Source organism: Schistocerca serialis, chromosome 1 (genome assembly GCF_023864345.2).
Source record: "Schistocerca serialis cubense isolate TAMUIC-IGC-003099 chromosome 1, iqSchSeri2.2, whole genome shotgun sequence".
In the NCBI taxonomy this organism is placed as follows: Eukaryota; Metazoa; Arthropoda; class Insecta; order Orthoptera; family Acrididae; genus Schistocerca; species Schistocerca serialis.
In genome coordinates, this window is record NC_064638.1 from 142,749,377 (window position 1) to 142,893,555 (window position 144,179).

The 144,179-nt window shown below is 43.7% G+C and overlaps 1 protein-coding gene across 1 annotated transcript; it reads right to left on the reverse strand.

Annotated features, from left to right (window-relative positions):
- Nucleotides 1–8,557: 8,557 nt before the first annotated feature.
- LOC126456822 (odorant receptor coreceptor-like) lies at nucleotides 8,558–89,819 on the reverse strand. Its single transcript, XM_050092661.1, has 7 exons — nucleotides 89,553–89,819; nucleotides 77,394–77,588; nucleotides 61,720–62,222; nucleotides 49,426–49,525; nucleotides 29,497–29,610; nucleotides 19,838–19,993; nucleotides 8,558–8,617 (listed from the first exon to the last, which is right to left on the reverse strand). The coding sequence occupies exons 1-7, from the start codon at nucleotides 89,817–89,819 to the stop codon at nucleotides 8,558–8,560; spliced, it is 1,395 nt and encodes a 464-aa protein (XP_049948618.1).
- Nucleotides 89,820–144,179: the final 54,360 nt, after the last annotated feature.

Genomic DNA, 144,179 nt, shown 5'->3' on the forward strand with positions numbered 1-144,179 from the left:
CCTTTTCTTTTGTCGTCCATCGGCGTACAAATGTACCGTGTAATAGTAAAATTATTTCCCCGATGCGACGTAGCAACTCTGTCCTACGAAGAAATTTTGTCTGCATTAGATGCATATTTCAAAGAATCAGTCAGTGTAGTTGCGAAAAGGTATACCTTCTTTCGTACAAAACGTACGGCAGGTCAGACTAATCGGGAGTGGGTTGCAACCTTGCAAGGCCTTACTAGAGATGTGCTTTTGAGTGTCAATGTGGACTCCCTTATTTGGATACTATGGTAGATGATGCAATTGCACAGAACGTTTCTGATGTTCGTATAAGGGAACAGATTTTGAAACTAGTCAGTCCCTCCCTTCAGCAAGTGATGGACGTATTGAATCGGCAGGACACACTTGACTTTGCTCAGGAATCATTTGAAACTTCGCCACCCATGTGTCAGGTTAACCGGCCCATCGGGACAGTAAACAGTCCTCGTGCCTGGCCGCGCCGCTGCCACCAGGCTCTCAGCCACGTGTGCCACGCCGGCAAGCAAATGCAGTGCTAAAATCATGCCCGCGGTGCACTACTAGACATTTGCGTGAGAATTGCCCGTCACGCCAAGCTATTTGCTTTTTCTGTAATAAAAAGGGACATGTTCAGAGTGTTTGCCAGAAAAAGCTCAGATCGGACACTCACAACCATTCCAGGTCCTTTGCTTCGCGCCGGATTCGAAACAAGGATACTCAGGCTCGTGAAACTTCGCCCATGGAAATTCATGTAGTTCATTCCACTAAGCTCGGTGCCACTCTCTCTAACAGTGACTGTGTTCGTCCCACAAATAGTGTGCGTCAACATCGCTGGAAATCCCATCAAGTCGCAAGTGATTATGTACCAGTGTCAGTTCACGTTGCACGAGACAGTCGCTCATGTCGTCAGCAGGACAATAAACTTTTGTGGACTTGGACGTTAATGGCAAAGTGATACCATTCCAGCTCGATACCGGGGCTGCAGTTTCACTGATCAATCAAGACACTTACAAACTGCTGGGCACACCTCCATTGTGTGCTGCAAATGTTAAGTTAACAAAGCTATTCAGGTCAAGAGATCCCTGTGTTAGGACAGTGCAGCCTTCTTGCAACATACAGAGGACAAACAAAACTTGTGTCATTTTACGTTCATCGTTCTTCTTCTGCAGTGAACTTGTTTGGTTTCGATCTATTTCAGTTGTTTAACTTGTCTATAGTCAATCAGGTCCTATCAGTGAACCAGACTGTGCCTTCCGACAGTGTTTCTCATCTATGTGAAGAATTTGCAGACATTTTTGCACTGGGCCTTGGTTGCGCTAAGAACTATAAAGCACATTTGGAACTGAAAGTAAATGCGCAACCCAAATTTTTCAGAGCGCGCAATGTTCCCCATGCATTGCGTGATGGGGTCGCAAAAACATTACATGATTTGGAATCACAAGGTGTAACTGAACGTGTGCAGGCTTCTTTCTGGGCATCACCCTTAGTAATTTTACCAAAACCTTCGGGAAAATTGAGACTTTGTGTGGACTTCAATGCAACAGTGAATCCACAACTAGTGATTGCAACTTTTCCTTTACCCCGCCCGGAAGATCTTTTTGACAAACTGTGCACGAGTAAATATTTTTCGAAGTTGGACCTCGCAGATGCGTACTTGCAAATACTGGTGGACAAAGAATCCCACCGTGTTTTGGTGGTTAACACACATCTTGGGTTGTATCAATTCAAACGACTGCCATTCGGGTGTGCATCCGCCCCTGCATTGTTTTAGCAATATCTACAAACTGTTTGTGCATCGGCCCCTACTGCAGCAAATTATCTGGACGATATTGTGATCTCCGGAAAGATGGAAGAAGAACATTTGGCCAATCTCAGAACATTATTTCAGGTCTTGCGACAAAATGGTCTTCGCTTGCAGAAGGACAAATGTATGTTTTTTGCTCGTGATTCGCCATACCTGGTACATGTACTCAGTGCCCAAGGCATACATCCCAGTCCCACGCACCTTCGTGCCATACAAGACTTGCCTTCGCCGCAGAATTTGAAGCAGCTACAGAGTGTGCTGGGAAAAATAAATTATTGTAACAGATATGTGCCACATGCCTCTTCCACTTTAACTCTGCTTCATCACTTGCGCCGTAAAGGTGTTCCGTTCATCTGGACGACGGAATGCAAACGCGCCTTTCGCCAGTTGAAATCGGTGTTGCTTTCCAATACTTGCCTTACGCCATTCAATCCCCAGTAGCTCCTTTTGTTGATGGTGGATGCATCGGATTTCGGGATCGGTGCTGCGGTTGTGCACAACGATGGATCGCACGATCGCCCTATTGCCTTTGCATCCAAAGTGCTCTCGTCTGTGCAAAGAAATTATTCACAGATCTAGAAAGAAGCATTGGCTCTCGTATTTGGTGTCACAAAGTTTCATGATTTCTTGTATGGTCGTCACTTGACCATCATCACAGACCACAAACCTTTGACATTGATTTTTCATCTGAACAAGCCTGTACCTCCACGTACAGCGCAGAAATTCATTCGCTGGTCTATTTTCCTCACGCAGTACCGCTACGATATCTTGTATCGGTGCACTGCTAAGCACGGATGGGTTGCCTGTTGCTGAGGATAGGGCATTCGATTCATCCGAACTTGCTTGCATGTTCATTGATGCGGAAACCGACGATGTGGTCAAATCGTTTCTGATTGATTTTCGTCGTGTAGCTACAGCCACAGCTGCCGACTCTATCCTTGCTACTGTTCTGCGTTTTGTTGCTACGCAATGGCCCTTGTCAAAGTCACGGATCAGGGACCCGCTGGTTCGCCGATTTTTTGCTCACAAGGAGAGACTTCTTGTTCGACGTGTTGTTTTGCTGTTGCGTTCTGATAATGATCAGTCCAGGGTCGTGGTACCACGTTCGTTACAGTCGTCTGTCTTAAAGCTTCTCCACCAAGGACATTGGGGTATAGTGAGAACGAAACAACTTGCTCGTCAGCACTGTACTTGGTTCGGAATCGATGCCGCGATTACGAATATGTGGTCTTCTTGCATGGTGTGTGCCGAACAACAATCAGCACCACCGCGGAAATTCATTGCATGGCCAAAAGCCACTTCCCCTTGGCAACGCTTACACATCGATTTTGTTGGTCCATTCTGGAATGCTCGATGGTTGGTAGTGATAGATTCATTCAGTAATTTTCCTTTTGTTGTCCGGATGTCTTCCACGACATCGTCTGCCACCATCCAAGCGTTGTCTGCTATCTTTTGCATTAAAGGTCTTCCACAGACAATTGTTTCTGACAACAGCCCACAATTCATGTCCGCAGAATTTCAATCATTCTGCAAGAGAAATGGTATTCAACATCTGATGTCCGCGCCGTTTTCGCCACAGTCAAACGGTGCCGCTGAACGATTGGTCAGGACTTTCAAGTCACAGATGTTGAAGTTGAAAGAGTCGCATTCTCGGGAGGACGCATTATTGCTCTTTTTGTCCTTGTATCGCTCTCAGCCCCGAGATGGTCGCTCGCCGGCTGAGTTGCTCCACAGTGGCCCTCATCGAACCTTGATGTCTTTGTTACATCCGCCGCATCAGGTTCCTCTGCAGCGGCAGACACCTGCTTTTGCCCCGGGTGATGTTGTCTACTATCGCCACTATCGAGGTTTACAGCGTTGGCTCGAAGGGCGCATTCTCCGCTGCTTCGGACGCGCTATGTATCTGGTTTTGGGGGCCTCTGGTGAGGCGCGCCGGCATCTCAACCAGCTGCGCCTCTGTTGTCGCACGGGATCTGCCGCTCGCCGTCTGCTTTCAGCGACGGTGCCGTCCGTTCAGCGCCTGGGGACCCATCTACTGGCTCGCCTCAGCCCCAGGTGTTACCAACGCTGCCTTCCATTTTGCCCTATGGCGACGCGCCGCCGCCACCGCCTCTTCTCCCGCCGGCGACGCCCGCAGTGGACGCGTCATTGCAACCGCCGGGCGCCTTCCTGGGTCACGCGCCGCCGATCACTTCCCGTGATCAGTTGTCCTCCGACATGGAACTCTTGCCCGCTCCGGACCATATGTCGTCTTCGCCCGTCGGATGCCCCGGCCCGATGGAGGTCGACCCTTCGGCCCCTCGTGTCTCTCTTGTGGCGCATACACCGCATGTTGGTGTGCACCCTGGAGCAGGTTTTCAGGCGTTTCCTAGCTCCTCGCAGTCCGAATGGCAGGGTGCGGGTGGCACAGCCTCGCCTGTTGTTAGGCTCCCCACCTCGTCGCATACGTCAACATAGGGTCCTCCCCACGGCGGGCGGAAGCCTTATAACACAACCGTACGCCGATTTGCGGGGGAGGAATGTGGTGTCACCACCAGACACCACTCTTGCTAGGTGGTAGCCCTTAAATCGGCCGCGGTCCGGTAGTATACGTTGGAACCGCGTGTTGCCACTATCAGTGATTGCAGACCGAGCACCGCCACACGGCAGGTATAGAGAGACTTCCTAGCACTCGCCCCAGTTGCTAGCGATGGTTCACTGCCTGCTTACGTTCTCATTTGCCGGGACGATAGTTTAGCACAGCCTTCAGCTATGTCATTTACTACGACCTAGCAAGGCGCCATATTCAGTTACTATTGATATTGTGAATCATGTACTGTCAAGAGCGACGTTCATCATTAATTGGTTAAAGTTAAGTATTCCACCAGCTACGTCCGTTTTTCTAAATTCTAATTTCCTTGTCCTGTTCCAGAGCTCACGCCAGCCTGCGTGAGCTTAAACGCGTGCCTTTTGGCGTCCTCTAGTAACACGGTGTTGGCTCTCCTGCCAACCACAATACATAACAACGTAATGAAAATGTGATTGTCTTCACAGTCATGTAATTTTTCTTGAATGAAATAATTTTCTGGAGGTGTGAATTAAATTGTCTTAATACATGCCTTATTTTTCCTCTTGAATGGGGTGAAATGTGCATGTTCATATCACGAAAAGGTTTATGTTAGGTTATGAATTTCGTAAGTCAAACGCGGAAAAAATGTGCGAGATGGTGGAAAAGATGAACAATGTAAACTTACCATATGATCCAAGAAAAGCGTTCTTAACGTTTTAGCAGCAGCAAACATTCTTTTCTCCATCGTTTTCGAACGTGTCACTTCATGTAAGGCGTGTATTAAGACAAATTACACCTGATGATGGACCCACAGGGTCCGAAATGAATCGTCTACTTAATAAAACACGTAATGTTGTGACTGCAGGCGTTTTTTAATTTTCTAGTGTATTGAATACTGTCACGGTTGAAGCTGCGAAATATGGGCTAAATTAAAGAGACGTAATATTCGTCTTTGACGGTATAAATATGTATTTATTACATCCATTATTCTGGTTAGGTTATGTGGCCATTATCAAGAACAATACTGAAAACCATAGTAACAGCTATACGTACGACAATTACAATAGTTTTAGCATTTTATTGTTTTATATATTTCTTACATTGCGGTTCATCGCCTGTGAGAATCTAAAATAAACGTCTGACGTGTATATATCGCACCGTCACGTTGTTATCACTTTTCATTCCATACCCATATAGGTAGAGCTTGCTGTTCCAGTAATGAGTCATTGAAGACTTCTCAGCCAAATGCCAGGTGAGTTGGTAACAGGGCAGAACAATTTCCAGTTTGGGGCATTTGAGAGGGGACTTCCATCCAGTTCCAGCATTTGACTGACAACAAAGGAACACCACCGAATGCTATATCAGAAGTGGTGCATGGGGGATTATATTAAAAAATACAGGGTGAGGCAGTGAAACGGCACGATTTTGTAAAACCACCAAAGATTTATTTACAAGTAAAATCATAATAGTTGAACATGGATCTCAAGTACAAGAGTGGAAATTAAAGATTTAACTTAAAAACAATCATTTTTTAAATATGGTGTCAGTGAGGTGTCGTCCTTGGTTTTGCACACATTGTCTACGCCTGAGATGAAATTGTCCCATGACGTTTCGTAGCATCTGTACTGGAATGTTGTTAATTTCCTGTCGAATTCGCTCCTTCAGGTCTTCTTTTGTTCTTGGTGGATTTTCCTGGAAGACTTTGCACTTGAGGTAGCCCCAAAGATAAAAGTCTGGTGCCGTCAGATCTGGTGAACGGGCAGGCCAGGGGAAATCGCCATTCCTGCTGATTAGACGTCGTGGAAATGCAAGTCTGAGCAATTCCATTGAGACATTAGCAGTATGGCTTGTTGCACCATCTTGCTGGAAGAGTGTTTCAGCATCTGGATCATGTCGATCAATTCCAGGCAGACCAAAAATGGTCAACATGTCAGCATAACGTCCAGAGTTTACCGTCACTGTGTTGCCATCTTCATCTTCAAAAAAATAGGGCCCCACGATTCCACGAGATGACATTGCGCACCAGACTGTTACTTTTTCAGAATGGAGAGGTTTTTCATGAAGTTCGTGCGGGTTATCTGAGGACCAATATCTGAAGTTTTGCTTATTTACGTACCCACTAAGATGAAAGTGGGCTTCATCACTCATCCATAAGTTATGCACTCTTTCTTCATTTCGTTCAATAACGTTAAGCATTGACTGGCAAAAGCGTATACGGTTATTGTAGTCATTAGGTTTAAGGGCTTGCACTACCTGAATTTTGTATGGATGATAGTGAAGGTCACTCTTCAAAATCCGTCTTACTGATCGATTGCTGAGACCAAGTTCTGCGCTGTGCCGTCTCGCGGATTTTCGCGGACTTCGTCCCAACGCTTCGCGCACACGATTAATGTTCTCGGGTGTCCGGATTGTTTTTGTGCTGCCGCCTCTTTTCTTTGTTGTGCTAGCAGTAGCTTCAAAGGTTTTAACCCAAAGGAGAATGGCTTTCCTTGATGGCACGGGAGCCCGTGGCGGCAGGTTGAATTCACGAGGAAAGGCGCGTTGAGCACCAACCACACTATCCGCGTTTTTGTAATATGCCTTTACGGCATATGCACGTTGCGCACTCGACCAACGCTCCATGGCTACTGAAACTTCCACCACTCTAGACGCCCAAGGTCACTTCCCCCACTCTCGCAACCCCCCTCCACGCCCGACAACCACTATCGAAATCGTGCCGTTTCACTGCCTCACCCTGTATAAAGCCTATTGTTCTTGTGTTGAGTATTTAACTGTAAGAATGCGTCTACATTAATCGAGAGCGGGACAGCTTACATCATGAAAATGGCATATTTTCCAAATACTGTTTTATCATCTGTTCCGTAAATCATTACTTATAAACACTGCGTAAATGAAAACTGGGATGCTTGGCTAGAACACAAATTACCAAGTCGCATTATTTCTGTGGTGTCGTCATATGTTGTGTTACAGAGTAACCGTTTACTATCTTCGTAATGTAATGTCAGTTTTAAAGTAGATGAAAGTAATTCGACATTCCGTATCATATAATTTAAAGAATGGAGTGGGAAATTTATTTATCAAGGTGTGGCGTAATACAACGTTAGTCCTAAATGGGTTGGTTGTTTGGGGGAAGAGACCAAACAGCGAGGACATCGATCTCATCGGATTTGGTACGGATAGGGAAGGAAGACGGCGGTGCCCTTTCAAAGGAACCATCCCAGCATTTGCGTGGAGCGATTTAGAGAAATCACGGAAAACCTAAATCAGGATGGCCGACGCGGGATTGAACCGTCGTCCTCCCGAATGCGAGTCCAGTGTGCTAACCACTGCGCCAAATCGCTCGGTGTTAGTCCTAAAATACTTACGGTAGGTTGCATGCTCGTAACTTCTATCAGGTATGGTGGTAATAATCATATATACTGCAGTACTTGTGCATAAGTTCATAGTCAGTACATCTGTTACCTCATCCCATTTTGGCGATAAAATGATAATTCCTCGTTCCCCTTTTTTATGGATACATAAGGTTTATATCTAAGGAGTGCTGGCATCTTTCCTGTTGCAGTAATCAGAGTTTTGCGTTCTGATACATAAGTCATGTGAGAAATAATGAAATATATTATAGTATGAGTACACATAATAAAGTTACCTTATGGCAGTTTCAAAGCAAATAATGTGTTCAGATTAGTCTATTTTATTCACTGGACAACTTAGAGAGCGTTTTCTGTCGACATAATTACATGATATATGCTCCGAAATGTGAAAATAAGAATTACTGCATCCATGACAAAATATTCTTCAAACCGGGGGGCAAAGCATTTAGATCTCCAGATTTTACTTCAGCAAGACATGTGCTTAACAGAAAATGGAAATTATATGTATAATGAGAATTTAAACTTTTTTTTTTAAGAGGGCCATCAGCACGAGTTCTGTAACTAGATACTGACGCAAACTAAACATAAATATGAGTTTTCAATGTTGCGAACGTACATATCAAAAGGTAATGAGAAAACACAGAACTTTTGGTACTTTATGCTGTCATGTACCTTTAATCTGTGAATTATATCTCGTTGCACTTGAGATAAGTCTAACCACAATTTAAATTTAAGGTGCTTAGTATATAAAAGACATAATATCTAAGAGAATTGCCATGTGTCCTGTCCATTAAGTCAACAGCTGAGTCGTTTCCATCATAGTTGCTGGCTTTATTTCTTGCCCTGGAATGTGTATAACATGTTGAAGAGTGCATATGATCCGTTCAGCACCTACGCAAAGAAAGAGATCAAACTAAGTTACTCACTTAAAAGCGAATAATTAATATACTCATAGAAATGGAGGTACAACGACACTGAAAAGAAATGCAGATATAATTCAACAGCAAGACTGTGTATACAACACCAATATTAGCAGCCAATTTGCTCGGGATATACTAGGTGCTTTCATTTTTGTTTGAAGTCTGTAGAACAATACTTTTTCCTGATGAAATCGAACTTTCACTTTTTTATTCTTTCATCCCTAAATAACTGCATTTCTCCCATTTCAATTGTAGTCTGTTTATTCTTTATGCGAAATGATTTTTCTTCCAGAGCGATTGTTTTGCTACAATAATGTCGTTTTGAAACCTTGAGAATATATTTTTTACTCCACTTATACAAAAATGAGAAATTAGTTCCCTTAGTGTGAAGCAATTAGCAACAAACATCAATGCTGTTGATCAGGATGAACGCAAGCGAAACATTTATTTGCTTCGTATTATAACAGAACTGCATATTTGGTGAACATGACATCGCTAAGATAATGAGCTTCATTGGAAGCATCATGGATTCAGAAAACATCGTTGATGTGATATTCAGCTGGGGCTTTTGTCGTATGCCATCCTGAAAGGCATGGATCGGTGGAAACATGTGGATGTAGTATTTCTTGATTTCCCAAAAGAATTTTATTCATTCCCAGCCGGCCGGGGTGGCCGAGCGGTTCTAGGCGCTATAGTCTGGAACCGCGCGACCGCTACGGTCGCAGGTTCGAATCCTGCCTCGGGCATGGATGTGAGTGATGTCCTTAGGTTAGTTAGGTTTAATTAGTTCTAAGTTCTAGGCGACTGATGACCACAGAAGTTAAGTTGCATAGTCCTCAGAGCCATTTGAACCATTTATTCATTACCACACTAACGCTTATGAACGACAATGTGATGACATGGGGTATGAAAGGAAACTTGGGATTGGATGACCGTTTCTTGGTAGGGAGGGATCAGCGTTTTATCTTGGATAGTGTCATTGACAGATATAAAAGTTGCATCAGGAGAGTGTGCTGGGAACCTTCCTGTCCCTGTTGCTTTTGAAGGGCCTCGCAGACGATATTAATAGTAACTGAAATGGTAGTAGATGATGCAGTTACTTCTAATGAAATTCTATCTGAAAAAAAGATGCAATGTACTCGTATCTACCAGATCTTGTTCAGATTTCGAATTGGTTCAACAATTGGCAATCTAATTTAAATGTTCGGAAATGTAAGATTGCACACTTTAAAAAAAGGAAGTAATATATCGTCCTATGACTACAATGTCAAAGTGTCGTATTTGGAATCGCCGGCCGAAGTGGCCGCGCGGTTCTGGCGCTGCAGTCTGGAACCGCGAGACCACTACGGTCGCAGGTTCGAATCCTGCCTCGGGCATGGATGTGTGTGATGTCCTTAGGTTAGTTAGGTTTAACTAGTTCTAAGTTCTAGGGGACTAATGACCTCAGCAGTTGAGTCCCATAGTGCTCAGAGCCATTTTTCGTATTTGGAATCACACAACTCATAAAAATATCTATGTGTAACAATGTGTGAAGATATTGTGCAGGTTCAGTCGTAGGTAAATAAGGCGGCAGTCTTTGATTAACTTGTAAAATACTTCGAAAATATATCCAGTCTACGAAATGGATTAATTATAAAACTCTCGGGAGACATCCTAAAATATTGTTCAACAGCTCTAAGAGACAGAAGTAGTTGTGAGTCACAGAATCCCCAGATAGTTCTGAATGATTTTACGGGCTTGAAAAAATATGTTTGTGAGGTGTTTGTGCATTACAATTTTTTCCTGTGTGAATCAATCGGCGTAGGAGGCTCATAGATAATAATCTAAAGCAAAATTGTTCAGGCTTTCGTGGCCACTTGTTGACAAACTGACTGTTGGCTTTTGCCTTAGGTTCTTCGGCCGACGTTTGTCTGATGATTTTTCTGACGTTTCGCCAGCGCAACTGGCTGGCATTGTCAAAGCTTCACCCTCCTGCATTGCTGGGCCAACACCAACAAGGGAGGACGAAGCTCTGACAATGCCAGCCAGTGGTGCTGACGAAACATCAGAGAAATCAGAGGACAAACGTCGGCCGAAGAACCCGAGGCGGAAGCCAACAGTCAGTTTGTCAATAATCGAGTGGTCTGAGTTCAGAGGAACGTAACGTTACTCGATTGTCTAAGAAAACAAATTTTAATGAATGTTTTTAAACGTCAATTGTTGCATTTTTCCTCGAAACATTTTATCACAAGCTTTTTCAACAATAACTCGAAAAGCAGGACACTTTCAGATATAAATTTACATGGATTTTATTTATTAGACTGATGCACGGAATCTTACCTGAAAGTATGTAAAAGCATTTCTGTTATTGTCAGTGTGTTGAAGTGTTTTGTAAACAAGACAGATATAATGAGGTAGTCAAATGCAAACGACATAGATGGAACAAAAGTAAGTAAACTGTTTATTATTTTATTAGTAATAGATATAACTGTTAATATATTTATTCCACAGTGAGAGAAGACGGTCAGTGCCTACACGAAAAAATGTTTGCAGTTGCCTACGGAAACATGATTGTATTCAGGCGTGGACTCCTTCATTCGAATCAAATCAACGGCCATGAATATCTTTCTTCAGAGCTCCAAAAATATGGAAATTGCAAGAGGAAACTGCAGCGAAACTGGTGCGGCATAGTGGAAACAACTTTGGCAACACGTGGGCGGGCGTTTTATTGGCAGGTAGTTTCGACTATGCCACAGGAGTTTCGCTGGAAAGCCCTTACACATCCTCTACACAGTACCACGCACTCCTCATGCGGTTTCTGTGTTTTTGGAGCTCTGTAGAAAGACATTCATGGCCATCAGTTTGCTTCGGATGAAGAGCTAAACATGGTTCTGTAGGAAAGACAAACATTTTTCCACGAAGGCACCGACCGTCTTGTCTCACTCCGGGGTAAATACATAAACAGTTAAGGTGATTACTTTTGAAATAACAAACAGTTTACTTACTTTTGTTCCATCTGTCCCGTTTTCATTATACACACATCAAAAATGTTTTCCATCACCCCAGTTCCGAGAGTTTCGGAACCGGTACAGAAAATTGGAATAGAGAACAAAATAACATCGTTTCCGCCCTTTTTATTGCTCATGAGAACCACACATTGCATGTTGTACCACCATACAGTGAGACCTTCAGAGGCAGTGGTCCAGATTTCTGTACACACCGGTACCTCTAATACCCATTAGCACATTATTCGTCGTGGCATAGTATCCACAAGTTCATCAAGGCACTGTTGGCCCAGATTGTTCCACTCTACAATGGTGATTCGGCGTAGTTCCCTCAGAGTGGTTGGTGGGGCACGTCGTCCATAAACATCCCTTTTCAATCTATCCCAGGCATGTTCGGTAGGGTTCATGTATGGAGAACATGCTGGACACTCTAATCGAGCGATGTCGTTATCCTGAAGGAAGTAATTCACAAGATGTTCACGATTGTGGCGTGAATTGTCGTCCATGAAGACGAATGCCTCACCAATATGCTGTCGATATGGTTGCACTACTGATCGGAGGATGGCATTCACGCATCGTACATCTACTACGGCGCCTTCAATGACCACCAGCGGCGTACGTCGGACCCCACATAAAGCCACCCCAAAACATTAGAGAACGTACACCTTGCTGCACTCGTGGTAGAGTGTCTAAGGCGTTCAACCTGACAGGGTTGCCTCCAAACAAATCTCCGACGATGTCTGGTTGAAGGCATAAGCGATACTCATCGGTGAAAAGAACATGATGCCAATCATGAGTGGTTCATTCGGCATGTTGTTGGACGCATCTGTAGTGCGCTGCATGGTGTCGTGGTTGCAAAGATTGACCTGGCCATGGACGTTGGGAGTGAAGTTGCGCATCATGCAGCCAATTGCGCACAGTTTGTGTAGTGACACGACGTCCTGTGGGTGCTGGAAAAGCATTATTCAACATGGTGGCGTTGCCTTTAGCCATAATCCGTAGGTAGCGGTCATCCACTGTAGTAGTTGCCTTTGGGCGGCCTGTGCGAGGCACGTCATCGACAGTTCCTGTCTCTCTGTATCTCCTCCATGTCCAAACAACATCGCTTTGGTTCACTCCGAGAAGCCTGGACACATTCCTTGTACAGAGCCCTTCGTGGCACAAAATAACGACGCCGACGCGATCGAACCGCGGTATTGACCGTCTAGGCATGGCTGAACTACACACAAGAAGAGCCGTGTACCTCCTTCCAGGTGGAATGACTGGAACTGATCGGCTGTCGGACCTCCTCTGTCTAGTACTAAACAGTCAAAGGGACTGTGTCTGTGATACAACAATGACAGTCAACGTCTATCTTCAGAATTTCTCAGAACTGGGGAGAACCAACTTTTTTTATGTCTGTATATCCGCAGAAGGAAACTGTTTGGAATCAGAGAAGAAAGAGATTAAGAATTTCAAGTCGATCACGAGAATTTTAATGTTTACGGTTATAATATTTCAGAAAATATCAGGATATAATAGTGACGAAAAAATAAAAGGACTAGGCTATTGCTCGAACTAACAATAAGTGAGGCTATATGAGAAAGTTTTGTCCACCAAGAAAATAAGACGAAAAATTCCACATGGACTAGATCGCTGAAGGCATTACCTTGTTAAGAAATCTTGCTTGTAAAAGTACCCGTGGTCTAGGGGTAGCGTCTTTGATTCATAATCAAAACGTCTTTGGTCCCGGGTTCGATCCCCGCCACTGCCTAAATTTTGATAAATAATCAGCATTGGCGGCCGAAGACTTCCGGCGTAAGAAGTCAGCCTCATTCTACCAACGGCCTTGTCAAAGAGGGTGGAGGAACGGATAGAGGTTCAGGGCTCTCTCTTGTCTTAGGGGTGGGAAATTGCCCCTAAAGGCGGAAGAATCAGCAATGATCAACGACATGAGGATGCAGAAGGCAATGGAAACCAGTGCATTAAAGACACGTAACGTGTATCCACAGGACATGTGGCCTGTAATTGAAGAAGTGTCATGATGACCTCTCCATTGGCAAAAGATTCCGGAATAGTCCCCCATTCGGATCTCCGGGAGGGGACTGCCAAGGGGGAGGTTACCATGAGAAAAAGATTGAATAATCAACGAAAGGATAACGTTCTACGAGTCGGGGCGTGGAATGTCAGAAGCTTGAACGTGGTAGGGAAACTAGAAAATCTGAAAAGGGAAATGCAAAGGCTCAATCTAGATGTAGTAGGGGTCAGTGAAGTGAAGTGGAAGGAAGACAAGGATTTCTGGTCAGATGAGTATCGGGTAATATCAACAGCAGCAGAAAATGGTATAACAGGTGTAGGATTCGTTATGAATAGGAAGGTAGGACAGAGGGTGTGTTACTGTGAACAGTTCAGTGACCGGGTTGTTCTAATCAGAATCGACAGCAGACCAACACCGACAACGGTAGTTCAGGCATACATACCGACGTCACAAGCTGAAGATGAACAGATAGAGAAAGTGTATGAGGATATTGAAAGGGTAATGCAGTGTGTAAAGGGGGACGAAATTCTAATGGTCATGGGCGACTGGAATGCAGTTGTAGGGGATGGAGTAGAAGAAAAGGTTAAAGGAGAATATGGGCTTGGGACAAGGAATGAAAGAGGAGAAAGACTAATTGAGTTCTGTAACAAGTTTCAGCTAGTAATAGCGAATACCCTGTTCAAGAATCACAAGAGGAGGAGGTATACTTGGAAAAGGCCGGGAGATACGGGAAGATTTCAATTAGATTACATTATGGTCAGACAGAGATTCCGAAATCAGATACTGGATTGTAAGGCGTACCCAGGAGCAGACATAGACTCAGATCACAATATAATAGTGATGAAGAGTAGGCTGAAGTTAAAGACATTAGTCAGGAAGAATCAATACACAAAGAAGTGGGATACGGAAGTGCTAAGGAATGACGAGATACGTTTGAAGTTCTCTAACGCTATAGATACAGCAATAAGGAATAGCGCAGTAGGCAGTACAGTTGAAGAGGAATGGACATCTCTAAAAAGGGCCATCACAGAAGTTGGGGAGGAAAACATAGGTACAAAGAAGGTAGCTGCGAAGAAACCATGTGTAACAGAAGAAATACTTCAGTTGATTGATGAAAGGAGGAAGTACAAACATGTTCCGGGAAAATCAGGAATACAGAAGTACAAGTCGCTGAGGAATGAAATAAATAGGAAGTGCAGGGAAGCTAAGACGAAATGGCTGCAGGAAAAATGTGAAGACATCGAAAAAGATATGATTGTCGCAAGGGCAGACTCAGCATATAGGAAAGTCAAAACAACCTTTGGTGCCATTAAAAACAATGGTGGTAACATTAAGAGTGCAACGGGACTTCCACTGTTAAATGCAGAGGAGAGAGCAGATAGGTGGAAAGAATACATTGAAAGCCTCTATGAGGGTGAAGATTTGTCTGATGTGATAGAAGAAGAAACGGGAGTCGATTTAGAAGAGATAGGGGATCCAGTATTAGAATCGGAATTTAAAAGAGCTTTGGAGGACTTACGGGCAAATAAGGCAGAAGGGATAGATAACATTCCATCAGAATTTCTAAAATCATTGGGGGAAGTGGCAACAAAACGACTATTCACGTTGGTATGTAGAATATATGAGTCTGGCGATATACCATCTGACTTTCGGAAAAGCGTCATCCACACAATTCCGAAGACGGCAAGAGCTGACAACTGCGAGAATTGTCACACAATCAGCTTAATAGCTCATGCATCGAAGCTGCTTACAAGAATAATATACAGAAGAATGGAAAAGAAAATTGAGAATGCGCTAGGTGACGATCAGTTTGGCTTTAGGAAAAGTAAAGGGACGAGAGAGGCAATTCTGACGTTGAACGGCTAATAATGGAAGCAAGGCTAAAGAAAAATCAAGACACTTTCATAGGATTTGTCGACCTGGAAAAAGCGTTCGACAATATAAAATGGTGCAAGCTGTTCGAGATGCTGAAAAAAGTAGGGGTAAGCTATAGGGAGACGCGGGTCATATACAATATGTACAACAACCAAGAGGGAATAATAAGAGTGGACGATCAAGAACGAAGTGCTCGTATTAAGAATGGTGTAAGACAAGGCTGTAGCCTTTCGCCCCTACTCTTCAATCTGTACATCGAGGAAGCAATGATGGAAATAAAAGAAAGGTTCAGGAGTGGAATTAAAATACAAGGTGAAAGGATATCAATGATACGATTCGCTGATGACATTGTTATCCTGAGTGAAAGTGAAGAAGAATTAAATGATCTGCTGAACGGAATGAACAGTCTAATGAGTACACAGTATGGTTTGAGAGTAAATCGGAGAAAGACGAAGGTAATGAGAAGTAGTAGAAATGAGAACAGCGAGAAACTTAACATCGGGATTGATGGTCACGAAGTCAATGAAGTTAAGGAATTATGATACCTAGGCAGTAAAATAACCAATGACGGACGGAGCAAGGAGGACATCGAAAGCAGACTCGCTATGGCAAAAAAGGCATTTCTGCCCAAGAGAAGTCTACTAATATCAAATACCGGCCTTAATTTGAGGAAGAAATTTCTGGGGATGTACGTCTGGAGTACAACATTGTATGGTAGTGAAACATGGACTGTGGGAAAACCGGAACAGAAGGGAATCGAAGCATTTGAGATGTGGTGCTATAGACGAATGTTGAAAATTAGATGGACTGATAAGGTAAGGAATGAGGAGGTTCTACGCAGAATCGGAGAGGAAAGGAATATGTGGAAAACACTGATAAGGAGAAGGGACAGGATGATAGGACATCTGCTAAGACATGAGGGAATGACTTCCATGGCACTAGAGGGAGCTGTAGAGGGCAAAAACTGTAGAGGAAGACAGAGATTGGAATACGTCAAGCAAGTAATTGAGGACGTAGGTTGCAAGTGCTACTCTCAGATGAAGAGGTTAGCACAGGAAAGGAATTCGTGGCGTGCCGCATCAAACCAGTCAGTAGACTGATGACAAAAAAAAAGTAAACAATAACTCATATATAAATGGGTTTATGAGCTCTGCTTATCCTGCGCTACAAGACGTGGTACGCGAATTTTACACTGTCCAGCCACATTAATGTGATCACCTGTCAAAAACAAAGGCAATCGCTTTTAGCGGGGCGGACGTCTGCGAGTCGTGCAGAAAGTGAGTCAATGTGGTTCTGGAAGATACTGCCAGGGAGGTGGAGCCACGCCAACTCCAGTGCTGTGGTCAGCTGCTCTAGGTTTCTCGGTTGAGGATCGATGGCGCGAACAGCCCGGTCCACGAGGTCCCACAGACTATCGACTGGGTTTAAATCCGGGGAGTTTGCACGCCAGGGAAGTACGGTAAACTTATCCTGGTGCTTTCAGAATCACGCACGTACACTGCGATCTGTGTGACGTTTTGCACTGTTCTGCTGGTAGATTCCATCGTGTAGAGGAAAAACAAACTGCATGTACGGGGGATATGGTCACCCAGAATAGATGCATACTTGTGTTGATTCATTACGCCTTACAGAATGACGAGATCACCCAGGGGAATTCCACTAAAACGCTACCCAGACCAAAATGCTCCTTCCTCCGTTCTGGACCCTTCCGACGATTGTTACAGGGTGTGTGCTTTCAAGCTGATGGGGCATAAAACGTGGTTCATCTGAAAAAGCCCCCTGTCGCGATTCGGTGGAGGGCCAGTTGGATTACTGGCGTGCAGATTCCTGCCTTAGTCGCCAGTCAGTAGAATAGCAATCAGCGTGGGAGCACGGATCAGGTGCCTGCTGCCGAGGCCCATGCACAGCAACGTTCGCTGATCAGTCGTTGAGGGGACACTGCTGGTGACCCCTTGACTCATCTGGATGGTCAGTTGCTCAACAGTTGCACGTCTATTCGGCCAGACATATCTTTGCAGCCACCGTTCACCCTTGTCATCTGTGGCCAGTAGTGCAACACTATTACCTCAGCTCCAGCTTTGGAGAGCGCCATATTGCCATGCGCTGTATAGTTCAACGATGGCAGAACGCGAACAGTTGATAAATTTAGCTGTTTCGGAAGTGCTTCGACCCCTGGCCCGAAAACCAAGATCATGCCCTGTTGGACATCAGCGAAGTCGCTCCGTTTCTGCTTTATGACAATGACTGCACTCTTTCCCACATCCCCCTGACATGCTTAACGTACTGTCCAATACTAGTTCTGCCATCTGCCGGGTGTGACTGTTTATTGGACGTTGACATCGAACATAGGCGATGGTCACGCTAATGCGACTAGACCGTGTAATTTGATGAGTTATTTAGTATATCCTTAATATGTAAATATTTTCGTTTGTATGCCCAACTGGTCCACAGATCGAGTACCACGTCCACCGTTTGATAGCTATTACCCAAATTTCTGATATAGTGTGATCAGCCATTAACCCGATTAATTAACTAGAAATCTCAGCAACATTGCTGTAATGTGGCTGCCAGATTTAGTAGGTTGGTTGGTTGATTTGGGGAAGGAGACCAGACAGCGTGGTCTTCGGTCTCATCGGATTAGGGAAGGATTGGGAAGGAAGTCGGCCGTGCCCTTTCAGAGGAACCATCCCGGCATTTTCCTGGAGTGATTTAGGGAAATCGCGGAAAACCTAAATCAGGATGGCCGGACGCGGGATTGAACCGTCGTCCTCCCGAATGCGAGTCCAGTGTCTAACCACTGCGCCGCCCCGCTCGGTCCAGATTTAGTAATTACCGCTTTTGTTTCGAGGATTTCCTACTTACACAAGGACACCCAAATTAATCCGGATTTTGCGGAAAAACGCTCTAGGGAGAAGACGCGTTTGAACCGCTAAACAGCCATTAAATATTCTTGTTCACCTTACACCTCACAGGGACCCTCATGAACAAGGAAAATCGTGTCCCTTCTTTGACAGATATGTTGTGTGACTGTCCCGGAGGAATATTCGTCGCTACAATCGATGCCTCAACATTACGTAGCTTACCCCAGATGTTCTTCTAAGATGTCAGCTGGTGATTCAGTCCGTGTCCTTTATTCCAGTTGTTAACATGTAAACACGAAGATGTCTACAATGACTGCTATTTCCTTATGGTACAAGAGCAATGCAGCTGTCGCAGGCGGACGAAGACTACAGCTTTTCAGGTATTTTTGTACTTAGTTTCGTGTAAAAATTTATTTGAATTAAGACAGATCATGACTCACCAATGGAAGTACTGACTTGTTTACTCTGGTGCCCAATACTTTTTATGTTGGTAAACATCATGTCATGGATTTTTTCAATATATTCTCTCTGCAGTTCAAGTGGTTTATCTAATCTCTGAGAAGCAATTAATCCCTGAATCCATTTGGAGATGGTACATTTTGGTTTTAAAGTGAGCCTTTGTCATTTAGACCTATTTGCTTTTATGTCTTCCCCATTATCATAATGCTAAACTTCTTACTGTCTACTTGAGATAAATGTTAAACAAGACGAAAGTGAGAACCGATTCGCCAGTATCATCAGCGTAACTCATGACTTCCGTTGTTACGCTCCACTTCCTGCAGAATCGACGACTATACCACTACGCCAGGAGCGTTGCACAGGAAAGCAGAACGTTACAAGACAATATGACACACGCACACATTATATATATATATATATATATATATATATATATATATATATATATATATATATATATATATAAGTAGTTGGACTGACGAATACTGGTGGTATCCATATAAAATGATTTAAAGTGGACAGACGACATAAATACAGCTGTAGGGAATGAAGAAGCTGGCTTGATATTCATTCGAAGAATAATGATAAATGTAATCTACCCACGAATATCATTGCTTACAAAATCGTGGTCCGACAGATTTGTCAGTATTATCTGAAATACTTAGGACGTTGGATTATCGGGAGAGAGAAACGTCGAGTGATTCATCGCGGTCTTCTTTATTCATAGCGAGAGAATTACGCGATTGGGAAACGTTATTGGAAAGACTTTGTCAGTCATGGAGAGTCTTATTCTTGAAGTTCAAGGAGCGGGTATTGCACGACGACGCAAGAGACATATTACTTCCTTCCGTCGGGAGATCACTGTGATTAAAATGGGGTTCAGAGCCAGTCGCTGTTCCAACTCACTGTGTTGTAGAAAATGACAGCTATGGGACTTGCAGTATCGTATTGCAGCACAGAAAGTTTTTAGCAGAAGCCACTAGTAGAAGACAAACCCTGACGAAGGTCTCTTTGGAGAGTTCGTATGTCTTCCCAACTTGGATCCTGAGTGGCTGCGATGATCTCAACATGAAGACAAGCACTGCCTTCTGTAGTCTTGTGTCCGCATCGGTCCATCCACAGCTGAAGGCAGACAGCGGCAGGTGTTCACTCTGGAAAAGAGCGATGACACGTAACTACGGTGACACTTACTTATTCCTTTCTTGTGATCTGAACGATGTGTGTAAGTGATTGCTAATGTTATACAGGTTGGTCCATGGACGCGGAAGCACCCTTCTAAAACCAAAACAGAAAGATGGACTCCACTAGTATGAGGTGGGAGAGAAATGAACATACTTGTGAGACTATATTTCTAGTATGTCAGCTGTTTCGGAAGCCGTCATCTTGGATGCAATTTTCAAATGGATCGGAGTCATACGACATATCAGACAGATAGAGAATTACACAGTGGAAAAAAAAAGAGATGGTGTCTTTCGTTTGAGAGTAGCATTCTCGAGTTTTTACATAGAATAAGGCAAATGCTGGTCATAACATACAGAGGCATACAAAGTTTTTATCAGAAGCCACTAGTACGAGACAAACCCTAAAGAAGGTCTCTTTGGAGAGTTCGTATGCGCTCCCAACTTGTGCCCTGAGCGGCTGCGAGGACCTCAACATGAAGACATGTTGTCCAGTACGTTGTAAGATTGTTGTTTTCGACATTATGCACTTCTCATAGACTTTAACCACATTATGCACTGGAACGCAAGCACAAGCATCAACAATCCGCTCCCTGAGATATCAAGGTTTCAAATCTTCATAACATACGCAACTGCCTTCACATATAGAGATATAGACCAAACTTCGGGAACTCCAGTGGTCTTTCCACAGGAGCGATACAACCTGTCCATCTCCAGGGAAACTGGATATGCAGGAGTTTCACACAGCTAGCCAGTAAAGAGGTGGGGTACCATTGTGCTGAAAGAAAGGTGGAAATGTCCTGTCTTTAGACTGCGGCGATGACAGGACATCTTCCTCTAAAACCTGCTGATAACGGGCTGCTGTTACTCTATCCCAGTTCAAGAACAGCTCTACACTATCAGGACCCTATATTCCACACAAAAGCATCACTTTTGATGAGCTAACTACTTTCCACGGATCCATCCAGTGAGGGTTCACATGCAATCAGTTTGTGATTCTCTTTACTTACTTCTCTGTTCACATAGAAATTAGCTTAATTCGCAGTCAGTATGTGATAGGAGAAACAACCGTTTTCGTCCAACATGCATGTCATCCATTGTGCTGCTTGTAAAGCAAAGTGCGCAGTGCGCTAACTTGTGGCACAGGGAATTGATACAGACCTGTATCGATTTCGCGCGGCGGCCTAACGGTGTGAGATAGTACACCGTCAACCCTGAATGTGGCTTTTAGGCGCTTTCCCACGCTCTTTTAGGCAAATACTAGCCTGATACTCTGACATTACAAGATAAACTAACAGTTGAAACACAATAGCTCGTAGAACAAAGGTTACACGATTTCCTTCCTTAGGTTACCTTGACGAATGTGGCATGAGCAGGAGCATCTGCCCACAAAGGTAAATCCTTATATACAAAATTCTCGTGTCACAGTGTTAGTTGCCGTACTGCCCCGAAACGGCTCGAGTGATTCTGATGAAATTTTACATGTATATTCGGTAGGTCTTAGAATCGGTCGTAATTTATTTTTTTCATACTGCTAAGTGATAAGGGTGGTTCACTCCAAAAATTTTTTCTTATTTTTTGGACAGAACTTTTTATTTTTTTATGATGTGCAATTAAAAAATACACATAACCCTAAATTTTCACCCTTGTACCACCAATCCTTATTTTTAATAGATATTTCAGTAATTTAATAATTTTCAACCTTGGTCAATAACTGATCGATTATCACTTGATCAGCTATCTCCAGCAGGTGTCTTACGGTGATAATCTTTCACGATTCAGTAGGTAGGTAATTGAAGGAAACGTACCAAAAGCAACGACTCGAATATCCCTCTTTGAATCGACGTCACTAGAGCGTTTAACTAAGGTAGCACGTGTCATTCGTCAAATGGACATTTAGGCTTAGCGCACACGCATAGATTTTTATCGTACGGAAATATATCGTACGATCAAATTCTTTTAATAGAACAAAGAAGTTCCTATACGCTCCTTTGTTCCTCTAAAAGAATTTAATCGCACAATATTTTCACGTACGATAAAAATCGATGCGTGTGCGCTTGGCCTTATTCATAATGCTGGCGAACACGTTTCGACACGAAATTGCCGCTGTGTTTGTATGCTCCTGGACGAGCCGTGTATGGGTTGCAATTGCTAAATCCGCGCGATCTACTGTGGAAATGCTAGAACTAATAGTGGCCGATACTGCCGGACTTCCCCCTAAACCTTTTCTCACTCCTTGCACGGTTTTTGGCCATTATTATTGTTTGTGTCACGAGCTCTCGCCAACAACGGCTGTTGTGTTACACGTATACATTGTGTTGCACGTATGCATTATTCTAATAGACTAGAGATAATTTATATGGCAAAACAACGTTTGCCGGGTCAGCTATAACTTATGAAGGTTTTCAGAGGCGGAACGAAGTTCGCCGGGTATAGCTAGTGTATACTAATAAATCTGTAAAACCGTCTCGTCTATGTGTTTGTCTTTGAACACCCTAATCTCCGAAACTGTTAGACGAACTTTCATGGAGTTTTCGCAGCTAACTTGAGCATAGTTTGGGACGCCGTACAGTCTTTATTTCACCAAAATATGATCGCGAAAGAAAAGAAAGATCTCATGATTTAAAAAGTTTTGCTAAAACCTACTTGTCTGGAAACCTAAGACACGGATTTTCACGTTGTCTGTACGGGATAGCTAGAGTATTGCTTTGGGCACCGTATACGCTTTATTCTATAAAAATCAGATCGCGAAAAAAGGGTATCAATGCATATTATAGAAATGTGCGTGTGTACCATGTGGCTTTAATTAAAGTGCAGCTACTCACAGAGATCCAGTGTGGTCTGTGATTATTGTATGGCAGCAAAACTTGGTAGATATTCTCATGCTTTAGTACGGAACCGATTTACGCAGGAAAAAAGTTACTTCCAATTCTAGCCACCAGATGTAAATCTTGCGCTGTGAATGCAAGAAAGACGTATAGAAATGTTTCCATATGTAATGGGTTAGGAGCGGGATGCTGGCAGAAAAGTTCTAACAAATGAGAAAGGCATAAAGTTGATTTTATTTTAATTGCCACTTTCACAGTCTGTTCAGTATGAGCACCGGATACGTCGACGTGATGCTGTAGAGCGCCAGAATTGGGCTTGGTGATCAAAAGAGGAACTCAAGTTTTTCCAGCGTAAATCGGTTACGCATTAACGCATTAGCATATCCACCAAATTTCACCGTTGTACGTCTATTATAGCCCACACTGGGCCTCCATGAGTAGTTGCACTGTACGGCAACCACTCGGTATGTATGTCCCACATCTTATCCAAAACCTCCTACCTGATTTAACCAAACTTGGTACACACGTACTTGCTGTCTTCAAAGAATCGCAATGAGGTAAGAACCACCTACCTGCCAAAGAGTTGGAGGTGGGGGTGAAAAGAAGTGTAGGCCACAACGTGCGAATACCGACATTTTATTCATCCACCACTTCAGAGCGAGAGCACTCACTGACTTGGAACAAACTTTACACATAATTTCAGGCCTTCGCGAAACTCTTTGTCGCTTATACTCCTCACAAATTGCTGATAGGAGGAAGTAGGTGTACTACATTTGTCGCTGTTCATTTTCGCATTAGGCATGACATTTTAATTTATTACTGCTTTACTATTACATTTCGCAGACAATGTTCACATATACTGCTGAATGTGACTGCAAAATTATATCATTGTACTACACATAGTTCAGGATATATGGCGTCATGAACACTGAAATACGCGAAAAACTGCTGCATCACGAACGACATTTAAGTTTATTATTAGCAACCCGCTGAAACGATTTCAGGGAAATTCGTAAAGGAGGTAGCTGGAACCCTGAGAAAGGAAGTGTGTATTACAAATACTTATTGCTTTGGAGAATATTACATGAGTTAGGGAAAATATTTACTCTTTGAAAAAGTTATTCACTCTTCGACTTTTGAGCTTAACCATATTTGCGAAAATGGTTTTATTGGTTATGTTGTGTCTAGACAAGACAGCCTAGACACAATGAGAGGAAGCCGAAAGGCACGCGCTTAAACTCACGCAGGCTGGCGTGAGGTCTGAAACAGGATACGTAATTAATGCTATAAAGAAAAGTACGTAGCTTCTGGAATACTTAACTTTAATCCACATTTGTAGAACATCGCTCTTGATGATACATGCTTCATAATATTAATTATCAATTGAATACGGCGCCTTGCTAGGTCGTAGCAAATGTAGCTGAAGGCTATGCTAACTATCGTCTCGGCAAATGAGAGCGCATTTGTCAGTGAACCACCGCTATGAACGTCGGCTGTACAACTGGGACGAGTGCTAGTAAGTCTCTCTAGACCTGCCGTGTGGTGGCGCTCGGTCTGCTATCACTGACAGTGGCGACACGCGGGTCCGCCGTATACTAACGGACCGCGGCCGATTTAAAGCTACCACCTAGCAAGTGTGGTGTCTGGCGGTGACACCACAGGTTAATATGTTCTATGTAGTACGATTCAAAATAATGAATGCAATCCAATCCGTATACAATATTCAATGTGTTTAATCCTTATGTCTACCCTACCTCAGTAGCATGAACCATAGATGTGTGCTCCTGCCCATGTCCATGCCCCTCTGTGCGCACTGCTTGGCAGTGAGGCTGTGCATGCTGACTCATCATGGGTTGGAACAGTTTTGTAGTGAGAAGAAACGGGAGCACATCACCAGCTACGTTGACCCAAACAGGCGAGACGTGCGAGTGGGTATATCAGTAGGGGCAAAACATTTCCCCCATATTTGTGATTAATAAATTTTGAAGAAATTGTTAACTGCTCATCATCTTCTAATAGTTTCTACGCTGCACCGCTGACATGGCATTCAGTCGGGGAAAGTGGTCAAGATGTTTATCCCAGGATAAGTTAGTTACTTCCAAAAAAAAAAACACACACAATACAACAGGTAAGAACTAACTCCTAGCACTACTATATACAAAGATATCATCTACCACTCTATACCTTTGTGACAATTTCAAACTAATAATGTTATCTTAGCCGGCTGGTGTGGCCGTGCGGTTAAAGGCGCTTCAGTCTGGAACCGCGTGACCGCTACGGTCGCAGGTTCGAATCCTGCCTCGGGCATGGATGTGTGTGATGTCCTTAGGTTAGTTAGGTTTAATTAGTTCTAAGTTCTAGGCGACTGATGACCTCAGAAGTTAAGTCGCATAGTGCTCAGAGCCATTTTTTTGTTATCTTATTTCGAAAACCGTCTTTGTTTTGTTATAAATGGTCTAATACAAAAGCTCGAATGGAAATGGACTGCGCAGTCGCTTGTTATTGTTCATACGAGTGGGGACCCAAAAGTAACCGGGATCGTAATGCTGCACATCGTGTACTTGTAGTAGCAGGTTGCTGAGTCATTCTGCCACGCGGCGCCACCCAACAGTGAGAAGTGTGGTTTCTTTGGCTGTTCATTGAGTGTGCGTTCAGTGCAGACGTGACACGAGGAAATGGTTAGTTCTTACGAACAACGTGCGGCGGTGAAGTTTTGTTTCTTGCTCGGCAAGAACGCAGCAGAAACACTTGCCATGGTTCAGACAGCCTAAAAAGACCATGCTCTTAGTAAAACGCAAGTGTACGAATGGTATTCTCGATTTAAAAAGGGACAAATGGTGGTTGAAGTTCAGCCCTGTTCCAGTCGACCTTCAACTGCTCGAAGAGATGACAACATCGACAAAATCCGTGATCTCATCAGTGAAGATCGACGCAGGACAATCGACCAACTCGAGAACTTGCCCGGGTTGTCCTGGAGCTCAATTCAGCGCATCTTGACCATCTATTTGCGGATGCAAAGAGTGGCAGCAAAATTCGTGCCGAAGCTTCTTACCGGAGATCAAAGGGGTCGTCCCGTTCAAGCCTGTGTCGAAACGAAGGACGCGTTCAAAGATGATCCGCATTTTTTCAACAAAATCATTACAGGTGATGAGTCATGGTGGAGTGGGTACGATCCAGAAAGTAAACAACAGTCATTACAATGGAAGTCACCTGGCTCACCTCGACCAAAAAAAGCTCGACAAGTGAAATCGAATGTGAAAACGATGTTGATCTGTTTTTTTTTTATGACATCAGAGGGATCGTACACTCTGAATTTGTCCCTGAAGGCCAGACAGTAAACCAACAATTCTACTTGGAGTTTATGAAACTGGTTCGCAGAAGATTGTCGCGAAAACGTCCGGCTTTGTGGGATTCTGGCGTGTGGTTCCTGCATCACGGCAACGCTCCCGCGCACACGGCTCTCAGCGTTCGCCAGTTTTTGGCCTCAACGAAGACGACTACCTTGACCCACGCGCCCTATTCGCCGGATTTAGCACCCTCGGACTTTTTCCTGTTCCCGAGGATGAAAAGAGACTTGAGAGAGAAGCGTTTTGCGGAGGTGGAAGACATAAAATGCAATGTCATGAAAGTGCTAGCAGGTATCAAAGAGGATAAATTTAAAAGGTGCTTCGAACACTGGAATGAACGTTTGGACAAGTGTATTAATGCTAATGGAGAGTACTTCGAAGGACATTAAGGTTGTAATGGGAAACAATAAAGTATATGCTTTCTAGAAAGAAATTCCGGTTATTTTTGGGACCCCCTCGTATACCAGGGCATCAAAAACCCTAGAAAATGTGCATGGTAGAAAAAAATGTGGGATCCTGTTGCGATGGCATTGGTCACATTACCCGCTTCAATACGAAAAATTTGTTGCTATTTAAGCCTTCAGAAAAATGCATGTAGTTCCTATATATTATTTTCTTCTTCATTTAAAAATATTTCATATGATATTTTATAGTACGTAGATGCAAAATGTGTTATTTGTAAGCTTCTATCAATATCCATGGTTTGACGAAATTGACATTTCGAGTGGCCACGTTACGCCTCCCCCCTTCCCCCTCCCATTTTTGTGTGTGGCCAGAGATGTTGCCCAGCAATGTCAAAATTGCCCCTTAAACAAAAATTTTGACGACCACTGATCTAGATCGTCTTCGATGAGGTGAAGTAACATTTGCATTTCATAAGGGCGCGATTTACGTGTGGCAACAATTCTCATTGTTGACGTATGGCCGACATCGATGTCCTGCAAGATGCATCGACTACTGTACTATGGATTTGCGCTTAAAGACGTCAGAACAGCGGTTGATGTTGCTTCATCTATAGCAGTCTTCGATTGTCCAGCTTTCTGTTTGGCTGCAACGGAGCCAGTTTCAGAGAAATTCCAAGAACTTTCACCACAGTACTGTTGGTACTGGGTGATCTGCCTGGGCGGCGTTGACTGAAATACCGTGGGACAACGCGGGTGTTCCTCCCACCTGATATCGGGACAATCTCAACGCATTCTTCTTGAGTTAAAGCCATCAGTTTTCTAGTCACCTGTAAGCAACCAAACATATGACACAACTCGAGAATGAATGCGGCTATGCTCAAATGAAAGGCACCATTGTTTTTCTCATGTAATTCTCTACGAGTGTCTATCTGACATGTCATGTAACAGCTTTTCTATATGAAAATTATCAGCTGCATCCAAGATGACGGTTTCCAAAAAGGTGGTTCTGTTGGTAACATAGCGTCACATGTTTACCCCATCTCTCATTTCGCTCTACTTGACTTTAAATTTCTGTTTCTCCTCCTGTTTCCATTTAGAAGGTTGGTTCCCCTTTGTGGACCAACCAGTATTTCAGATTCAAACTTGCAGAATATGATTTTTCATAGAGTGTTTGCCATTGCTGCCTGACTGAGATGAAGGAATGAAGAACAGTATTCTAAGACATAAATTCCATAAATAATCCAATTAAGGGAGAAAAGTATGCAAAGAGTATTGGGTGTCACGCTAAAAATGAAATCTAACAGTTCGAGGATTTGTCTCATTTCTGTCCGCTGCTACTTCTCTGTAGAATTAAAAACCACAATCGCTCTGAGCTGAAATATATTGACGGATATAACGGAGTTAATAAAGTAAATCATATTTTAATAAAACTTTCGAGAGTATTGGCAGCTCTCTGCAATAGGAAAAAGAGCTGATGATTTATGAACAATACACTGGTCAGGGCTTCTTCTACTGCCGACCAATAAAACTTAATCAACACTAGGAGGGAAAGATGTGGTTTCCTGAATCTCACATGGATATTAGACTGATTCTGTACTCAGATACTCTGATGTGCAACGGGCAGTGAAATGTAAATGAGACAGACGGAAAAAAGTGAGTAAACTGTTCATTATTTCAGGAACTAATCGCCATAACTGTTAATGCATTTATCACCCCGTGGCACAAGACGATCACTGCCTTCGTAGAAAGATATTTGCGGTTGCCTACGGAACCATGATAGTATCCAAACGTGCACCTCTTCGCTCGAAGCCAATCAACGGCCACAAATGTCTTTCTTAAGGGCTCCAAAAATATGGATATCGCATGTGTAGCGATCGGAACGATATGGAGGAATCGCCAGGGCAGACCCACACGCTGCCAAGATTGTTTCGACTATGCTGCAGAAATTTCCCTGCCATACACATCTTCCATACAGTTGTGATCGCTGCCCGTGCGATTCCCATATTTTTGGAGCCCTGAAGAGAAACATTCATGACCACCGATTTGCTTCGGACGAACAAGTGCACGTCTGGATTCAATCATGGTCCAACATTCAACGGCAAAAATTTTTTATGAAAGCACTGACTGTCTAGTCTCACATGGAATAAATATATTAAAATTTTCGAAACATTAAGCTGTTAACTTACATTTTTCCTCGTGTCTCGTTTTCATTTGTCCGCCCCTATATTTCTTCGAAAATTAATCATTTTAAAATGTTCACCTTTTCTTTGGTGCTCTTATACCCGACAGAAGAAATTTGTTGTGGAAGAACGCAGAGAAATGCGAAGGTTCCTGGACGCCCTAAAACTCGTACTAACTTTGCGATACACATCGCACCTGTCCATGTACTGTATTGAAATGTTTCAATCAAGCAACAAGAAACAAAAGCATCTACTCTGTTGTTGAAGATCATTATATTTACTTTCCCAAGATACAAATTATATTCCTTCCTAAACAACTTTGCAGTAAACAAATCTCAGAATTCTAATCTTGATGGTAATCATTGTTTTACCCTTTGTGTTCAACAAACAATGTACTTTTGTTTCAGTGCAGCTTTATGAAGTACCATCAACTACTTTATAAGTCAAACCCATCACATATTTGCGTTTTTATTTACCTTTCACTACGATATTTTTTTTTAAATTGTCAGGAAAACTGACACATGTTCATCATATTAGGCAGAATTCAGCTTACACATTGTCGCAGTGTGTTGCACGTGTTTGGTACAAAATTATGAGAAATAAATCACTTGGGATGAACTGCTCATGTCAAATTAAGTACCAAGTAAATTAGTTATTTAAACTTCTGTCCTGTCTTTATGATTATTAAGCAACTTACACCTATGGTTAAAAACGTACCTGATCTATAATCATCTGGCCAAAAATGCAATACATTGCACTTTCGTACAGGAAAACAGGTGTAGTGAAAACAGCCTTCAGTGCCGTTACCAAGTCAACGTCACTTTGCAGCAGCTGTTAATTAGAATTCAATGCATGAAATGCGTATGTCGTTTAAGATACTCGAAGGATTATTAAAAAAATACAGATTTTGATAAATTATTCTAGAGTTTTGACAATAAGGCTTCAAGGCAAGGCACCGCTACTTCATGTTGTCATTACATAACAGGAAAAATTGAAAAGAGCGGTATCCGTTATGTATCATTCCTAATAAATGAAATTGTCTTAGAGCTACATGAAGGTACTGAAAATTGATAAAATGAGAAAATACTGGAGACGGTCGTCCCAGAATTTCACTGTTCTCGATTGACTGACGTCCTTTAAGGTAGATTTATTGACACCTATCAATCAGACAAGTCAGATCTGTTGTCTGTTACTGTATATTTATTATTTCTCATCAGTATTGTAGATGATTTCAGCATTTATCCATACGAACTTAGCTTACAAAATAATTGTTTCTTCCATTTAAATAATTTGGTTGCAACAGCGTCCACAGCAGTGACAAATTTCTTGAACGAAACAAGTTTCCTGAATCGCCTGTTTTTCGTTTACATTTTCTTTTTATTTCGTATTCTCCGACGTATTGTACCTGTAGGTATTCTCAAGCAACATAATTAGAATACAAATTAAACAACAGCCATTAACATTAGACTAAAAAAAGAACAAAAAAGCGCTTAATATTTTATCCGTTAACTACGAGTGTAGTTTGAAAAGCTCGCGAAATCACCACCAGATGTCAGTGGTAGTGCGACAAGATTCCCACGTGATTTTAGGTCATCCTTTAGGAGTAAACACACAACGTGTCAGTGCTCTAGGTAGAGATTTGTGGTGAGGACGTGTATCTGTTGGTCCCACATAGTGATTTGTGATGATGAAATATATCGAAATTCGAGCTGCGCTTGAGAACTTCGCAAAGAAAAAGCATGAAAGAAAAGGAAATTCTTGCCAAACTACAGAACACATTGGGAGACTATGCTCCTTCATATTCAGATGTTGCCAGCTATTTAAATTTGGGTGGGACAGCTAAGAGCCTTACATGATGATCCGCATAGTGGTCGGCCAAGATGTGCTACTACCCCAGATATTAATCCAAAAATGCATAAAATAGCAGATTGCCGATTGAAAGTGCGAGTAATTGCTGAAGCTGTAGGCATATCGTGTGAACATAAATGTCACGTTTTAACAGTAATTATTTTAGGTGTCCAGTCCACCAACAATACTGCATGTTTCCAATGACCCGCCACATGCATGGTTTTGTCATTTCTACATCTATATCTACATGGATACTCTGCAAATCACATTTAAGTGCCTGGCAGAGGGTTCATAGAACCACCTTCACAATTCTCTATTATTCCAATCTCGTATAGCGCGTGGAAAGAACGAACACCTATGTCACTTCGTACGAGCTCTGATTTCACTTATTTTATCGTGGTGATGGTTTCTCCCTATGTAGGTAGGTTTTTTTTTTGGCCATCAGTCTACTGACTGGTTTGATGCGGCCCGCCACGAATTCCTTTCCTGTGCTAACCTCTTCATCTCAGAGTAGCACTTGCAACCTACGTCCTCAATTATTTGCTTGACGTATTCCAATCTCTGTCTTCCTCTACAGTTTTTGCCCTCTACAGCTCCCTCTAGTACCATGGAAATCATTCCCTCATGTCTTAGCAGATGTCCTATCATCCTGTCCCTTCTCCTTATCAGTGTTTTCCACGTATTCCTTTCCTCTCCGATTCTGCGTAGAACCTCCTCATTCCTTACCTTATCAGTCCACCTAATTTTCAACATTCGTCTATAGCACCACACCTCAAATGCTTCGATTCTCTTCTGTTCCGGTTTTCCCACAGTCCATGTTTCACTACCATACAATGCTGTACTCCAGACGTACATCCTCAGAAATTTCTTCCTCAAATTAAGGCCGGTATTTGATATTAGTAGACTTCTCTTGGCCAGAAATGCCTTTTTTGCCATAGCGAGTCTGCTTTTGATGTCCTCCTTGCTCCGCCCGTCATTGGTTATTTTACTGCCTAGGTATCATAATTCCTTAACTTCATTGACTTCGTGACCATCAATCCTGATGTTAAGTTTCTCGCTGTTCTCATTTCTACTATTTCTCATTACCTTCGTCTTTCTCCGATTTACTCTCAAACCATACTGTGTACTCATTAGACTGTTCATTCCGTTCAGCAGATCATTTAATTCTTCTTCACTTTCACTCAGGATAGCAATGTCATCAGCGAATCGTATCATCGATATCCTTTCACCTTGTATTTTAATTCCACTCCTGAACCTTTCTTTTATTTCCATCATTGCTTCCTCGATGTACAGATTGAAGAGTAGGGGCGAAAGGCTACAGCCTTGTCTTACACCCTTCTTAATACGAGCACTTCGTTCTTGATCGTCCACTCTTATTATTCCCTCTTGGTTGTTGTACATATTGTATATGACCCGTCTCTCCCTATAGCTTACCCCTACTTTTTTCAGAATCTCGAACAGCTTGTACCATTTTATATTGTCGAACGCTTTTTCCAGGTCGACAGATCCTATGAAAGTGTCTTGATTTTTCTTTAGCCTTGCTTCCATTATTAGCCGTTCAACGTCAGAATTGCCTCTCTCGTCCATTTACTTTTCCTAAAGCCAAACTGATCGTCACCTAGCGCATTCTCAATTTTCTTTTCCATTCTTCTGTATATTATTCTTGTAAGCAGCTTCGATGCATGAGCTATTAAGCTGATTGTGCGATAATTCTCGCACCTGTCAGCTCTTGCCGTCTTCGGAATTGTGTGGATGATGCTTTTCCGAAAGTCAGATGGTATATCGCCAGACTCATATATTCTACACACCAACGTGAATAGTCGTTTTGTTGCCACTTCCCCCAATGATTTTAGAAATTCTGATGGAATGTTATCTATCCCTTCTGCCTTATTTGACCGTAAGTCCTCCAAAGCTCTTTTAAATTCCGATTCTAATACTGGATCCCCTATCTCTTCTAAATCGACTCTTGTTTCTTCTTCTAACACATCAGACAAATCTTCACCGTCGTAGAGGCTTTCAGTGTATTCTTTCAACCTATCTGCTCTCTCCTCTGCATTTAACAGTGGAATTCCCGTTGCACTCTTAATGTTACCACCGTTGCTTTTAATGGCACCAAAGGTTGTTTTGACTTTCCTGTATGCTGAGTCTGTCCTTCCGACAATCATATCTTATTCGATGTCTTCACATTTTTCCTGCAGCCATTTCGTCTTAACTTCCCTGCACTTCCTATTTATTTCATTCCTCAGCGACTTGTATATCTGTATTCCTGATTTTCCCGGAACATGTTTGTACTCCCTCCTTTCATCAATCAACTGAAGTATTTCTTCTGTTACCCATGGTTTCTTCGCAGCTACCTTCTTTGTACCTATGTTTTCCTTCCCAACTTCTGTGATGGCCCTTTTTAGAGATGTCCATTCCTCTTCAACTGTACTGCCTACTGCGCTATTCCTTATTGCTGTATCTATAGCATTAGAGAACTTCAAACGTATCTCGTCATTCCTTAGTACTTCCGTATCCCACTTCTTTGTGTATTGATTCTTCCTGACTAATGTCTTGAATTTCAGCCTACTCTTCATCACTACTATATTGTGATCTGAGTCTACATCTGCTCCTGGGTACGCCTTACAATCCAGTATATGATTTCGGAATCTCTGTCTGACCATGATGTAATCTAATTGAAATCCTCCCGTATCTCCCGGCCTTTTCCAAGTATACCTCCTCTTGTGATTCTTGAACAGGATATTCGCTATTGCTAGCTGAAACTTGTTACAGCACTCAATTAGTCTTTCTCCTCTTTCATTCCTTGTCCCAAGCCCATATTCTCCTGTAACCTTTTCTTCTACTCCTTCCCCTACAACTGCATCCAGTCGCCCATGACTATTAGATTTTCGTCCCCCTTTACATACTGCATTACCCTTTCAATGTCCTCATACACTTTCTCTATCTGTTCATCTTCAGCTTGCGACGTCGGCATGTATACCTGAACTATCGTTGTCGGTGTTGGTCTGCTGTCGATTCTGATTAGAACAACCCGGTCACTGAACTGTTCACAGTAACACACCCTCTGCCCTACCTTCCTATTCATAACGAATCCTACACCTGTTATACCAACAAAATATTTTCGCATTCGGAGGAGAAAGTTGGTGATTGGATCACAGGGTGGTATATCGGCATGTGAGTCCTTTCGGACAGGGTAGAATGATTGGTCTCCGCCAGGCGAGTCTGTTGTTCCGTGACATTGCGCTTCCTACAGGACACGTTGCTTCAAGAATGATGCAAATGTGAACCCAGTGGCAAGAAGAGGGTCGTACGGTGCCGGCAGGGCAATGGATGACACAACATGACCACAGCGCGAGAGGAGCGCCATCTTACCCGCATGGCCCAAACGGACAGAACAGCGTCGTGCACAGTGTTATTACGACGCCTGAGCACTGCAATGGCTGTAGACGTGTCTCCGTCAGTGTGTCGATACCGTCTACTGGGGACTGGACTGGTGGCACGCATAAGATTGCATCGGCTTCCATTGACCCACTGGCGTGCTAAGTGGCAAACTGCAGTATTTTCGGACGAGTCCCACTTCACCTTGTCCCACACTGGCGGCCGCATACGCGTTCGACGCCGTCGTGGTGAACACAATTGGGCAAACTGGATTGTGTCGAGTGCGGTAGCTGACAAATGCCAGGTTTGTGGCTTCATTGCCTGCAGCACGCAATCGGGCCTCCAATTTCTTGAGGACAATCTCAACAGCCACCGCTACATCAGGGACTTTTATGGCCTCAGACACTGCCGCTCCTGCCCGCCGTTCCACATGCCATATTTCAGCAGGACAACGCCCGGCTGCATGTGGTGAGAATTTGCAAGCCTTCTTCGAAGAATGACGAGTGCTATTGCTTCGCTGGCCTGCCCGATCGCCTGACACGTCGCCCAACGAATATGTCTGGGATATGGTCACGTCCTCCATTAGCCGCAGTTGATGCTTTGTGGACACGCCCACAAACCGTGTGGCAGAGTATTCCCCAACAGCATAGTCAGGTGCTCCTTGATTCCAAGCCACGTCGTCTAGCGGCTGTGGTTGCAGCACTTGGTGGAGCTACTCAGCACTGAATTTCCACAGTCACAGTACATGTACAGGTCTGCAATTCTAATCATTTGTGTGGTGTCATGTCCCTAAAGAGTGGAATGAATTTCATTATCATCACATCTATCGGTCAGTGTTAAACTTTTTCCGAACAATGGTATATTATTTCTCACACAAACTTTCCCCTTAATGTTTTGACAGTGCTTCCGAAATGTGAGAGTCTTGTCAAGTAGGGTACCCAAATATTTCGCCGAGTCATCATGGCTCAACTCTTGACCCTGTCATATCACTTTAAATTGCCAATGAGCGTCTTTGTTCCTACGATGGAAGGCACACGCAAGAGTTTTACAGGGAAATTTTCTCTGTACTAGACACCGAATTCTCTCCCAGTTCGCATCAGTTTCCCTCGTATTTCCTCAAAATATTTTCCTTGAGCACTCACGGCATGTATGAATCGTCTCTTATCCGCATTTGTAGGCTGGTCAGTTGCATAGATGTTATATAAAACTTGTGACAAGACGATGCTTTTGGGTAGACCATTTATTTTTGACTCCTCCAGCGGCTGTTCTTCCACTGCGGCGTCGTGTGAAAACGTCTGTTTTGAAGGAGACATTCCACTAATTTTGTCATTCGGAGATCCTTAGTATTTATATTGTGTATCATTTTATTTTAATACGCCTAAAAGCTCTACTGTTAAGAATGGAGATTGGAATCTGTACATTATCTTACTTCATTTTATTTTTGCAAATTATATTAATATGTAACAACTGTTACAAAAATGGTATTATTGGAACAACTTATATTTCGATAGTATGTTAGATCCTTGTACATAAAACAAAGAGAAAAAATCCTTTCCTCCCAACATTCTTATTAACAGATAACATACATTGTACATTCAGGGTACGTCTCCACACAGGTTTGTGTGTCACTTGTTTGCCACGAGGTGTCGCTGCATAGAGTTCAGTGCTCCCTCACAACAGTAAATGGCGTGCTTCTGTGCTACTGTTTATACTGCACCGTGTGCCACGGCCAAAACCCTGAAGAGCGGAAATGTCATCAACCATATTATTTTATTACGTTATGGTTTATTGCCTACTTGCTATTTTTACTTCTACTTACACAGTCTTCAATTTTTATTTTACTTCACTGTCCTCTTATAACAGGCCAACCACAAAACCGTATGACCGAGACCCAAAACATACACTAATCAACAAATTAAACGTTGTATTTATTATTTTGTAGCCTGATTTTATGCTGGTGGCTACAACCAATTTTCGCTTTGTAATTTCTATTCTAATTGCGCTATTCTGATTGTATGCAGTGCTTGAGATAATTACACAGCGTAAACGTCAAAATACACAAAATGAAAATAAAATAGCAAATAGAAACAGCCGAGGCAGGCAACTTATTTCGTTCAAGGTATTTGCTCCAGTCATTGAAAAATTAAATAATGTTAATGCAAGCTTTTAGAGCCTTTTAAAGTTGACTGTAGTTCTAGTATGAGGAAGATTTGGTAATGGTTATTGGTTTAGGAATTTTTTTGTGCTTCAGTTTGACGTTATAGTGATCATAAACGCAGTCTTAAAAACAGCATATTTTTATTGTATTGCATATGTTTATGTTATGAGGTCCTTGGTTTACTCGTAAGAGAAGAAACTATAAAACTTGTATTAAATCAAGTTAGCTTTGTCTACATAGTAAAACAAAACACAACACCAGTCATGTTATAAACTATTTCTATGCTTCGTATGATTAAGTAACAGCAATGATGTCGTCACTCAGCTCCACTGGAGAGAGCAGGAGAATAGTGTTTAACGTTCCGGCGACAACTAGATCATTAGAGACGAAGCACAAGCTCTCTTTAGGGAATGATGGAGAAGGAAAGCGGCCGTACCCTTTCGAAGGAACCATCCTGGAATTTGTCTGAAGCCATTTAGGGAAATCACTGAAAATCTAAATCAAGATGATCGGACGCGGGTTTGAACCGCTGTCCTCTCGAATGCAATTCCACTGTGCTAACCATTGCGCCACCTCGCTCGGTTCCATTGAAAACACAAGTGGATAAAAAGTTTTCTTTAATAACTGCAGCACATTAAGCCTGCATTCGTGAGTCGCATGTGAAGGTGTCATAATACGTAAACTGCGAGGAATTCTTAGTTTTCAAATGGTTCAAATGGCTCTAAGCACTATGGGACTTAACATCTGAGGTCATCAGTCCCCTAGACTTAGAACTACTTAAACCTAACTAACCTAAGGACATCACACACATCTATGCCCGAGGCAGGATTCGAACCTGCGACCGTCGAGCAGCGCGCTTCCGGACTGAATCACCTAGAACCGCTCGGCCACTGCGGCCACCTCTCAATTTTCAACAGAATACATTCTGGAATCAATTTCGAGGGCTACGTATAATACCAATAGAAAGAACGGATTGAAGGATAACCAGGGTTAAGGACAGAGGTACTAGACCCAGAGGACTAGCTCGTAATAGACGAATGTGGGGAAGGAACCACACCAACCTTTACATTAATCAGTGTAAGGAAACCATAGGGAACCGAAATACGGATGGACAGATGGAGATGTTACGCCCGATTCTCCAGTATCATAGTTCGACCTCTCTCGGTAGAACGCTACTAGAACTATTTTCCGTTCTTCCTATACCGTGCGCGGATAATGCTCAAAAAGAATGACTGACTTGACCCTCTCTATTTATTACGTCAAGCGTCAGTGGGCAAGATGTACGTGGATGAAGGGAATAAATTCCCCGACTCGGAGCGTCAACTTCTGGGATTTTCAAGTGTTACTCTGTAATGCACAATACCTTACCAGTATTTCTTGCCACTGTACGCTTCTGTCCTGCCCTACGATCCTGTCACAGCCGGTTGGTGTGGCCGAGCGGTTCTAGGCGCTTCAGTCTGCAACCGCGCGACCGCTACGGTCGCAGGTTCGAATCCTGCCTCGGGCATGGATGTGTGTGATGTCCTTAGGTTGGTTAGGTTTAAGTAGTTCTAAGTTCTAGGGGACTGATGATCTCAGAAGTTAAGTCCCATAGTGCTCAGAGCCATTTTGATCCTGTCACGTTGACTAGACGAACGACACATCTCTCTGCTGAATCGACGATATCTCTTCCATTAACCTTGCATAGACATGGTCCCAACCCTCTTAAAAAATACTCCATCAGTCTGAGAATAGGCTTATGCGTGTCCGGCGTGTCGCATTATGTTTGCACGCTGTTCTACTCAACCTCTGCCTGTACTTTGGGTCGCCGGCAGAAAAAAGTGCCTCGGGCCTTAAGACAACTTTGCATTCGAATTAATGAGTAGTGAGGTCCGAATTGTCGTCCATCCATTGTGTTTAATTTTACTGCAGACCCTCGGAATCATTCGATGCTAGAGCTCGTATGATTCCTTGAACAACGTGTCACAGGGTCATTTCCAACTCCTAACTCAGCTAATAGCCCATATAACAACCTTCCTTTGCCCTTCAAATCGCACTGCATCGGTACTCCTCGAGACAGACATTTGACGCTTGTGACTCATTCCAATAATAATTTGGACTCATGTAATAAAAATTTGAAGTTTTCTTCTATTTATGCGCACATACTGGGGTGACAAAAGCTGTGGGATACCTCCTGAAATCGTTCCGGACTTCGTTTTGCCTGACGTAGTATAGCAACTTGAAGTGACGTGGGCACAATAAGTCGTTGGAAGTCCCCTGCAGAAGTACTGAGCGGTACTGCCTCTATAGCCGTCCATAATTGCGGAGGGCTGCCGGTGCAGGATCTTGTGCACGATCTGACCTCTCAATTATGTCCCATAAATGCTTGTTTGAATTCATGTCGGGTGATATGAGTGGCCAAATTATTCTATCGAATTGTCCACAATGTTCTTCAAACCAGTCGCGAATAACTGTGGCTCAGTGGCATGGCGGGTAGTTATCCATTAAAATTTCGTTGTGGTTTGGGAACATGAAGTCCGTGAATGGCTACAAATGATCTCCAAGTAGGTGAAAAGTGTCATTTGCAGTCGATGATCAGAGGACCCACACCATTCCATGTAGATAGCCATACCTTTAAGTAGCCACTGCCAGCTTGCGCAGTGCCTTGTTGACAACTGGGGCCCATGGCTTTGTGGGGTCTGTGCTAAACACGAAACCTACTATCAGCTCTTACCAACTGAAATCTGGATTATATGATCAGACCACGGTTTTCCAATCGTCTAGGGCCCAACCGATATGGTCAGGAGCCCAGGAAAGGCGGTGCAGGCTATGTCGTGCTGTTAGCAATGGAACTCCAGTCGGTTGTCTGCTGCCATAGCCCATTAACGCCAAATTTCGCAGCAGTGTCCTAACACGTTCGTGGTATGTCCCATATTGTATTCTGCGGGTATTTCACACATAGTTGCTTGTCTGTTGGCACTGACAACTGTACACAAACGTTGCTGCTCTCGGTCGTTAAGCGAAGCCCGTCGGCCACTGCGTTGTCCGTGGTGTGAGGTAATTCCCAAATATTGGCATTCTCGGCACCCTCTTGACACTGTTTATTCCCTAACGATTTCCGAAGTGTATGGTCCCATACGTCTAGCTCCAAGTACGATTCCGCGTTCAAAATCTGTGAATTCACGTCGTGCGGCCACGTTCACATCGGGAACCTTTTAACATGAATTGCCCGAGTACAAATGAGAGCTCCACCAATGCACTGCCCTTTTTTGCGACACTATTGCCATATGTACATTTGCTTATCACTATCCACACTCTTTAGTCACCTCAGTGTAAGTCGCTTGCTCGCGTTCTGCTGTACGCGCGGACTAAAGTCAGGAATTGCTTAGCGATTTTGATCCGGTTTTGACTAGTAGGTACAGTGATTCACCATGAAGGTGCCTGTATATAACTGATAACTATAATATGAACTAAGTTTAAGTTGTGAAAGCGATACCGTTGCCACCCAGAAAAAGAGCTGACATAACTCAAGAGCAGCAGTGTCTCGAGAACGCAGCAAGCGTAATACAGTTTGCACCTGGAGTCGTGGTCCACCTCTAGATTGTGTGTGGCTGGATACCGCAAGGCTGTGGGATGAGTTCCCAGCTGGGTCACCTTTTCACTCCGGCATTGAAACCAGAATTCACTTCTCAGTGATGTGGAGATACATACTTCGAATTATGACAATTTCAGACTGCCAATTTCTGCTTCCCTCAAATCAGCAAACGCAATTTGCACTCTTAACTCACTACAAATTCATTGAACAACGGGCAGTACTTCAGAGTGCGTACTAAGCTTCACAAGAAAAGTGCTGTAACACGACTTATACATGTACGTCATCTGTGGTTTTTTCTTACTTTCTCTATGGTTTACCGACATCATGATATTTTCCAGTCATTGCCACGAGATGTCACTCCTAACGCCAATTCTGTATGAAACACGTAACTTTCGTAACTCCAGACAACTTTCCAACCATGCGCTGCTTGTATTGGATATACTTAACGTTGTTCTCTGAAATGTATTCATAATTCTACGCAGTGATCCGCAAACACAATACGCTACACCAGACAAGTTGTCAGAAGATAAAAAACAATTGAAAAATAATGTAGACAAAATACACGTATTGCACGGAAAGTGGCAGTTGACTCCAGACAATAAAATGTGTGAGGTCATCCACATGAGTACTGAAAGTAACTCGTTAAATTTTGGTTATTAGATAAATCACACAAATCGAAAGGGTGAAAATTCAATTAAGTACATAGGTTTTACATTCACGAAGAACTTAGGTTTTAAACGTTCACGCAGAAAATGTTGCCGCGCGGGATTAGCCGAGCGGTCTAGGGAGCATCAGTCATGGACTGTGCGGCTGGTCCCGGCGGAGGTGCGAGTCCTCCCACGGGCATGGGTGTGTGTGTTTGTTCTTAGGATAATTTAGGTTAAGTAGTGTGTAAGCTTAGGGACTGATGACCGTAGCAGTTAAGTCCCATAAGATTCCACACACATTTGAACATTTTTTGATAGTGTTCTTCTAATGTTAATGATTCTAAATTTACTCTTCATTCATCCATAATTGGTGAAGAACTATGAAGATTTTCTTTGAGTGTTGTATGCTATTTATGGAAGCATAAGCGGCCTAAGACATTGCCAGCTAGGACATAACCACCTACAGCGAGCTAACATACACTCACAAGCGACAACAAGCCCCTACACATCAGCAACACACACCGGATATCCCAGCTGCTACCAGAGCCGACCAACAGGCTACAGCAGGGAAGCCGACAAGCTCGCACACTAACGCACGAGCAAACTGGCAACACTGCCCTACACTGTCAATCCGATATATGACGATATGACACTAACCGATGATGAATCCAACTGTTTCAGGTATGCTGATGCTGACGGAGAAGCCACCACCGGTACTCAGCTGCAGCCGCCGAGTAACACCGCTGCACAACGTCAAAGATACCTTATCCGCCTGCGTGATACCCACTACTAACAAAGCCTACCTTTGCATGACCTCTCGCAGGCAGTAAGAAAACCGCTACTGCTCTTATAACCCGACCCATTTGTCACAACGTAAAATTTTCTTGGCGCTTGCATTGAGACTTTTCCTCTGCCTTTCAAACCGCTATACTTGTTTCAACTGAATCATAACCAGATATACGGATACATTTCAGTACCTCATCCTGCGGTTCTAGGCGCTCAGTCCGGAGCCGCGCGACTGCTACGGTCGCAGGTTCGAATCCTGCCTCGGGCATGGATGTGTGTGATGTCCTTAGGTTAGTTAGGTTGAAGTAGTTCTAAGTTCTAGGGGACTGATGACCATAGATGTTAAGTCCCATAGTGCTCAGAGCCATTTGAACCTCATCCTGTAAGACCTATATGCAGAGATGGCGGTGGGCATTTGAGTTGGCCATTATGCCGGTGTGGGCGTGGAAGAGCTCCACCCTAATGTTGTATCTACGTATCTAGTTAAATCTTCTGATTGTAATGCTACATAGAGTTATCCAAATGTTACTGTACTCTATGAGAAATAAAAGCGTGACATCTGAAGAAGGGATTGATCGAGACCGACATATATATGGGAAGTCACTCACAAATGGAACGCACTCTCTACGAAATGATTTCAAAGAGGTTGGCGCTGGAGGAATAGAGACGTATGAGAACCCAATTCAATGACATCGTTGATAGAAAAACGACGAAGACAACATGACTGCTGTTGAAAGAGTAAAAAAACAGCTCTTCCTAAATACACTGACAGAAAACAAACTCGCGACACCAAGAATGAGCTGTGCAACATAAACGAAAGTTAACAGGCGTGTTTCTACATTTGAAAGATGACGTCTAGTCAGATTTCGTACCAGTCGCATGAGAGTGGCGTTAGCAGCGCCACTATGAGATGCAGATCAGGTTTGCTGTGACAGTCCTGAGCGTTAGCTACCTTTGACATTGCACGTGGTAACTTGACTTTAAGGCGACAACGAGGCCATTATCAACACCTCACTGAGTTCGAACGAGGTCGTGCAATAGGGCTACGAGAAGCTGAATGTTCCTTCTGCGATACTGCAGAAAGACTTGACTGGAATGTGGTCACTGTACATGACTGCTGGCAGCGGTGGTCACGAGAATGTACGGTCGCAAGAAGGCCGGGCTCCGGACGGCCACGTGGCACTACCGAGAGGGAAGACCATCGTTTTATGCGTGTGGCTCTTGTGAATCGTATTGCATCTGCAGCAGCAATTTGATCAGCAGTTGGAAACACACTTACGCAATGAACTGTTACAAATCGGTTACGTAAAGGACAGGTCCGACCCAGACGCCACTGACCATTTACGACTTCAGTGGTGTCAAGTAAGAGATCTGTGGAGGGTAGGTTGGAGATCTGCTGTGTTTTATAATGCAAGCTGGTTCCGCCTCGGTGCCACTGATGGCCGTGTGTTGGTTAGGAGGAGGCCAAATTGAGAGCCTGCAGCCAACTAGTGTGCGTGCCACACACACTGGACCTACACCTTGAGCTAGGATATGAGGTGTGATTTCGTATGACAGCAGGAGCCCTCTGGTGGTTATCCCACGCACCCAGACTGCACGTGTGTACTTCAGTCTGGTGATTCGACCTGTTCTGCTGCCATTCACGAACAGCATTCCAGAGGGTGTTTTCCAACAGGACACGATCGCCCACATACCACTGTTGTAACCCAACATGCTCTACAAAGTGCTGACATGTGGCCTTGTGGCCTGCTCGATGATCACACCTGTCTCTGTCTCCAGTCGAACACATATTGGAGACCATCGGACGACAACTCCAACGTCATACATAAACAGCATTATCCGTCCCTGTACTGACCGACCAAGTGCAACAGGAGTGGAATCCCGCCCCACAAACTAACAAATGGTTCAAATGGCTCTGAGCACTATGGGACTCAACTGCTGAGGTCATTAGTCCCCTAGAACTTAGAACTAGTTAAACCTAACTAACCTAAGGACATCACACACATCCATGCCCGAGGCAGGATTCGAACCTGCGACCGTAGCGGTCTCGCGGTTCCAGACTGCAGCGCCAGAACCTCGCGGCCACTTCGGCCGGCACAAACTAACATCCAACCCGTGTGCACCACAATGTATGTAATAAATGAAAAGCACCAGTTTGATTTTGTTCTACAATATTACTTTTATTGTGTTCACTGATTTTCGGCTTGGAAGGCCATCTTCAGACATTTACTGAGTATTGTCCCCAAAGAAGTTACAATATTTGCAAACAACATTGGAAGAGAAGTAACACGTCTAGACTGAAGTAGAAACATACAGTAAGTAACATCTTTGACAGAGTAGTGGTAATGCAATGAAAAAGTAAACAGTAAATAAATAACAATGGAGTAGACAGGAAAATATTTAACACAAAATAGGAACAGCATACCCACATAACAGTTTCTATTAATACCTAAAACTAATAAAAATAAAATAAAATTAGTACTAGACAAGGCTACACCAGGAGGCATGAAACATGGGGAGTGATACACAAACCAATTAAAAGAAGAGACAATTATCAATGTACCTACAGAATACGCGAGGAACTTAAGCAATATCAATAAGATAAATAAGATTTATTTCAATAAATGCAGGAAAATGGAGGCGTTTGAGGGAACATACAGTAAATGCAATCTTTGAGATTGTGGTGGTACTGCATTTTAACATCAATATTATATTCAAAACAGTGGCTATGTAACAGTTTGCATTAAATAAATGAACAAAGTAAAATATGAACACTATTTGATGAGACAACTACAAGAGGTGTTAAACATGGACAGTAATACAAGCATCAGTTACAAGAAAGCCTTAACTATTGAAACTACAGTCTGTATGGAATACAAAGACAACTTCAACGAAACAAAAGAATTTAATGAATACAGGAAAATTAGAATATGTAGGACCAGGCAGTGTAGGAAGTAATGAACAACAGACATGATTATATGAAGTTTAGGAGAGGGAAGTGTTGAGCTGTGTCTGATCGTTTAGGATTAGATCTGGACTGTGAGCAAGATGTTTGTTAATTTCCAGTGCTTCCAGCAGGCTGAGTTTATGGCCTTTGTTTGCTAAGTGAGCTACACGGGACACTTGCTGGTAGTTGTGACCCTCACTCAGTACATGCTCAGCAAATGCGGAGTCAAAATTCTGCAACCTCCAGCTGCGTTCATGTTCAGCCAGCCTAGTTGCTATATCTTTTCCTGACTGACCATTGTAAAATTTGTCACTATCAGAACCGGTGATTTTGTATACCCCACTGTTGGCTAATAACTGTATCTTATATTTGCTGTTAAAAACACTGGGATGTGGTGTTAACATAGTATGAAAGCCTAAACTTGCTGGGTTTCAGTGCTTTGGCTTCAGTCTGTGATACCTCACCTACAAATGGTATTGTACACCATTTCTTGCAGACAGGGGATAGGGAAGCAGGAGTGGCATAGAGGAAGGATATAATGTTCCATTTTTGTTTTCTGTGCAAGATGTGGTCAGTAACAACTGGACTGTAGACATTGGCTGTGACAATAACTTTTATTGTATCTAACTCTGCTTTACAATCATCTCTGGGCATGGGTATAGATATTAGATGATGTACCATTGAGTGGAAAGCTGCATGTTTGTGAGCTATGGGGTGTTGTGAGCAAGAAGGTATTACTGTGTCTGTAGTTGTAGTTTTTCTGTAAATTTTGAAATAATTTGTGTGTGTACTGATGTCAATGGTGATATCTAAGAAGTTTATGGATTTGTGGCCAATCTCCATTGTGAACTGCATATTTTTAAGTTGACTGTTTAGGTTTTTCAAAACTGTGTTGAGTTGTCTTGTAGTACCAGTCCACATACACAGAACATCACCTACATATCTGAACCAGTATTTGATATTTGCACTCAAAGGTTCTGTTTTTAGAATATTTTGTTCAAAATGGTCCATAAATGTTTCAGCCAACTGTGGACCAAGAGGAGAACCCATAGCTAAGCCTTCTAATTTTTTATGAAGAGTCGCTTGGAACTGGGAATAGTTCTGTGCCAAGCATGTCTGAGTCACCAGTCTCAAGTCATTCAATTCCATAGGATTGGCATTAGACTTGTGCATCTGCTCTGTCAGAATGTCAATGCATTCTGCCACTTGTATGTATGCACCTTTTCATGTTTGCATCAACACTGTGGTGGTTACACCGGTTATTAATGTAAAGGATTTCGCTGTTGTAGTGGCTTATCTCGCGCTACATTAGCCTGTGATCTTGCAGTGCTAATCACCTAAATATGTTAGCTAGATGAAAGTATTCCATAAATGTCATTACTCAACACTAATCTCTTTTTAGTGTTGCGATTTTTTTTCCGTCGGTGTATAAGGCTTAATCAGAGTTGGTGCAATGTGGCACCGTAATTATATGCTTTGGAAAATAAATATTTAGATGTCCTGATAGTTAATTTATAGCTTAACTGAGTTTGCTAGCACAACTGAAGGGGAAACGGAACGATGTGGCGTGCTGGAGCACTGGACTATTGTTCAGGAGTAGTAGGTTTCAAACCCTCGTCAATCAACACTCTTCATGTTTTCCGTGATTTCCCTACATTGTTTAAGGCGAATGCCGAGCTGGTTGCTTTGAAAAGAGTATAATCGATTATCTATGTCCAGTCCCCCCCCCCCCCCCATGAACCATGGACCTTGCCGTTGGTGGGGAGGCTTGCGTGCCTCAGCGTTATAGATAGCCGTACCGTAGGTGCAACCACAACGGAGGGGTATCTGTTGAGAGGCCAGACAAACGTGTGGTTCCTGAAAAGGGGCAGCAGCCTTTTCAGTAGTTGCAAGGGCAACAGTCTGGATGATTGACTGATCTGGCCTTGTAACAATAACCAAAACGGCCTTGCTGTGCTGGTACTGCGAACGGCTGAAAGCAAGGGGAAACTACAGCCGTAATTTTTCCCGAGGGCATGCAGCTTTACTGTATGATTAAATGATGATGGCGTCCTCTTGGGTAAAATATTCCGGAGGTAAAATAGTCCCCCATTCGGATCTCCGGGTGGGGACTACTCAAGAGGATGTCAATATCAGGAGAAAGAAAACTGGCGTTCTACGGATCGGAGGGTGGAATGTCAGATCCCTTAATCGGGCAGGTAGGTTAGAAAATTTAAAAAGGGAAATGGATAGGTTGAAGTTAGATATAGTGGGAATTAGTGAAGTTAGGTGGCAGGAGGAACAAGACTTCTGGTCAGGTGACTACAGGGTTATAAACACAAAATCAAATAGGGGTAATGCAGGAGTAGGTTTAATAATGAATAGGAAAATAGGAATGCGGGTAAGCTACTACAAACAGCATAGTCAACGCATTATTGTGGCCAAGATAGATACTAAGCCCACACCTACTACAGTAGTACAAGTTTATATGCCAACTGGCTCTGCAGATGACGAAGAAATTGAAGAAATGTATGATGAAATAAAAGAAATTATTCAGATAGTGAAGGGAGACGAAAATTTAATAGTCATGGGTGACTGGAATTCGAGTGTAGGAAAAGGGAGAGAAGGAAACATAGTAGGTGAATATGGATTGGGGCTAAGAAATGAAAGAGGAAGCCGCCTGGTAGAATTTTGCACAGAGCACAACATAATCATAACTAACACTTGGTTTAAGAATCATGAAAGAAGGTTGTATACATGGAAGAACCCTGGAGATACTAAAAGGTATCAGATAGATTATATGATGGCAAGACAGAGATTTAGGAACCAGGTTTTAAATTGTAAGACATTTCCAGGGGCAGATGTGGACTCTGACCACAATCTATTGGTTATGACCTGTAGATTAAAACTGAAGAAACTGCAAAAAGGTGGGAATTTAAGGAGATGGGACCTGGATAAACTGAAAGAACCAGAGGTTGTACAGAGTTTCAGGGAGAGCATAAGGGAACAATTGACAGGAATGGGGGAAAGAAATACAGTAGAAGAAGAATGGGTAGCTTTGAGGGATGAAGTAGCGAAGGCAGCAGAGGATCAAGTAGGTAAAAAGACGAGGGAGAGCATAAGGGAACAATTGACAGGAATGGGGGAAAGAAATACAGTAGAAGAAGAATGGGTAGCTTTGAGGGATGAAGTAGCGAAGGCAGCAGAGGATCAAGTAGGTAAAAAGACGAGGGTTAGTAGAAATCCTTGGGTAACAGAAGAAATATTGAATTTAATTGATGAAAGGAGAAAATATAAAAATGCAGTAAATGTAGCAGGCAAAAAGGAATACAAACGTCTCAAAAATGAGATCGACAGGAAGTGCAAAATGGCTAAGCAGGGATGGCTAGAGGACAAATGTAAGGATGTAGAGGCCTATCTCACTAGGGGTAAGATAGATAATGCCTACAGGAAAATTAAAGAGACCTTTGGAGATAAGAGAACGACTTGTATGAATATCAAGAGCTCAGATGGAAACCCAGTTCTAAGCAAAGAAAGGAAAGCAGAAAGGTGGAAGGAGTATATAGAGGGTCTATACAAGGGCGATGTACTTGAGGACATAATTATGAAAATGGAAGAGGATGTAGATGAAGATGAAATGGGAGATATGATACTGCGTGAAGAGTTTGACAGAGCACTGAAAGACCTGAGTCGAAACAAGGCCCCCGGAGTAGACAACATTCCATTGGAACTACTGACGGCCTTGGGAGAGCCAGTCCTGACAAAACTCTACCATCTGGTGAGCAAGATGTATGAGACAGGCGAAATACCCTGAGACTTCAAGAAGAATATAATAATTCCAATCCCAAAGAAAGCAGGTGTTGACAGATGTGAAAATTACCGAACTATCAGTTTAATAAGTCACAGCTGCAAAATACTAACACGAATTCTTTACAGACGAATGGAAAAACTAGTAGAAGCCAACCTCGGGGAAGATCAGTTTGGATTCCGTAGAAACACTGGAACACGTGAGGCAATACTGACCTTACGACTTATCTTAGAAGAAAGATTAAGGAAAGGCAAACCTACGTTTCTAGCATTTGTAGACTTAGAGAAAGCTTTTGACAATGTTGACTGGAATACTCTCTTTCAAATTCTAAAGGTGGCAGGGGTAAAATACAGGGAGCGAAAGGCTATTTACAATTTGTACAGAAACCAGATGGCAGTTATAAGAGTCGAGGGACATGAAAGGGAAGCAGTGGTTGGGAAGGGAGTAAGACAGGGTTGTAGCCTCTCCCCGATGTTGTTCAATCTGTATATTGAGCAAGCAGTAAAGGAAACAAAAGAAAAATTCGGAGTAGGTATTAAAATTCATGGAGAAGAAATAAAAACTTTGAGGTTCGCCGATGACATTGTAATTCTGTCAGAGACAGCAAAGGACTTGGAAGAGCAGTTGAATGGAATGGACAGTGTCTTGAAAGGAGGATATAAGATGAACATCAACAAAAGCAAAACAAGGATAATGGAATGTAGTCTAATTAAATCGGGTGATGCTGAGGGAATTAGATTAGGAAATGAGGCACTTAAAGTAGTAAAGGAGTTTTGCTATTTGGGGAGCAAAATAACTGATGATGGTCGAAGTAGAGAGGATATAAAATGTAGGCTGGCAATGGCAAGGAAAGCGTTTCTGAAGAAGAGAAATTTGTTAACATCCAGTATTGATTTAAGTGTCAGGAAGTCATTTCTGAAAGTATTCGTATGGAGTGTAGCCATGTATGGAAGTGAAACATGGACAATAAATAGTTTGGACAAGAACAGAATAGAAGCTTTCGAAATGTGGTGCTACAGAAGAATACTGAAGATTAGATGGGTAGATCACATAACTAATGAGGAAGTATTGAATAGGATTGGGGAGAAGAGAAGTTTGTGGCACAACTTGACCAGAAGAAGGGATCGGTTGGTAGGACATGTTCTGAGGCATCAAGGGATCACCAATTTAGTATTGGAGGGCAGCGTGGAGGGTAAAAATCGTAGAGGGAGACCAAGAGATGAATACACTAAGCAGATTCAGAAGGATGTAGGTTGCAGTAGGTACTGGGAGATGAAAATGCTTGCACAGGATAGAGTAGCATGGAGAGCTGCATCAAACCAGTCTCAGGACTGAAGACCACAACAACAACAATGTCCAGTCCGAGCTAATGCTTCTTCTCTAATGTCAGTTTCATCTACGGATCGTTAAACGCCCAACTTTCTTCCTATTTAAAAGCGAATATAATGAAAGTTAATACATTAAGTGTAATAAGTAACGTGCTTTTCACGCTGATTTAGAGAACACAAGACATGTACTTACGCTAGCAGTGACGAATATGTTGAGGCATATGCTCGTCATGTTGAAGAAGAGCAGAGCGAAAATGGAATAACTCATTGCCATTTGAAGTACTTGGACGCATCTGTAAGCAAATCAGAAAACGTTGCGCTGTACTGAGACTAGTAGAAATATTAGTAAATGAAGTTCTCTGAAATTCTGTTCCTGTGTCAAACTAGAAATTAGCTGCTATTTCGCAGTAATTTTCCAGGAAGCACTTCATAGTTTAAGCATAAAACAGCAGAACTGTGTCGTTAGCACGTCGGTTTTTTGCATCACATTTTTTGTAGTTGTTTCGTGTATGGGCAAGAATAGTGTGTTTTCATCTATCCTCAGGTACTGATTAAATGGTTGTCTGTATTATTACTAAGTGACGTGTCGCAAATTGTTATAATAACTTCGACAGAAGTGACGTCTTGACATACAAGGTGTAAAAAACTGCGTGTACAAACTTTTATAATGTTTTGAGGATATAAAAATAAACTTTATTTTATGAGACAAAAATGTCACAAGTGCAGCGTTCCACGCCTTGGGTCCATGAAGATGTTGACGCTAGTGGCGTTGAGACACGGCGTTCCAAATCCCTTGCGATGACTATTGTTTTAGAGATGTTGCTGACTTCCAATGTATTTCTTTTTGTGGGTGGAGATGAAGCATCTGGTGAACGAAACGCTAAAAGCCACTGCAGAACAACTGCTTGCCCAATTGGCTGAAGATGCAGCCATTACTGGCGAAACACTTGGTTGTTTTGAGCGTGCTAGACAATCATTAGCACACAGGCGCCAGCTGTGCTAGATGTAAACGGACGACAGTTTCAATGACATCTCTAAAAGAGTATTCATGAGACGGCAGTTTGACACTGTCTCTGAACGTAACTAGCGTTCAAATTTTCATGGACGTCTAGCGGGGTGTCGGAGCATGGTGTGACATTTTGCCACACAAAAATTTGTATCTCTTTCTCTGCGCTACACACTCCAAAATTTGGCAGACAACTACTCGTTTCTTACTTCATAGTGTGATAGATTTTAATCGACTGAATATGTGCAGCACATTAACGGTAATCCAGATTATGGCTAATGATTTCAGTATTGGAATGAACCCGGAAAACTTGAGTTAAGTATGACACAGCACCAGGAATTCCCGAAAGAGGACTAGTTTACAATAGCGTGATTAAAAGGAATTCTGATCTGGGATAAATGTATCAACAAATTGGGTGCACGAGCCAAAGAGATGCAAAAGAATCAGAACGACAATATGACTTCCAAAGTATTTAATCGATGAGAAAAATATGACTTCTATATAAAAAAGAAAAAAACGCGCGAAATTTTCTTTCTACAGCAGATGCGAGTAACTTACGTCACTTTTGCAACATTCTGACAGCTATCACGCATAAGAAGAGAACTAACTTACAGTTCACGAAAATCGATACAAGTAGAGAAATCGCCCCTCACAAGCAGTCCTCTGAATCAAAGTGAACAATTGTAAAATACGTGAAAATACGACACGTGAAGGTCAATGTTGGTAGATAAGTTTCAAATGTGAGTTTCTCGTTTAGAAGGAAACTTACTAATGAGAGCAGATACCGCACTGTGCTATACACTTCGGTAAATTGACAATTAGCGCATCAGTTCCGCTTTCATTGAAGGTTGCATTCGCAGACATTCTAAAATTATGTCTACGTATGTAAATATTACGAGAAATTAAGTTGCAGTGAAAACCAGAAGAGCTTAAGTAGGAAAATAGCTAATTTACAGCATTTATGTCTAATTTACACTACTGTTTGGAAAAAGTGAAACACCAAGACAAGGAGATGGGATGACAATGAAATTTATTCCAGCGATTAGGGACACAAATTATTAATATTACAGACGTATATGCGCTGTGACTGTGGAAATTCAGTACAGAGAAGCGCCATCATATGCTGCAATCAGAGCAGCTAGACTTTTTGGCATGGAGCCTAGAGCACCTGAATATGTTGCCGAGGATTACTCCGCCACGCGGTTAGTAGGCACCTCCACAAAGCATCAGTTAAGACTGCAGGAGGACCTGAATGAACAAGTTGGCGGCCGACCATATCCCATACATGTTCCTTTGGCAACATGTCAGGTGAACAGGCAGGCCATGGAAGCAGTGATAACCATCTTTCTTCGAAGAAGGTTTGCACGTTCTTCACCATATGCAGACGGGTGTTGTCGTGCTGAAATATGGCATGTAGAACGGCCTGCAGGAGGGGCAGAGTCTCGGACTGTAAAACATCCCTGCTGCAGCGGTAAGTGTTCAGATTGCCCTCAAGACTTAGGAGGCGAAATCGTGTGATATAAGCATTGGCAACCCAAACCATCATACTTAGGTGTGTTCGCTATGCCACTCAACAATTCTGCCTGCCAGGCAGCGTATGCGGCCATGACTGTAGGACAAGATGAAGAGGGACGCGTCCGAGAACACTGAATTTTGCCACTCAGCACGCCAGTGTCGATATTCAAGTGCCCATTGCAACCTGCGGCGTTGGTCGGTTCTGGTCAGTGGAAGCGGACGCAATGTCTACCAATCACTTTGTCCCGTTCTAACGCACTCACAAGCAAATAATCCACCCTGCGAGGTATAGTGGCACTTGGTTGCACGTTTCAACTTCATATAACGGCTCCACACCGACTGGGTGTTGCGTAACCTGACTTGTCCGGTCACACATAAGAGAACGCTGTTAGACCAAAGTGCACGTCACCTCTCTGCTGTTTTATTTACTTATTGAGCTTCCGCTGTTCTACACGCCCTCATATTGTGACGTGTTGTGGACCATTGATTATGAATGTTTACTTTTTATACAGTAGTGTATAACTGCATTATTTTCGTTTATAGTCTTCCTAAGGAAAAATAGGTGTATCAAATTAATCACTGTATTTACAGAAGCGATTTCTTACAGCTTCTTCTCTCTAGGAATACACTGATTCGTTTCACATCCATAAAGATTAGTAGTGTACTCCTGGGTTTTCAGCCAGGTTGTAGTTTCTGTTTTAGGCATAATATTTCTTCAGGTGCTCAGCCGTCTTGTGTATTCGCTGGTTGGAGAACACACAACACAACAACACAACTTGGTCCGCAGCTCGTGGTCGTGCGGTAGCGTTCTCGCTTCCTGTGCCCGGGTTCTCGGGTTCGATTCCCGGCGGTATCAGGGATTTTCTGTGCCTCGTGATGACTGGGTGTTGTGTGATGTCCTTAGGTTAGTTAGGTTTAAGTAGTTCTAAGTTCTAGGGGACTGATGACCATAGATGTTAAGTCCCATAGTGCTCAGAGCCATTTGAACCATTTGAACACAACTTGCAGCACCGGAAGAAGACTACCGTGTAGCTCATTCAAATAGTGAAACGGGCCCACACCACCTCGCAATAACAGCATATTAGGTTCCAGGATCTCGTCACGATACCTGACAGCATTTAGATGTTGTCGATTCACCCATGCAGTTCCATGAAGAGGTATTCATGTGATCAACATAATCCATGCCCACAACATTAGGGATCATCCTTGATATCGGTCTTTTTCGATAATGTTTGGGCCTCGAACTCGTTTTCTACGTTCCCTCCAGATGCAAATGCGTCGAGAATGACTTTCTAGACTAAATCGGGACCCATCTATGAAAATAACATTGGCCCACTATTCTACCGTCCAGGTGGCATATTGACGACCACTTTAGACGATCCTTTCTGCGAGGACGCTCAGAGGTTCACGTACAGCAGGTGTCCAACAATAAAGGCCACTCTGCCGAAGCCCTCTGTACACAGTTTACCTCGATACAACACGTCCTGTGGATGCTGGGAGGTCAGATGCCAGGTGCTATGCAGTACTAAAGCGAGACTATCGTGCCCTTACATCCAAATTTCTGATATCGCACGTGGTCTGCCCTGCCCTGGTCTTTAGGGTGCTGTTCCGGTCTCTATAAATTGTTGCCGCATCCGAGAAACAACAGAATGATTCACATTAAGCCATCGGGTGCATCGGTTTACCAATGCCCTGCTTCCATTCTTCTTTTGGCCCTCCACCGCAGATAGTCTGGTAGACGTTTTCTTTGTGCCATACCGCACCGTCAGCGACTGTATACATAGCGACTGTGGATGTGGGGCTACCCGGCAAACACTACCCCGTTTGAAAGGTGCCCTAGCGTCATCGTTGAAGTGGTCGTCCATTGATAAGAATGCCATTTTCCTTGCAGATCACGACTGTACGGACATCTGTTGACAGTTTGTATATTTATGCGGTGAATTAGACACAAGACGGGGAAATAGCGGTTCGTTGCTTTAATTTAGGACACCAGTATAGTTATTGCTGAGAAGTGATTTTGGAAGTAGTTAGGCCTATATATTTTATTTTATGTCGCATAACCACAATCCACTTACGAGGTCTTTCCAAATTGCGGCGTAGTTTTAACAAGAGAGACTTTTGGTTGTTCCTTGCCAAAACAGAATAACTGTTCGCTTTCATGGAATCAAAATATTATTGGGAATGGTTCAAAAAAATGGCTCTGAGCACTATGGGACTTAACATCGATGGTCATCAGTCCCCTAGAACTACTTATACCTAGCTAACCTAAGGACATCACACAACACCCAGGCATCACGAGGCAGAGAAAATCCCTGACCCCGCCGGGAATCGAACCCGGGAACCCGGGCGCGCGAAGCGAGAACGCTACCGCACGATCACGAGCTGCGGACATTGGGAATGGCGACCTGGTGGTGTGTGATGCTGGAGGTGCAAATAACTGGAACTTAAATATCCACTGCGAAGCTTTGTTGAGAGAAAACTGTCCAGTTACTAAGCCACCACTTACCTCTAAACAAAAATTTTGTTGTTTGACCTCAGTATCTTGTTCACGGATTACTATTTTAACACGTTGTATTAGATCGGTTCTTGTTTGTACGTTCGGTACAAATTTTGAAACTGATTTCAAAGTAACTTCCCGTGAGCTAGAGATATGCTACTTTCAACCTAGCTGAAAACTGAACGACAGTGAAGTATCAACTCGCTTTCTTGTTTGGTGTGAAAAAATGAAATGTCGTGTGGCTAGGGCCTCCCGTCGCGTAGACCGTTCGCCTGGTGTAGGTCTTTCGATTTGACGCCACTTCGGCGACATGCGCGTCGATGGGGATGAACTGAAGATGATTAGGACCACACAACACCCAGTCCCTGAGCGTAGAAAATCTCCGACCCAGCCGGGAACCGAACCCGGGCCCTTAGGATTGACAGTCTGTCACGCTGACCACTCAGCTACCGGGGGCGGACATTGTTCGGTGTGTGACGGAGCGAACATTGTGTGCCACTGCTTATTCCCTATTTTCCTGCTCTAGTCGCGAATGATTTACGGGAAGAACGATTGCTGGTGAGTCTCCTCCAGGTGAGGTAGATTCTCTGTAATTTTTACCTTTACGGTCTTTTCACGAGATATACGTAGGAGAAAGCAATTACACTTGTAGACTCAGGCGTAGAGAAACTGATGTAAACCTGTAATTTACCACATGTCTGTGTTTTAATCTTATCAAAATGTTCGAAATCGACAGAAAAATTTCACTTACACTGTACTAAAACGCAGAAAACAATTATTTAAGTAGAAATTATTTTTAATAGATCACGTTTTTAAATCTTACTAAAAATTTTAGTAGGTATGAAAATACGAGGGTCGTTCAATAAGTAATGGCCCCCTTTTTTTTCCTCAGAACATATTTATTGTCAAGATTCAGAACTTTGTGACAATGCACATCAACATATCTTGTCCATGCCCCATTTTTCTACATAGTCCCCATTATGTTCTATGGCCGTGCGACATCGTTGTGGAAGAGCATGTATTCCCTGCTAGTAAAAGCTCTTGTCCTGTAGGCGTAACCACACTTTCACTGCATGACTGACACTCCCGTCATATTGAAAGTGTGTTCCACGTAGAGGACCTTTAAACGGCTCGAGTAATGGCATTCGCACGATTCAGCATGTCTGGAGCAGCGGCTGTGACAATGTAAGTGGGATGCTTCTGTGTTGGCAGCGCTGTGTAGCGCTTTGCATTGGATCTCTGACTGCGCTTTCTTTGTAAGAGACTCTGTGGCTGTTTGGACTCGGAAGTTAATTGCCAGTAGTGTTGGGAAGTTGGAAGTTAGTCGCCAGCAGTGTTGGAAGTAATGCTGGGCAGTTGGAGGCGGACAGCCAGCGGTGATGGATGTTCAATGTGAGAAGTTAGCATTGATGGAGGGTAGAGGTCTGAAGTGTTAGCGTAGGCTAATGATCTGGAAGTATCCGACTTGGAGACTGAAAATTATTCATGATTATACATCTTTGTACTGGATGTCAATGACGATTTATATTCGTGTTTGAACTGGATGTCACATTATTAACGTAAAAAATACATTATTTGGTTTGTAACAAAATCATTCTTTTGCTAACCACATGACTATTAGTAGGTAGTGGCCTTAGCAGTTAGAATCTTTTATTTAGCTAGCAGTATTGACGCACGCTATATTGCAGTAGTTCGTGTATTGAAGATTTTTGTGAGGCAAGTGCTTAATTAAATGTATATATTATAGTCAGGACTGCTTCTTATTCAGGGCCATTCTTTTGTATCAATTATTTGAAGTCAGACTGCGTTGCGCTAGGATAATGTTGGGTCAGTGTTGACATGGTAAGAAAAAGTAAAGAAAAAGTAGGCTCAGTACGTTCAGTTTTACTCAGCTGTTTCAGAATCAAATAACGTGGAACTTTCATCTTCTCAGTCATTCAGCAATTTAAGTACAGATTCACACAGTTAATTAAAAAAGTTTCAACAGGACGCCCCGAGCGTGGATGATCATGGAGCTCTGTTTCTGCATTAACTGAGGCAGTAACTTTCCTTACCCATCGCCTGACCGCTCTCCTATCAACTGCAGCATCGCCATACACTGCACTCAAACATCGGTAGATGTTCACCACGCTTTCGTTTTACTGCACTCAACAATTCAATAACAGCAAGTACCTTCAAATGCGAGTCATATGTAGACGCCATTTTGACGCTATACTACGGCTCTTCCATCTGCGAGAACGGTGCGAAACTTCACCGGCGCACGAAACAAACATCAAATGTGAAGCACCAACGGGGACGTTTGTCTATGTATATTAACGCCTTTAAAAAAATGTAAGGTATTAGTTATTGAACGACCCTCGTATTTGAAAGCTTTGAAACGGGATACGTGGAGAGCATGAAACAGAAAATAGTAAGGTGGTGAATTATTCGTGTATCAATTACGTACTGCATGCGCCTAACGTTTTTCGTTTTAAATGTTAAAAGTAATTTCACAGCTATTAAAATTTCACAGTCACAGAATTTCAGAACTATATGTGTGGGGTTAGGAATCTGCAAGAGGCTAGGAGAAATTATTTTATACTTCTTAGTCCGATTTGAAAAGGTGGTACATTAAAAATTGAGTGTTATTTAAATAATTATTTTTTCTTCAGTCTGAATTTCAAAATCAGAAAAACTTAAAATCGGACTAAAGTATATAAAATAATTTGTCTTAGCCCCATAGAGATTCCTACCCAAAAAACTAATTCCGAAAATTTCAGATACATGTCTACTAGCCACTGGTATCTTGGCGTTCGTATTATTAGTTGAATTACCTAAGTTATATACAACAGTAATTCGTTTATTTCACGGTCGAAGTCCGAGGGTGTGTTGTTAATCTTGTAAGGTTACAAAATACATATGCAGCATCACAGACACAAGCCTCCCTTCATTCCTATTGTAGCACAACTTGATTTTTCAGGTATAGATACAATTATCAAAGATGGTTTGCTGTCACAAGAAGCAGAATTAGGGTTAGAACAACATAATAACATTTTTAACTAAATGCAATTCGAAAATAGTTTACGGGTAACGTATTATATTAAAGCACATTTTCTATTTCCTGTGTAACAAAGGTTGCTGTATTTTAACTACTTTAACCACTGCTAAAGTACTCATAATCTTTGTAGTTGAACTGTGTGATATTTTCAGTCATAAATGCTTTACTATACAGGTTGGTTATGAAGTCTAGATCCATTTCTAAGAAAGTGAGAAAGTGATATATTTACATAAAACATAATCCATTTCTGTTCAAAAGGTTCAAATGGCTCTGAGCACTATGGGAATTAACATCAGAGGTCATCAGAACTACTTAAACCTAACTAACCTAACAACATCACACACATCCATGCCCGAGACAGGATTCGAACCTGCGACGGTAGCGGTCGCGCGGTTCCAGACTGAAGCGCCTAGAACCGCTCGGCCACACTAACCGGCTCCATTTCTGTGATCAAGAAGAATGGGTACGACAGAGACCGCGTGGATGCTGTTAGTGAGCGATTGGGAGGTTTATCTTATCCAGAGATGCTGCAGGAGTCACTTGGATATTACACAAGCCAGAACCAACAAGAGCTAATACTCGATAAGTTCCAAAAAACTGGAAACTTTGCCGATAAATCACACTCTTGGAGACCTCCTGTAACCCAGGAGACTGCTCAGTGAATCAGAGAAGCAATCGAAAGACGTCCGAGTCAATCAAGTCGTCCTTTAAGCAACGAGTTGGGACGTGGCAAAGTCGATAATTTTGAAACTTTTAAACTTTAAAGTTTTAAACTTATTGAGAAGACTACAGTTTACGGACCCTTCGTTTCTGCAGAAGAGACAATTACGTGGAACATTTACCTCGACATACCAGAGAAATTCCTGTTTCTGCAATTCAGAAAGAAGACCCTGGTGACATGGTTGTGATCGAAGAGGGTGGACAATCCCCTCATTTTGCTCTTATAGTAAGAGAGTACCTATTCGTAAATCGAAGATTCGCCATCAGACAGAAGTGCAGACGTTTAGCAAGACTGCATCAATTATGTTCACGTGATTTGATTCTCTTTGAAGACGTAAAGTCAAGAATGTGCAAAACAGAAGTAAGGAATCTACTGGGTCCAAGAGCTCTAATCCAAGGTACATCGTCGGTTGTTTCAGAAGTTATGTTTCATAACGCATTCAGGTCTACTCTCTTCAACGGTGGAAGTAATGATTCGAAATGAACGGATGCCAAGTTGAAGTGCGTTGGAACTGTATACATAGATTGACAATGATCGTCCTTGCATATTACATAAATGCATCCATTATTTTTATAAATGTATCGAAACGTGATGATCACTCTGTATTCCCAATGTCTCCTGCTAGAGTGAAACGATCGCTGTGCACAGAGCTGCATGAATTAATTCATTGTGACTGTAAGTAGTAGCTATCTACGAGGGTTGCCCAGTGAATAAAACACCGCCTTTTTTCTCAGCCGAAACCAATGCTACTAATGCGAAACGTTACATATGTATTATTTGAAGTCTCCTGAGAGAGCGCGCCAAGTTTCCGTCACTTCCGACAGATAGCGTAGCTGCAGTACAGTTTCAAAATGGCGTCTGCAGCTGATGTACGTCACAAGCAATGTGCCGTCATTTAATTGCAGAGAAAGGCACTGTGGGGAAAAATGAGCGTATGGCATCGTTGGCCGGGAGGCCCCTATTCGGGGAAGTTCGGCCGCCAAGTGCAGTCTTTTTCATTCGACGCCACATTGGGCGATTTGCGCGCCGGAGATGTGGATGAAATGGGAAATATTCACAATAGCTTGTGCAAAATCTATGGAGCATCTGCTGTCAACAGAAGTACAGTTAGTCGCTGGGCACGGAGGGTGAGGTCATGAGAAGGCGGATCGGCGGAGCTCCACGATTTGCAACGGTCGGGGAGACCATCCACGGCTGTCACACCTCACATGATGCAGCGAGCATGTCATTCACGAGAACAGACGCATCACGACTCGGCAGCTGGCGCCGCGTCTGTAAATCAGCAAAGGAAGTACGGGTTCAATTATCCGAATTCTTGGATATTCAAAAGTGTGTGCAAGATGAGATGGATCACAAATTGCACAGAAAAAACATTGTTGCAGCGTTTTGAAACTGAGGGGAAGGCCTTCTTGTCCCGAATTGTGACAAGTGGTGAAAGCTAGGTTCACCATTATGAGCCTGAAACAAAATGACAGTCGATGGAATGGCGTCATTTCCACTCCCCACAGAAAAAAAAAAATTCAAAGTGACTGCTTCCGCCGGTAAGGTCATGATCACCGCCTTCTGGGGACTGTGAAGATGTGATTCTCATTGATGTAATGCCGAGAGGCGGTACCATTAATTGAGAAGCATGTGTCAACACACTAAGAAAAAACGCGCTTCTGGCGACTTCGGCGCGACAGCAACGCAGATGATGTTTTGCTGCGACACGATAACGATCGGCCCCGCGCAAGTCTGAGGACTGCCGAACACATCGCAAAACATGGTTGGACAGTGCTACCCCATGCAGCCTAGGGCCCTGAACTAGTCCCCTCGGACTTCCAGTTGTTTGGACTATTAAAGGATGCCGTTCGTGGAAGACATTTTGAGGACGACGAGGAGGAGATTCACACAGTGAAGAAATGGCTCCGCCACCAGGACAACGATTGGTACTGACAGGGCAGACACTCCCTTCTTTCGCGCTGGAGGAAGGCCACAGAAGGTGATGGAGAGTACGTGGAAAAATAGGGTTTGTAGAGAAAATTTCAATCCCAAAGAAAGCAGGTGTTGACAGGTGTGAAAACTACCGAACTATCAGTTTAATAAGTCACGGCTGCACAATACTAACATGAATTCTTTACAGACGAATGGAAAAACTGGTAGAAGCCGACCTCGGGGAAGATCAGTTTGGATTCCGTAGAGATGTTGGAGCACGTGAGGCAATACTGACCCTACGACATATCTTACAGATAGATTAAGGAAAGGCAAACCTACGTTTCTAGCATTTTTAGACTTAGAGAAAGCTTTTGACAATGTTGACTGGAATACTCTCCTTCAAATTCTGAAGGTGGCAGGGGTAAAATACAGGGAGCGAAAGGCTATTTACAATTTGTACAGAAACCAGATGGCAGTTATAAGAGTCGAGGGGCATGAAAGGGAAGCAGTGGTTCGGGAGGGAGTGAGACAGGGTTGTAGCCTATCCCCGATGTTATTCAATCTGTATATTGAGCAAGCAGTAAAGGAAAGAAAAGAAAAATTCGGAGTAGGTATTAAAATCCATGGAGAAGAAATAAAAACTTTGAGGTTCGCCGATGACATTGTAATTATGTCAGAGACAGCAAAGGACCTGGAAGAGCAGTTGAAAGGAATGGACAGTGTCTTGAAAGGAGGATATAAGATGAACATCAACAAAAGCAAAACGAGGATAATGGAATGTAGTTAAGTCGGGTGATGCTGAGGGAATTAGATTAGGAAATGAGACACTTAAAGTAGTAAATGAGTATTGCTATTTGGGGAGCCAAATAACTGATGATGCTCGAAGTAGAGAGGATATAAAATGTAGACTGGCAATGGCAAGGAAAGCGTTTCTGAAGAAGAGAAATTTGTTAACATCGAGTATAGATTTAAGTGGGATTAGCCGAGCGGTCTAAGGCGCTGCAGTCATGGACTGTGCGGCTGATCCCGGCGGAGGTGCGAGTCCTCCCTCGGGCATGGGTGTGTGTGTGTTTGTACTTAAGATAATTTAGGTTAAGTAGTGTGTAAGCTTAGGGACTGATGACTTTAGCAGTTAAGTCCCATAAGATTTCACACACATTTGAACATTTTTTTATATTTAAGTGTCAGGAAGTCGTTCCTGAAAGTATTTGTAAGGAGTGTATCCATGTATGGAAGTGAAACATGGACGATAAATAGTTTGGACAAGAAGAGAATAAAAGCTTTCGAAATGCGGTGCTACAGAAGAATGCTGTAGATTAGATGGGTAGATCACGTAACTAAAGATGAGGTATTGAATAGAATTGGAGAAAAGAGAAATTTGTGGCAGAAGAAGGGGTCGGTTGGTTGGACATATTCTGAGGCATCAAGGGCTCACCAATTTAGTATTGGAGGGCAGCGTGGAGGGTAAAATTTGTAGAGGGAGACCAAGAGATGAATACACTAAGATGGTTGAGTAGGATGTAGGTTGCAGTAGGTACTGGGAGATGAAGAAGCTTGCACAGGATAGAGTAGCATGGAGAGGTGCATCAAACCAGTCTCTGGCCTGAAGACCATAACAACAACAGATAAAACTCTATTCTTTCGTGTTTGTAACTCTCGTTATGTTCAGTAAAGAACTGTTGAAGAAAAAAGTGCGGTGCGTTACTTTCTGGCCAATCGTCGTATTTAATTCAGATTCCTTAGACAGTGTGTGTGTGTGTGTGTGTGTGTGTGTGTGTGTGTGTGTGAACTACTTACTGTATGATCATCTGATGATGTCGTATGTTGCCAACTAACTGGTCATACATATCTTCAGAAATCCTCTGCGTTGTATTATCGACCGTCACATCTAAAACCGCGAACGTCTCGGAAAACGTGCGGCGGCGCCGTCGTACTGCAGGGAGAGCGGAGTCCCCGGTGGGTGTTTCTTCGCGTCTCTCAGAGCCGGTCGCACCGACGAACACAGCCGCGACGTTGTCATTGAGCACCTGCAGCTCTGCGACGACCAGGAGTATGAGGTCGATGAAGAAGACGTCTACGCAGAGCAGCACCTGTGAGGAGACGGTGAGGCAGAGAGCCTCGAACAGGTAGAGCAGCTCGTAGCCGGGGGAGCGCTGAGCGCCAGCCGGCAGCCACGTGGGCAGCGGCGTCTTTGCGTGCGGCAGCGTCGCGTTGAGCTCGTCGGAGGAGGAGGAGGGGGAGGCGTCGCCGGAGACCACCGGGGCGCACACCCAGCCGCACAGCGCCACCGCCGTCATGCCCTGCAGCCGAGCAACCGGGCTCTCTGAGCGACGCTGAAACCAGCTGCGTGTTGGGTCATTCACGACTTGTTTTTAATTCAATTGTTACGAAAAACGGTCTACAGGTTGTAACAGCAGACTCTATTTTCAGAAGATCATTACAATTATCACAATTTTGTAAGACTCTAATATTGATTATACAGTAAAATCCCTTTTTAACGAATCTCAGGGGACCAAAACGTTGGTTCCTTAAAAGAGGGTTTTCCTTAAAGAAGGGTTTAGGTCAAAATGGACTAAATAAGCGTTTCATTATCAAAATTGGAACCTAGGCTATTGTAGGCCATATAAATACTCCATAATCACAAACTCACTTTATGCTGAACATAAAAATGTTTCTTGGCAAATTTAAAACTACTCGTTATATTTATAATACTTGTTTTTAATTTCAAGATATTTTGTGAGCCGTGGTAAAAATTGCTCTTTTGAACAGCACGCCGCAGCGCGTAGTGTGAAGCAGTCGCCTTCCGTTTCTGGCGGTGGCGCTGCTGTGGCAATCGCAGCTTTGGTGTCTCCCTCTGGTGGGAAAGGGGAAAGGTTGCCTGTTCACGTGCATTTAAGGGGCGCTATGAGCTCGCCAGTCGGTCAGTTGGTCAGTCGGAGTGAGTCTGGGTCAGTCACTCGTCACTAGTTGATGGTCTCTCTCGTCCGCATTCGTGCGGCAGTTGGTTTCTGTCTGTCTGTAGATTGGTCGGTCGCGCACTGAGACACAAGAAGCCTTGTCCGTCTTGGGCGTCGGTGCATGTGAGGTCGCCACGTGAGTCCCGTGGACCGCGCAGTATAATGAGGGGTAGTGACTTCACGGTCGACACGAGAGAAACAGGACATCTGTCTGGCCGGTGCGAGCTGCGACGCCGCGGTGTAACTGGTTCTCCGAGCGCTTCTGGGCTCTTTCAGTTACCATCTTGTGGAGCTTAGCTCAGTCCTTTCCTGGTGCAGGGATGTCGTTTTGCCAGTGGGCGTGTTTCCTCCGCATGGTTGGGTCCGAGCTAGTATTTCCGCCGTCGTGTGTCTGGAAGTGAGTGGGAGACGCACCAGCAGGGCAGTCGCGACGGAGCAGCGGTCGCGGCCGGAGCAGCTGGCAGTCGGTCGGTTGGTGCGCACCAGGAAAGACGGGAGATCGGCGCGCCTTCCTGCGTTCGTTGAAGCGGCTGGCAGCCGTGAGAGCGATTAGGGGGTGCTGCGCCAGGTCTCGAAAAATCGCAGTTTATTGGAAGTGATTGGTGATATATTGTGTGATTTACTGTTCTTAAATTCAACTTGTTTTCTTGGTCAGTCTCTCGTCCCGAGCCTGCTCGTTTGTCTCTCGTCCGCATTTTTTAGGCAGTTAGTGTCGGTCTGTCGTTCGGAGGTGCCTCTGTCATGTTTGTCGGATTTCGTGTGTTAACGAATTTATTGCTCGAAGTGTAACGGCCTAATTCCTGAAATATGTTTTGATCTTGCCTATCATCTTGAGAGGCGGTATCTGTGTACTGTAGAGCATCTTAATTGGTTTGGCCAACCGTGTAGAATTTCATATAAGATTGCGTTTTATAGACTTTTATTTAAATTATCATTTTAATATATAAAGTTGCCATCCTTCCACCGTAAGACTTTTCTTAGAAGTTAATATCAAGTTGCACCTTCCGTGGCAAGTTAATCCTTTTAATTTTAGTGTTTTGTACCATTTCCATCACTCCTACGGCGTGCATAGTTTGTGTGCTTGTGTGACTTGTTAAAACTTTTGCTTTAAGGGTGTGTTGCAGATTTGCACCTATGTAGTCTTTCAGAGGTTGTTGTGAGCGGTCGTGACTACGGCCATGTCAAAAGGGAGCGGCAAGGTTCTCAGCCTGAAAGCTCATACACTCAAAAATTTGTTTCTTTCTGCCTCTGAATAAATTGTAACTTGATATTTAGAGGGTGCTTTCTTCTTATAATTTTAAATCTGTTTCTTAAAAAAAAAAAGCTTTTAGGAATAAAATTCCCATTTGTTAAAAGCAATTTCATTTTGATTCCACCAGTTTACTCTCTGGCAACTACTTCCACGCTCACATAGTGTGATTAAATGTGTTAATGTTCTTGATGAATCGCTAGTAAATAAAGTAAATTCTCAAGAAAATTCTTTGAAAAGAAATCCACGGCTCATTTTGGATGTTAGGCCACATAAAAAGTCATCAACTGGTATCTTGATTTAAAAGGAAGAAAATTTTATTTAGCTAATGGCACACAATGAATTAGATATCACAATAATGAATAAAACTGCTGTCTGTCGTCATTTTTGTTAAACTCATACTTGCACGGAAGTCTCTATGTTCTTAAAACACCTCGGAGTTTTAAATTTACCAATAATTAAAGGTGGCAACTTTTCACTTCCGTCATTGTTCACGCACAATAATGTCGTCATTCTCTCTTTACTTTTTTGTCCCCCATGACATTTTTCAACCTTAATCGAAAGGAGGTTATAAAATACACCAGTCTCATCGGCATTAAAAATATTTTTGGAATCATACCCTTGAATCAGACGTGGCAAAGTATAACTTTTCCAATGCTCCAGACTTTCATTGTCCATACGTATTGCGATTCTCTTCAAGATCCCCAATAATCGTTAGCTTCTACTGTATCGCCAGTTTTCTTCGTTTGCTGGTCATATTACACGTACAAAAACACTATTGTAAGTGACTACACAACTACAGTACACACTTAATGCTTTCACTTTATAGCGTCAGACACGACAGCTGGAGCGCGGTAGTGCGGAAGAATTGTGTTTTCAAATGATCAGTTTGACATTAACCAACCTCGATAACTTCACAACCATCGATACGAGACCAGTATCCGAACGCTAACGCGGACATCGATTTTAAGAATGCAAATGATCAAAGCCTAACGTTACGATTGAATGTCCGAAAACAAGAAGTGCAGCTGGAAACCGAATTTTAATTTGCGAATTGTAACACACTTATTTCTTAAAAGCGGGATTTAAATGAAAGCGCGATTCGTTAAAACAGAATTTCAGGAACACTGTTTTTATGGCGTTATCGCCGGGACCAACGAAAGTATTCCTTAAAATCGGGATTTCCTTAAAAACGGGTTCGTTAACACGGGGTTTTACTGTATATTACTTTTTCTCGGTTAGTAGCATAAATCAGTTAGAGGTTTCAAGTGCATCACATAGTCGACCCACTACACGTATATCTTGTGCTTTGTCCCATATATTTCTGATGATACAAGTGTGACATATACAGTAACAAATGTTAAATATCTCAAGAAAATGTCTTCTCCAAGTTGTAAATAGTATCTGCGGTCGTCCACAAATTGCTTCATTACTCGCTTTGAAACACATAAATGAACTGACAGCACGATACAGCAGTAACTACATAAGGCTGTACACAGTATTGTTACTGTTATTAGGCTGGATAGACACAAAACATTAAGAGCCTGAAATCGTCCAGTTTGTGCCAGTTCAGAAGTAAGGAGTCCCAGCAATCAAGTGATTTACAAACGGTAAGTATAGTGCACTCATTTTAACTTGTTTGATTTTAAATCCGGTTGCAGTGTGCAGGTCAAGCATGTGCCGCAATGGAGAGGAGTAATACAGGGACAGCACGTTTTGTAGCTAGTGTCTATCCTCACAGTGGTGTTTCAGGAAGAGTCACATACGCCGTTCGAAAGCCATCAAACCGATCACGTATCGCGTTTTGCTATTTAAGCATTTCATTTCAGATAGAACCTGCACCTTTTTAATATGAAGCTAAAATCAGTGTTGCTTCTATTACTTAAGGTGGACATCAGATTGGCGTTTTCACGGTCACTTCCCTTATCGAATAATGATACGTAAAGTAACACTCATGGCCTGATACACTTATAAACCAGTAAGCAGAGGGCTGTTTTATTTTCCAGGAAAACAAATCGACGATTTACAGAATAACTAATGTTGCTTGTACGGACTTAAATTCAGTAAGTCGTGCCATAACTTTTGTGATGTATCCTTTAGATGGTGAACCTTTGTTTATGCACTGCATAGTGTTGAGCAGATTCAGTTGTCTTTATCATTTTCTTTTCGTCTTCATTCCGGACAAAGGATACATTACAACCCGTCTAGTTCATATGGGAGCTCTGCAATATCTGTCATTTCTTCCTGAAGGGGGGCTTTTTAAAAGTCTGAACAACTGACGTGCTAAATCTTTGATCAAGAGGTAATATGACTAATGTTAATATGCAAGTAAATTAACACAGTTCATTCACAGGAGCATTCAGAGGAAAAGTAGTTTATATATTTTTAATATATATAATGTTGTTGTTGTGGTCTTCAGTCCTGAGACTAGTTTGATGCAGCTCTCCATGCTGCTCTATCTTGTGCAAGCTGCTTCATGTCCCAGTACGTACTGCAGCCTACATCCTTCTGAACCTGCTTAGTGCATTCATCTCTTGGTCTCCCTCTACGATTTTTACCTTCCACGCTACCCTCTAATACTAAATTGGTGATCCCTTGATGCCTCAGAACATGTCCTACCAACCGATCCCTTCTTCTAGTCAAGTTGTGCCACAAACTCCTCTTCTCCCCAGTTCTATTCAGTACCTCCTCATTAGTTATGTGATCTACCCATCTAATCTTCAGCATTCTTCTGTAGCACCACATTTCGAAAGCTTCTATTCTCTTCTTGTCAAAACTATTTATCGTCCATGTTTCACATCCATTCATGGCTACACTGCATACAAATACTTTCAGAAACGACTTCCTGACACTTAAATCTATACTCGATGTTAACAAATTCCTCTTCTTCAGAAACGCTTTCCTTGCCGTTGCCAGTCTACATTTTATATCATCTCTACTTAGACCATCATCAGTTATTTTGGTCCCCAAATAGCAAAACTCCTTTACTACTCTAAGTGTCTCATTTCCTAATCTAATTCCCTCAGCATCACCCGAGTTAACTCGACTACATTCCATTTTAGCCCGCATCTCGTGGTCGTGCGGTAGCGTTCTCGCTTCCCACGCCCGGTTTCCCGGGTTCGATTCCCGGCGGGGTCAGGGATTTTCTCTGCCTCGTGATGGCTGGGTGTTGTGTGCTGTCCTTAGGTTAGTTAGGTTTAAGTAGTTCTAAGTTCTAGGGGACTGATGACCATAGATGTTAAGTCCCATAGTGCTCAGAGCCATTTGAACCATTTGAACATTCCATTTTCCTCGTTTTGTTTTTGTTGATGTTCATCTTATACCCTCCTTTCAAGACACTATCCATTCCATTCAACTGCTCTACCAAGTCCTTTGCTGTCTCTGGCAGAATCACAATGTCACCGGCGAACCTTAAAGTTTATATTTCTTCTCCATGGATTTTAATTCCTACTCCGAATTTTTCTTTTGTTTCCTTCACTGCTGGCTCAATATGCAGATTGAATAACATCGGGGATAGGCTACAACCCTGTCTCACTCCCTTCCCAACCACTGCTTCCCTTTCATGCCCCTCGACTCTTATAACTGCTATCTGGTTTCTGTACAAATTGTATATAGCCTCTCGCTCCCTGTATTTTACCCCTGCCACCTTCAGAATTTGAAACAGAGTATTCCAGTCAGCAATGTCAAAAGCTTTCTCTAAGTCTACAAATGCTAGAAAAGTAGGTTTGCCTCTCCTTAATCTTTCTTCTAAGATAAGTCGTAGGGTCAGTATTGCATAACGTGGTCCTACGTTTCTACGGAATCCAAACTGATCTTCCCCGAGGTCAGCTTCTACCAGCTTTTCCATTCGTCTGTAAAGAATTCGCGTTGGTATTTTGCAGCTGTGACTTATTAAACTGATAGTTCGGTAATTTTCACATCTGTCAACACCTGCTTTCTTTGGGATTGGAATTATTATATTCTTCTTGAAGTCTCAGGGTATTTTGCCTGTCTCATACATCTTGCTCACCAGATGGTAGAGTTTTGTCAGGACTGGCTCTCCCAAGGGCTGTCAGTAGTTCTAATGGAATGTTGTCTACTCCCGGGGCCTTGTTTCGACTTAGGACTTTCACTGCTCTGGCAAACTGTTCACGCAGTATCATATCTCCCATTTCATCTACATCCTCTTCCATTTCCATAATATTGTCCTCAAGAACATCGCCCCTGTATAGACCCTCTGTATACTCCTTCCACCTCTCTGCTTTCCCTTCTTTGCTTAGAAGTGGGTTTCCATCTGAGCTCTTGATATTCATCTATCTTACCCCTAGTGGGATAAGCCTCTACATCCTTACATTTGTCCTCTAGCCATCCCTACTTAGCCATTTTGCACTTCCTGTCGATCTCATTTTTGAGATGTTTGTATTTTGCCTGCTTCATTTACTGCATTTTTATATTTTCTCCTTTCATCAATGAAATTCAATATTTCTTCTATTACCCAAGGATTTCTACTAGCCTTCGTCTTTTTACCTAATTGATCCTCTTCTGCCTTCACTACTTCATCCCTCAAAGCTACCCATTCTTCTTCTACTGTATTTCTTTCCCCCATTCTTGTCAATTGTTCCCTTATGCTCTCCCTGAAACTCTGTACAACCTCTGGTGTAGTCAGTTTATCCAGGTCCCGTCTCCTTAAATATCCACCTTTTTGCAGTTTCTTCAGTTTTAATCCACAGTTCGTAACCAATAGGTTGTGGCCAGAGTCCACATCTGCCCCTGGAAATCTCTTACAATTTAAAACCTGGTTCCTAAATCTCTGTCTTAGCATTATATGATCTATCTGATACCTTCTAGCATCTCCAGATTTTTTCCATGTATACAACCTTCTTTTATGATTCTTGAACCAAGTGTTAGCTATGACTAAGTTATGTTCTGTGCATAATTCTACTAGGCGGCTTCCTCTTTTATTTCTTACCCTCAATCCCTATTCACCTACTATGTTTCCTTCTCTCCCTTTTTCCTACTGAGGAATTCCAGTCACCCATGACTATTAAATTTTCGTCTCCCTTCACTACCCGAATAATTTCTTTTATCTCATCATACATCTCATCAATTTCTTCGTCATCTGCAGAAATAGTTGGCACATAAAGTTCTATTAGTGTGGTAGGCGTGGGCTTCGTGTCTATCTTGGCCACAATAATGCGTTCACTATGCTGTTTGTAGTAGCTTTCCCGCACTCCTATTTTTTTAATCATTATTAAACCAACTCCTGCATTACCCCTATTTGATTTTGTATTTATAACCCTGTATTCACCTGACCAGAAGTCTTGATCCTCCTGCCACAGAACTTCGCTAATTCCCACTATATCTAACTTTAACCTATCCATTTCCCTTTTTAAATTTTCTAACCTACCTGCCCGATTAAGGGATCTGACATTCCACCCTCCGATCCGTAGAACGCCAGTTTTCTTTCTCCTGATAATGACGTCCTCTTGAGTAGTCCCAGCCCGGAGATCCGAATGGGGGACTATTTTACTTCCGGAATATTTTACCCAAGAGGACGCCATCATCATTTAATAATACAGTAAAGCTGCATGCCCTCGGGAAAAATTACGGCCGTAATTTTCCCTTAATTTCAGCCGTTCGAGTACCAGCACAGCAAGGCCGTTTTGGTTAGTGTTACAAGGCCAGATCAGTCAATCATCCAGACTGTTGCCCCTGCAACTACTGAAAAGGCTGCTGCCCCTCTTCAGGAGCCACACGTTTGTCTGGCCTCTCAACAGATACCCCTCCATTGTGGTTGCACCTACGGTACGGCTATCTGCATCGCTGAGGCACGCAAGCCTCTCCACCAAAGGCAAGGTCTGTGGTTCATGGGGGGGGGGGGGGGGGGGGGGTATATAATATCCATATATATAAAAGTAACATGTAAATGGAAAACATATACTCACACCTAAAAAAGTTTTGCATCGCCCCAGCTCCCAGAATTCCTGAAGGTAGACGTTCACTGTGGATATTGTATCACAGACACAGTCCCTTTGACTGTTCAGAGATGTCACTAAACCTGCACAAAGATGTAAACAACCATGCATGACCAGCGCCTATTAGACAGAGGGAGTTCGACAGCCGATCCGTTCCAGTCATTCCACCAGGAAGGAGGTACACGGCTCGTGTTGTCTCTAGTTCAACCATGCCTAGATGGTAAATACCGCGGTTCGATCGCGACCGCATTGTTAGTTTGTTCCAGGAAGGGCTCTCAACAAGGGAAGTGTACAGGCGTCTCGGAAACAACCAATGCGATGTTGTTCGGACATGGAAGAGATACAGAGAGACAGGAACTGTCGATGACATGCCTCACTCAGGCCGCCCAAGGTCTACTGCTACAATGGATGACCGCTACCTACGGATTATGGCTCGGAGGAACCCTGATAGCAACGCCACCATGTTGAATAATGCTTTTCGTGCAGCCATAGGACGGCGTGTTACGCCTCAAACTGTCTACAATAGGCTGCATGATGTGCAACTTCACTCCCGATGTCCATGGCGAAGTCCATCTTTGCAACCACGACACCATGTAGCGCGGTACACGTGAGCCCAACAACATGCCGCATGGACTGCTGTGGATTGGTATCACGTTCTCTTCACCGATGAGTGTCGCGTGTGCCTACAACCAGACAATCGCCGGAGACTTGTTTGCAGGCAACCCGGTCAGGCTGAACGCTTTAGACACTGCCCAGCGAGTGCAGCAGTTTTGGGGTGGCATTATGTGGGGCCGACGTCATGGAAGGTGCCGTAACGGTTGTACGATACGTGAATGCCATCCTTCGACCGATAGTGCAACCATATCGGCAGCATATTGGCGAGGCATTCGTCTTCATGGACAACAATTCGCGCCTCCATCGTGCACATCTAGTGAATGACTTTTAATCAGGATAACGACATCGCTCGACTATAGTGACCATCATGTTCTCCAGACATGAACACCACCGAACATGCCTGGGATGGATTGAAAACTGCTGTTTATGGACGATGTGACCGACCAACCACTCTAAGGAATCTACGCCGAATCGCCGTTGAGGAGTGGGACAATCTGGAGCAACAGTGCGTTGATGAACTTGTGGATAGTATGCCACGACAAATACAGGCATGCATCAACGCAAGACGACGTGCTACTAGGTATTAGAGGTACCGGTGTGTACATCAATCTGGACCACCGCCTCTGAAGGTCTCGCTAGTGTGGTTTTCGTGAGCATTAGAAAGGACGGAAATTATGTTAATGTTGATCTCTATCCAATTCTCTGTACAGGTTGACGAATCTCGGAACCGAGAGTGATGCAATACTTTATTTGATGAATGTATGTATATGTTAACAAAAATCTCGAGAAGTAATTGATCGATTTTCTTCAAATTTCAAACGATGCAGTATTAAACATTCTTACAAACGTAACTATGTATGTTTTTCAACAGGAATGCACACATTTTTTGTTAAAATGTACTGCGGGAAAGAAAATGATCTGCTGTGCTCTGCTACAAAAATGAACGGTTTTGTTGCCTTTCTCATTGCCAGTTTTAATTATGACAGTGCGGCATTTAAACCATTAGACAATTTGTTTTCCCAAATATATTCTTACTCATTACATATATATTTTACATAAATTGTGCACACGATGGTGTGTGTGTGTTTTTTTTTTTCAGGAAACAGGAAAGTTGTATTTATGGCTTATTAGCTTATAATTAGAATACTACTACAAAATTTAAATTGGTAGCAACAATTAACAAGGCTCAACGTAGGTAGGGAGGCGGAAGAGGACCTGGACAGAGTGGTGAGAAGAAATGGACATAGTGGAAATGGTGAAATGGACAGAGAGAAGGAATAGAAGAAGATGGAGACAGATAGAGGGAGGAGATGATGGACAAAGAAATGGGAGGAGAAGATGAACAGAAACAGAGGGGAAAAGGGGATTAGGAGGTATATCTAATTCCTGTTCTTAGTAGAAACTTGTTATCTCTTTTCTTTCTTTTCCATTTAATGAGATTGACCCACAGCAACGTGAAGCTGAGTACAGCTAGATAAAATGATAGTAATAATACTGACACAGTAATTTTTTAGGGTTAATTGTCACAGAAAAGTAATGCAGACTTCTTACCATCAATCACACTCACTAAAATACTACTAATAGGCTGTACCTAGGATCTACAGCCTCCTACCACTTTGATCTCCGGCTGTCCTAAATTCTCCACTTCCTTGAAATCTGATAAAGAAATGAACTCTATCTTGCCCTCAACAGCCGCCAAAGCTACCTGAATTATCCCAACTAATACATTTCCCGCACACTGTTCTCTTTTCAGAGACCTTTAACCCTTTAACCCTTTCACGGCATCCATCATTCTACTCATTAATCATTGTACCAACTTCGCTGCTGAGATCGTACACCTGTGTCCCACCTTCCACGCAGCTTAATGCATTATATACCCACCCCAGTACCAAATAATTAAATCTGTCCCGCAATGTACCTGTCATTCGTAGCCATAGTCAACAACGCCGCACCTCGCCTTATTCTTCCGTTTTCTCCTTCTTCCGTCCTTCCTTCATCCTCCCAATGCTCCATGCAGTTACGTGGGGTTTCACTGTACTGCTCATCATTCTATCTCCATTATGAACATAATCATTTTGATGTATCACCAGTATCAAAACTATATCTTAGGAGCATTCACATCTCTTATTTTGTCTTGTGCTTTTGTCTGCATCGACACAGGGTTGGCACGTTTATTAACAGATTTAACATGGATAGTTTAAGGGGTGGCCAGATGTCCTTCCTGTCGCCACCCAGATGACCCTACCCCCTCCTCCAGGGGCGGAATGTGTGTACCCTAGTTGTATGTATGTAGTGTCATTCATGTGACGGTGAGCGAAATCATGTAACTGAGTCGGGACATGAGTCCCTGTCCGGTATTCACCTAGCAGGATGCTGGAGACCGCCTTTAAACCACACCCAGGCTGACCGGCACACCAACCCTCATTGTTAATGGGCCAGGCAGATTCGACCCGGGACCAATGCACCTCGCTGTCCCGGAAGCGGCGCGTGGCTATCCGTCTTCTATGATTTCATTTTCTAATTATAAGATTTTAACGAATGGTTATTTTTAAAAACAGAAGAGTTTTATGTAATTAAAGCTTTTGTGAAACCTTTGTCTGGGGAGCGTTTCCATCTGCTTCCAAACCGCCCCCTCAGGGGGAATTGAAGTAACAATAAAGAAAAAGAGGTACAGACATATCGCCGCAAGATGGAAAGGTAGTGTACACCTTCTGAAATGTCGCGGATGCACTGTGAATTATATGAATGCAAGGTGTCTGTTCCTTCGGACATGTACGAAAGACCAGACACCACGCATTCATGTAAATGATTCACTTGATGGTTAATGGATCGACAACCTTCAGTGCTGATGCACATTTACTTTCGACCTTCAGTGGAAATCTAAAATTAGAGACCATAGAGGACGTGGACAGGAGCTGCAGATAGGTGGCGCTAGGTGGGGATGTGAGTCGGCCGGGAAGCGCGCTAGGATCTTCCGCGCATTTGCGATCTGGTTGGCGCGGTGACAACGCAACTGTCTAGTAAGAGGGAGATCCTGGATCCGAGTCCCAGTCTGGTACAAATTTGTACTTGTCACCGCTAATTCCGCATAAAGTTCTGATTCAACTGATGTCATCTACATCCACTTCTCCTCTCCCCCGCCCCTTCCCAATTCACCCTTCAATATACGCCGTGACTTGAGGCGGAAAGAATCCCGAGAATATTTAGTTACATTTTTCGATAGCACTGAGTCGTTCTGGCCCCGGCTTATGCATTGGTTTAAACCTTGACTGTTACTCTGCGTTTGGTTTCCCGCGGTTATTGCGGTTATGCCGTGGTTCTTCCTCTTCCTACGTGTGACAGCAGCGGTGTGTATCGATATTCGCACCTTGTACTATCTGTGGTCTGGTGCTTATAGTTTCCGGCTAGCTGGTGTGCGGCAGTCGGTCGGTTGGTGTGGATCAGCCAGGAAATCTCCGCACGGCGCAGTGGGCCGGGCCTGCTGGCGGTATCTACCCAGTGTCGGAGTGTGTGGGAGATGTTCCGATTGGTACGAGGTTCGTGGCTCACCGACCCAGGACATCAAAGTTGAGTGGTGATTTAATTACCGAAGCCAGACTGTTCACATTGTGCCGTTGGTGTTCATGGTTGGCTGTTGAGGGTATTCCCATGAGCAACAGCGAGTGTTTGAGATGACGAAAGTTTGGTCACCATCCGGTGGAGTTTAACTGTATTCTGGTTATTTGAAGTCCAAGTGTACCAGCGGAATTTTCTGCCCTGTGGCCGTTAGCGTTCCGGTTACCTGCCCTGGCCGCTGACGTAAAATTCAGGCAGTGTCCTTTCCACACCGTGTTGTCGCTGTCCAACAAGTGTGTGTAGTTTTGACACCTTATGCATATTTGGTTGTGGGTGGCTACGCCTTTTAAGTTTTGGCTTTGGAGTTCCGCGTGTACTGGTCGGATGGAAAGCATGTCATCTTGTCGATGGGTCCGTTGACTGTCTCTTGGTTGGGTTGCCGGCGGATCGGATATAGTTGGGTCGACTACCTGTCTCCCCTAAGCGATTGTTAGTATTTCAAGTACAGGCCGACCCCCGGAAACTTCTGAGCGCTGCTGGCTGTACTGCCTTTCCTTATTCGTGTTTTATTTCGTATATTAATGGCTTATAGCCGATGGTTTGAATTTGTATGCTTCTAGTTGGGTTTTAAATTATGGGCCTTCAGCCGCTATAAAACTGGAAGTTCCTTACTTGTCAAGTCTTGTAATATTTGGGCCTTCAGTATCATTTGAAATATTTTTTGGATAAAGCATTGGGCCTTCTGCATTTTGAAAATTTATTGTACTTGTGTTTTTCAATAATGGGCCTTTAGCCACTTTAAAATTTAAATTCCTTACTTGTTAAATCTTAGATTGTTTGGGCCTTCAGCCTGTGTAAAATATCGTTTAAAGATAAAGCTTTGGCCTTCTGCCTATTAAAAATTATTTTAGTTATTTTATGTCATCGGCCTTCAGGCGTTTTTAAATTATAGTTCTTGTCTTTTAAGTATCACACTGTGTGGGACCGTCAGCCTAACTGAAGATAAGGCCTTCAGCGTTGTATTCTTTTTTAAAAATTAATTTTACGTTCAGTCTTAATCATGGGCCTTCAGTCGTCTTTAAATTAAACTTGTTTGCTTTTCAAGTGTTAGATTTGTTGGGACTTCAGCAAAGTTATAGAACTTAGTTACGTGAGGCCTTCTGCCTTCTAAATATTGTGTTTTCAGTCTGAATTTTATGTTAATGGCTTTCAGCCGTTTTTAAATTTAAGTGATTGTACCCTTAAGGCGTAAGATAGTGTGACCTATTCAGCCTATAACTAAGTTCAAAAATTTTTGCTTTATTGTTTGGACAACTAAATATTATATGTGTTTGAGCCCCCTTTTGGCCCTTACCACAATTCCATCTACCTGTTCTGTCCTGCGGATTTAAGCAGGGCGTTTCAAGCACCACATTTCACATTGTCTCCGGTTTGTCTTCTCTAGCTTCCCAGTGGTCCACCTTTCACTTTTACAAAGTGGAGCGTTCCAAATACACTCCTGGAAATTGAAATAAGAACACCGTGAATTCATTGTCCCAGGAAGGGGAAACTTTATTGACACATTCCTGGGGTCAGATACATCACATGATCACACTGACAGAACCACAGGCACATAGACACAGGCAACAGAGCATGCACAATGTCGGCACTAGTACAGTGTATATCCACCTTTCGCAGCAATTCAGGCTGCTATTCTCCCATGGAGACGATCGTAGAGATGCTGGATGTAGTCCTGTGGAACGGCTTGCCATGCCATTTCCACCTGGCGCCTCAGTTGAACCAGCGTTCGTGCTGGACGTGCAGACCGCGTGAGACGACGCTTCATCCAGTCCCAAACATGCTCAATGGGGGACAGATCCGGAGATCTTGCTGGCCAGGGTAGTTGACTTACACCTTCTAGAGCACGTTGGGTGGCACGGGATACATGCGGACGTGCATTGTCCCGTTGGAACAGCAAGTTCCCTTGCCGGTCTAGGAATGGTAGAACGATGGGTTCGATGACGGTTTGGATGTACCGTGCACTATTCAGTGTCCCCTCGACGATCACCAGTGGTGTACGGCCAGTGTAGGAGATCGCTCCCCACACCATGATGCCGGGTGTTGGCCCTGTGTGCCTTGGTCGTATGCAGTCCTGATTGTGGCGCTCACCTGCACGGCGCCAAACACGCATACGACCATCATTGGCACCAAGGCAGAAGCGACTCTCATCGCTGAAGACGACACGTCTCCATTCGTCCCTCCATTCACGCCTGTCGCGACACCACTGGAGGCGGGCTGCACGATGTTGGGGCGTGAGCGGAAGACGGCCTAACGGTGTGCGGGACCGTAGCCCAGCTTCATGGAGACGGTTGCGAATGGTCCTCGCCGATACCCCAGGAGCAACAGTGTCCCTAATTTGCTGGGAAGTGGCGGTGTGGTCCCCTACGGCACTGCGTAGGATCCTAAGGTCTTGGCGTGCATCCGTGCGTCGCTGCGGTCCGGTCTCAGGTCGACGGGCACGTGCACCTTCCGCCGACCACTGGCGACAACATCGATGTACTGTGGAGACCTCACGCCCCACGTGTTGAGCAATTCGGCGGTACGTCCACCCGGCCTCCCACATGCCCACTATACGCCCTCGCTCAAAGTCCGTCAACTGCACATACGGTTCACGTCCACGCTGTCGCGGCATGCTACCAGTGTTAAAGACTGCGATGGAGCTCCGTATGCCACGGCAAACTGGCTGACACTGACGGCGTCGGTGCACAACTGCTGCGCAGCTAGCGCCTTTCGACGGCCAACACCGCGGTTCCTGGTGTGTCCGCTGTGCCGTGCGTGTGATCATTGCTTGTACAGCCCTCTCGCAGTGTCCGGAGCAAGTATGGTGGGTCTGACGCATCGGTGTCAATGTGTTCTTTTTTCCATTTCCAGGAGTGTATATACTGTCAGGAAATGGGTCCACATCTGCATGTGAGTATCTGATAGCAGCAGAGGACTTTGGCAGGACAAAGCTTTCTTTAGCTGGGCAATCTACATCTGATATCGACAGTGGGACCATACCAAGCACAAACGGCTTAATACGGTATGTGGAAGAACAGGACGTTGCACTGAACAGGAAATCGGAGTTCCAGCAGTGTGCACGTGTGTTGGCTGTGTACGTGCCTGCATGTAGAGGAAGACGGCGTCTGCGCGCGTCCGGTAGGCCGCTCTGGTGTCGTTACGCCCGCCCCCGCCTCCGCCCCCACATCCGCCCCCGCCGCCCCCAGCCGCTGCCTGCTCGCTGTGAGCTGCCCGCACAGCCGCCACCATCCGCAGCAGTCGGTGCACGCTGCGCTGCTGCGCCACGAAGCAGCCCGCCTGTCGTGGGCAAATTAAGCAGAGAAAAGGTAAGAAATGATTAGCAGAGAAAATAAAAGAGAAGCCCATCAATGCCTAGGATAACGTTCATCAGGCTTGGGAGCAAATCGAAAGAAGTATTCAAGCAGCAAGTCAAGAAGCGCTAGGTCCGCGAGATTTAAAGTAAGAGAGGAAAACAAACACAACACCATGGTTTCACAAAGAGATTAAAGAAATGTGTAAAAAATAGGTGTGCCTATTTGAAATATAAAACACTCAAAACACAAGAGTCTTACAAAGATTACAAAAGAACTCGTAATGAAACAAAATAACTAGTGAATCGTTTTAAACAGAAACGCTGATAAATCTTTTCTAGAAATTTAGAACATGATTTCTAAGGGTTACAGAAGAGAATTTGGAGAATCATACGACAGCAGAAGGAAGAATTAAATGAAAGTTTGAAAGATAATGACATAAATGAGGAATCATGGGTTAAATATTTAACAGAGTTCTGTAAAGGTAAAAAATCACCAGAAAACAAAGAGAGACCAGAGATCAATACACAGTCAGAAAGTGTAGGCGTTTATCTGTTTGAAATAAAAGACACTATTATAAATACAAGCTTTCATGAAAATACAAGTTGTACAATTACCTAATAGTTAATCTAATCACCGCCGTTATAGATTATAGCTTGACACCTTACCCCTCTCTCCGGTAAATCATCTCCGTTTTCAACCTATAAATATCTTTAGACCCATTTCGCAACTAATGGCTTTGCCTTTCTAAGAATTTTAGCAGCATGAGAGCTTTAGTCCCTTTGGATGATTTACAAGGAAAACTGTCTCGTGACGCTTCAGATTATTTGCACTCATTTTAAACTGCAACCGACAAAACAAAACATTCAACTCTCACACTGTTCAACTGTACACAGTGCAAAAGCGCACTGATTACAGATTCGACACCACTCCCAGAAATGTCGGTGCGGGCGTCACATTTAAAAGTGTGGTGTAGACTTTCTTGTAGGACTGACTGTGAAAGTAAATGTTGAGATAATTATTGTTTCACATGCAAAGGTTGAAGAAGCTGTAACTCTCTTAAAAATAAGAAGTCTTCAGAGAAAGATAGGATTTCCAATGAGCTACTGAAGTATGGAGGAGTTCACTAACTGAACAACTAACCAAGTTGATTGACAATGTTATAACTGCCAATAAAATTCCAAACCAATAGAGAACTAGTATTACAACTATCATGTAAAAAATAGAAAGACCTATTGAACTACAGAGAAAGAAGTACACTCATAACAAAAATAATAGGACATAAAATAAAAGCATTACAACCCTTGCAGAGAAGCAGTATGGTTTTAAATCCGGTAGGTCATGTACAGATGGTGTGTTCATTTTTAGACAGGTTGTAGCGAAGTCCACCGAATACAACAGACCAGCTTATCTTTGCTTTATTGATTTACAGAAGGCTTTCGATAGGATTTAGTTAAAAGGTCTTTTAAACCTGCTCTACAGTAGAGGGTGTCCTTCCAACTTAATAAAAACAATTGAAAGGATTTATTCCAATACAGATGAGAATTGTTTCCGGGTTAACTAGTTGCACAACAGTTAACAGTGGTAATAGACAAGGTGACTCTCTGAGCCCGCTACGTTTTAATATAATCGTGGAAGATACTGGCTAGTAGTGGTTATAGAATGGAGGACACAGAAATAAAGATCATTTGTTACGCTGACTATGCAGTTCTACTGGCAAACAGTGAAATGCAGAAACATTTACATATATTTCACGTGGCAGGCGAAAATCTAAATATGGTCACATTAACTCAAAAAATCAAATATACGACGACAACTATGCACCCAATTATATGCCAACTGGAAGTGAATGGAAACATTATTCCACAGGTAATGACATTTAAATATCTTGGTACTGAACTGCCCATCAGTGGAAATGTCCAGATGGGAGATAGATATCAAGCAACAAAAGCAAAGAAAATGGCATGGTATTTAAATGGTACTGTTTAGAAAAACAAGCATATAGAAAAAGACTACAAAAAACAATAGTGAGTCCAATAATGACATACACAGATGAGAAAAGACTGGAAACATCAAAAGCAAAGAGACTTTTGAAACCATGTGAATGAAAATTCCGCAAAGAATTACAGGGAAGACGCTGACATATAGTAAGAGAAGTGAAAGCATTGGAAAAGGATGTAAACTGGACCCCGTTACTGAGTCAGTGCACATGACAAAGCATGAATGGAACGAACACAAAGACAGGATGGATGAAAAAAAAATTGTGAGAATCGTGAAAAACAGATCACCAGCTGGTAAAAGAAATATGGCCGTCCAAGGGAAAGATGGAGCGACAGCCTTAGGATATAGTTGGGGGTACTGGAGGGGCTTTAGCCTAGGAGGAAAAGAAGAAGAAGAATAAGAAGAAGAAGAAGAAGAAGAAAGATAGATGTTTCTATTCCTAGACTTCCAAACAGATGCGAAGTACTAGGAATGTGGTAGGTACTCTTCAGATCTGAAGAATAATAATGGTACAAGTTAGAACTACGATGGTTGGAACTTTAATAGTGGCAACTATTTATTTACAGCTCGTACAAAATAGACACGTGTTTCAAAGTTTTACTGACCTTCAAAGTAGTCACCAGCATTGTGTATAACCCGCTGCCAGCGATGTGGGAGTAGTAGGACACTCTCAGCAGTGCCAGTTGTGTTGACAGTTCGAGCGGCGCGGTCTATTGCCGGACGAATTTGTAGCAGTTCTGAAGCGAATGCCGTGAAGTGTTTCCTTCAGTTTAGAAACAGAGTTGAACTCACGAGGGCTTAAGTTAGGGGAGCGCAGTATGTGGTATAGCACCTAGCAGCCCCATCAGTCAAACAAATCAGTAACAGCTTGCACTGTACGTGCTTGAGCATTGTCCTGCAAAATGATGGTCAGGTCCTGTAGAAAGTGTCATCACTTCTAATCTGGTCGCAGGTTGTGTTCCAAAAATGAACCGCATAGAGACAGAAGTGATGACACTTCCTGCGCGACCTGACCATCATTTTGCAGGACAATGTTTAAGCATGTACAGTGCAAGCTGTTACTGATTTCTTTGACTGATGGGGCTGTTAAATGCTATACCACCTACTGCACTCTCCTGACTTAAGCCCTCGTGCGTTTACAACAGAGAATGCTCGTACAGTTGCACGGAATAAGACCAGTAACAACGAATTATTATCAGTTGCACTGACCGATGACCATCCACACAATTACGCGGAGGCGCGTCAGTATGACAGATCTAATTCCACATTAACAAAGACATGGCCTTACGATTACAAGTACCAATAAAGAAAAAGATTTAATTCCACTCAGATGTGAAGGAACCTTGCCTTCCAGGATTTCGAGCAGGAGTATTATTGCCTCCAATCAGTACAGATGATGTTACACGTGCCGTACAATTTAAGTAGAAGAGTTGGCCCAGAACTTCCTGACCTCTGCTCTTCCCGCAACTCGCCGCTGTAAATCCTTAATCCAGCCGGCAAAGCTTGCCACCGAGCGATTTAAAAGCTCGCCGCTTCTCGAAGATCGTACCGGAGAGCAGGAGTCGCCGAAAACCAACATCTTGCCAGCCACGCGTCCTCGAGCTAATCATCAGTACCAGCGCCCGTCAAAAACTAAAAACACACGCCTCGACCAAAGACCTTAGCTCCCGACATACGCTATGTGATCAAAAGTATCCGGACACCTGGCTTAAAATGACTTAGAAGTTCGTGGCGCCTTCCATCGGTAATGCTGGAATTCAATATGGTATTGGTCCACCCTTAGCCTTGATGACAGCTTTCACTCTCGGAGGCATAAGTACAGCCGGCCGGAATGGCCGTGCGATTCTAGGCGCTACAGTCTGGAGCCGAGCGACCGCTGCGGTCGCAGGTTCGAATCCTGCCTCGGGCATGGATGTGTGTGATGTCCTTAGGTTAGTTAGGTTTATTTAGTTCTAAGTTATAGGCGACTGATGACCTCAGAAGTTAAGTCGCATAGTGCTCAGAGCCATTTTTGCATAAGTACAGACAGGTACTGGAAGGTTTCTTGGGGAATGGCAGCCCATTCTTTACGGAGTGCTGCACTGAGGAGAGGTATCGATGTCGGTCGGTGAGCCCAGGCACGAAGTCGGCGTTCCAAACCATCCCAGAGGTGTTCTATAGGATTCAGGTCAGGACTCTGTGCACGTCAGTCCATTATAGGGACGTTATTGTCGTGTAACCACTCAGCCACAGGCTGTGCATTATGAACAGGTGCTCGATCGTGTTGAAAGATGCAGTCGCCTTCCCCGAATTGCTCTTCAACAGTGGGAAGCAACAAGGTACTTAAAACAGCGCTGTAGGCCTGTACTGTGATAGTGCCACGCAAAACCACGAGGGGTGCAAGCCCCCTCCGTGAAAAACACTACCACACCATAACGTCACCGCCTCCGAATTTTACTATTGGCACTACACACGCTGGCAGATGACGTTCACCGGGCATTCACCATATCCACACACTGACATCTGATCGCCACATTGTGTGCCGTGATTCGTCACTCCACACAACGTTTTTCCACTCTTCAATCGTCCAATTTTTACGTTTCTTACACAAAGCTTGTCATTTACCGGCGTGATGTGTGGATATGAGCAGCCGCTCGACCATGATATCCAAGTTTTCTAACCTCCCGCCTAACTGTCATAGTACTTGCAGTGGATCCTGATGCAGTTGGAATTCCTGTGTGATGGCCTGGATAGATGTCTGCCAATTACACATTACGACGCTCTTCAACTGTCGGCGGTCTCTGTCAGTCAATAGACTAGGTCGGCCTGTACGCTTTTGTCCTGTACGTGTCCCTTCACGTTTCCACTTCACTATCACATGTTTAGGAGTGTGGAAATCTCGCGTACAGACTTATGACACTAGTGACACCCAATCTCCTGACCACGTTTGAAGTCCGTGAGTTCCGCGGAGCGCTCCATTCTGCTCTCTCAAGATGTCTAATGACTACTGAGGTCGCTGATATGGAGTACCTGGCAGTAGGTGGCAGCACAAAGCACCTAATATGAAAAACGTATGTTTTTCGGGGTGTCCGGATACTTTTGATCACATAGTGTATAATCAGGATTGATACCGGCAGCCTAAGTAGTTTGTAACGTCATCGGAGTGGTATGTCCGCAAAAATTAAAGCCGCCACGGCTCAAAAAACATTTGTGAAACATCTAATATACTCGTAAATTTAACTTTAGCAAGTGCAGTCATTGCCTGCAGGGGAAGCGACTGTTAACACTAAACTTTTCAAAACAACCGCAAGTGGCACTTTGTATTTTTTATTTACCGGTTTCCCTCTTCAAATGAATAAGATTATCAACAGAATATACACTATAAAAGATATAAATTGAGATAATACGAAAAACGTACACTGACCTTACGTATAGTACATATTAGATTTCCAGTATAGTGACTTACGTTTAAAGTTGGCTAAACGCATTAAAGATTGCCTTGGATGACAGCTGTAAAGATAAAACAGGATATGCTGTAGCACTTAAACTTACCTTTACAGTACAGTAGTAAATGATGACACTGCCGGCTCCCGAGATTAAACTGACTTTTACAGTAGCGCTTGCAATTTCCATCCTATAGTGTATCAAAAGAAAATTTACAACTACAGAAAAGGAAGTTTTCATTTGAATCGCCTCTTTTATGGGTGTGTGTAGACATCTCATATCTGTACATATCTATTTATCTTTCAAAAAATACTAGTACATCAGTAAAAATTAAAAAATCATTCAAAATACGTTATGAAATTACACTCCTGGAAATTGAAATAAGAACACCGTGAATTCATTGTCCCAGGAAGGGGAAACTTTATTGACACATTCCTGGGGTCAGATACATCACATGATCACACTGACAGAACCACAGGCACATAGACACAGGCAACAGAGCATGCACAATGTCGGCACTAGTACAGTGTATATCCACCTTTCGCAGCAATGCAGGCTGCTTTTCTCCCATGGAGACGATCGTAGAGATGCTGGATGTAGTCCTGTGGAACGACTTGCCATGCCATTTCCACCTGGCGCCTCAGTTGGACCAGCGTTCGTGCTGGACGTGCAGACCGCGTGAGACGACGCTTCATCCAGTCCCAAACATGCTCAATGGGGGACAGATCCGGAGATCTTGCTGGTCAGGGTAGTTGACTTACACCTTCTAGAGCACGTTGGGTGGCACGGGATACATGCGGACGTGCATTGTCCTGTTGGAACAGCAAGTTCCCTTGCCGGTCTAGGAATGGTAGAACGATGGGTTCGATGACGGTTTGGATGTACCGTGCACTATTCAGTGTCCCCTCGACGATCACCAGTGGTGTACGGCCAGTGTAGGAGATCGCTCCCCACACCATGATGCCGGGTGTTGGCCCTGTGTGCCTCGGTCGTATGCAGTCCTGATTGTGGCGCTCACCTGCACGGCGCCAAACACGCATACGACCATCATTGGCACCAAGGCAGAAGCGACTCTCATCGCTGAAGACGACACGTCTCCATTCGTCCCTCCATTCACGCCTGTCACGACACCACTGGAGGCGGGCTGCACGATGTTGGGGCGTGAGCGGAAGACGGCCTAACGGTGTGCGGGACCGTAGCCCAGCTTCATGGAGACGGTTGCGAATGGTCCTCGCCGATGCCCCAGGAGCAACAGTGTCCCTAATTTGCTGGGAAGTGGCGGTGCGGTCCCCTACGGCACTGCGTAGGATCCTACGGTCTTGGCGTGCATCCGTGCGTCGCTGCGGTCCGGTCCCAGGTCGACGGGCACGTGCACCTTCCGCCGACCACTGGCGACAACATCGATGTACTGTGGAGACCTCACGCCCCACGTGTTGAGCAATTCGGCGGTACGTCCACCCGGCCTCCCGCATGCCCACTATACGCCCTCGCTCAAAGTCCGTCAACTGCACATACGGTTCACGTCCACGCTGTCGCGGCATGCTACCAGTGTTAAAGACTGCGATGGAGCTCCGTATGCCACGGCAAACTGGCTGACACTGACGGCGGCGGTGCACAAATGCTGCGCAGCTAGCGCCATTCGACGGCCAACACCGCGGTTCCTGGTGTGTCCGCTGTGCCGTGCGTGTGATCATTGCTTGTACAGCCCTCTCGCAGTGTCCGGAGCAAGTATGGTGGGTCTGACACACCGGTGTCAATGTGTTCTTTTTTCCATTTCCAGGAGTGTATATATTTAAAAATGTCATACAAAAATGCATTCAGAACTATGGTTTCTATAAATATTTCCATTTGGACAATACGACGTGTTTGGTTGCTTATCTACAGTACTACATTAAATAACTGGAAGAACTCATGTAAATTAAATTAATTGTATTCGTTCAATGAATTTTGCGTGTTTTATCTGCACTGTCGATAATTCGTACTGTCCTGAATCTCACCTAATGTATGTTTAGTTGTTCTCAAATGTTCGTTTTAAATATGTAGTTTTACAATGTATTTTTAAAGATTATTTAATTTTTACAGAGGTACTCGAATTTTTTTAAAGACAAACAGATATGGGACGTAAACTCACAGGCCCACAAAAGAGACGGCTACAATGTAAATTTCGTTTTCTGTAGTTATAAATTATCTTTGTCGGCACTATGTCGTGGACGTTACAAGTACTGTTGTATTCAATGTAATCTTTGGCGCTGTCAATGTCATCATTTACTACCGTATTTTAAATGTACTTCACACGTAAGTTTAACCACAACGGTACTGGCAGTTTAATCTTTAGAACTGTCAGTCAACTTTAAACGTAAGTCACCATACGGGAAATAGATATGTACTTTACGTAACGTCATTGTAACTTTTCCGAATTATGTCAATTTATATCTTTCACAGTGGGTATTCTGATGATGCTCTTGTTCATTTGAAGAGCGAAACTGGTAAATAAAAATATACAAAGTGTGACTTGTGGCTGTTTTGCAAAACTTATAAATTTAAGCGTTAGGAAGTATTTTCTGAAGGTATTTGGTTGCCTTCTTGTGTGGGTGATACGTGGACGATAAGTAGTTCAGACAAGAAGGGAACTGAAGCTTTTGAAACGAGTATGCTGAAGGTTAGGCAGGTAGCTCGAATTACTAATGGGGATATACTGAATCGAATTGGGGAGGAAAAAAAGAAACATTTGAGCCACAACTAGATTACAAGAAGTACAACATGGGGCTCCAAAAAAAGTCAATTTGGTAATGGAGGGGGTGTGGAGGATAATAATTGTAGAGGGAGACCTACACACGAATACAGTGAAGAGGGTCAAATGGATGTGGACTGGTGAAGTTCTTCGCAGATCAAGAGGACTGAACAGGATAGACTAGCGTGGAGAACTGCATGAAACCAATTTTTAGGTGAAGACCACGACAACAGCAACAACAACAACAACAACGACATATAATGAGGTCGCTTTGATCTGTTGAGGAGACTGGTGACCACTACATCTAAATAAACCGCGGAATTCACAGTTTTGGTCAGATTTTACTTTATCTGCATCGATTACTGGTTTAGCCTTTACGGCCATCACCAGATCGGGAATAGATTTCTCGAAGGTTTTAAGATGGATTTGGACACGAAACCGGTTATCGATGCAAATAAATTAAAATATGACCAGAACTGTGAATTCCACGATTTAATTATACCCGGTTCCGACAAGAGATGCTCTTTAGTTCTTGTAAAACTATTATTTCTTGTAAGATTAACTGTGTTTTCATCGGCATAAGTCATACTCGTAGATGAGAAAAGTATGAGGTGAGACAATAAAGTAATGAGACTGATTTCCTTTGCAAGACGTGTCAACCCTGCAGGCTTGCATAGGCACAATATCTTTGGCCTTGGTCTATAAGCTGCTTCTAGTCCAAGCGGCACATCGATGTAAGTGCTCAGTCGTGAGTTGTGCTGTAGTAAGTTAACACGTGCTAGTGTCTCTCGTCACGGAAATGGAACCGCATAGTATTTCACTACGGTGTGCCATTTCTTTTTGCGTTAAATTGGGTGGAAACGCGACGACAACTTACGGTAAGCTTCAGAAGGCTTTTGGAGAGGAGTTTGTGTCAAGAGCTCAAGTTTTTCGTTGGCATAAAATGTTTAGTGAAGGTAGAACGAATGTTGAAGATGAAGACCGCAGTGGACAAACATCAACCTCTCGGACGGATGTTAACTTGGTCAGGTTGCGTGAACTCGTACGATCTGATCTAAGATTATCCGTGAAAATGATTGCAGAACTGAACATCAGTCGAGAAACGGTTCGTCTAATAATTCGTGTCCGTGCTAACATTGCTGATAATTGAATTCTGCATCATGACAATGTGCCATCCCATACTGCTCTGTCAGCACAGTAATTTTTAACCTCAAAACAAATTTCAGTACTATCACCTTATTCACCAGATATCGCTCCGAGCGACTTTTTTCTATTTCCAAAAGTCAAAACGGCGTTCAAGGGACACCATTTTAAAAAAACACAAGATGTCAAAAAAGCTGTGACGAGGGTCTTGGAGGATGTTACAGAAGATGAGTTCCAGAAATGTCACCATCAGTGGCAGAAGCGCTGGAAAAAGTGTGTGCAATCAGAAGCGAAATTCTGTGAAAGAGACACCACTAAACTTGACTAAAACGGTAAGCAACATTTTTTTTTCACATCAGTCTCAATACTTTATTGTCGCACCTCGTATGTAGGATGAAGCTCCTACAGGTGCCTTTTGGTACTGTACGTTACCAGTCTCTTTTGAACTGAACGAACAGTTGCAAAGGACTTATATATTAACAACCAGTGCGATTTCGTAATCTTACTGACTGCTTTCGGAAGTTAATGATACTTTCAACGGAAATATACGTTCACTAGATGAAACGTATTTGCTCAACTTTGAATGAAGCACAGTACGTTCTTCATTGAGAATTTGCATTATTATACAGCAAATTTCGCAAATAAACGAGGACTGCTACCCTTTATTTGTGTAGCTGTGCAAAACTTACAGCTCTGCGTGCTGGATTGCAGTCGTGTACTCTCTCATAATAGCACTGCTGTAGAAAAGCTATGTATCGAAACTTTACACTGAATTTCTTGTGCAGTTGCATGTGGTCGCTGAATAAGAGACGCATTCTGGTTACTTATCTCCATATTTTTCTGCAAGAAACAGAAGTAACAAAATTACGCAGTTCGATATTCGTGGGCAAACAATACGTTTCATAACGACTATGAGGAACCTGTTATCAATTGTGCACTTAAAGCTACGCAGCATTAATTGTTTCTAGACGTTAACGTACACGCGGTCAAGCAGACGCTTTCAGGTGTAATTAAATCGTTGTTCTTGTTTCAAATACTTCTAATGTTCTTCTTCCGTTTCTTGCAGGTTTCAGAGTGCTTCACAGCCTACACTGAACCCATTGCATAATTAATTGGTGTTTGGACAGGTTATTTGGTAGGAATAGGACCGTTGTAACATTTTACTAGTAATCAACATATTAGCTCAGTGAGTACAAAGATACTTACACTCCTGGAAATGGAAAAAAGAACACATTGACACCGGTGTGTCAGACCCACCATACTTGCTCCGGACACTGCGAAAGGGCTGTACAAGCAATGATCACACGCACGGCACAGCGGACACACCAGGAACCGCGGTGTTGGCCGTCGAATGGCGCTAGCTGCGCAGCATTTGTGCACCGCCGCCGTCAGTGTCAGCCAGTTTGCTGTGGCATACGGAGCTCCATCGCAGTCTTTAACACTGGTAGCATGCCGCGACAGCGTGGACGTGAACCGTATGTGCAGTTTACGGACTTTGAGCGAGGGCGCATAGTGGGCATGCGGGAGGCCGGGTGGACGTACCGCCGAATTGCTCAACACGTGGGGCGTGAGGTCTCCACAGTACATCGATGTTGTCGCCAGTGGTCGGCGGAAGGTGCACGTGCCCGTCGACCTGGGACCGGAACGCAGTGACGCACGGATGCACGCCAAGACCGTAGGATCCTACGCAGTGCCGTAGGGGACCGCACCGCCACTTCCCAGCAAATTAGGGACACTGTTGCTCCTGGGGTATCGGCGAGGACCATTCGCAACCGTCTCCATGAAGCTGGGCTACGGTCCCGCACACCGTTAGGCCGTCTTCCACTCACGCCCCAACATCGTGCAACCCGCCTCCAGTGGTGTCGCGACAGGCGTGAATGGAGGGACGAATGGAGACGTGTCGTCTTCAGCGATGAGAGTCGCTTCTGCCTTGGTGCCAATGATGGTCGTATGCGTGTTTGGCGCCGTGCAGGTGAGCGCCACAATCAGGACTGCATACGACCGAGGCACACAGGGCCAACACCCGGCATCATGGTGTGGGGAGCGATCTCCTACACTGGCCGTACACCACTGGTGATCGTCGAGGGGACACTGAATAGTGCACGGTACATCCAAACCGTCATCGAACCCATCGTTCTACCATTCCTAGACCGACAAGGGAACTTGCTGTTCCAACAGGACAATGCACGTCCGCATGTATCCCGTGCCACCCAACGTGCTCTAGAAGGTGTAAGTCAACTACCCTGGCCAGCAAGATCTCCGGATCTGTCCCCCATTGAGCATGTTTGGGACTGGATGAAGCGTCGTCTCACGCGGTCTGCACGTCCAGCACGAACGCTGGTCCAACTGAGGCGCCAGGTGGAAATGGCATGACAAGCCGTTCCACAGGATTACATCCAGCATCCTTACGATCGTCTCCATGTGAGAAAAGCAGCCTGCATTGCTGCGAAAGGTGGATATACACTGTACTAGTGCCGACATTGTGCATGCTCTGTTGCCTGTGTCTATGTGCCTGTGGTTCTGCCAGTGTGATCATGTGATGTATCTGACCCCAGGAATGTGTCAATAAAGTTTCCCCTTCCTGGGACAATGAATTCACGGTGTTCTTATTTCAATTTCCAGGAGTGTAGTTTTGTAACTTGTTGATTTTACCTTAATCAGCAAAGCGATTGAAGCCATGATGACGAAGATGCAAGAGCTAAGCTCCTCCAGGTCGTCTGGCGTGTCCCAGTAGAGCTTGGAGAAGGAGGCGACAGGCATGGAGGCCATCAGGATGAAGCTGAGGCAGCAGCGCAGCAGCACGAAAGCGTCGCAGCTACGACGATCACGCTGTGCGGGTGGCGTCCATAGGCCCAGGAGGCGCAGCACACCTCCGCTGCGACCCACCAGCAGGTGCTGCCGGCCGCGCGCTACCGTCATGCCTCCCGCCGAGGGTGCGCAACTGCACAGTTACTGCTGCAACGTACTTCTGTATTGGCCGTACAGGGTTATTGATAAGTATTTTCAGAATGTCAGAAGATGTCTGTGCGAAAACGACAGACATACTGATCGGTGGAGCATTTCTCCAGTTTTAGATTGGAAGTAGGCGCCGTGGTGTAATTGCTGAGCGCACTACAAGTGGAAAGCGCGTCAGGACAAAGCTTATAATGGAGCGAAATGTGTGTTTTACGACCTTGAATTTACTCAATGTGTGTTAATTTAATTTTATTTTTTATAATGAAACAGATCCAACCGCATATAGAGGATTATTGATTTACTTCTAACAGGTTTCGACCACTGTTCTGGTCATCATCAGACCGTGTACTCTGTAAGGAGAGTAACACGAATATGCTTAGAGGAATATAAACTACAAGCACAAAAGAAACATACTACATCAAGAAATAGGTAGATGAAAGAAAGATATACCCATGGAACTCTACTGAAACTGGCGACGAGCAGGCATAAAGCCACTGATGCCTGACATGCAATTTACATCGCTTAATAGCGGAAGCTCCAACCACCGTCTCCAGCATATATAATTGTCAGCCAGTGGCCGTAAAACAAGTTAAATAAAGACTAAATAGAATTATTTATGTACAATACTTGTGTCCAGTCCAGAAGTGTACCGAAAATACAAATAAACTTTATTAAACCACAATATAAGACTTAAAATTGAGTAAAAAGGAAGAAAATAAGCTGCTAAGGAATACCCCATCCCAAGGGCATCTCGCTGAAAATAATTTTGAGTTTTACATTATCGTTTCATAAGCTTATTTATATTTTCGATACACCTATAGTCTGGATGTAAAATTGTAAACAAATAGTTGTATTTTGGTTTTGTGTAACGAGCCTTACTGTCACTGGTTAACAATGATATAATGCTGGGGCGGGTGAGTAGAGCTTCCGCTATTTAAGCGATGTGAACTGCATGTCAGGCAGTAGTGCATATATGCCTCCCTGAGTAACACCTGACACAAGCTCCTCGCCATCATCAGTAGACTCCCATTGGTATAGCTTTCTTTCATTTACGTATTTGTTGATGTACTATGTTTCTTTTTAGTGCTTGTAGTTTACTTTAGTTAAGTGCATTCATCTTACTCTTTTCACAGAAAAATCGGTCTGATGATGACCACAACAGTGGTGGAAACAACTTTATGATGTTCGTACTGTTTCACGAAAAAAATTACGTTAGTTATAATCGCTTACTTTCAAATAGAAACAAGGTAAAATGCCTCAAAAATTTTTAACTCAGACGAGTACCAAATATCAGGTAAAAGCTCCAATAGCGATAGCAATCCATGAGTCGTACAACACATCCACTGAGTCTGGCTGATTCTGTGCTGCGAAGGAAACAGACTGAGCGGTACTTTCAGCAGAGAAACTGGAGCGTGTGCGGGGATCATTCACCAGCAGTCCAAAGACATCGACGTCACGGGCGAGCAGAGTTAGTTAGTTTCATGTACCATTGATCACGTGCACCATAAGTCATAATGATGTGGAACAAGTCATTTTACATTCAAATTTCAAATATGTAAATATGGGTACATGAAGAACATTTATAAGTCCTTTATTTAATATACAAATGAGAGATAGTAATATCTACCCACCACATTTTACACATTACAGTAACAGAAATTCTTATACGGAATAGAAGACGTCGTCAAGAAGACATCTTTTCAGTTTGTTTTCAGATTTAACTTGGCTGTGTGTCATACATTTTATGTCACTGGGTAAGTTAACAAAAATCTTTGTTGCAGCATTGTGCATCTCTTTTTCTGCTAAAGACGACCTTAATGTGGAGTAATGAATCTCATTTTCCTTTCTGGTATTGGAACTATGTAAATCAATGTTCCTTTTGAAATGCAGTGGATGATTTACAAAGAAAACTTCAGGAGGGAATAAATATACTATGAGGCAGTAGTCAGAATGCCCACTCCTTAAAAAGATATCTACAAGATGTTTGTGGGCGAGCACCACATATTATTCTCACAGCACGTTTTTGAAAAATTAAGACTTTCTTTCATAAAAAGGAGTTACTCCAAAACATTATTCCTTATGACGTTATTTAACGAGAACATGGAAAATATGTATACTTATTTGTCTCTCCCCAAGATTTGCATTGATTCGAAGTGTAAATGTGACTGAAGAAAAATTTTCATTAGTATGGACATCTAATAATTTTGAAGTTTTCACCCTATTTATTATTTCCTCATCAAGTGTTACACTTACCAATGGTGTAAATATGCTATGTCTTTTTAAAATTGAGGGTGAGATCATTCATAGAAAACCAGTCAATCATACTTTTAAAAACATCGTTTATTATTTCTTCTGTTTCTATATGTTTGCTTGGATTAAGTACAATGCTCCTTGTTGTATATTATACGGAAAATCGTTTATGTATGTGAGGAACAGTAGTGGACCTGAGCCTTGGGGAACCCCTTTTGTGAGATTCCCCCAATCAGAACAATGTCCCCAGATGAAATTGAATTAATTACTATGTTCAACAGTCTGCATTCATTTGGTGAGATATGACGTTATCCGTTGGTTGGCTATACCATCTACCCAATAAAACTTCAGTTTGTCTAGGAGAATACTGTGATTCACACAGACAAATGCCTTAAATAAGTCGGAGAAAACATCAGTCGGCGCTATTCTATTATTTAATTCTTGTAAAACACAGTGGATAAACATGTAAATGGCATTCTCAGTACAGAAACTCTTTTGGAATCCCAACTATAGAACTACAGAAACGACTGTCAACTGTCTGACACATCCTACGCAAGCACCAGCGTGTAAAAGATACCGGCTGCAGTTCTTGCACAAGCTGTCTACTCGGGACACTGAGCTTTGTTCTGACTTTTGAAATAACTTGCAGCGGATACTGGACGAAGACGATTTTTCACAGATGTTGGTTTTTATTGACGAATACGTGCTTCATGTGTGTCGAAAAGACACTGTTAGGCCGGGTACAGAAGACTCACACGAGATTGTGGAAAACATTAGTGATTAACCTAAATGTAACGAATTTTGTACGACGTCCTTTTTTAAAAATTTAATGGCCATTTTTCTTTGCAGAAAAGAAAATGACTGGTTTCGTGTATCTGGACGTTCTGCAGCAGTAGTTTATTTTGATACAAGGTGGTGCTCCACCACAGTTTCTTTCAGTCATTCGTGGTTACCTCAACGCTAAACTGACTCAACGATGGAGTGGACTTGCTTCCCAACACGACTCTCGCTCCCACGGTCACCTGACTTAACGCAAGTGATTTTTTCTTATGGACTTGTGCTAAAGACTGTGTGTTCCTTTCTCCACTGGCGCTTAATTTGTAATAATTCCTGATATGACAAAAGTTTGACAACAGTAAAACTGTGTCACAGATGGTGCCCACATTCAGCACCTTAAAGTAAGCCACAACTAGCAGAGGTGCTCTGTCCACTGATATGAGTCTACTTTCCGTATGTCCTGTAGTTTTCACACAGTCGTCTTCCTAAAACTCAAAGATCCGTATTAATAACCCTGTATTTACTGGCCATCAAAATTTTAACACAACTTAAGTCACAGATCCTTGAATCCGGGAAAAATTGAAGTCCACAAGAAAATGAAAAAAGCAGAAAAATCTGACATGTGGAGTCCCAGATGTTCAGCGTCTGTCACTTGATAATAACGTCAATAGGTTCAGAGGGTTCCATACGGTGTAGGCCAAGGTGGTACAGATACCCTGGGGAAATTTTTCTGAGGGCACGTTTAAACTGCAGCCTCGTTGCTGATACATCGCTGCTCGCTGGTTGCACAATATCTCGCTTTCCCGCCAGGAACACTTATCCTGCGGCTGTTCATATCGCTAGTTGAGTGGGTTACATGCAGTTTGTGAAGCAAAAATTGTGTTTTATGCGTCGTGTGACGACAAGGGATGCGCGACGTTTGCATGGAAGCGGAAGCGGCATTTTCAAATGTGATGCTGGCCCCTCGTGCTACTTGATATCATTCGGACCTGCAGTGGGCCAGAGCTGCTAGGAGCTGCCTAACTCGTCTTCCACGCATGCGTCGTTTCGGTCCTCTGTGACTAGTGGCAGGGGCTGAAACCATACGTATATACGCAGAAAAGAGTACCAGTCCCTGCAGTCAGGTTTTTTTTTTTACTCCTGACGACGACGGAGATAGCCACCGAAAGTTCGAGATGTTATTGTAGCTGAAAACCAAGAGTATTTTATTCGACAGTAATAATGGTAAGTTCATGCCAAAAGTGTGGTTATCGACAAGAGAAAGAAGAAAAGGTGTGGATGGAGGGATGAAATGTAGATCGTCCACAATGAAGATAGTTTCACCATTTCTAACAACAGCTCAAAAATTAACCAGTTACGAACGTCATAACAAAGTGTACAGTTTATTTTAAATATTATTGAAAGAGAATAGTTTAAGATATGAATATTCAACCCAAAATTATAACATTATTTCTGTTGAAGTTCGTTTCGTAGGCCTACTCACTCTGAAGTAACATGTCGCCAGTTTTTATCTACACATCTGGTTCACACATTACATCTGCCGCGTTAAGATTTCCGCACTGACATACTAAAGAAAAAAAGAAACGATGAATTCGGTGAAGTGGAGGAACTAATCTCCAGAAATTATTACACCTAATATTATCCATCACTGATCGGTTACGAATATCAGTATGTCTCTGGTCCCAGAGAGCTCTTTGTCCAAAATTGGCTGAAATTAGTGCCTATTTAAAATATTCATTTAAGTTCTCACAACATTACTGCCTGCGTATGGTGATTTCATTGGTAGGATTCTGGGAAATTATACAGAAACTATCTCTCGTCAGATTACCTACAACTTTTCACGTAACGGATGAATCTAGGAAAGTACCACTGTTTCAATGGTATCTACTCGTGCTTCAACTGCACAGATTGAAAGCGAACCTGTTTCTCGTTAATAATTCAATAGATTATACTAGTACTAACTCAATGAGATACTATCTCCCTTACTCGTATTAGAATAGATTCAAGAAAAAATTACCATGTTAACATTAAACACAACATAAAAAACAAAACAGTCAAATCAGAGAGGTCTTAGGGAGCCAGACTAAGAAGTTGGATGTGTAGCACACTCGAGGGGAGGTTTACTACCTTTGGCCCCAAAAAAGCATGTTCTTTGAGAATTGTTTTCTTCGGAATGTGTTATAGATATCAGTTTCAAATTTTGTCAAAATGTTTGTTGATATTTACTTTAAAAACTGGAATTTTTTTGACCGGAAATATCGAAGACCAAAGGCCGAAGTGCCGTCGGAACGAATCAAAATTTTCGAGGTAGACCTCATCGCGCGATATGTCACAGGTCAGCCGGCTCGTCTGAAATCAAAATTGAGTTGACGTTAGCGAAATAGATAATATTCTTTAGGAGTTGTACCTCGCTTAAGTTATTTGGACCATAAGAAACAAAATGGCAGCCATTTGAAAAAATAGGGGTTTTTCCTTGATTTTTCGACTTCGTCGGCCAATTAAAAATATTTGTAATTAATGGATCGGTATAAAAGTGGTACAACTCCTAGACAGTTTAGTTAGCTTCGTCGGAATGAAAGAATCATGCCAATCAGTTCAATAGATTTGAAGTTACCGTACTGCGCCGTAAAAAAAAGTCATTTCGAGAAAAACGCATTTGAAGTTTTGACTACATATAAATGCAATATTATGCAACGTACGCTCAATCTGCTATTCCGGGTCCATAAACTAGTCCTCCCTCTTCCTCACAGAGGGCGTTCTGCTCGATCTGGGCCATCCTGCGCTGCTCCAGAGCCGCTCGTACGGCCAGTGACAAGCGGTTTTCGGCCGCTTGAATCCGGTGGTCGTCCGAATGCTTGGCGAACTGCGTCGGATAGAGTCCCAGGGTGACATCCATCATTGTCATGGTCTTCAGAATTGCTAAATACCCTTCGTTGAATCTGCTCACTGCCAGGAATAAATCGCAATCTCCACAGTCTTCGCGCCATAATGCAAATGCTTGCGGGATAACTTCCAAACACATGCTTTCAAACTTTCATATGAATTTTGTGTGTTTTCTCCCAAGCACTCGTCCTCCCAAAGAAAAAAACTGGTGCTTGAAAAAGGCCGATTTCAGGCAGGTGCATTTTTTTGTTGAACCGCGAATAACAAACATTTCCGTTCCGTATTCGGAAAAAACCGTTTCACTGGTGGATTCTAAACACTATGGATCCAAAACCGCAATTTAAAAAAATCGATTTTTTGAACCAATAGGTAGTAAACCTCCCCTCAACGTTAGGAACACAATTTAGAAACCACTTAACAGTTACTGACGAATCAAATCATATAAGAACATGAATTGAGAACAACAATGATCACTATAGGAATGCCTGATATTCTTTCTATAACACAGTGGCTATTTCATAAACTACACTCCTGGAAATGGAAAAAAGAACACATTGACACCGGTGTGTCAGACCCACCATAATTGCTCCGGACACTGCGAGAGGGCTGTACAAGCAATGATCACACGCACGGCACAGCGGACACACCAGGAGCCGCGGTGTTGGCCGTCGAATGGCGCTAGCTGCGCAGCATTTGTGCACCGCCGCCGTCAGTGTCAGCCAGTTTGTCGTGGCATACGGAGCTCCATCGCAGTCTTTAACACTGATAGCATGCCGCGACAGTGTGGACGTGAACCGTATGTGCAGCTGACGGACTTTGAGCGAGGGCGTATAGTGGGCATGCGGGAGGCCGGGTGGACGTACCGCCGAATTGCTCAACACGTGGGGCGTGAGGTCTCCACAGTACATCGATGTTGTCGCCAGTGGTCGGCGGAAGGTGCACGTGCCCGTCGACCTGGGACCGGACCGCAGCGACGCACGGATGCACGCCAAGACCGTAGGATCCTACGCAGTGCCGTAGGGGACCGCACCGCCACTTCCCAGCAAATTAGGGACACTGTTGCTCCTGGGGTATCGGCGAGGACCATTCGCAACCGTCTCCATGAAGCTGGGCTACGGTCCCGCACACCGTTAGGCCGTCTTCCGCTCACGCCCCAACATCGTGCAGACCGCCTCCAGTGGTGTCGCGACAGGCGTGAATGGAGGGACGAATGCAGACGTGTCGTCTTCAGCGATGAGAGTCGCTTCTGCCTTGGTGCCAATGATGGTCGTATGCGTGTTTGGCGCCGTGCAGGTGAGCGCCACAATCAGGACTGCATACGACCGAGGCACACAGGGCCAACACCCGGCATCATGGTGTGGGGAGAGATCTCCTACACTGGCCGTACACCACTGGTGATCGTCGAGGGGACACTGAATAGTGCACGGTACATCCAAACCGTCATCGAACCCATCGTTCTACCATTCCTAGACCGGCAAGGGAACTTGCTGTTCCAACAGGACGATGCACGTCCGCATGTATCCCGTGCCACCAACGTGCTCTAGAAGGTGTAAGTCAACTACCCTGGCCAGCAAGATCTCCAGATCTGTCTCCCATTGAGCATGTTTGGGACTGGATGAAGCGTCGTCTCACGCGGTCTGCACGTCCAGCACGAACGCTGGTCCAACTGAGGCGCCAGGTGGAAATGGCATGGCAAGCCGTTCCACAGAACTACATCCAGCATCTCTACGATCGTCTCCATGGGAGAATAGCAGCCTGCATTGCTGCGAAAGGTGGATATACACTGTACTAGTGCCGACATTGTGCATGCTCTATTGCCTGTGTCTATGTGCCTGTGGTTCTGTCAGTGTGATCATGTGATGTATCTGACCCCAGGAATGTGTCAATAAAGTTTCCCCTTCCTGGGACAATGAATTCACGGTGTTCTTATTTCAATTTCCAGGAGTGTATATCTTAACACGTGGGAAAAGCCTCGATCTGGTTTACGGAAGGACTCGTCCCATCTAAATGCACACGCACATTCGCACCACAATAGAGACACAGAAAGAAGAGAACCTAAGGGTTAATTTATACACCAGATTAAAACATGTTGTGCCAGGGAAACGTTAGATTTACTGATGAACTGTGTGGCCCGTAGCTCGCATAGAAATTCTCCACATCGGAGATACCAAAAAATACGGATGTAAATAGGATGAAACCAAATTCTCGTACGATTCTAAATTCAAATTGAACAGCACCCTTGAATGAGTAATGTTGATCTGGAGGCTTTCCACGTAGCAGGAAGGCTTTTGGTCTAGTTTAGCTAGCCAACTCAAAGAAACACCGAACTCACGAAAGCTACTCAAATAAGGGTAAATCACACACATACGGGAAGTTATAAAGAGAAATCACAGAAAGACAAAATGAGATTTACGCAGTGGAAGCTTCCAATGCACCGCAAGAGAAGCACTTGGTCTATTGCCAATACACACGCTACAAGAAACCTAAGAATTTACAGTTGAAACATGGAGAACGAATTCTAACAGGACAAACGGATAACACACACACAACACATTCGCACATAAAAACTTCACACTAACTAAAGCGAGATATAGATTGGAACAATCCCTTTCGTATTGCTAAATAGCGGCAGGACAAAGAAATAATTGAAGTATTAATAAGCATTGTCACACTCCCTAACTGAAATAGACACTCCAGTATGATTTATCATGGCTGTATCGCTAAGAAAGGTATTATCATCTCAAGTTTAACCAAGTCCTTTCACATTCCAGCTACCGAACTTACAGTATATGAGGTGGCCAGATTAGACAACTTCACCTTCCGGCGATCCAGCAAACAGTGGTGTTCCAAGCCATCGGCCGAACCTCCAGAGTTAGTTGCGGAAATGGGTAGAAAAAATGCATTCTAGCAGCGTGTACCAATTTCTATAAAAGATGCTGACCAGTGTCTCTCTGGTCCAGCAGAAGCTACTTAGCCTCTACACAAAAGTTGGCTAAACTGACATTATATGCCTACTAAAGTGCCGCTGTGGCTGCATAACGAAATACTCTGCTTCTCCCCAGACTCGAAAGTACAGTGTTTCGACCAATAGAGGTGCAAATAAGTATACAAGGACTGAATGTAGCCTACTAGAGCCTATGGAGCGACTCACGCTGAGACATTTCAAGCACTCTACAGCTCATGCAGTGATAGCAAAGATAAGATTAATCTAATTACACGCCTGTACAGTGACATTTAGGAAGTCATTTTTCCCACGCTCTGTACGTTAATATCTGGTACAATGGGAAGTGCCCTCTGTCATGCACATCGCAGTGACTTTAGGAGTATGGATGTAGATGGAGATGTAGAAGAACATGCATGCCGTGCGAGAAATGCCACAACGAGGAGCAATCAAATAAAGCGTTGCTAGTGTGTCCTTGAAGCAGCCAATCATGCTTCCAGTTTCAGGACTGGCGGCGATGGTCACACTGCGAAACGCAATACAGCTTGATACCACCGGTCGGTGAGGATCGTAGCAAGCAGTGGCACGAGCAGAGATGGTACAGGTTAAATGGGCCTGTAAAACTCACAGGGAGAGGTCCCCAGTGATGGGGGCCTTTCAAACAATCTACACATTGATGTAGGTTACGGTGGAAGGAATCACACCCAGCAACCATTCACTCTGGTGCGCCTTCTTTGCGGAGTTATAAAAGAAAAAATATTACCTAATTTTGCGTTATGCACTATAGCTTTAAAAATAGTAGCGATATACAGGCTGTCTGCACAGCGTAATGATTAAGGTACTCATCGGTTGGAATCTCATTAGGTAAATTAATTATTTTATTTATAAATCCATATCGAAAAAAATGTGATGATTATTTTTATTGTGTACATAATATAGCGTAATACTTTGGACATTTTATTGTGTACCTGTATTTTGCTTGTCATTTCTTACACTGTATACTCTTAAAATTATGTATTTGATCCAAGCTCTGTATCATCATACGACAAATAAATAAAATTATTTTTATTCAACTAATTGGTTTACACGCAATTTCTTTTATTTGTATTCCTTTGTCACATTATTTTAATCAACTTTTTATCTTCTTTAATTGCTCTTATTCTTTCTTTCTATTATTTTTTTCCACTTGGAATCTTTGTGTATGTGAATTTAATTATTTTTGTTTGTCTCTTATAATGCTTAACATTTCAAAATGCCGATCTATCGGTTAAAAACAAAACATGAAATGATCTATTTATATTTACTGTGCAACTGTGTCAATGATGTATTTTTTATTACAGGATGTACATCTATTTGGATGACAATCGTTATACAAAGATTTAAAACAATAAGTTCTTATTGCACTACAGACAAAATAACGTGGGTGATGATTTAAACGAAAGCAGGGGATTATAAATAAAACGAAATTCAAGCAAAATGAGAACTAGAAATATGAATGCAATTACTTTAATGAAAACGTCACACGATAAAATAGAAGCAATGAAATTAGAGTTAATACATAACAGTAATCAAAATCACATAAACAAGGATTCCATATGGAAAAAGACTGCCAAGAAGAAAAATTAGAGAAAATGGTGTTTTTCGTATGATGACTGATATGGCGTGACAAATGAAGAGAAAAAATTACATCTCAACGAATAAAATGAGTAAAAATAATGATCAGTCATTTCGTTAAATATTTGCAAAGAAAAAACATCAATATACCTAATGAGATTCGAACCAGCAACACTTTGCATGGGATGATAGTGACGTAACCATTCTGCTATGCAACCAGTCCATATAGTACGACCATTTTTAAAGCTATATGCATCACGCGGAATTCCATAGAAGTGGTTCGCTTCACAGTATCGAAGACGAAGGGGTATTCAGAACTCTTAAGGTATGTATTTTAGAGCCCACGTTTACTAGAATTTTTTCTTCTTGTTGAGGGCTATTCGGAAAGTAAGGAACGATAGGTTTCGAAATGGAAACCACAGTGAAAATCAAAACTGTTTTATTTGCAACGGCTAGCTACGTCTTCCAGCTACTTCTCTACACAGTCGCCGCTCAGACATCTGTCGTAGCTTTGTACCAACTTTTCAATTCCGTCGTTATAGAAGACAGGCGCCAGTGCTTTTCGACAATTATCTGCTGTGGACTGCAGCTCGTTGTCTGTGTCAAAATATCGTCTTCATAGTCAGCGGTTCATTTGAGCAGAGATGAACCTCAGGGGTAGCCAATTACTGGCTGTATTATGGGTGATCAAACACTTCCCATCGAAAAAGCTGCAGGAGCACCTTCATAGCCCCTGCAGAATGCGGCCGAGTATTGTCGTGTAGAACGAACTGCATGACAGTTATGTTATGTGGATTGCATAGCTTCAGGCAAAATCTTTCGCCAGGCCCTCATACTTGGCGGGAGACGCTAATTTCTAGCCATCTTTACGTTCTCCTGTGAGCACAGAACTGAAACATGATGCGATCGACGGGCGTACTAGACACAGTGCCCAACGCATCTGTGCAAAGTTTCATCAGATTTTCACTGTATTTTCCATTTTGCGACCGATCGTTCCTTACTTTCCGAATAACCCTCGTATAAAGAATTCTAAATGGTTCAAATGGCTCTGAGCACTATGGGACTTAACAGCTGAGGTCATCAGTCCCCTAGAACTTAGAACTACTTAAACCTAACTTACCTAAGGACATCACACACATCCATGACCGAGGCAGGATTCGAACCTACGACCGTAGCGGTCACGCGGTTCCAGACTGAAGCGCATAGAACCGCTCGGTCACCATGGCCGTCTATAAAGAATTCATTCCTGAAGTTTTACCGTAGAGTTTCGAAACACCCAGTAGATGTGGTCATTTCCATTCTGGCAGTCAATCTGCAAATGGCTTCCACTGTCTCGTTACTTGCTCCAACTCATCTTCCCACAAGGATCACCACCTGTCACTGCACTATGCTCCGATACGGTATCAATTGTTGCAACGGATGACGCCTCTGCATGTCTGTATGGGAACAATAATTTGCTGCTTCTCATCTGCAGCCATGCTTGCGTTCTGTACCGCTAAGACTTTATAAATCATGTTTGAATTTAGTACTGTTTACAGTAACATGGTTAAAATTCCCAGAATTTCCAGCGCGTTGTAACTGGAATCGTCACACATACCAATTAGTAAATTGTGAAACTGGTTCTGTGGCGGTACGTTGGAGATGCAGGTGGGAGGAAAGGAAGGCGAATGTTCCACGTTTGATGAAAACCGAGGTAGTTGGAAATGCAATTCTACCTCTACGGCACAAATGTAAGGAAGGATATAACTGTGACGTTCTGAGGGAGTCACATAATTTTTAGCTGCAATGAGTCATTTTTGGGTTGACCCTAACACTACATGATTCTTGATTCAGTGAAGTGTTTAGACACCTGTGATTAAGTAGCTACAATCGGACTGATGTGCATAATGCTAAATTGTTTTCTCAGAACCGCAGGGCACAGAAGGTCATCTGTTTCAATGAATACCTGTTTATTTGGTTTCATCCGTAGCTGCCAACTCTAACACATATTGCCTTTATCGCCAGTCGAGATAGGTAAGCCTCTTGCTAGTGAAGTTGTAAGGTAACAAACCGTTCTAAGCAGCCCCGCCTATCGGTACTACCACACAATGTGTTTTAATATTAAGCTCGTTAGTTGGAACACGGAGCAAGCCTGCCACCCTGCCCTGTGGTTGACAGACTGCGCAATGTTCTCACTTGTATCTTGTTCTCGGCAGCTTGAAATGTATTTTTTTTTGTTATGTACTTAACTGTACTGGTTGAATGCTGTTCTCTTCCTCTTTGTTTTGCTTCGAGTGTATGTTATTTTATCTTTGTTGACATATCTCTTTTCTCACAGATATGAAATGTTGATAAATATATTTTAATTACGTAAAATTTGTATGCAATAATTGTCGTAAATTGGCTCATGTGCTAGGCCCAGTTACGAACAAATGTAATCTGAGCTTTTAAGTGAGACGGCGAAGATAGTTGAGATAGAATAGTTGGAACAGACGTACACTAATATCGTCGGTTATTAAAACCGGTAAGTGGAAGTGTTGTGTAGTGGCACTCGGACAGTTATAGGTAAAGCAATCGGAAGGTTGGTTGCAATTCATTGGTAGGTTACTGCGCCCCCGACACACAGTTTTGATCTGCCAGGAAGTTTGAACGCCAGTTTGTATACAAAATAGTCTGCATACTAATCTAATACATGGAAGCCATTATAAGTCGGACCGTCAGGGAACACCGAACGTATACGAAGAAAGATGGCGCTAACGGTAACAGCGGGGTAATGTTGGCCGCTTAGATGACGCTCCATAAGCCACAAATGCCTCCTGGCTCGTCCCAAATGGCGCACGCTTAAGGTAGCTCGCTCTTCGTTGACCATAACAGCATGCAAAGGACGGGAAGCTTGTGGAAAATACGACTGTGCTCTACAAAATGTTGGGATCGCTGTGAAATTCCCTTGTTCTGTGTGGTCTGCAAAGCCAATTATTCTGTTTGGAGCAGTGACTGTGAGGTTTTCAAGGCCGAGAACAAGATCCAGGATATCAAGGTCACAACGAGAATCCCATAATTGGAAGCTAAGACCGTGGATCACCCAGAAAGCACCGAGCTTTGTAGCCTCATTTACTTCAGTGGTCACAACAAAATTTCAAAGAATTCTATCTTTACGTAGTCCCTGCCAATGGAAGCTGCCACAAATACAAGCACATGAAAGTGCTCTTTTAGTGGTACCACATAGGAGATGGACATTGAAAATACGTGATGGCCACTCCAAAACTCACGTTCGTCGCAACTACCCCCCCCCCCCCCCCCCTATGTTGGCAGCAAGATAAGAGCAAAGAAAGTACTAAGCTTCACTGTTAAATCGTTCCGTTTTACAATGGAACGTAAATAGGTCGGGAGGCCTAAGGAGGAAATCAGAGTCCTAGCTATGGATGAACTTTTACGTTTGTAATTATAAGAAACACATTTTAAATTATCTGTCCCAAATGCTAAGGACTTATGACGTTCACAGAAAGGACGATCTAAGTGCAGATAGAGGAGCTGAAGGAAGAGTAGCCATCATCATAGATGATACATACCACTCCTCGCGTTTCCCTCCCAATAGTTGCTACTACAGCGCATGTGCAGCATAAAGGTACTGTACGTGCCCTCCATCTAAACCCTAGTGAGCAAGTTGATTAGGATACTCTCACCAACCTTAGCACTCAACTCAGTCGGCTGTTCCTCCTCTGTGGGGATTTTAGCGCATGCCAGATCCTGGTTCATATTCTTGATAACCCGAATGTCTCGTTGAAACATCTGTGGTGTCACCGCCAGACACCACACTTGCTAGGTGGTAGCTTTAAATCGGCCGCGGTCCACTAGTACATGTCGGACCCGCGTGTCGCCACTGTGTGATCGCAGACCGAGCGCCACCACAAGGCAGGTCTCGAGATACGGGATAGCAATCGCCCCAGTTGTACGGACGACTTTGTTAGCGACTACATGGACGAAGCATTGCTCATTAGCCGAGCCAATAGTTAGAATAGCCTTCAGCTAAGTCAATGGCTACGACCTAGCAAGGCGCCATTAGTAACATTGCATGTATCTAAAGAGTCTCACTTGTATCGCCACAATCTCCAGATGTACCAAAAGGATGGATTAAAGTTAAGTATTCCAGAAGCTACATACTTTTCTTTATAGCATTCATTACGTATCCTGTTTCAGACCTCACACCATCCTGCTTTAGCTTAGCGCGTGCCTTTCGGCTTCCTCTCATTGTGTCTAGGCTGTCTTGTCTAGACACAACAACATCAATATGTGGCCATCCGTTTGAGGAACGCTAATGCCCGCGACCGTATAAGATGATACGAGGAGGACAGTTAGTCCTCTAAGAATGAGGGGGATTTTGATCGCACTCTCCTTCCATTTGCTGTCTAACTGTAGGAGCTTCGCTGTAACTTGGTGGACCCACATAATCCGTAAGAGGGCCTGTCTTTCACCTTCATAAAGTTGTGGTAAGATGGAATAATGCCGGCCGAAGTGGCCGTGCGGTTAAAGGCGCTGCAGTCTGGAACCGCAGGACCGCTACGGTCGCAGGTTCGAATCCTGCCTCGGGCATGGATGTTTGTGATGTCCTTAGGTTAGTTAGGTTTAACTAGTTCTAAGTTCTAGGGGACTAATGACTTCAGCAGTTGAGTCCCATAGTGCTCAGAGCCATTTTTTGAAGATGGAATAATGAAGTTCCTGAGTCTGCCACAGATCCGCCGCCATCTCAGAGACGTAACGCATTAACACTTTAACGCTTTTTGGAGCAACGTCTTTGCATGACCTGGCCACCATTCCATAACAGAAGGTTAGCGGTCCTTAGAATGCAAGCTATGGATCGAAACCTCTCTAACGATAATCTCGAGGTAAGGGTCCTGTAAGGGAGATGTGTTCAACATTATAGCTACGGCACGTTGATTAGGGAAACGAGTGGATATCACGTCTATGGTTAACAGTTGTCCACTTAAAGAATCAGAAAGATGAAGGAGATCGAGTACACTGCTGGAAGGAGCTGTAAAATGACGACAGTGGGATAATAATAGATCCACGGATCCCGTGTTTGCGAAGAGGGCACCAAATCGCCTAGTTCTTTACTGAAACTGAAATTAGGGGTCTGATACACAGGATGCAAAACACAAAATCAGATCCTGACAGAAGTTTCTTTGGAGTTTTACGAAACAGATAAACAATATCCCCTTTGTAAAAACGCGCTGGATCTGTGGAAAGGTCAGTTCATGAAGGGGCACAAAGAAGAATTAAAGTAAGGTCACAAAAAGTTCGAGACTTGCCTGCCCCTGACCGAATCCACCTCGCAGATAAACCACGAAGATTGACAAGCCGGCCAGTATTTAGCTTCCAGGCGTTTCCCACTTACAGTTAGGTAAATACCGGTCTGTTACCCACGCTCCACCTAAGATACATGCTACGCAAACGTTTAAAACGTTCTCACGCTTGTTCATGAGACTTAGGACCTGCTCGAGATAGAGACAGACGCGGAACATGAATTCCGTCCCGTGAAAGGCTGTGGAGGATGGGAGTGGTTACGCCAGGAAGGGTATCCTACCACCAAAAGTCAGTGACACTGTCAAAACCCATATAACGATGCCGACGCCGTTGAGTAGCGAGGAAAGGCAAAGAGGAAGGAAAAGAACGTACAGCGTCCTATATGGCTACAGGTAGCGCACCATTGCTTGTAGACAAGATGAACAACTTCATTCCTGCAGTGCTCATGGGCACGCTCAAACTCGCTATCTCCTTTCTGGCACTGTGCAATGGTCCCACGTCGATCCATTTTACTGCGACGGTTCCATGTAACCGACCGACACATACATACGACTTCAATGCTGTGACTAATGTATGCATTGAAAGATCACCTGGCCACCTGGTAGCTTCTCGACGCCATCTAAATAGCTCCAGGGCGACCAGTCGGCTCTTTTAAGGCTGGGTTACTAATATTTTTTCCTGTAATCTTATATTGGAGGATAAAAAGTACCTTCTGCTATGCGCTTCATAGTAATTCACATAGTGTAATTATAAATGTAGAAGAAGATACGTGTTCTAAAGTACGGGGTGAGCACAGAAGAACATTACATTTTCTAAAATATTTATCCAAACGAAACGATACAACTTATCCACTTCAGACTATAATGAGTTAATAGAGCATCTCTGCAATTTCTTCTTACGTATGGGCGCAATTCTTTGTTCCTTATTGGCGTCGCCAGGGAGTGCTAGTGTAGAAAATGGCAACTACACTACAACAGAGGAGCTGGTCCTTCGATGTCAGAAAAAAAGGAGTTGGCGACTGCTGTTCAACGAGCAATTCGCACACACTTTCACCAGGAGCCACCCAGCAGATTCAGCATATTTTCCTGGTACAAACAATCTGAAGACAAAGGCTGCGCTTGAAAAGGCAAAAAGTCCTGGTCGGCCTTCAGTGTCAGAGCAAAATGTTGGCCGAGTTAGAGCAGCAGTCCAGCGCATCCCACAGAAATCAACGCCGCGAGATAGTCGTGAGTTTCAGGTACCACAAATAACGCTTTATGTTCTGGCGTGACTTAGGAGTCCCGTATGTGCGGAATTCGTAACTCAAAAGGCTGTTAGATCTCTTGGGACAGAAAGGTCAGATTCCATACAGTTCGTGCTCTCTACAGTGGATATCAGTACAACCGGCATACCATTCCGAAGCATATACACTCCTGGAAATGGAAAAAAGAACACATTGACACCGGTGTGTCAGACCCACCATACTTGCTCCGGACACTGCGAGAGGGCTGTACAAGCAATGATCACACGCACGGCACAGCGGACACACCAGGAACCGCGGTGTTGGCCGTCGAATGGCGCTAGCTGCGCAGCATTTGTGCACCGCCGCCGTCAGTGTCAGCCAGTTTGCCGTGGCATACGGAGCTCCATCGCAGTCTTTAACACTGGTAGCATGCCGCGACAGCGTGGACGTGAACCGTATGTGCAGTTGACGGACTTTGAGCGAGGGCGTATAGTGGGCATGCGGGAGGCCAGGTGGACGTACCGCCGAATTGCTCAACACGTGGGGCGTGAGGTCTCCACAGTACATCGATGTTGTCGCCAGTGGTCGGCGGAAGGTGCACGTGCCCGTCGACCTGGGACCGGACCGCAGCGACGCACGGATGCACGCCAAGACCGTAGGATCCTACGCAGTGCCGTAGGGGACCGCACCGCCACTTCCCAGCAAATTAGGGACACTGTTGCTCCTGGGGTATCGGCGAGGACCATTCGCAACTGTCTCCATGAAGCTGGGCTACGGTCCCGCACACCGTTAGGCCGTCTTCCGCTCACGCCCCAACATCGTGCAGCCCGCCTCCAGTGGTGTCGTGACAGGCGTGAATGGAGGGACGAATGGAGACGTGTCGTCTTCAGCGATGAGAGTCGCTTCTGCCTTGGTGCCAATGATGGTCGTATGCGTGTTTGGCGCCGTGCAGGTGAGCGCCACAATCAGGACTGCATACGACCGAGGCACACAGGGCCAACACCCGGCATCATGGTGTGGGGAGCGATCTCCTACACTGGCCGTACACCACTGGTGATCGTCGAGGGGACACTGAATAGTGCACGGTACATCCAAACCGTCATCGAACCCATCGTTCTACCATTCCTAGACCGACAAGGGAACTTGCTGTTCCAACAGGACAATGCACGTCCGCATGTATCCCGTGCCACCCAACGTGCTCTAGAAGGTGTAAGTCAACTACCCTGGCCAGCAAGATCTCCGGATCTGTCCCCCATTGAGCATGTTTGGGACTGGATGAAGCGTCGTCTCACGCGGTCTGCAAGTCCAGCACGAACGCTGGTCCAACTGAGGCGCCAGGTGGAAATGGCATGGCAAGCCGTTCCACAGGACTACATCCATCATCTCTACGATCGTCTCCATGGGAGAATAGCAGCCTGCATTGCTGCGAAAGGTGGATATACACTGTACTAGTGCCGACATTGTGCATGCTCTGTTGCCTGTGTCTATGTGCCTGTGGTTCTGTCAGTGTGATCATGTGATGTATCTGACCCCAGGAATGTGTCAATAAAGTTTCCCCTTCCTGGGACAATGAATTCACGGTGTTCTTATTTCAATTTCCAGGAGTGTATATCAGTCTCAAATGTGAAAAGCTGTACTGCAAGTGGCTGCTTGGTGTGCCAAACAACGGCGCAATGTTATGTAGATGTGCTAGTACGTCAAAAATGTTACAGAACTTGAATTAAGTGACATTGAGGAAGGGGTAGACAGCGAAGAAAATGTTCAAACTGTCTCTCTTCAGGTATATGCAAGTACTATACAGAATATGGATGGACAATCGTGCAGCTTAGTTTCTTTCAAATCATCATGGAAATGAATGCTGTGTATCCACAACCCATAAAAATGGAATAAACGTTGCAGTGGGGCACTGACAGTGGTACAAGATCATAATCGACACATCGGTAGCCTAGATAAAGCTGGCATGGTGAGGTCTCTTTATGAAATACACAGAAACTCAAAAAAGTATTCATACAAACTGTTTTATGCAATTGCGGAAACGACCCTTGTGAATTCCTATATTTAATAGTCTGACGTGAAAGAGACAATTCCACTGATTGGCCTGAAACGCAGAAATACACTTTTTCTACTCACATTTGGAAAGCAAATGTCCAAACAACGGATAACACCCCAAAAGGATCAAAATTCATTTCTTTCAACTGAAGAAGAAAAGAAGATAGCATTTTCGGTATCGAACGACGTACGTTTTTAGAACACAGGTTTTTAATGACCAACATTTGTCAGTTAAAGAGGCAAATCTAAAAAGGTCAAATCAATTCAAGGTGTTCAGAGCGTAATATTTTTTGTGTGTTAATGAACAAAACTGTTTTTACAAGTATCACCAGAAGCTATAATCCTAGGTGCATCCGTCTTCTGGGATTTCTCAGTCCCTTAATGTACTTCGCCTGTAAAATCCTGTCGGGACTTACAGATTCTATGAACATATTATGCATTTTAATGACAATATATCATGTTTGAAATATAATAATTATTTATTAATTCAGTGACATTTCATCACGTATTAAAGTAAAAATTTTGAACCTTTTTTTTACAGTTACAGTAAATATGGGTTTATGTGGTTAAGAGCTTGCAGATGAAAACGTAAAGACTGCAGTTGCCACAGGTACTAACTCCAAGAAAGTATGCTGCACGATTTGCCTTTTGCACCGAGATGTTGGCAAGGATGGACACTGACAATGACACGTCAGAGAGATTGACTTTTAGTGACAGAGCAGCGTTTCACACTAACGGAATAGTTAATATGCGAAATGTTCGTTTTTGGAACAGAAAACCCTCATTTTCTATAGAAAATTGGCGAGATTCACTAAACGCCAATGTGTTCTGTGAAGTGTCGAGGGACAGGGTCCCTTCTTTTTCATGAAGGAACCCATGACAGTCATTGTTACCTCGACATGCTTTCATTGTTACTTTTTCGTCAACTGCAAGAAGAAACAACTTTATCTTTCAGCAAGATCTTGTCTGTACGGGAACACCTAAACACTCATCTGGCGTAACGAAGACTTGGTCGTGCAGGTGCTGTGAAGATGTGTGGTGCAAACGACCACCATGACCGTCAGATTTAAACCTTTGCGGCGTTATATGGGGTTACCTGAAAGACGAAGTGTTTGACCCACGCTTGCCACAATTTTATCACAACTGTAGCGACGAACGGAAGCTTCAGTGGAGTCCATCACTAGCGATATGTTACATCAGGTTTGAGAAGACAGTGGCTATTACTTCAAAATATGCCGTGTGACTAGATCAACATATATGTAGTGCCTCTAACTTGTAAACAAAAACTTCCAGAGATACTATCTGTAGTATCGTCCAGAGACCGCAGTGCCACACCAATGTCGGCAAAGCACATCGATACCACAGAGCTCTCGTTGCAGTCCACATCGCCGAATGGAAGAGGATGAAGCAGATACGCCCTCTCTCTCAGCACAGCAGCGCCCTCGTTAGGTGTCAATACACAAGGTGGACATTAACAAAACCGACAAACTGCAGGGACGAATTCCTGACTCTAGATGGAGGATAAAGCAAGTACATTCACAGACACCAACCACATCAACCACGTAACACATTTCAAGCCCTTTTTGGGCTTTTGTATGACCATGGGTCCTTTTGGATACACGAACGTGCAGGGAAGCGGTGGACTGGGCATAGACCAGATCAGGAGAACCGGTTTCTGGCTCCCGACCGTTTCCATCTGCCTGGCCGCACGCAAACACCGTCTTGGCTTGAAACTTCCTGGCAGATTTAAACTGTGTGCCGGACCGAGACTCGAACTCGGGACCTTTGCCTTTCGCGGGTAACCCAAGCACTACTCACGACCCGTCCTCACAGCTTTACTTCTGCCAGTACCTCGTCTCATACCTTGACAGAAGCTCTCCTGCGAAACTTGCAGAACTAGCACTCGTGGAAGAAAGGATACTGGTGAGACATGGCTAAGCCACAGCCTGGGGGATGTTTTCAGAATGAGATTTTCGCTCTTCAGCGGAGTGTGCGCCGATATGAAACTTCCTGGCAGATTAAAACTGTGTGCCGGACCGAGATTCGAACTCAGGACCTTTGCCTTTCGCGGGCAAGTGCTCTACCAACTGAGCTACCCAAGCACGACTCATGACCCGTCCTCACAGCTTTGGGTAGCTTAGTTGGTTGAACACTCGCCCTCGAAAGGCGAAGGTCCCGAGTTCGAGTCTCGGTCTGGCACACAGTTTTAATCTGCCGGAAGTTTCAAATCGGCGCACACTCCACTGTAGAGTGAAAACCTCATTCCGAAACCATCTTGGCTTGGTCCCAACTGGAATAATGGACCACTCTGCTGCTTGCAGTCCGCTGCGTCAATCACACACCCTGCAACACACAAGGAACACACAACACGTGGTCAGAGTAACCTTTATTCGCCTGCTCCATCTACCGTGGCGAGGATGCATTGACGGACACGTGTTCACAGGACTTTTTTCCTCCATTTCCAATCAGGAATCCGTCCATGCAGTTTCTCGGTTTTACTAACGTTCACACAGCAGGGCCGAGCATGGAAGTACTCTGCCCAAATCGTGGCCTCAGTTGGAGCAATCAACATCGTCGAGTGGGACTTAAGTGTTATTCAAGTCTCATAGCGAAACGTACTTTTGTAGATGATGAACATTTTACTTCAAGAGAACAGTTTGTTAATTAGTGCATCGAGTGAAGATTTAACAGACAATGACAGTTGTAAATTATCAACCACTCCTGTGGCAAAGGCCTGTATCAAGTTAAGTAAATCTTTTTATCATTCATGTAAGAAAGTCCTTTAGAACAGGGCAGAGCCGCAATTGGACCCGCAAATCGAGGAATACCAGAGAGGTTTCAGAAAGGGTACACCATGTTCGGAACAAATATTAACCTCAAAAACATCATGGCATACCAAAAATCAAGGGCAAAGACATACGTAATTTCCTTCATTGATTTCAAAAAAGCATTTGATTAGATTGATAGAGAATCTCTATTATCAGTCCTGGAAGTAATGGGTTTGGATAAGAAAACAACTAATATTGTAAAAGCGACCCTTACAAATACATTTGCAAAAGTTAAATTTACGGGTGAATTATCAGAACCCTTTGAAATAAAAACGGGAGTGTGACAGGGGGATGAGCTCTCACCGTTGCTGTTCAATTGTGCGCTTGAGAAAGTAGTCAGAGAATGGGACACAAATATTACGAATGGTATAAGACTGGGTTGCAAAAAGAAGAACCTAAAGTAAATTGCAATGCTTTTACAGATGATATGGCCCTGTTTGCGGAGAATTCAAATATCTCGGAGAATGGATTAGTTGGAATGCTGGGGAAAGCAAGGCAATGGAATCCAGAAAAAATAAACTTGAATTGGCCTTCCAATTAAGCACTGTATGCAGCAGAAACACTAAACATGAATTTGAAAGGCCAAATGGAGAAACTTGAGCTAAAGGAAAGAAAAATTTTCAGAAAAATCATAGGACCAAAATTTCAAGACAAAAAGAGTATATACATAAAAAATGAAACACTTTTCAAGAAAATTGAGAAACTTTCAGATAATATGCGAAAAAGGAGGATAAAAGTTTTATGGTCATCTTCTGAGAATGAATTCCAACAGATTAACTAAGCAAATCGTTGACTTTTTCCGTAACCGCAAAACGAAACCCAATTGGTTTAAAGAAACTGATAAAGACCTACTGGAATTAAAGATTTCAGAAAATTCATTTATTGGTCCAACAGCTAAATTAATTACTCAATATGAAAACATAAGGTTACAAGACAAATTTACACAAAAGTCCAAACCCTTCATCTCGGAAGAAGAGAGGAAAAGTAGATCAGAAAGAATGAAGAAATACTGGGCCATAAGAAAAAAAAATGGCTCTGAGCACTATGGGACTTAACTTCTGAGGTCATCAGTCCCCTAGAACTTAGAACTAATTAAACTAACTAACCTAAGGAGATCACACACATCCATGCCGGAGGCAGGATTCGAACCTGCGACCGTAGCAGTCGCTCGGTTCCACACTGCAGCGCCTAGAACCGCATGGCCACTCCGGTCGGCCCCTAAGAAAAGAACCACGCGCAAACAAATGATTGATCCAGCGTACCCCAAAGAGCGTGAAACGAAAGAAGAAAGAAAGTGAACTAATATTGCAGATGTTGCAATTCAAATGACCCATCTCGCAGAGAAATCAAAACCCTATAGTTATGACTAGACGATTGTTGTTTCACCTGGTCATAACGTTCTATTAACTGGGAAATGTGCGAACCGAGTAAGTTGTACCGTTTCGTTTGTATGAATTTTTTAAACGAAAACTTCAAAATTGGCTCTGAGCACTATGGGACTTAACATCTGTGGTCATCAGTCCCCTAGAACTTAGAACTACTTAAACCTAACTAACCTAATGATATCACACACATCCATGCCCGAGGCAGGATTCGAACCTGCGACCGTAGCAGTCGCGCGGTTCCGGACTGCGCGCCTAGAACCGCTAGACCACCGCGGCCGGCAAACGAAAACTTCTTCTGTAGTCACCTTGTATTTTGCAACCTATAAAATTTTCTTTCTTCGCCATCGAAATATGAGCCGAGAGCACTCTCAATACCACAGCGTTAAAAACACCAACCTCTAGAGACGTGTCTGGAAATATAGATGTCACTGTCGATCCTTTCCCTCCGGAAGACTCAACCGAACCAGTATCGGAGTTCGTGATGTCCGCAGGTAATTCCTTGTTAGCTACCGTAATTACAGATGCAGCCTCGCGTCACGCATCGCAGGGCGTTTACTGGAATCGGGCAGCACGCGATCCGCGTCCTGCCCCCGGATGACGGGTATTGGGGAGCGTTTTCCTGGCCCGCCGCTCGGGCACGGCTGCCTCGCGCTCCTTGTCGCGGGCCGGGCGGCGTTTTTAATTATTCCCACCGACCGTTTAACAGGACCGAACATAAATCAGTCCCGTGAACAGAAGTTCGCTTCTCGCTACACAATAATTATAGGTCGGTCGGAAGATTAATACTTTTCATGTTCCACATCGACTAGAGGTCACACGTAATTAATTTGTGACAGGAAAAAAATGAGTTCTCGCTCTCGAGAAAAGGCTAACAGCCCAACAACGGTAACAAGAGTCTAAAAATACAGCGCACAGTGTGCAAGCGTACTGCGTGGGGGAGTTGGAAAATAAGTTTCCCCTGTCGACTGTGGTACCAGAGTTGTGTGCGAAAGGAAAACAAAAAGAGAATGAGACATTAAAGATAAGACATATCTTTATTTTTCTACATAACTTCCAAGTGCATCGAGACATTTGTCAAAAAGCCTTCCAGGAAAAAATCAGGGCGTTGCATATGGTTCAAATCGTTCATATGGCTCTGAGCACTATGCGACTTAACTTCTTAGGTCATCAGTCGCCTAGAACTTAGAACTAAATAAACCTAACTAACCTAAGGACAACACACACATCCATGCCCGAGGCAGGAGTCGAACCTGCGAACGTAGCGGTCCCTCGGTTCCAGACTGTAGCGCCTAGAACCGCACGGCCACTCCGGCAGGCGCCGTTGCATATGGAAGAAGCGTTGAACGGCTTGTCTGACGTCATCATTGTTGCCAAAGTGCCTTCCGCCGAGAGTCTTCTTCAAAGCAGGAAACAGATGGAAGTCACTTGGTGCGAGATCCGGACTGTAAGGCGGATGATGTAGGCGCCCCCAATATGGTTTTGCGTTGCCGTCGCCGTGTGTGGTCTCGCATTGTCATCCAACAGCAGAACGCCGGATCTGAGAAGGCCAGGTCGCTTTTTCCGAATCACCTCTTTCAATTTCTACAGAGTGGCACAGTACCGCGCAGCATTGATGGTTGCATCCTCCAGAAAGTCCAGCAGTAAAACTCTTTTGGAGCCCCAAAAAACGGTGAGTAGCACTTTACCTGCAGACGGAGTGCTTTTGAACTTCTTTCGGACAGGTGATGACGGATGTTTCTACTCCATGGATGCGGCCTTTCGCCCACATCACATGACTCTACCCACAGTCGACAAGGGAAACTTATTTTCCAACTCCCGCTCGTAGATGCTAACCGAAGCAACAACGGGAAAGATGGCCCGTAAGGGCGAAGGCCTGAGATATTATTTATTATTTGATTCGTACTTTTAATACTGTCACATTCTTTTTTTTCGATTCACTAAGTATTTAGTATTAAATAGAAACGCAGGCATTGAAACGAATTTGGTGGGGTAAGAAAAATAATCGCTGCGCTTTACCTTTCACATTACCGCGTCGATAGGAATAAGAACATAACAGAAATATGATGGACAACCCAAATGTAGCCTAACTCAACTGCCAACCACCCCTTACTTCCTATGTGGTTTCTGGTTAGAGACGTTGCTGCTCAAGTAAATTTGTGTGTTCCTGTGCCACTGGCATGAGAGTGAGTTTCTAAAGTCACACAACTGTCATATATGCATGAAAAATAAAGCTACATCGCGGAGAATATTTGCACTCTCCCGGATTAACGAATAATATACACTCCTGGAAATTGAAAAAAGAACACCGTGAATTCATTGTCCCAGGAAGGGGAAACTTTATTGACACATTCCTGGGGTCAGATACATCACATGATCACACTGACAGAACCACAGGCACATAGACACAGGCAACAGAGCATGCACAATATCGGCACTAGTACAGTGTATATCCACCTTTCGCAGCAATGCAGGCTGCTATTCTCCCATGGAGACGATCGTAGAGATGCTGGATGTAGTCCTGTGGAACGGCTTGCCATGCCATTTCCACCTGGCGCCTCAGTTGGACCAGCGTTCGTGCTGGACGTGCAGACCGCGTGAGACGACGCTTCATCCAGTCCCAAACATGCTCAATGGGGGACAGATCCGGAGATCTTGCTGGCCAGGGTAGTTGACTTACACCTCCTAGAGCACGTTGGGTGGCACGGGATACATGCGGACGTGCATTGTCCTGTTGGAACAGCAAGTTCCCTTGCCGGTCTAGGAATGGTAGAACGATGGGTTCGATGACGGTTTGGATGTACCGTGCACTATTCAGTGTCCCCTCGACGATCACCAGTGGTGTACGGCCAGTGTAGGAGATCGCTCCCCACACCATGATGCCGGGTGTTGGCCCTGTGTGCCTCGGTCGTATGCAGTCCTGATTGTAGCGCTCACCTGCACGGTGCCAAACACGCATACGACCATCATTGGCACCAAGGTAGAAGCGACTCTCATCGCTGAAGACGACACGTCTCCATTCGTCCCTCCATTCACGCCTGTCGCGACACCACTGGAGGCGGGCTGCACGATGTTGGGGCGTGAGCGGAAGACGGCCTAACGGTGTGCGGGACCGTAGCCCAGCTTCATGGAGACGGTTGCGAATGGTCCTCGCCGATATCCCAGGAGCAACAGTGTCCCTAATTTGCTGGGAAGTGGCGGTGCGGTCCCCTACGGCACTGCGTAGGATCCTACGGTCTTGGCGTGCATCCGTGCGTCGCTGCGGTCCGGTCCCAGGTCGACGGGCACGTGCACCTTCCGCCGACCACTGGCGACAACATCGATGTACTGTGGAGACCTCACGCCCCACGTGTTGAGCAATTCGGCGGTACGTCCACCCGGCCTCCCGCATGCCCACTATACGCCCTCGCTCAAAGTCCGTCAACTGCACATACGGTTCACGTCCACGCTGTCGCGGCATGCTACCAGTGTTAAAGACTGCGATGGAGCTCCGTATGCCACGGCAAACTGGCTGACACTGACGGCGGCGGTGCACAAATGCTGCGCAGCTAGCGCCATTCGACGGCCAACACCGCGGTTCCTGGTGTGTCCGCTGTGCCGTGCGTGTGATCATTGCTTGTACAACCCTCTCGTAGTGTCCGGAGCAAGTATGGTGGGTCTGACACACCGGTGTCAATGTGTTCTTTTTTCCATTTCCAGGAGTGTATATACCTATTAATCAAAAGGCAGTGTTTGAAATGCTTTGAATCATTCTTCAGGAATTTTAGCTGGAAGAATGAGATCTGGCTAATTTTTTTAATGAAATTACAATGAAATGAATACCCTTAGCTGCATACAGGCGTTGATATAAGTTAATGGGGACAGCTGAAAATGTAAGCCTCGACCGGGACTCGAACCCGGGATCTCCTGCTTACATGATGGCAGACGCTCTATCCATTTTATTTATTTATTTATTTATTTTTGGTCGGTATTGGTCGTTGCGTTTGGTCTGGGCGGACTTCACATTACATCAATGCAAGTTGATGTTTGATCTCTTTACCCAGTTTTTTTTTTTTTTATTACAGAGAGCAAACTGCCCTCTGACCGAACACGCCGAGCTACCGTGCCGGGGTCCTGCTGAGCAAGCGAGGACACAGTGCGACTTCAGGGGCCTACCTCTGGCACGCCTCCCGTGAGACCCACATTCGCAACTTACTGTCCCGCACTATATTCATAGTGCTCCTGCCCATCATACTTATTACTCGCAGCTTTACTGCCGATTCCCGTATATCAACGAAGGAGCAGATACCATCTTTATATATATATATATATATATAGTTAAGGCTCACCGGCCATTTGACTATCTTATTCTGTGCGGATGCACAAACAGTGCTCGAACTCTTACGGGAATCGGTAGTGAAGCTGCGAGTAACGAGTATGATGGGCAGGGGCACTACGAATATAGTGCGGGACAATAAGTTGCGAATGTGGGTCTCACGGGAGGCGACCCAGAGATAAATCCTTGCAGTCGCACTGTTGTCTGGGTCCTCGGTGGCTCAGATCGCCGGCACGGTAGCTCAGCGTGTTCGGTCAGAGGGTTAGCTGCCCTCTGTAATAAAAAAACTGAGTTAATCGATCAACAACGGACTTAAACAGATGTCTTATGACGTCCGCCCGAGCAGATGCAACGAACGAAAGCGAACAAATTGAGATTAAAAAAAATAAAAAAAGATGGATAGAGCGTCTGCCATGTGAACAGGAGATACCGGGTTCGAGTCCCGGTCGGGGCACACATTTTCAACCATCCCCGTTGACTTATATCAACGCCTGTATGCAGTTAATGGTATTTATTTCATTGTAATTTCATTCTAACGAGCTGCGTGGTCACCGATCTTCATATATATATATATATATATATATATATATATATATATATATATATATATATTTAGTTTTTTCAATTATAATTATCCAAAAATGGTGGAAATATATTAGAAACTTGAAAAACAACATTATTTCCACCAGTCTATTATTTTAAAGCACTAATAATTACACTCGAAGCCAAAGAAGACCCACCACGAAGAAATTATTCAAATGGGACATAGATGTGACGTACATCTACAGACAAACAAATGATTACAATTTCAGAAACACTGAATGATTTCTCAGGAGAAAGAGCTTCACAAACTGAGCAAGTCAGTAACACGTTGGTCTAACTGAAGCCATTATGCAAGCAGTTATTCGATGTGACATTGATTGACAGAGTTGCTGGATGTTCTTTTGAGGGATATCGTGTCAAATTCTGTGCCAACACTCCCGTTGAACTGTCGAGTGATTCGCCGATTACTCCAACTGGCTTCTTTGAACGCAGCTGCAGTCCTCTCTCAGATCCTGACATCTGCTTATGTTGTTCACCTGTCTGTCTGCAAGGCATAGTTACTGTCCACGGAATGAAATTCGCAAAGACTTTATATCCTGGTAAAGTAATATTCCCTGTTTACTATCCTTGTCAGCTTGGCGGGGAAACTGCGCAGTAGCGTCACACATTCATCCGTCGTCCGCGAAAGTTTACAGTTTCCTTCAATATCTGCATGAATATATCTTTGGGACCAATTTCCATAACTTCTTCGTGACGCGTCGGTTTTTTATTGTCTTTTAGAGCGTGGTGACCTATCAATAGTATAATAGATGTGGACCCATCATTGTCGTAAGTAGAATTCACATCTATTTTTCACTTGAGAACAAACACATGCTCTAAATAACTAGTAGTGCTTATGAAAGTACTATTTTAAAAGCAACAGCGTTGTGCAAACGATACCGTTCCTCAGATATATGGAGGCGGTGGTATCCACCAAGGCTCTGAGCACTATGGGACTTAACATCAATGGTCATCAGTCCCCTAGAACTTAGAACTACTTAAACCTAACTAACCTAAGGACATCACACAACACCCAGCCATCACGAGGCAGAGAAACTCCCTGACCCCGCCGGGAATCGAACCCGGGAACCCGGGCGTGGGAAGCGAGAACGCTACCGCACGACCACGAGATGCGGGCTATCCACCAAGGGAACGTCAATCAATGTGTTAACAAAGGGACTTCTGATTCTTTTACATATCCAGCGTTTACAGACCCTGCAGACCACACGCTGCTTGTACAATCTTCCTCCGTTCCTTGTCTGCTTTGTACTCGGTTTCTCCAGGTGTCTCCAGTCTCCAGGGCTGTCAGGTCTTTCGCCACATCGCCCACCCAGCGCTGTCTTTGTCGTTCTGTGAGGAGGTTGGTTTCCTTGTAAATGCTTCCTTCGCCTGTCTTTCTTCTGGGTTATGGGCTGCGTGGCCTGACCTCTGGATTCTTTTGCTCCTCAGCTCCTGTAATGTTGTTGGTTCTTGCATCAAGATGCAAATTTCCTCATTCCTCTTCATTCTCCGTTATCCTTAACGTTGGTACCCATATCTTCCTCATTATTTTCCTTCAAAATATAGCTTTTCCTTTTTGCATCATGTCGTGCTCCATGTTTACCTTATATTTACTAGTTCTTTAACATTAGTTTATCGTCCTTTATTTCTTACCAACAGTACAAAAGGTATACTGGATGGTTTGAAACAACTGTCCCTCAATTTCTTTGCTGCACGGCAACGCTTGTTTGCATCCTGTTCATATCTGAGACGGTTACAATCCCTCTAATGGGAATCTTTGGTGCACAAACCGTATAGTTTAGATCTGTATATAAAAAAATAGGGTACTGACGATCTAGGAAAACCGAGTGCTCGAAACTGTAGGACCACCATTCACCACTACCTTAGAACATACACTACCTGACAAAGTGTAGCACGCAAAAGGGGAGGGGAGTGGGGGACGAAATGAAACTTCACCGATTGAGAGGGGATGTGATGCTATTGCCGTGATTGCAAAATGGTTCAAATAGCTCTAAGCACTATGTGACTTAACATCGGACTTAATCAGTATCCTAGACTTAGAACTACTTAAACCTAACTAACCTAAGGATATCACACACATCCATACCCGAGGCAGGATTCGAACCTGCTACCGCAGCAGCAGCGCTGTTCCGGACTGAAGCGCCTAGAACCGTGATTAAAAAACCGAGTCAAATTTACATGCAGGGTGGTCCTAAACTATACGTCAAAAATGCAGAGGCGGATAGAGGGGACCTAAATAAGCAGATCCCGTATAGGAATGTGTGTGCTGTTGTAACACTTTACAGCTCTGGCTTGTGCAGCAGTACGAATCACTGGAAACTGGAAAGACATGTAAAGACATCAGAAATTTATTGATAGTTTACGATAGGTGCTCAGCAGAGCGGTCCCTAAGATTCACAGCGACAGCACAAGGATAGGAGTACATTACAAAAGACATCACGCATGTCAATCACATGTCTAGCAGCAACAGATGCGCGTGCAACTAGATCTTCTTCAGATGTGACGGGGCTCTCGTACACCAGAATTGTCATATCACCCCGCAAGAAAAAATACATGCATGTTCTATACGGGACAGACCTGAGGATCTTCCTGGACTCAGTAGACACACGTGACTTGTGTGCATGAACATTGTCCTGTTGAAAAATGACAAAGCAATACTGTAACATCAGAGTAATACATGAGGATGGAAGTTTGCCCATTACGTACTGTGACAGAGTGCAACGTCATACTGATAACTGACCTCATATCGCCAAGTTCTTTGTAAATTTTACTCGAAACTGTAATCGCGTACCCTCTCAATCCGTCAAATATCATTTAGTTTGCTCCTCCCCTACTGAGAGCGTTACTTCTTCTGTCGGACAGTGTTCGTGCTAATCACTATTTTCTGATGCTTATTCCAGTGATTTTATTGTCTCTCTACATAGGCTGATAATAGTGAAGAGATAAAATATGACGCGAGCACGGATCAAGTAGGTCCACGCATCAATAGTACGTTTATCATTAAAAAAGTATTGAGTATAAATGCCTACATATGCAGTTCCTTATTACCGCACAAGCTACCAGGTCTGCACTGCTTATGTCAAGGAGAAAGAGACATGGCAAAATACCAAGAATCATGGAACCGCTAACCAAATCTCCTGTTCCCCTGCCATCTCTCCCAGAGCCCCGCCCCGTCCCAAAGCAATGCACTGCTATTTAAGACATCTGCATACGCTTAACGTGAATTTGAGAGCGATGTATTGTTTCTGCGTCATGCGTCTGATACGTCTGACAGTGAGTGTAACCCCTGAGACACAGGTATTTGTATTATAACAAGATGCGGCTGATGGTACACTCTTAAAAAAAAAAAAAGGACGCATCACGAAGGATTTATGAGAATGGGACGGAAAACGGTAGATTAGATGTGATTTCCATGTACAGGTTAAAGAATGGTCACAATTTCAGAAAAATTGTATGATTTATCCAAGAGAAGCAGCTCCACAAGTTGAGCAAGTCAGCAACGCGTTGATCCACCTCTGGTCCTTACGCAAGGAATTACACGGCTCAGCATTGACTGATAGCGATTGGAGTCCTCCTGAGGGACCTCGTGACAAATTCTGTCCAACTGGCGTATAAGATCTTCAGAATCTCGAGATGGTTCGGTGTCCCTACCCATAATGCTTTAAACGTCCTCAATTGGGGGGGGGGGGGGGGGGAAACCGGTAAATGGAAATGTCGTGTGGCTAGGGCCTCCCGTTGGGTAGACCGTTCGCCTGGTGCAGGTCTTTCGATTTGACGCCACTTCGGCGACCTGAGCGTCGATAGGGATGAAATGATGATGATTAGGCAACACAACACCCAGTCCCTCAGCGGAGAAAATCTCCGACCCAGCCGGGAATCGCACCCGGGCCCTTAGGATTGACAGTCTGTCACGCTGACCACTCAGCTACCGGGGCGGACGGAAATCTGGTGACTTTGCGAGTTTGGCAAGCACGAAGACAAGCAGAAGAAACACTTGCCGTCTGTGGGCGTGCATTATCTTGCTAAACAGTAGGCCCAGGACAGCGTGCCATGAAGAGCAACAAAAAAAGGGTGTAGGATATAATTGACGTGCCGCAAGATGACAACCAATAGGGTCCTGCTATGAAATGAAGTGGCAGCCCAGACCATCACTCTTGGGTGTCGGCCCGTATAGCGGGTGACAGTGAGGTTGGTATCCCAGTGCTGCCCAGGGCGTCTCCAGGCACATCTTCGCTGGTCGTAGAGACTGAATTCGAAGCGGGATGAGCCGTGTGCGGCTCGTGTTGGTGCCATCTCTTATTTAACAACCTGTTCTTGCCGTACTGCCACCTTGTTATCTTAGTTTTAATTACTTGCGTCACTGAGTTGCTGCTTTGCCTGCCCGTGAGCGGCAGCAGCAGCAGGAGCGCTTTCCGTATTATCTTTGCTGGACTGCTATTACTTCCCAGTCGTCGTGTGTCGACCAGTCAGTTGGAACGCGCCAGCAGTTAGTTCGCACCTGGCAGTTTGGCGCCCAAGTTCAGTCGGGGCGCGGCAGCTGTGAGGTCCGGACCGCCAGGCCTCGCCGGTTGGTGACGACTTTGGTTGGTCGTCGGTCGGTCGTCTTGCCGGGCGACGTGTATTTGGCCGGCGACCGCTTATGGGTTGGCTGTGCCTGGCGACTCGTGATGTTATTGTACAGTCACTGTCGTTAGCGTTGTCTAGTTCTTCGTGCAATGTCCGTGAAACTGTGCGTAGTTTGTGTGATTTTGATGGACAACTTATTTTAAATGTTGTCGGCGTACTGGCTCTGAGAAGTCGGTCGGATGGCGCAGACCAGCCAGGAAACCTCCGCACGGCACAGTAGGCAGGGCACGCTGGCGGTCTCCACGCAGTGTCGGAGTGTGTGGGAGCTGATGCGATTGCTAAGAGGTTCGTGGCTCACCGACGCAGTACATCGAAGTTGAGTGGTGATTTAATTACCAAAGCCAGTCTGTTCACGTTGGATGTTGGGGGTGTTCCCGTGAGCAACAGCGACTGTTCGAGTTGGCGAAAGTTTGGCCACCATCCGCTGGAGTTTAACTGTATGTTGGTTATTTGAAGTGCAAGAGCATCAACGGAAATTTCTGCCTTGTGGCCGTTAGCGTTACGGTTACCTGGCCTGGCCGCTGACATAAAATTCAGGCAGTGTCCTTTCCTCACCATGTTGTCGCTGGCCAACACGTGTGTGTAATTTTGACAGCTTATTCATACTTGGGTGTGGGCGTCTACGCCTTTTACGTTTTGGCTTTGGAGTTCCTTGTGTACTGGTCGGGTGGAAAGCAAGTCGTCATGTCGGTGAGTCCGTGGACTGTCTCTTGGTTGGGTTGCCGGCGATTCAGATATACACTCCTGGAAATGGAAAAAAGAACACATTGACACCGGTGTGTCAGACCCACCATACTTGCTCCGGACACTACGAGAGGGCTGTACAAGCAATGATCACACGCACGGCACAACGGACACACCAGGAACCGCGGTGTTGGCCGTCGAATGGCGCTAGCTGCGCAGCATTTGTGCACCGACGCCGTCAGTGTCAGCCAGTTTGCCGTGGCATACGGAGCTCCATCGCAGTCTTTAACACTGGTAGCATGCCGCGACAGCGTGGACGTGAACCGTATGTGCAGTTGACGGACTTTGAGCGAGGGCGTATAGTGGGCATGCGGGAGGCCGGGTGGACGTACCGCCGAATTGCTCAACACGTGGGGCATGAGGTCTCCACAGTACATCGATGTTGTCGCCAGTGGTCGGCGGAAGGTGCACGTGCCCGTCGACCTCGGACCGGACCGCAGCGACGCACTGATGCACGCCAAGACCGTAGGATCCTACGCAGTGCCGTAGGGGACCGCACCGCCACTTCCCAGCAAATTAGGGACACTGTTGCTCCTGGGGTATCGGCGAGGACCATTCGCAACCGTCTCCATGAAGCTGGGCTACGGTCCCGCACACCGTTAGGCCGTCTTCCGCTCACGCCCCAACATCGTGCAGCCCGCCTCCAGTGGTGTCGCGACAGGCGTGAATGGAGGGACGAATGGAGACGTGTCGTCTTCAGCGATGAGAGTCGCTTCTGCCTTGGTACCAATGATGGTCGTATGCGTGTTTGGCGCCGTGCAGGTGAGCGCCACAATCAGGACTGCATACGACCGAGGTACACAGGGCCAACACCCGGCATCATGGTGTGGGGAGCGATCTCCTACACTGGCCGTACACCACTGGTGATCGTCGAGGGGACACTGAATAGTGCACGGTACATCCAAACCGTCATCGAACCCATCGTTCTACCATTCCTAGACCGGCAAGGGAACTTGCTGTTCCAACAGGACAATGCACGTCCGCATGTATCCCGTGCCACCCAACGTGCTCTAGAAGGTGTAAGTCAACTACCCTGGCCAGCAAGAACTCCGGATCTGTCCCCCATTGAGCATGTTTGGGACTGGATGAAGCGTCGTCTCACGCGGTCTGCACGTCCAGCACGAACGCTGGTCCAACTGAGGCGCCAGGTGGAAATGGCATGGCAAGCCGTTCCACAGGACTACATCCAGCATCTCTACGATCGTCTCCATGGGAGAATAGCAGCCTGCATTGCTGCGAAAGGTGGATATACACCGTACTAGTGCCGACATTGTGCATGCTCTGTTGCCTGTGTCTATGTGCCTGTGGTTCTGTCAGTGTGATCATGTGATGTATCTGACCCCAGGAATGTGTCAATAAAGTTTCCCCTTCCTGGGACAATGAATTCACGGTGTTCTTATTTCAATTTCCAGGAGTGTAGTTGGGCCGATTACCTGTCTCCCCTAAGCGAACGTTAATATTTCAAGTGCAGACCGACCCCTGGAAACTTCTGAGCACCGCTGGCTGTACTGCTTTTTCTTACTGGTGTTTGATTGTGCATTTTAATGGCTCATAGCCGATGGGTCGAATTTGTATGAATTTAGTTCGGTTTTAAACAATCGGCCTCCAGCCACTTTAAAATTGAAAGTTCGTTACTTGTCAAGTCTTGCATTGTTTGGGCCTTCAGCCTCATTTGAAATATTATTTAAGGATTAAGCCTTGCGCTTTCTGCCTTTTGAAAATTTATTGTAGTTGTGTTTTAAATCATGGGCCTTCAGCCGTTTTAAAAATTAAAGAGATTGTGCCCTTAAGCCATAAGATTGTGTGACATATTCAGTCGATAGTTAAGCTCGGAAATTTGCGCTGTAGTGTTTGGGCAACTAATTAAAGTTATATGTTTTAGCGCATAACCGACAGCCGCTCATTTTTGGCCCCTTTCCACAATTCCAACTACCTGTTCTGTCCTGCGGATTTTACCATGCGTTTCACGGGACTGATCACTTAAGACAATTATACGACACCCAGTGAGACTCCAGGCCGAAAATGTGTCTGGAGACGTCCCTGACAGGTGTGGAACACCAACCCGATTGCAGCCCGCTATACGGCTCGACAGTCACGAGTGATGGTCTAGGATGGCATTTCATTTCATAGCAGGACCCGTTTGGTTGTCATCTGCGGCACCCTTACAGTTCAGCGATGTGTCGACGGCATTCTATGCCCAATTTTGTTGCCCTTCATAGAAATAGTTTCTACTGCTTGTCTTCCTGCTTGCCAAGCCCTACTTTGGCAAGCAAAGTAGTCAGTTCTTTCCCCAACTGAGAACTTGTGGACCATTATGGGCAGTGCTCTCCCACCAGTTCGGTATTTTGATGACGTAGTGCGCCAGTTGGACAGAATCTGGACGATATCGCTCAGGAGGGCATTCAACAACTGTGGCATCAATGAATGCCAAGTCGAAAAACTGGTTGCATAAGGGCAAGAGTTGGAACAATGCGTTATTGAGTTGCTCAGTTTGTTACTCTGTTTCTCTTGAATAAATCATACAATTTTCCTGAAATTGTAATCATTTTTTTATCTGTAAATGGAAATCACGTCTACCGATTTTCATCCCACCCGCATAATTCCTTTCGTAGTGCTTTTTTTGTCTTCGAGTGCATAATTAACAAATAATCACGGAATTGGAGACATCTTTTTCGTGGTTCTCAAACTAATGGAATTCTCGGCATAATGAGATCTAACTTCTTTGGAATCTTGGTCATTTTTTGACAGGTAGTGAATTTGGCAGAATGAAGTAAGATTCGTGTGCTTTTGTATCTTCTGCATTTCTTAATACCATCTGAATTGAGACATTCACAGAATGTGAAGGCAAATGTTTTAAACTGTTTTGATTGCTTATGTAATGATTTTCAGGTCCATAAGTTCGAATTAGTCTACGATAACTTACTGAAGCATTTGTTGGCATGGATGCTATCGTACAAGAAAGTAACGTGATTATTAGCGAATGACTTGCATGTCAGAGATCAGTAACTGAGTATCTTTTCTTCGTAATTAAGAAGTATTTTATACAAGGATGGGTTTCTTCCAACAATCTGGTTCATCTGTAACGTCAAATACTAGTTACAGTCACCAGGCATTACAAATGGTGTTGAGTGAGGGTAAAGTGATGTCACATAATGAAAATTGTGACTCGTAAAATACACATATATCGAACTTTATGATCACTGGATCCTATGTTGTGGGTGTAAGTGGCTGCGGGGGGGTCAGCGCATCGTGTTGCTTGCGAAAGTCACTCAGCCCAGGTTCTCTCTCTTCTTCCCTTGTCCACTACGGTTAAATGAAGGATCACTAAGTCACACTATTTCTTCCGGCCGCTGTGGCCGAGCAATTCTAGGCGCTTCAGTCCGGAACGGCGCGCCTGGTACGGTCGCAGGTTCGAATCCTGCCTCGGTCATGGATGTGTGTGATGTCCATAGGTTAGTCAGGTTTAAGTAGTTCTAAGTCTAGGGGACTGATGACCACAGATGTTAAGTCCCATAGAGCCATTTGTGTGTGTGTGTGTGTGTGTGTGTGTGTATCCTTTTGTGTGTGAGTTAGAGACAGAAAATACGGAGTTAGCAAAAAAATCTGACTTATTAATTTGAATGTAACGTATTAATGTTCCACAATAATATTTATTAGTTCAGTATGAACCGGCTTTCGGCTACTTACGCCATCGCCAAATAATAAATATTATTGTGGAACATTAATTTGTTGTATTCAAGTTATTAACATGTCCATGTTCCTCCAAGAGCTGACGGAATGTTCCACAAAAACTGACTTACCTATTTTACAGAGCTGCTATACTCTACTGCTGCCTACTCTTACACACAGTCTTCCGTTGCATTAAATTTCTGTGGCGTTTCGTCTTCACTCTGGTATCGGTAATAAGGCACGGAGTGCCGCTGTGACAGCATGCAAACAGGAAAGAGAATACCAGATAACCTACTGTAAAAAGCCGTCATTAACGTCGTTAACGCTGATATGTCGCTCTTCACGACTTAACGTGCTATCACCTTTCGACGCTTTACTTATTTAAGCGTGTAATTCGCGTTTCATAGAACCCAGGACTTCGTTGTGGAAAGGCACAGACAAACTGAAAAAGTAATAAGTAAAGTGAAAAGACTGTTGAAGTGGTGGAGAAAAATTTGGCAAAACTCTGATACGATGGCAGGAAGCAACCTTGTGCGTCATTTTGTGCTTGCGTCGCGTTCAACAGCGTACACAAATTGTTCGCTCAATGAATTGCACGAATAACTGTCCAATGTTTATCACAGGTAACTGCGATTCCTTTAACAGTGATGGTACGTTGCGTCTCGAATTTCAGGACTGACCCAGCTGTAGGCTGCCACGAGTATTTTGTAGTGACACCTACGTTTTAAATGATGCATATTATTACATTAAGGAAACATTTTACCGAAAGAAAACAATACAGTAAGATAAAATATAAATAAGGCTGCTACAGGGAACAACTGGAAATATTCCACAAATGTCTTCTCTCACCTGTGTCTGAAAAATGCAACTGTGGACTCTTCCGAAACGACGTTCTCGGATTATCTTCATCCTGACGACTTTCAGTGGTAGCAACAATAAACTGCTTTCAGGAGCTACATGTAGTCACATAATCTCTACGATAAGCTTCTATGGACTGTTAATGTCTCACATTGTTGTGTGGGCAATATTAGACATTATGTCACAATGTTCCTTGATGTAACAAGGTCGTTGGTATATCAGGTGGTTTAAGTTTCTGTTCTTATAGCATAATGATTAACTTAGTTATTAAAGTAGAAGCCACTAATGCTCCCTCTTTAACCGATATTACGTAATAAAAAAGAATCCAATAGTTGTCACAAAGTGTAAGTGTTTAGAAAAACAGTGCGGTCGACATCCCTCCTTCAAAAATAGAAAAGAAAGGTTAGCTGCACGTTAGTTTAAATTGACATGTCAAACTCAACGACTTACCCGGGACAAATAAGCGGACTTTTTGAGTTCATGTGGACCACAAAAGTAAATAAATAAATTAAATGATTTGATATTTTCATGATCTGATCTTGTTTTTGGAATTTTAAAAATAAATCGTGTTGTTATACCAATCACAAAGGATTTGAGAATGACGTATATTAATTTTCAGTTCTCAAGAACTGAGATTTTTCTCTTTTAGGTCGCAGGACTGTTAAAAAACGTCCAGAACGAGTGGCAACGCACCTTCGTGCCCATACAAACGATAAAAATGGATGGACGTGTGTATGTTCCGCATCTCCTCGTAAATCATTGGACCCATTTCAACCATGCTTGGTAATCAAGACACTGGCTGTAAATAATCACTGTCAGGGTAGAACCACTCACCCACCAAAGACGTATGGGTGTGGTGGAAAACGGTGTAGCTCACATGAAGCATGATCTTTTAGTTTATTGATTCTTTATTACCAACTGTATCCGTGACATTATGCAGATAGTATTCACATTTACCACTGAATGCACCAGAAGACTTACATCATAGTTTAGGAGGTAAAACGTCATAAACACTGAGACGTGTGAAGAACTTCCTCATCATGCATGATGTTTTACTTTATTAATCCTCTACTATTAACTCTATTTACAACACATTTCGCTTACTGTAGCCACATATAACACTGACGTACTTACAAAATTATGTCACTGTAAAGTATTTAGTTCAGAAGATACTTCGTCATTGAGCTGAATGAAAATGAAACTACAGATCGAAATTCACTAAACATGGAGATGAAACGTGTGTAAAAATACGTGTGAAATGTGTTAAATATATGTGAAATATATTTGACTTGTGCCTAAGCGGGCAAAGCCACGGATAAGAAGCTCATCCTTAACCCCTAGAACGATTTCAATCAAATTTGGTACATATATTAGTTGCAGTGTTGAAAGAAATATTGTAGGGGTAAGAACCATAAAGAATGGTGGAGGAGGACATGGACAGACAGCGAAGGGGAAGGAGGAAATATGTAAAGACAGGAGGAGGAAGAGATGCACAGAGAAAGGGGAGGAACAAATGGACTAAGGGGGGAGAGAGGAGGAGATGAACAGAGAAAAGAAAGAGGAGTAGATGGACAGAGACAGGGCGTGGAAGAGTCAGGAAGAGATTCAGGGGAGGAGAAAATGAGCAGACGGAGGGCGAGAGGAAATGAACAGAGAAAGGGAAGAGGTGGGGATGGATAAAGAGAGCGGAGAGGAAGATACTGACGCTGAAAGTAGAAGAAATGAACAGGGAGAGGGGGAGGAGAAGATCGACAGAGAAAGGGAGGAAGAGCAGTTGGACAGAGAGAGAGGAGGAGACAGACGGAGAGTGAACGAACAGATGGATAAAGGAACGAGGAACAGATTGACAGAGAAAAGGGGATGAGGAGATTGACAGAGATGGGGCTGAAGGTGATGGACAGAAAGTGGAAGATGGAGGAGATGAACAGAGAGACAAGAGACAGTGTGGAGGCGGTGGACAGAGAGGAGGTGAAGGAGGAGATAGACGCCAGGATAAGGAGGAGATGGACTAATAGAAGATTGGAATAAATACCTACCTCAGCAAGTAGTAGGATATATCATTAAGTTCGCTTTCTAATGCAATTAAGAAAGCAGAGAGCTGTCTCTCGAGGTTCAGTGTCTATTATTTTGATAAATAATACAATGTCAGTTCCGAGACTCAAATTCCACTTTGTTTCTTTTGCAGTAATGACTCAAAACCGTTGTTTCTCCTGATCGTAAGCGAACCTCCAACTGTAATTAGAAAATTAATTTTGGCCTAAATAGATTGTGCTTTCGAAAAACACAGAAAAATATGCATTGTCCCGTTCTGATATTCCATACTGATAGAGGGTCCAACGATTCCTCATAAAACATATATATTAGTGTAACTGAGCTACGCCGTCGATGTCCGTACTTTCGTCACAAGTAATTGAAAAAGTTTCGCAACTGGATGATTTTGCTTCGACTCGAGCATGTATTTTTTCTCACAATCAAAACTTAATTCCGCGACAGCATTTCAAGGCAGCGAGGTAATTTGAGAAGCCTTCACGATTTTCGATCAAAAAATCTCTACCGTTTTAATTAGGCATCCCCTAATGATATCAACTCAAGCGAAAGGTTTCAAATGTTTAACTATCTGCTCTTGCGACTTAGCCTCTTTCATCTTTCCTTGCATCCTTCATATCTCCACGTTTTGATTGATGTTTCTCATGGTGATAAAGAGTTTTAAAGAGAGCACTAGCCAACTATTGACCGAAGCAGGCGAAAGATATACGATAGAAGATTAATGGGTAGCTTTGATAAATGAAGTGGTGAAGGCAGCAGTGGAATAGCTAGAAAGAAAGACAGACGTTTAAGAAATGACGTTGACAGAAAGTGCAAAATAGCAAAGCGGTAACGGAACTGTAGAAGCTTGCATGACTATGAGTAAGGGAGATGCTACATATAGAAAAGTTAAAGAGATTTTCAGAAAAACGAGAAGCACTGTATGAAGAAGAAGGCCAATACTAAAGAAATGGAAACGTGGAAGGGATATACAGAAGAGCTATGAAAAGAAGATGCCTTCAAGACAATCGTGTGGTGCGGGGAACGAATGAATCTGAGTAATGTGATACTGTGAAAAGTATCTGACAATGCCCTGAGAGACCTAATTCGATACGACACCTGGAGCAGACGACATTCTCTCAATGTTACTAAGATCCTGCGGGGAACTAGGCTGGAGAAAACTGTTCCACGTGCTATGCTGTGTGTATGAGACAGTCGAAATACCCTTAGATGTCAAGAAGAAAGTAATAATCCCAATACCAAAAAAGTGCAAAGTTGTCCAGCGTTAGTATTAACGAAATATTTGTTTAATTAGCTATAGTTGTAAAATTTTGGTAGACTCCGACAGGTTCTGTATTGGTATGCACTACAAACTAGAATCTAACATATGCAATAACTTTATGTTTGATGTGTACACAAGATTTGCATAATAACGATACGAAGTTCTGTGTTCTTAGTTGGAGGCGAGCTAGCGACCACCACTTTAGAAGCAACTTGCTATTGTTCCAGATGACAATGGCCAGACTCAAAGCTGAAGTCGGATTTAGACTGAGGTACATACTTAGTAGCCGAACTGTTTTCCCAATGCTATTGAGTATACAAGATGAGGAGTGTATTTGATTGTTTATGTTCTGTACCGCGTAATATCTCTGAGAGCAGAGTGCACATAATGAGGGAAGTCTGCTTTAACGGTCCAATTACAAGCGATTTAACGTTATGGAACCAGTGATAGAAGTTACAAAAACAGATAACTTATGCTGTAGAGAACACTGCTCCAGTCTGGTTTTTCCTTGATAAACATTCGCGTGCACATAAACTGCTTTTTGTGAAGGTTATGGCTACAGGAAGAGGCCTTCAGAAGTGATTTACATTTGGACCACATGCGTTCTACAATTAAAAGTTTAAAACGACACTTAAACATAACCTTCTCAAAATCTGCATACAGTATATGTCAGTGCTGTGATGATAAGTACCAAATTACCCTCATCGATTCATTCAACTATAAGGAATTTCCAGGTACACATTTTTTCCTTCGTACTGTATATATTTGCCCCCCGCCTCCATAAGTCATACCACCCTCCCCTTCCCCCCCCCACCCAACCTCCCGCGCTCCGGCAGGCTGTACATATGAGCGCAAACGAAGTTTCGTATTAAGCTAGAAGAATTGCGTGATGGCTACTTATGAATCTTTTACAAGCTACCTTTAACGTATTAAAATTCTTGGGTAAAAAGAGATAAAGTTGGTGTTATTTTAAAATTATTGCCTGAAATACAGCGTAGTGAAACGAAGGCAGACTTAACAGTGTAAATATGCAATAACCGTCATCACTGCCTGCCGTTTGATATCCACTGACATTAACATACGTCTCTTTCACACTTCTCCATCCTTTACGGTCTACAATTTATCGCTACTGATCCTGCACGTTTTCTATGGAATCCAGCTTCCATCAGGTTGCCTCCACGGTTTTATCTCGTCTCTTGTAATCCGCTATAGAACATCAGTGCAGCTACCATCCATGTTCTTGGCTACATGCCCCGGTCACCGCCATTTCGTTTTCATTACAGTCATAATACCGCGTGCGACTCCAGGTAGTTATTTGATCAATTTGTTGATATTCCGATCTCTCTTAATATTTCGCGAGTCCATCTTGATTAATCTTTGCGTTTAAAGCTCGTGTCTCACTGTCATAACTTAAAACTAGTTATGTATACCGGTTGTAAACTTTATGTTTGAGTCAAATAGGAATCTTTGTTTTGAATATTTCGATTAGAGTACCGAGAGCACTCGAAGCCAATTTTCTATTTATGTCTTCATCTGCCCATTCAATTGAAGCATTCAGCTACGTAACATATGAGTGCCAAAACTCATATGCTACCACTTATGACTTCATAGTCAATGTATACCATTTTTCTTGGTTGGTTGGTTTGTGGGGGTTGAAGGGACCAGACTAAAAAGGCCATCGGTCTCACTATTTTTCTTTTCAATGTGCTGACTCTACGTTAGTGATACCAAACCTCATGAATTAATCATTACGACTAAATACTTTATTTGTACACTATTCTTTTTTCTATGTTCTGATTATACCTCACTTTGACTTCCAGATCTTCTTTCCTATTATTATACCAAGGCCTCCCGTTTCTTGTCGAAGTGTATCAGGAAATAACAGAAAGTCGCCAGAGGCACGAAAGTTCTTTGTATGTTTTATAAACAGGTAGCTGAATACCCACCTTTGCCTGGGTATGTATTTATTCCAATCTTCTATTACTCATTCTCCTGCTTCCCCTCTCTCTGTCCGGCAACTCCTTCCCTCCTCTGACCATCCCCTCCACACCTGCTCTCTGTCCACCACGTCCATCCACAACACTCTATCCTTCTGTTCATCTCCTCCTGTCCTTCCCTCTGTCCATCTGCTACTCCCCTTCTGTCCATTTGCTCCTTCCTCTCTATCCATCTCCTCCTTCCCCAACTCTCTATTCAAATCCTCCTTCTCCCTCTCTCTGTCCATCTCTACCTCACCCCTTTACCCATCTCCCCCATCCCCTCTCTCTGTCCACCTCCTCCTGCCTCTCCATATCCTCTTCACCCTCTCTCTACCATTTACTCCTGCCCCCTCATTTCATCCCGTCCTCCCCCTCTGTCTACCCTTTAAGTCCATTCCTCCTCCCCTTTCTCTTTATCCATCTCCTTTCCTCCCTAAAACCTTTCTCTTTGCCCATCTACTTTTCCCCTAAATACATCACCTCCTTCCCCCTCTCTGTCCGCCTCCTTCACAACACCTTCTATCACAATCACATTGTTATTACCCCCACTACCAATAGCAGACTGGTAGTTCCTACTCCCACAGTACTTCTTTATAGATGTGATATTTGTGCAAAGTTCGGGTGAAATCGATCCAGAGGCTTAGGAGGAGTTTTTTGTCTGCGGCTTTCCGAGACTACACACATGTTACATATATTTCACACACACATATATTTCACGCTGCTCAGTCTTTATGAACTAATATTTTCTGTATGTGTCGTATAATGATATAATTTTGCCGTACATCCGGTGGTACTGTGGATATTGGCTGCGAAATGTGTTGCGAATAGAATTAGTAGTAAAGATGTAATAAATTAAAAGCTCATGTGTGATGGCAGAGAGTGTAAGAGAGATGGAAGAAATGTTAGATGGTCTAAACACAAAATTAGAAGAATATGGAATGAAGATTAACAAGAAGAAAACGAAAAGCATGGTAACTGGAGGAAAGGGGAGAAAATGCCGTATGAAAATAGGGGAGTGGAAATAAAGCAAGTGAATAACTTCAATTACTTGGGAAGTGTAATAATGGATGGTATGTATTGCTCAACAGAAATTAGGAAAAGAATTGCAATGGCGAAACAAGGATTCAAAAGGAAACAGAAATTACTTTGTGGACCACTAAAAGAGGATCTGAGGAAAAGACTTGCCAAATGTTACATCTGGAGCGTTGCACTATATGGCGCGGTGACATGGACGTTGAGGAAGGAAGATGAAAGAAGATTAGAGGCATTAGAGATGCGGATATGGAGAAGAATGGAAAAAGTGAAATGCGAAGACCGACTAAGGAATGAAGAAGTATTAACAAGAGTTAGAGAAGAAAGAAACATGCTGAAAGTCATCAGAAACAGAAAACGGAACTGGATTGGACATTGTTTGAGGAGGGACTGTTTATTGAAGGAATGAATAGAAGGAATGGTGAAGGAAAAAAGTGGAAGAGGAAAAAGAAGATATCAAATGCTGGACAATATCAAAGGAGGCAAATATTCAGAAATGTAAAGAATGGCTATGGACAGACAAAAGTGGAAGAGGCTCAACACATGACAAGACCTGCCGTGGGACGGAATACCATACTACTACTGATGTGACAACTTTTCACGCATCTCAGAGTATTTGACCTCGTATCTCCTGAACTGTGTGATGTACAACGAGGTATTATTATAGGAACATTCATCAGCATGTGGATACTGTCTGCGAAATGTGTTCCGAACAGAGTTAATAGCAAAGAAGTACCGTCATACATCATCAACTGTGTCTCTTAGAAAGTTATAATTTTGCTGGTACATTCGGTGGTATATGTGAACGCTGTCTGCAAAATGTGACGCGAATACAGTTAGTATTAAAGAAGAAATAGATTAAAACGGAATGCCTGTTGTGGTTGTTTTACTCATCAACAGCGAAAATGTAGTAAGCGATCAACTTTTTTCCTGTCATCACCTTGTGGCGGTTGTCAACGAGAAAATGTTTGGGGTAGGTTTGAAAATATGTATAAAATTTGTTGCAAGTCAATAACTAACATCATTCTCAAATACAGGTTGAATGTAGTCTGGGTATTTGCGTGTCATGAGCTACGCTTCTATTTCACCCCCGCCCCTAAGTCCTTTCATAGGTGGGTGGTTCTTACCCCAGCCGCGATTCTTTTCAGACGTTAACTCGTTTGTGTGCAAAGTTTGATTGAAATCAGTCTAGTGGTTTAGGAAGAGATGTGGTACGTACATACATACATAAATTTTTGTAATACTATGGATCATGCCATTTATTTGCCCAGCTCTACGATCTGAAAACTTTCTCTATGACTTACAACTTGTCAATATGGAAACGCATTGTCCGACATCTCTCTCAGTTCTAAGTTTCCCAGTATTCTGTTGAATTCTAGTGTTAGGTGCAGATTGATGTACATTCCTTTAATATACTAACTAAAGTTGGGTAACTGCCGTATTTATCGAGGGTTGTTATTATAGTTTTAGTTGAAACTGAGTCACAAACTTTATTACAATCTATGAGACCTAGGCAATTCATATTCATTGTTCCTTTGTACAGTTTACTACTTGAAAATGGCACATTTCTTTCTATCTTTCAATAACACAAACCTGTTCTTTTGCTTGTTTGACCAATGTTTTATCTCTACAATTAGTAATGATTGTAGTGAATTTTTTTGTAAATTATGAAGACGAAGTTGTTTGTGACCTTTCTTTTGATGTAGAGAAATTAGCCGTGTGTTCCAGTTTCGACGAACTGTCTTCTTCCACAGTCTTTCTATACATATTTTTCTTAAACAGGAAAGAAGATTAGAATTTAATGTGATGCCGACAACGAGGTAATTACGGACGGAGTACAAGCTCGGATTAGGGAAGGAAATCATTTGTGAGATTTCCGCGGGAATCATCCCGGCCCTTCCCTCAACCGATTTAGGGATATCAATCGAAACCTAAACGTGGATGCCCGGACTTGACTTTTAACCGTCGTCCTCCGAATGTGAGTGCAGTGTGCTCAACCTCTGCGCCGCTTTGTTCTGTACGTAATTTTGCAAGATCCTATTGTATTATGGTGCTTACAGCTTTTGTATCTTCATACCTCGAATGACTTTGTATATGTCATAAACCGTTTTTTCTGGCAATGTCATACCCTCATTAACTAGTTGTGTATCTGGTGACTCCACTGAACTACACAGACATACAGGGTGGTCAAAAAGAGGCTGAAACGCTGGGAAGGCTGTTGCGAGGGAGGTTGCGCTAAGAAATAATTGTTAAGAAAAAACTCGTTACTTTGTGCAGTTTCCGAGTTATACACGTTAGCTAATTAGGTCGTCTCGCGCGCAAATGAATCCACTTGCACACCTTAAAATGCTTTAGTGCGCAGACATCTGCGATACCTGAGTTACAACATGTTCAGATGCTCATTGCCAGTCAAAATGCGCCTTCTTTGGGAGTGATAAAATTAAGCTAGCTGCGCAATACCTCAGTTTGTTTCGTTTGAGGCAAGGAAACAAACAACACGTTTGGCGACGCTAACTGTGGCTTGGATTTTCACAAATTGTATAATTTTTCTGTCTCACAAAATATAGTCGTTTCATCCCTCGTTCTATATGGGCCTTCAAAAATACCCGAAAAACAGGGTTTTTGAAGGAAAAGTGTATACGAGAAGCTGGTTACCGTAGTAATAATGAGAAAATACCTAAAACTCGACTATCAATTTCTGTTTACTTGCTTGGATTTCACTTCTATTGAAGACTAACCACTGTGTATTTACAGATTACCATTTCTATCTCGCTCGACGACTTGAAGTCTTGAAGACACGACGAACGCTCTTCAGGAACTCCGCAGCAAGACTCGGACTGATTTAGAACTTGAAACCGCCAAATTCTACTCGTGTACGTTTACTTAAGAGCGCGTCTCTGTCCCTAAATATGCTGCAGCACCAGGGGGCGTGATTCTCATGGGCAGCGTCATTCGGTTACTCAGTAGCCATGTTCCTGCTGCATGCGGTCGTCCACGGTACTTCTAATACCAACTGACACAAACTCTTCTTGTGTGGTACCTAAGTACACCACAGCACCCAGGATACCAAGGACCAGATACAACAGTTGTCAAATAGCCCCAGGAGAGGATTCGACGGCTTTGCGATATCCTTCCCAAGCGAATCAGTGCTTGCATCCGGCCAGAGAGAGTGCAGTGCAACGCTGATAAGTGGACTCATACCCCAAAATTCTTTGCAGATTCGACTCAAATTTGTAATCGTTAAAGTAATATAACATCATTAAAATTACATCACGTACTCACTCCATTCATGAAGTTTCATGATCTTTTCTCTTCCTCTTCTAGTTTCCATGATATAAAAAAAAAATAATGGTCAAATGAAATAGATGACAATGCAGCCTACAAAGTTTCTTCTAGAGAGTGATTATGGATGTGTTTAGTAACCCGAGTAGTTTTGAGTGTTACGGCAAGATCAAAAAGAGAGAGTGGGAGAGAGGGTAATATGTACGTACGTACACTACTAGCCATTAAAATTGCTACACCAAGAAGAAATGCAGATGATAAACGGGTATTCATTGGACAAATATATCATACTAGAACTGACATGTGATTACATTTTCACGCAAATGGTTCAAAGGGCTCTGAGCACTATGGGACTGAACATCTTAGGTCATCAGTCCGCTAGAACTTAGAACTACTTAAACCTAACTAACCTAAGGACATCACACACATCCATGCCCGAGGCAGGATTCGAACCTGCGACCGTAGCACTCCCGCGGTTCCGGACTGCAGCGCCTATAACCGCACGGCCACCGCGGCCGGCTCATTTTCACGCAATTTGGGTGCATAGATCCTGAGAATTCAGTACCCAGGACAACTACCTCTGGCCGTAATAACGGCCTTGATAAGCCTGGGCATTGAGTCAAACAGATCTTGGATGGCGTGTACAGGCACAGCTGCTCATGCAGCTTCAACACGATACCACAGTTCATCACGAGTAGTCACTGGCGTACTGTGACGAGCCAGTTGCTCAACCGCCATTGAACAGACGTTTTCAGTTGGTGAGAGATCTGGAGAATGTGCTGGCCAGGGCAGCAGTCGCACATTTTCTGTATCCAGAAAGGCCCGTACAGAACCTGCAACATGCGGTCATGCATTATCCTGCTGAAATGTGGGGTTTCGCAAGGATCGAATGAAGGGTAGAGCCACTGCTCGGAACACATCTGTAATGTAACGTCCACTGTTCGAAGTGCCGTCAATGCGAACAAGAGGCGACCGAGACGTGTAACAAATGGCACCCCATACCATCACGCCAGGTGATACGCCAGTATGGCGATGTCGAATACACGCTTATGTGCGTTCACCGCGATGTCACCAAACACGGATGCGACCATCATGATGCTGCAAACAGAACCTGGATTCATCCGAAAAAATGACTTTTTGCCATTCGTGCTCCCAGGTTCGTCGTTGAGTACACCATCGCAGGCGCTCCTGTCTGTGATGCAGCGTCAAGTGCAACCGCAGCCTCGGTCTCCGAGCTGATAGTCCATGCTGCTGCAAACGTCGACGAACTGTTCGTGCAGATGGTTGTTGTCTTTCAAATGTCCCCATCTGTTGACTCAGGGATGGAGACGTGGCTGCACGATCCGTTACAGCCTTGCGGATAAGATGCCTGTCATCTCGACTGCTAGTGATACGAGGCCGTTGGGATCCAGCACGGCGTTCCGTATTACCCTCCTGAGCCCAACGATTCCATATTCTGCTAACAGTCACTGGATCTCGACCAACGCGAGCAGCAGTGTCGCGATACGATAAACCGCAATACGACCTTTATCAAAGGCGGAAACGTGATCGTAGGCATTTCTCCTTCTTACACGAGGCATCACAACAACGTTTCACCAGGCAACGCCGGTCAACTGCTGTTTGTGTAGGAGAAATCGGTTGGAAACTTTCCTCATGTCAGCACGTTGTAGGTGCCGCCACCGGCGCCAACCTTGTGTGAATGCTCTGAAAACCTAATCGTTTGCATATCACAGCAATTCTTCCTGTCGGTTAAATTTCGCGTCTGTAGCACGTCATCTTCGTGGTGTAACAATTGTAACGGTCAGTAGTGTACTATAAACTCTTTTTCTCGAGAGTTTCTCTCCTTCATACCTCCTCTGTGTTGCCACAGATGTGTCACTGATCTGATTTGTACTAAGACTGCAGTACACCCGAGGCGCCTATTTGCTTCACCGCCCTGAGTGGAATGTCTAAGTTCCAATAAATTTTCACCAACCCGCAGCCTTCTACAGTTGTTGCTCCCAGCGCAGCTTAGGTTGTGAATCGGTTAACTTTAGGCTGTAGGAAACTCTTAGCGAGGGACTGAGATTATGTGAATAATTAAATTTCCGTTTGTTTATATGAGATGCCACTCGCTTTTTAATGACAGAACTCGAGAAACTGCAGAATTACATTCCACTTTAGAGACAAAAATAATTTCCATTCTTCAACAAAATCATGAACTGCATATTTCCGTAATTACTATCACACTGCCTCAATTACATGGCCAAATAACCATACAATGCGATTAAATTCTTGAAGACGACTACGACAGACATGTCTGTCCTCCGAGGCTACCCCAAGCTACAATCTTACAGCCCAACAACCACTTCGCCCGCCATGCAAGTTAGGCGCGATCCGAAGATAACCGAAGAGTTTCTTCGTCTGCCTATTTGTTCAGCAGTTCTTTATTATTCTGCTGGTCATTAGTACCTGTGAAATTATGAAATGATAGCACGCTATTGGGAGGCGCTTTAATGAGAAATGCACGTAAACATACTGTTTAGTTCGTCTATTGTTAATAACACAAGATTATCATTTTGGCTCGTTCCGGACACTGACATAATTGGATGCCATAACAATGATGTGATTGACTACAGTGACGGGTTGCTGGAAGAATAAACACGAGGAAGGAATTCGAGAGCTGAAGAAGGAAGCTTTCTAAAAGGTAATTTCTCAGGCTCAGCACAGGCTACTGTGCCTGTCATAATTTAAAATGTGATTATCCGACAGATAAAAGGCAAATGCCCAAAACCGAAAAATACCATTATACACTACTGGCCATTAAAATTGCTACACCACGAAGATGACGAGCTACAGACGCGATCACACAAGGTTGGCGCCGGTGGCGACAACTACAACGTGCTGACATGAGGGAAGTTTCCAATCGATTTCTCATACACAAACAGCAGTTGACCGGCGTTTTCTGGTGAAACGTTGTTGTGATGCCTCGTGTAAGGAGGAGAAATGCCTACCATCACGTTCCCGACTTTGATAAAGGTCTGATTGTAGCCTATCGCGATAGCGCTTTATCGTATCGCGACAATGCTCCTCGCGTTGATCGAGATCCAATGACTGTTAGCAGAATATAGAATCGGTGGGTTTAGGAGGGTAATACGGAACGCCGTGCTGGATCCCAACGGGCCTCGTATCACTAGGAGTCGAGATGACAGGCATCTTATCCACATGGCTGTAACGGATCATGCAGTCACGTCTCGATCCCTGAGTCAACAGATGGGGACGTTTGGAAGACAACAACCATCTGCACGAACAGTTCGACGACCATTGCAGCAGCGTGGACTATCAGCTCGGAGACCATGGCTGTAGTTACCCTTGAAGTTGCATGACAGACGGGAGCGCCTGCGATGGTGTACTCAACGACGAACCTGGATGCACGAACGGCAAAACGTCATTTTTTCGGATAAATCCAGGTTCTGTTTACAGCATCATGATGGTCGCATCCAAGTTTGGCGACATCGCGGTGAACGCACATTGGAAGCGTGTATTCGTCATCGACATACTGGCGTATCACCTGGCGTGATGGTACGGGGTGCCATTTGTTACACGTCTCGGTCACCTCTTGTTCGCATTGACGGCACTTTGAACAGTGGACGTTAGGTTTAAGATGTGTTCCGAGCCGTGGCTCTACCCTTCATTCGATCCCTGAAAAACACTACATTTCAGCAGGATAATGCTGGACCGCATGTTGTCGTGAAACGTCCCCTTTGAACAATTATGCAAGACTGTGTTTAAACTGACACACAATATTTTTAGCGCAATGCAATCTGACTTTCAAAAATCCCTACAAAAGAATTTCCCTGACTAACATTAAGCTATACGTTTCACAAATCACTTACCTCACAAAAATCTTCGTTACTCAAGCTACTGCAATACAGCGAGCGCCACTACTGCCAGCTAAATAAAAGATTCAAACTACTTAAGGCACTAACTACTGATAGGCATAGTTAGCAAATGAAAGATTTTGATAGAGAACAAACAATGTATTTACCTTAATAGTGTTGAAAAATCATAATATACATAGCAGTTCATGACATCCAGTCTTACAAATTTCAAAACTCCGCCATTTCTCTCCCCACATCCACCACTGCTGGCGGCTCACCTCCAACTGCGCAACGCTACGCGCCGTTAACAGCCAACAGCCCAACACTACAATAGCGAATATTACAACAATGCCACCCAGCCACAGACTGCACACAGCACAGCCAGTGATTTTCATACAGAGCGCTACGTGGCGTTACCAATATAAAAACCTAGACAGCCTACTTACAGCCAGTCCAGTATGGGCCTTTCTGGATACAGAAAATGTTCGACTGCTGCCCTGGCCAGCGCATTCTCCAGATCTGTCACCAATTGAAAACGTCTGGTCAATGGTTGCCGAGCAACTGGCTCATCACAGATTCTAAGTCTGACAAGCATACTAGTAACGTAACGTGAAAAGTTATATGGCAAAGACAAAGTTAAAAAGCAAATTATCTTTCAATAAACGGTTTTACATGTGAAATGTGGTGCAATCCTTTACTTTTCCTAGTACGCCGAGTTTCAACTTCAATGCAATTATCATGCGGTATACGACGGTAAAGAATACTGGAACTTTCTCAGTGTTAGCGTCTATGTTATTTTTCTCTGAGCCAGCCGGCGCACGTGGCTGCCTGCGGTGCGAGTCATTGTCTGCTAACTATTTGTTGGCGTGCGTCGTTACTGGGATTAGGAGACCTAACTTCTACAAATTCACCTTGACGAGAAGGCCCTGCCCTGTTTGAAGAGCAAGTTCTGATGGAATTCAGGTCTGTAGTTTTGTCGGTAGTTTACATAGTTTCTTGTTTGTCGGTCATGTGGTGGAGAATTTCTCCCGGAATCGTAACTGCGTGGTGGACCGTTGCGTCTGAACTTATTCTGTCTCCCTTGATAATAATTGTTTTGGTTTCCATACTGTCTGTTTCTATGGTTATCCCTGTCATATTCATAATTACGGAAGTGCGATCTTTCTCTGTAACTATTATTACTCTGCCAGTGGTTGTCATATGGGTGGTGTCTGTTTTGGTCACGATTTGCGTTGTAAGAATAGACTTGTCGTGTCCAGTTATTGCTTCTGTCGTCACGGAATTGTGACGGATGTGACCTGTAGTGATTGTTTTCCTGTTTTTGCATCCCGCGACTGTCTGTGTCAATTTCTAATTCTTGTAGGAGTCCCTGAAAAGCTTCAATGTCGTCTTTGCAACCTCCTGCCAAAATAATATTTCTTAAATGTTCAGGCAAATTTATTAAGCAAATGCGGATGAGTTCTGAAGGGCTGTATGGGTTTGGCAGGTACTGATTCTTGTGCAACATGTCTTCAAAATATTTCACAAGACTGGAAAATTCAGATTGTTCGAAATGTTTCATCATTATGATGCTATGTTTTACTCGGTCTTGTGTAGCTTGAGACCAATATGCTGAGAGAAAGGCATGGTAAAATTCTCCTTCACTGTGACAATAGTGGATGACCGATCGCATTCTTACAGCTGGTTCATTCTCTAAATAGCCACACATAAATTCTAATCTGTGCTCTAATGACCAGTTGGGAGGAAAACAATGAGAGAATTCTTAAATGCTTTAAATTTACGTGTAGTAATGAACAGCTTATAGTCAAAATCATCATGTCGGCGAGTCGCATATCGGTCATTGTTACGTCGTTTCGGCGGTTCCATCTCAAAATTCGGTGTACCTTGCCGATTTCTTTCATAATTTCCGAAGTGCCCTGAGTTATTATTTAGTGGCTGTTCCGTATTTCTATGTCCCTCTTCCGGTATTGGAGCGCGAGTGTCTTCTGAAATACGTAATTCTTGTACTACCTGTGTCAGCTGATCTTGTACATCGCGGATTTCTCTTTGGTGTTGCGTATTAATTTGATTCTGATTTTGTTTGAATTTCCTAATTTGTTCGCACTCTTCTGTGTCATTAAAGACTACCGGTTTTGTGTCATTCAGATTATCATCTACCTTCGTCGATAAATTATTTAGCTGATCCGAAAGTTCAACTACTTTCTCTGATAATGAACTAATTTCCTCCATGTGTCTTTCTACTGTGTCCTTTAAGTTTTCCTGAGTTTTTGTAAGTTGCGTAACCGAATCGGTAGATGCAGCTGAGTCAATTTTAGCTTGCAAGGTCTCATGATTTTCATGAGCAACAATTTGCAGTTCTTTTAAGGCTGCTTCGTGATTCTGTAATGCATTTTCATGGCGCGAAAAAATAGGTTGGAAATGCTCACAAATTTGTGTCTTTACGTCATTACAGGCTTTTTGACATTTCGATTCAATGTTATGTAACTCAGTAGTTAAATCGTCACGTGTTTGTTCAACTGTGGTGTGGAGATTTTGTTCCATTGCGTCTAACTGTTGCTGTGTTTGTCTCTGATTTTGTTCCATTGTCTCTAACTTTTGAAGTTTTTGCTGTGTTTGTCTCTGATTTTATTCAATTTGTTGCATTAATTACAATAATAATATATTAGTGTCTGGAATGTGTTTCTCTATGCTTTTTGGCAGTGCATTTTCACCGGCAACATTCACGTTTTGACAAGCAGAAAATGTGTCTTGACTCATTTGAGAAAACGGTGAGGACGCAAAACCTGAATCTACAGTATTTGCAAAATTGTGTCCTGTCATTTC

Coding starts and splice junctions, on each gene's coding strand:
- LOC126456822 (XM_050092661.1), bottom strand. CDS start 89,819: ATGACGGTAGCGCGCGGCCGGCAGCACCTGCTGGTGGGTCGCAGCGGA. Junction 62,223..77,393: donor CCGTCTTCCTCTACATGCAG/GCACGTACACAG, acceptor GCTCGGCTGCAG/GGCATGACGGCGGTGGCGCT. Junction 8,618..19,837: donor CCAAAGAGACCTTCGTCAGG/GTTTGTCTTCTA, acceptor TTCTTTGCGTAG/GTGCTGAACGGATCATATGC.